The following is a 144,179-nucleotide window of genomic DNA, read 5'->3' as shown; positions in this document are numbered from 1 at the left end:
CTCATAATTAAGAGAGAAATTTTAGATTTTTGTGTCACATTGCCATAAAATTGTGCTCTCGCTCTCTCGGGAAATGGGCAAGCGTACCTGATAATGGCAACGTGAGAGATTGAAACACTTGCCTAAGAAATGGTCTGCAAAAGCGGTATTCGACTCATACACAATTAACGTCACGCAGAGATCTGCCATACTATTCAGCTCCGTTTCTTAATGTTTCATCTAGGTGGCCCTTGTAGTTGTACTAGAGCTTCGTGTTAAATTTCGAGCCACTTAATCTTACACCGCTAGGAGCACATGAATGCGTATTTTTCTGAGCAGGCCGTAATTATTGAAGCCCTTCAGATTTACACATCGAATAACCCAAGACGTTTCTCCTACTTTGGCGAAATGTCTCCTTTGTGGAACACACGGTTCTTTCTGGGCTCTAAGGAACATCGCGGAAAATGTTAGTAGAACAATTTCAAGCACGAGTTAAACAAGTATTTTTTCCAGCAGCTCTAGGTATTCCACAAGCATTTACTTAAAAAAAAAGTTTTCCATAGCGTTCTCTGCAATTTTGGTAAATTTTATTTTCCTGACTTTTGTGGCTGTGCCAAGACAGTGGGCAGAATTTTGCTCCGCTCTTAAAACGTTAATATGATGGCCGAGAGAATTTCCATGCGCAATTCATTGCAGATGCCGACATTAACCTGCAATATTGATAGTTTTCTTCAAATTACTATAACGCACCCCATATTAATTACTTATTTCTAATAATAATAGCGTGCCTTGTTAAGTTCACAGTTCACCGAGGAAACCGGAGGTACTAAGTAGGAACCAATTATGACGCATGAAATAAAGGAAGAAACAAGGCTTAAGTAATTATTTGCAACGCTTGTATTTCAGCCAGGTGTGTGAAAGGTTCGCCACACAATAGACGTCACAGTTGCCTTATTTCCACCATGTGCAAAGCTGGTTACTCTTCTATTTGCTGTAGGGCTCCTGGATCCGTTGCTCCTAATGGCTGCATGACGCTCTGGAACGCTTGATTAAGTCTGCAAAGGCTATTTTTGAGTTACAAACACTAAACTTTATCACCCATGACTCAATTTCTTTCTCCTTTAATGAAATATAGACGCTGTATCGTGTATATATTTCACAGAGGAAACAGGAAGAAAGCAACTGCATTGCTCCTATAAAATATAAAAATTCCTAGAGGGTGAGCATTATGTAAACACATTCTAAACACCTAATTGATCCCACACTTCACTCGTTAGATTGACGCCACGCATAAGATGCTCCCCCTTGCTCAAAATGTGAAACGTCTGGCATTTATTGCCTTCCCAGGGAAGCGGATAACCTTTTGAAGCATTTCATGAAACGGCGCTAGGGGGGCTGAAAACAAGGGCTTAAATATGTTTATTTCACCCACAATTGACACACACAGTTAAAATATTCCCCGCATATGTCTCTTATTATCCTTCACATTTGCTAAATATATAAGCTTCGTAAGTAATACTGTTTTTCCAGAAATCTGTAAATTGGAGTATAATCGAGTTAGTCGCTACGATATAAAAGTATTTCATATTCAATCGAATCATACTGGGAAAGCGCATGATTCTTTCACTGATGCAGAATGCCTCAAAATGCTCCCTTCGTTTTTGTAACTTTCGAATTTACCACAAATATTCAATCGACATATGCCACTAAATAAATAAATATGCGTATTTCACAATTTCGTTGGACTACAATCAGATGAAAAGCGGCTGCAGGTTGGTTCAAGGTATCTGGAAACACGTAAATAGATTAGCAAACAAATTGTTGTTTTGAATCAGATGGTTCTGTAGGCAACCAACAAGTACATTTTGCCAAACTACCTCGCTCATGACCCTTTCGTTTCATAGCACAGCAAGAGATTCAACGCCATCACACATTTTTCGAGCGAGCCTTACGCTGCCAGCGTGAGCTGTAGTGTACTGTTCTTGCAACAAAAAAATGTTTTGTTCATCATATGGCATCTTCAGATCATGGCATGTGCACATCATATAAGTGTAAATGCGGCCATGAGCCACTGCAAATCAGGTCGCTAGCCGCGCCTTGTGCAGTCCTGTTTAAGTGGTTTAGAGTGTTGCAGATGGCAAGCTATCATCTTCAAAGCAAAAGTAATCCCCGAGGAGGTGTTATGCGTCTTCGCCGAACCATAAACATTGAAATAAGCGATATTTGCGAGCGTGTATTGTGTTAGCGTCGGTGAAGACGCATAGTGGTTTGGACAAGCATGGTATTCAAATGGTTAAATCAACACACTGCTTTCAAAAGCGAATGCGCCTACAATAATGTGCCTGGATAGACCATAGTATAATTGCATTTAAAAGTGCTAAGTTTCAAAGTGAAGCTTTCTTTGCCTCGTCGTTCGACTTTCCCACTGCTGCTGCTGCAGTGGGCCGCTGTCGCTCACACCGCGTCGGCGATTGGTTCAGAGCGTGTATATAGACGGCAGCCCGAGTCCGAGAGAAAAGGCGACGGGAGAAACTCGTTTTCACCCCACCGAGTCCAATGTGCACAATGCCCTTTGGTGCTGCCTGGCCATCGCCACAATAGCCGCTTGACACCTGTAATTATCCGTGACTCCCCTCAGAAGCATTGTAGAATCTGCAGCGCTTCCATTTCTGCGTGCGTGCCATCCTAATCTGCTTTGCTCTACCCTACATTCCTTTATTTGTGTGTATATAGGAGTGGTAGTTGACGTGCGCAGCATCAATTGAACATGTTGGCCGATCATGCTGGCGTTCTGTGCAGCCTACGCTTGCACGAACATTAGCGGCCGCGACGATGTTCCGATGTTCTGTTAGTTCCTGCAAGACAAGAAGCTTTCAGCTAAGTGGGAGGCTACTGTGAAGCGAAACAACTTCAAGCGCTCAAGAACAACAGTGTTGCGCTCTAACCACTTCCGTGACGATTACTACCGGAGTTTATCAATAATGCGTGCTTTGAGTTCTCCTAGAAAAATAATTAGCACGCTGAACGGAAGGTGCATGTTTATTTCCCACCCTTGACGCAGGTTTCATCGCCAAGCGCCGCGAATTTTCTATTCGCACGTGTGTTGTGAAACAGCCTGCATGCAGCTACCATAACGCAGTGCAAGCGTAAAGTTTGCATGTGTTGGAAAGCCTGCTCACGCCAAGACACTGCGCTCCCCCTTCTCTCGCACACATAAGAAACCGACCATCTCACGTAGCCGACGGAATTCGCCGGTTACGAGTAGCCTGCGTATGGCGCGCTGATGAATGTTCTATACTACACGTGCTACAACAGCCGGTAAACTTTTCCCGCGTTTAAACCGTCTGTGTATATTGCCGACAGCTTTGAGGCAGCGCACATATGCTGAAGATCGCATCACCGCTTACATTCTACGAGGAGGCATGCAGGAACATAACACTACAGTTGTTTGCCCGGAAACGTACTCACTGGAACGCTGAATGCAGCTTAGCAACAAACATACTCGCCAAAGAACATTTCCAACACAAGGAAATGCTAAAACTTCGCCTTCGTTCGCGCGTAAAGCCGTGCTTGCACCAGCATTTTTTGCTTCTTGGAGAGGCCGGCTCTTCGCAATCGGCTCGTCCATGTTATATGTACAAGTACGTGTAGTATGTACAAGTATAAACCCCTTACAAGTGATTTTGCACGCGACAGCGACAGCGCTACAAGCAAGGCGATGGCTGTCGCGTTCACTCGTCGTCTGCAAGCCGAACTCCACGCGAGCGGCGACTTCCCGGTATGAGGGCAGCAATATACGCGCCGAAATTAGCGTGACGCATGCTTTGTCAATTTAAGTTGATGTATTTTACTGAAGAAGGAGCATAAAATATTTCTGAAGGTCTTGCACTAGGTTCTTATTCTTGCACGTGTAAAATTCAATAGTTTGCTCGTTCCGTGCGACAAACAGTAGTATTTGAGTTATGTGCATCCAGTTTCGGCTTCGCACAATTGGCTAGTCGCTCATAGCATTTCCGGGTGACGAGCGACGAGTTCCAGATTTCTAGAAACGAGCGATCGAGCGACAACACCGAGCCATTTGTTCAAGCGACGGCGCGTTTTGTCGCTCGACGCCGTCGCTCGTCACCGTCGCGCACAAAATCGCTCTCGTAGAGTTTGGACTTAACGCCGAACTCCTCAGAGAAACGCAAGCTCTCGAAAATTTCCATGACCGTCTCAGCAAAGCACCACCAAAATACTTTGCGCCATGCTTCGTGTGTAGCGGCAGCAGTCGGTCCGGACGAACACCATTGTTGACGTCACGAGGCGCCCGACCAATCACAAGCGGAAACGAGGCGCGCGAGCTGGGCGTGCCTGCTGCTCAACTTTTCGTGGTAATAAAATATGTTTGCGCTTTCTTTCGCTTGATTTCGATGCGATATTCGAATTCAGAGGGTTGAAAACCACGGCGTACTGCTCTTCACTCATTTTTCTGGATAAGCTTTCAGCTTCCCTTTAAGCTTTAGCCACCAGCATCTCCGCTAATTGTGGTCAATGAAAGCATCCAGCGCGGAAAGCTTCGCATGCATCGATTCCCGCAGTGAGTGGTATCTGCATAATTTTTCTTTTCTTCTTTCTGTACCTTTCTCTCTTTTCTTTCTTTTGACGTTTGGCGAGACCAACGACTCAAGACCACTCATACATTGTCTGTGGCCTGCTGATGCCGTTAATAACGTTGGTGAATCATCGCTCGTACCACTGTTGAAGGGCGAAAAGGGGTAAAAAGAAATAGCGCAAAAGAAGACATCGCTGGAGTATCGCCATCAGGACTCACTGCAGTATCGCGACATTGGAGAATAACAGCCCAATTTTTAGCGAGGCTGCTTCTTTTGAGCAGTTGCACTGGAAAATTCAGGTGGCTGTGATAAAACGAGAGAATGCGCAAACATGTCCCGCATAATTCTCGCCAGTTCGAAACGTTAATTGTTTGCTTTGTCAGAATTTCCAGCACGACTTGAAGTCCGCGATTTTTAACGTATCATTTAGAAAAAAATTCGACAGTCAATCCGGCATACGCTTAAGGGGATGAAGCAAACGCCGGCGCACTCATGAGACATTAATTAAATTACTTGACATGCTCCTTCGAGTGCGTTGTTACTTCGTATCACTTGATTTCTCCCACCAAAGGTCGTTGGTTTCAATGCCTCAATTAGCTCTATTTCAATAACTGTGCCTTACTTCACTTCGCCCTAATAAGCACCGAGGGCCGTGGGTTCGACTCAAACCAAAGGTCGTGGGTTCGAGTGCCTTATTTACCTCTTTCTTAATTAACTGTGCCTTAAAACCCGACATGTCACGTGTTTAAAAAATATGGGGTTTTACGTGCCAAAACCAATTTACGATCAGCTGGGGCTCTTTAACGTGCACCTAAATCTAACTACCCGGGTGTTTTCGCCTTTCGGCCCCATCGAAATGGGGCCGCCGTAGCCGGGATTCGATCCCGCGACCTCGTGCTCAGCAGCCTAACACCATAGCCACTGAGGGACCACGGCGGCTATTTCACGGGTTCGACTCCCACCAAAGGCCGTGTGGTAAAGTGGCTTAAAAACAGCTATGAAAATTAAGTTTGCCTAATTTGAGTGGCTTAATTACATATATCTTAATATTGACTAATTAACCCAGAAGGTGGTGGGCTGGACTCCAAATAGACCGCGTGTTAGGCTGCCTGATTTACATGTAATCTAACTAAATATGTCTAATGAACTCCAAATATCGGGGGTACGACTCCCACCAAAGGCTGTATGTTCGAGTGTCTTAATTACGTCTATCAAAATTAGGTTTGCGTAATTGACACCAAATGCCGCGAGTTCGACTCCCACCAATGTACGCATGTTCAAGTGTCTTAACTACATCTATCTTAATTAGCTGTGCCTAATTAACAGTGGTGGCTTAGAGGGCGTGTGTTATAGTGCCTTAATTGCAGCTATCTAAGCTAACTTAGCCTGATTTACACCCAATGTCGCGGGTTAGACTTCCACAACAGTCCGTGGGTACGAGTGCTTTAATTACATCTATCGTAATTAACCGTGACAAATAACCCAGAAGGTGGTAGGCTCAACTCCCACCATAGGCCGTATTTGCGTGCCTGAACTAGATCTATCTTAATTAATTGGGGCTAATTGACACCAAAGATTGCGTGTTTGACTCCCACCGAAGGCTGCATGTCCGCGTGCCTTAATTACTTCTATCATAATTAGTTGTGCATAATTAACAGCAACAGTACTGGCTTTGAGTGTCTTAGTTAACTATACTCTATTTCATTTTGTCGTAATGAGCATCGCTCTAATTAACACCTAAAGGTCACGGGTTTGCGTGCGTTATTACACCAGTCTTTTATTGGGAAAGCAATACTGCTCGCACTTTCGGCCCATCGGTGGTCGTGGCGCCTCCTTACACAGCTGCGCGTCACGTGACCGTGTGACGTCACGCCAGACCGAGAGACGGGCCCCAGCTCGAGGCATCGATGGTGGAGGTGAAGCGTTGCGCGCCGCTGCTGCGGCGCTACTGAGAGAGGGCGCTCGCTGGTGTGACGTCACGCTAGGAGGATAAATGGGGGCTACAGCTCGGCTCCTCGCAGTGGTCGGCGCACCGCCTTGCGCTTTGTCGGATGATGCTTAGAACGACAGAAAGCTGAGCTAGTTGGTAACGATTCATTATGCAAAATAGAAGTGAGGCGGGCAGACAGGACACAAGAGTAGAGAAGTAGACAACACGAACGCCATCCACTTCTCTACTCTTGTGTCCTTTCTGCACTCCTCGCTTCTATTTTGCATAATGAATGCCGTCTATCATCTGAAGGGAGCACTGAGGCGAAAAAAGAAGATACGAAACTCATCTGCGCATGCGCATGCCTTCTCGCCTCAGTGCTCCCTTCAGTTGATAGTCGGCGTTCGTGTTGTCCACTTCTCTACTCTTGCGTCCTGTCTGCACGCTTCACTTCTATTTTGCATAATGTCGCATGATGTATAGCCATAAGTTTAACAAAGGGCAACCATGTCCACACCATCAGCCGAACCAAGGCGCAACCAAGGGTATTGATTTCGCAATCTTGTAGGCTTAACCTACTAAGCCTTCAGCCAATTTTTTAACCTGTGTCCTAATTTACGTTCCCTTATTTACCACCACAGCAAGTGAGTGTGGCAGCCGCCAAAGGTCGTGGGTTCAGATGCCATCGAATGTTCCTCAGATACTGCCGGGTGGGCAGTATTTCGACCTGTGAGCCTGTCAAGGCTTTCGCCTTAATAATATATCTTGAGATTTTCTGGTCAAAACTGCTATCTGATTATGAAGTTGCGCCGTAGTGGGGAAACTCCGGGATAACTTCAAACGACTGGGGCACTTAAACCGGAGGCGCGGCATACGAGGGATTCCGGCGCTCCGCCCCCAAAGAAATGTTTCCGCCGCTGCTAGGATCGAACTCACGACATCGTGTTCAGCGGCACAACGCAACCTCCACAGAGCAATTACTTCAATGTATGACGAGGACGAATCAGAGGTCCATGCTTCTATTTTTTTAAACAGATTACGGCTACAAATGCGAAGTCAACATATACATTCCCAGCGGTCGACCGTTCAAGGACCGGCTCTGCCTTATGTGCAGGTAGCGGAGTTACCTGCCGATAAGTCCGATCATATTCATAATGAACATAAGGAATTTATATTGGTGGAGGAAATTTGTAAGAATAAAGATGACACCGGGCTGCTTCGAGACGAGCAAGTGGCAGAATGCATAGGCGTACTTAGCTCACTCCAGTGGAGTTCTGGCTAAAACGGGTTGGCGGGCTAGTTGGTTAGCATCCATTATAGAGTGTATAGGCACGACTGAAGGAAGACGTAGAAAGAAACCGGTACACTGAGGCAGCACTGAGGGTGTATCTCTTCCTTTCTACGTCCTCGTTCAGTGGCGCTTACTCACTCTATCACGGAGTATCGGTATCACAGATTTCTGAAGTGTAGGTGGCAGTGCACGTAGGGTAAACTTATTCAACAGCGTGAAAGACCACATTGTGGCTTATTAGTCGGCTACATGTCCCCCGCCAGGTTACGGCTAACAAAGTGCAGAACACTTATACCACATGGCATGACAAACCAACGAAATGTCCACACGAGTGTTACAATACATTTGCTCTTGAGGCTGCAGACAGTAGACCAAAAAAGAAGTACCACGAACTTATTAAGCTTTAAACGCTATCTCTTGCGATATTACGCGGTCAACATGTGGTAATAAAGTTCGCATGGTACTTTCTTGTTGACAGCTTGGTTATTCCTTCCAAGTAGCTGGCTTTAGAGTTGTGCTTAGCAACTTGCGATTCGCTGATGATATTGCCTTGCTTAGTAACTCAGGAGACCAACTGCAATGCATGCTCACTGACATGGAGAGGCAAACCAGAAGGGAGGGTCTGAAAATTAATCTGCAGAAAACTAAAGTATTGTTTAACAGTCTCGGAAGAGAACAGCAGTTTACGACAGGTAGCGAAGCACTGGAAGTGGTAAGGGAATACATCTACTTAGGGCACGTAGTGACCACGGATCCGGATCATGAGACTGAAATAATTAGAAGAATAAGAATGGGCTGGGATGCGTTTGGCAAGCATTCTCAAATCATGAACAGCAGGTTGCCACTATCCCTCAAGAGAAAAGTGCATAATAGCTGTGTCTTACCAGTACTCACCTACAGGGCAGAAACATGGAGGCTTACGAAAAGGGTTCTGCTGAAATTGAGGACGACGCAACGAGCTACGGAAAGAAGAATGATAGCCATAACGTTAAGGGATAAGAAAAGAGCAGATTGGGTGAGGGAACAAACGCGGGTAAACGACATCTTAGTTGAAATCAAGAAAAAGAAATGGGCATGGGCCAGACATGTAATGAGGAGGGAAGATAACCGATGGTCACTAAGGGTTACGGACTGGATTCCAAGGGAAGGGAAGCGTAGCAGGGGGCGGCAGAAGGTTAGGTGGGCGGATGACATTAAGACGTTTGCAGGGACATCATCATCATCATCATCATCATCAGCCTGGTTGCGCCCACTGCAGGGCAAAGGCCTCTCCCATGCTTCTCCAACAACCCCGGTCATGTACTAATTGTGGCCATGCCGTGCCTGCAAACTTCTTAATCTCATCCGCCCACCTAACTTTCTGCCGCCCCCTGCTACGCTTCCCTTCCCTTGGGATCCAATCCGTAACCCTTAATGACCATCGGTTATCTTCCCTCCTCATTACATGTCCTGCCCATGCCCATTTCTTTTTCTTGATTTCAACTAAGATGTCATTAGCTCGCGTTTGTTCCCTCACCCAATCTGCTCTTTTCTTATCCCTTAACGTTACACCTATCATTCTTCTTTCCATAGCTCGTTCTGTCGTCCTCAATTTGAGTAGAACCCTTTTCGTAAGCCTCCAGGTTTCTGCCCCGTAGGTGAGTACTGGTAAGACACAGCTATTATATACTTTTCTCTTGAGGGATAATGGCAACCTGCTGTTCATGATTTGGGAATGCCTGCCAAACGCACCCCAGCCCATTCTTATTCTTCTGATTATTTCCGTCTCATGATCCGGATCCGCCGTCACTACCTGCCCTAAGTAGATGTATTCCCTTACGACTTCCAGTGCCTCGCTGCCTATTGTAAATTGCTGTTCTTTCCCGAGACTGTTAAGCATTACTTTAGTTTTCTGCAGATTAATTTTTAGACCCACTCTTCTGCTTTGCCTTTCCAGGTCAGTGAGCATGCATTGCAATTGGTCCCCTGAGTTACTAAGCAAGACAATATCATCAGCGAATGGCAAGTTACTAAGGTATTCTCCATTAACTTTTATCCCCAATTCTTCCCAATCCAGGTCTCTGAATACCTCCTGTAAACACGCTGTGAATAGCATTGGAGATATCGTATCTCCCTGCCTGACGCCTTTCTTTATTGGGATTTTGTTGCTTGCTTTATGGAGGACTACGGTGGCTGTGGAGCCGCTATAGATATCTTCCAGTATTTTTACATATGGCTCATCTACACCCTGATTCCGTAATGCCTCCATGACTGCTGAGGTTTCGACTGAATCAAACGCTTTCTCGTAATCAATGAAAGCTATATATAAGGGTTGGTTATATTCTGCACATTTCTCTATCACTTGATTGATAGTGTGAATATGGTCTATTGTTGAGTAGCCTTTACGGAATCCTGCCTGGTCCTTTGGTTGACAGAAGTCTAAGGTGTTCCTGGTTCTATTTGCAATTACCTTAGTAAATACTTTGTAGGCAACGGACAGTAAGCTGATCGGTCTATAATTTTTCAAGTCTTTGGCGTCTCCTTTCTTATGGATTAGGATTATGTTAGCGTTCTTCCAAGATTCCGGTACGCTCGAGGTCATGAGGCATTGCGTATACAGGGTGGCCAGTTTCTCTAGAACAATCTGCCCACCATCCTTCAACAAATCTGCTGTTACCTGATCCTCCCCAGCTGCCTTCCCCCTTTGCATATCTCCTAAGGCTTTCTTTACTTCTTCCGGCGTTACCTTCGGGATTTCGGATTACTCTAGACTATTTTTTCTTCCATTATTGTCGTGGGTGCCACTGGTACTGTATAAATCTCTATAGAACTCCTCAGCCACTTGAACTATCTCATCCATATTAGTAATGAGAAGGGACAACATGGGACAACAGTGTTGCAGGGACAACATGGCCACAATTAGTACTTGACCGGGTTAGTTGGAGAAGTATGGGAGAGGCCTTTGCCCTGCAGTGGGCGTAACTAGGCTGCTGCTGATGATGATGATTTTTCCGGATATAATTTTATTCAGTCCCTCTAATCTCTTTCCTTTGCTACTCCACCTCATGCTATCGCGTATATTGCTGTATACGCAGAGTATGCTGCTAATGGCGGGCCACAACAAAGAGGACAGGACAATCATGAGCCAGTGTTCGGTGTGAGTTCTGTTACGTATGAACGTGTAAATTATGGGCAGCAGGTAGTATCGTGTTTTACAGCGTAACCTGTTATGGGCTCCATTGAATAGGCGTTTTGGTTGAGGATGGTAAAGTAGCAGCTATCACTAGGAATGAGAAAAAATATATTCCCGCCGCGATCGACCCCGTGCCCCTTCCGCGGTAGTCAGCTTCTCTGTCATTCAGACACAAAGGAAATTGCTACCATATAGCAGAAAAATGCCTTGTAGGTTCTGTTCAATTGTTGCCATAGACGGCAAAGTAGAAACCTAAGCGCACAGCACCCATCTTAAGTCTCGTTCAAATTCTCACAAACCGGTCAAAGCAGACTGCCTCGCGAAGTCAGCATCGAAGTCAAAAAGGACACAGGCTACTTCCCTGTACAAACAAGATGGCGACTATGCAGGCCGCTTTAGCAGCCGTAAGGAAGGTTTTCTGCGCCTAACAAAACGTAGACACGCTATCCTACGCCCTTAATGAAGGTTACATCGCATTTTGCATAAGTTCGCAGGTGCAAATACTTGAAATACTGAAATAATGTGTGCTTTTCTCAACTTTTCGAATGTGTGTGGTTTAGTGGCGCAAGGGCCAGATATGGCCAAAGAGCGCCAAGTTTCTCAACTTTTTGTTGTCGCCGCGAGATGGCCTCACATCGCAGAAGCGTCTTCTGTACGTCTTCTGGACGGCTAGAAACGAGTTGCATTACATTAGCGCGAAGCGATCGTGGCTGTCTGCGATATGACTACGTAGACTGTCTACGTTGCTGACCACAACTGGAATAGACGCACAAACGCGTTCTAGCGCGCAAGGAGACAAGCAATGTGGCATGCGCGCCGCGTAGCGTGGATGTGTTCACATTTTTGCATTGCAGTGGCATATTATTACACCAGGAAGCGCGCCGTCAAGCAAATGCACAAGGAGCCATGCAGTGCAGTGAAGTAACGTTTGAGAAGCAAAAAGGAGTTTAAGGTGATGTGTAGAACAATGCTACAAAAATATATATTAAGGCAAAAGGCTTTCTAGGCTCATGGTGAAGTTTGTGTCAGCACACCTGACCGTGGAAGTGTCCGCCGAAGTGTCACCACGCCATATGAAGACAGATGAAAGATTGGAAAACGATTGATAGTAACAGTTAGTTATTGTTAGATCTTAATACTGACTAGTAATGACTAATAATGACTAGTAATAATTTTAATGTCTATTTATGACTCCGAAATTATCAATGTTTCTAGCGATGGCATATAGCGACCACTATTGATTACCAATGTCCGAAAATGCTTACTAGTGAGCAGTAATGACAAATAATTACTGAAATAGCTTTCGCCGTGCCCCTCTTAAGAGATATCGTAAGAGACCCTGTAATTTGTTGTACCTGAATAAATTAAGCTGGCTAGGCGACTGCGTAACTGCGGAGTTTAAAAAGAGGTACCAATGGATCGTCACCATACTTACCACTGATTTGTGTAACTTGTCAAAACTTGTCAAGGGCTTTGGTGAAGTTTTTAAGGACATGTGAATTGTGCGACCGCCTTTGTATGTTGTAGCCCGTAGTTTCACGTTACTGTTTGAATTTTCTTGTTTCCATTTATTCCTCTTCTTCTTCTTTCCCCTTTTATTCTCTTGACCCCTTTCCCCAGCACAGCGTAGCCATCCGGTACTTACACTGGCAAACCTCCCTGTCTTTCCTCTCCTTTGTCTCCTCCTCCTCCACCTGTCAAATCAAGCTGTCTAGGTGACGATATCACTGCCGCGTTTCAAAGCGCATGCCAACCAACAGTCATCATCATCTTACCGTTCCACTTGCCTTCCGATGTGAGACGCGCATCACGTAGTGTCTATGAGTGCACCCGTGGACCGCAATTGCATATTATTACACCAGGTGGTACGCCATGTAGCAGTTGCATACGTAGCGGTACAGGAAAGCTTGACGGAGAAAAAAAAGATTATGGAGATGTATAAATATTGACTAAATGTAAAACATGTGTGGTAAGTGATAAAAAGCAGACACGGTGTTCAGCCCTCCCGGAACGAATGGAATGCCATTATTCATGATTCGCATTAGCATCGTGTCCTGCCATACGTACAAACTTTGCCTTGCAGTTAGGTCAAATTCAATTAGGTGTCCGGACAGGTAGCAGCCCATATAGCTGTTGCAGGCTAAATCACTGTTACCACCCGGCTCCGACGTGGCTGCTCAAAACCAACATTATCGGCGTCGTCGTCATCAGCAGCAGCAGCGGCAGCAACGTGCCGTGACACGTGTCAAGGTGACATGTGCGCCGCGTATTCTGGATACCGGTGTTTACTCTTCGGTACGCATGGTGGCGCCTCCTCGCAAAGTAAAGCTAGGGAAACGACGGAGCATATTTTATTGGAATGTGAAGACGTCTCCCCAGCGGTCGATTGGGGCACCACTGGCCTCCTCGAAGTCCTTGGGTTCAGCGGGAGCAGTGGTGAATCAAACAGGTCCGCAATAGACATTAGTAAGAGGCGATTGCAGGATTGGTGGAAGAAAAGTAGGGAAACGACAGAAGACGGAGACATACAAAAACACAGTGCGCAATAGGGGATCAGAAAATTTGGACGTTGTAGTTCAGTGTTTTTTTTTCTTTTTTCATTGGAACACGTAGGATATTAGGAAGCATAGTAGCAAGAGCTTGGTGGCGCAACCCACCTCCCCGTTCCATAGTGGACGCTCATAACATCCATCCATCGACGGAATCGCAGCTGTCACTGCCACAGTTGTCAACAGAAGACCAGGCGCGATAGGTACACGCGGCCGACAACCAGCGCTTCGTTGGTTTCGTTATCCGTGCCGAAGTAACTGCCATGCCTTTGCCCCCTGATCGGCTAACGTGAACCAAGAAACAACACTAAAAGTTGGACTGCTCCGTGAAGTTTCGGTTTTGCAATTTTATTGTTTCTTTTAAGTTTATTATTTAGTTGGTGGAGCATTTCTGTTATCTCTCATGTGCCGTCTGCTGGAGCCTTTGTCGTCTGCGGCTTCAATTGCTGCAATTTCAATCACTAGATAACGCTCTCAGTCCGTACCGTAACCTTTCTAAGCAATCGTTCGAAATTTGGGATTGGAGGCAAGGGATGTGTTCGCAAGAAGCTCGTTTGTTCACCCGTCCGGCTAACGGGTTTAGGCACTTTTAAGCCTGCGCTTAAAGAAAGTTCGGCACCATGTTACACCTCTGTCAGACGTGAAAGCGAGCGTGTACACTAATGCAAGGTACCAATACGAATGCTGTGATACGAGTAATTTCACGTATTTACCATTTCGTAACTTAACCTTTCTGAATGATGCATGCGCGCCCCTGATAACGCTTTTATTTGCTTCTCTAGACTACTAGACTAACTAGACTCAGGTATTTTCGCATATACGCCATAACTGTCAAGCGCACAACGCATTTTGTTCCTTCCGAAAACATTTTTGAAATATAAATGGGAAATTGGTCGTTTCCTTCTCTATCATCTCAGTCGCCGATTATTAGCATGTCATTCGTAGTGCTTCGTTTCAGTAAAGCACATGGTGGACTATTCTGCTAAATAGCAGCGCCAAAAGCCTCGTCTACGGCAGTGTACTGCACTTCGTGACAGAGACTAGATGTATAAAAAACCAGCACGTAAAAATAAATATACCTTTATTTACAATATTTACAGCATTCTACATTGCGAATAGGCAACTGGTCAGTGATATACATGCAATTATATACATATATGGATATACAGCTATACTACTATACATGACTGATGAGCACATCAGCGTAAGCTGTATGCACAAGAATGAAGTCTATATACATGGGGCGAGCTGTACACGTGAGTCAAGAGGAGGAACTCCGGGCCCGCTGCACTCTAGAGCACGTGGACATGCGATTCACCGAGCCGGGCCAGGTACTTGGGATCCATCCGGCAAGTTGAATAGCGGGACCGACAGGAACGCCCGCTGCGACCCACACGCGACGCTTCCTTGTAGGGCGCCACTGGGGAGAACGCCGAGGGCTTGACGTCATCGAAGAAGTCGGCGACCTTGCGACCATAGACGCCGAAGTGTTGGGGGTGCGCGGCCATGGAGCAAACCATCAGCGCCACGCAGCGCCCTTCGTCGTTGGCTTGAATAAACCTAAAGTAACGGCCCATCACGCCGGCGTCGACGGAACGGACAGGACGGCTGTGGTTGACGGGCGCCGACACGAGGGTCACGTCCTGCTCGAGCTGAGGGTTGTCTTTCACAACGGTCAACTGTCGTGGCTTGACGGGGGAGACTGGAGTCGGCTCGGGATTGGAATGCAAGTGGACGTCAGCGACGGGAGCAGTTCCATGACCAACGCGGAAGCCGCCCTGAACGTATCCGCTTACGTACTTCGGACCGCCAAGAATCGCGGCGGACTTGCTGCCCAGCTTGTTGATCTTGTTGGTCAGCAGGTCAACCTTAGACTGCACGACGTCAGGAACAGCAACCTCCGACATGACGATCTTGGGGACCATCAGCTTGGGCACCACAATCCTTGGAAGCTGGGGAACCACTACCTTAGGGACCACAATATTGGGCATCGGCGGCAGCGTAGGAAGGCGTATCGCGGGCTTCGGCACGCTGGGCAGCCACTCAACTTTGACCTGAAATACAAATTACGAAACGCATGTTGTATGAACAACTGCAGGAACAACCGAGAAAAGCGACAGATACAATGAGGAGAACCATGCTAGTAATGCTGAGTTTATCATCCTATTCAAAAACTTTGCAACCAAGAGCAGCCTCGGATGTGACGGAAAACAAATTATTCGTGTAAGCATTGGAACATGTAGTAAATTTTAAATTAACAACTGCTTTAAACGTCTCAACACGCATCCAATAATATACTAACGAGTATGTAAAAGAACTAGCACAAACTTTAGCATTGTAAGAAGCACTAACCTCGTTTTCTACATGATCTGGATTCGGAGCAGCCGTAATAGACGCGACGCTCCTAAGAGCACCCCGGACCAGGTCGTCTTCAACGGCCGCTGCAGGAGCATCTCCGTAGCGCTCAAGGTGAGAGTCGTAGGAGATGGTGGCCCTGAAGGAACGGTTACCGGTGATCATGGCGAGCGCCTTCGTAGCCAGAGACAGCTTGTAGGCGATCAGCGTGTGCGCCGCATCCTTGGCCAGGTTACTAGCCCACACGTACGGCACCAAGGCGAGGCCCAGCTTGGCTTCGCAGACTGGGCAGAGGACGAGGCCGAAGACCAAGCAGAAGACTCTGGAGATCTTCATGGCTGTATCTGCAGAGAGGATTGAAGCTTTGCTGGCTCCGTCCCCACTTTTTAAACAGTCTGCTACGAGCTCATTGGTTCACGGGTCTGCATGACGTCACGGCAAACTGAGGCTTCTGATTCGCTGCTTCGATAACCTCCTCGTTACCTACCATTCTCACACTTTTGCTCTTCTCTCGCCTTTGCTCTTTTAACATCCCTTTCCCAGACCGTTTAACACGCCTACCTTCTGTTCTGCTTCTGGCTTTCTTCTTCTCATGTGGCCAGGTGAGAAGAAGGAAGCCCTTGGCGGGGTGGCAGTGGTGTTTTACGAAAAGGCATTTCTTGTAAGAAAGAAAAGAAAGTCAGGGGAAATGTCGTTCTCCTCCTTACCTCCCTTTTCTCTCGTGTTCTTCCATGCTGAGCCATGCTCCCTTACGGGCAGCAGAAATATCCAGAAAAAATTATATACAAAGACAGAAGATGAAGTAAAAAGCGTGTATAATAGTATCCTGCGTGATATATTTTTTGCTTGAACACTATATCATTATTTTAATTTTTATCCCAGCCTTTATATTAAGATCCCAATGTTTTTTTCCGTGTGGAATAACACAAATGACTAATGTTCTCACTGCTAATTCATGTGCCCCAATTATCCCGCCTCTTCGTTTGATTGTCAATATATAGTGACCTAAAATATATTATAAGTGGGCTCCAGTGTATTCAAGGTGAGCGCTGTTAACATCGCCATCCAGAGTCTGCTGTGTAGGGTAGTTCAGCCATGTCCCAGTACCCTAGTCAAAGAGCCTATGTCATGGAAGGCAGCGATGTCACAGGTTTTTTTATTTTTTCGTCAACGCACTGAAGCGCTTGTGTTTGCTCTCAAAGTTTACCACGTGTTGATCGTATGTTGAGATCGGACATGACAAAATGTATGACAGGTATCATGAGGTGCAATGCGTGCATTTCACCCCGATTTTATTCTGTCTAGTTCAGCCGGCGTAGAATCCACGATGCATGAGTTGAGCAGCGCTACGCCATAAGCCAACAGACCCTTCAGAAACGTGGCTCAAATCAGGCATATCTTATTTTCGATGTAGTGAAGCGGCATGTTCTGAATTAAAAAATGATATTGTACTGTAATCGCGGCCAATTTAAACAACTATGTAAATAAAATTGTCAATACAGCAAACATGCTTCGATATCAGGAAGCTAGCAAGCGCTGTCATTTATTTTCACTAAATACTTAAATCGCAAATCAACAAATAAGATTGGCACTCAGTTCCGACGTAAAGCGCCTTGATGATCGTCCATTGAGGGATGAAAAATTTCTTAAAAGATGGAATAATGCGTCTTGACCACACTTTGTTCTAAATACCTGAAAAATTAGTTACCTAAAGAGAGATTCTATCATTATTTGCAAATATCCGAGTATGTGAGTTTGTTTTATTATTTATATTGCATTATTCGATAAATCGATTTCTCTCGACTGAAAATCCACCCAACGTGCAATTTTTTCTTTTTCTTTATTGACTGTTAGGTATGTTTACGAAAGTAGCTTTATTAAGGAAAAAAAAACTTTTTTAACACCTCATGCTATCCTCTCTAAATCACCGAACAAGCTTTTTTGTTTCTAGAGAGGCAGTAAACGCGGTATTTGTGGAAATACAATAACTGCAAACATAAATAATTTCATTGTGGCTAAATCACAGCATCTAAAAATTGTGCTTTAGCTTGTATATACTCCGAAGCACTTATAACATATATTTCATTATTTCAGTGTTGTGTTCTCGATATAGGCATGCTTGTTGCGGCACTTCCAAAGCGTGAAGTATATAAGAAAAGTAATGGAGTGCAGATAGTGTAGAACAAGTAATAGAAGACTGGGTAACTTGCGAAACTTTGAAACTTTGGATATCGCCATAAGGTTGTAAAACATGTTCTTAACAGGAAGTTTACAAGCCATTTTCGCCCTCAAGCTGCACGATTGCGCCCTTGGGTTTCCAGAAACGAAGCTCTCCCTTGAGAACTTGGTTGAAGCCTAGTTATCTCCGTTCCTTGAGTAGCGCCCCCCCCCCCCCCCCCACCACCTTGACACACATTCCAGCAGTACGAGATTGGCAGGATAATTGCTGACACATCTCTGTCTGCTGGGAGCGCAGCTATGGCTGTTTGCGCATTCCGGGAAGCTGCCTTCGGATACTGTGAAAATAGGCATTCCTATCGTGGGGCAAGGGAGGCTGAAATGAGAGGGGTAGTGCTAAAAGGTGAAAAGCATGGAGGAAGCTGCGGCCCTTTCTGCAAACTCGTGGTCACAATAGAGACTTGGTTGGTAGCTTCATGTTCAAGACTAGCCTCGAGCTAAGGGAAGCTGAAATTCCAGGACCCTTGAAATGTACATCTCCATGCCTTGCCCCTCAGGGGACACAAAGGCTTTTGTGAAGGGCAGCTTCCGCTTCACACCCCATTAAGAAGCAAACCTGTGTAAAGGCTTTGTCAAGGCACGCCAAGTCTCCGTGTCGTTAACCATGTGTGCTGTTTAGAAGGAGTCATTTTCTAACCACGTGGTGAAGCCGGATGTCGCAGATTGTCGTGCGAAATGTCGTAAATAATCTATTCGCGAAAAAGCCAGCAGCCCGTACACATGCACGAGGGAAGGAAAAAAATGGACAGGCACCCGGAAACACTCCAGCGCAAATGCTATTGTAAAAACCTGTCACAACAGATAACCTGTATAACATATTCAAACAAGACACTCAAAATATTATTTATAAGGCAAAACATGCACCTGAAATAAAAATGTGGAAGCTTATAGCAAATTGTTCGATGCGCAGTACTTCAAAAAGATTAGCCGATGAAACGCATCGTCAAATAACATAACCTAATGTAACGTTTGTAATATTACCCAGTACTTCGAAATTAAATTCTGGGATTGTGTATGTCCAAAGCACATCCTGAACCGAGCAAGAACTCGGGTTAATTGTGACCCCCTGTGGTTGTTAGTCTTCCGCCTAATACTCGTTGCATGCGCGAATTTTGGATCTCGCCCCCGCCCCCTCCCCCACCGTCAAAGTGGCGCGGCCGGTATTTCATCACGAGACATCGTACATAGTAGCCATGCACGGTGCCACAACCGTGCGCGAAGTCTACTGTACGAAAGTTTCTTCTGAGCTGATGTCATCAGGGATATTTGTAGCTAACTATTCTCACTGGAAAAATTGTCGGGTGTAATTATCGACCGGATGCATTTAAATTTGCACTTATCATGCTTATCTAATACAGGGCTCAGTCTTGTGCAATAATTCTTGTTCTAGATTAAAACCAGTTTTGGTTGTTTACTGTAAAATGTGTGCTCGTAAAAGACGCCTAGGTGGACAAAATTAATCACTATTCGTTTACTACAGTTTCTTGAACTTAAAATGCAGTTTCGGAACGTTAAAGCTGGCAGTTTATTGTAGCTTTCGAGCTGATTGTGTTGAATAAGTCATAAACCAGCTGCGAATAAAGTAATACACGTATAGACAGAAAATATACACGGGGTATATGTAAATGCAACGTAGCTGGACAGAACCAAAATGGTGTTGTTTGCTGTCGCTTCTAGATATTCAGATTTTTTTTTTCAATACTACCTAAATAAATCATTTGTCTTAAACAAATAATTAATTTTTAGATATTATAATAAGATAACAAATTTTGAATGAGAAAATCGCGGAGAAACGTGAAAAACTCCAGATACAGCTTTATGTTCCCTAATAATGGCTAGATAAAAGTGTTTTTGCGAGCGTGAAATAAGCCCGCGAATACATACAACATGCCTCGAGCGGCCAGTACCACTGAAATTTTGCATGTATTCACTCACTACTTTTACGGTCAGAAAAACACTTTTAAGTAGGACATATTGACCAAAACAAATCAATGCCTGACTTGTATTATTATGTAAAGCAAGTAAACTCGACATTTGGGATATGGATGTGGGCCACGTGCAACCGTTGCTCGCTGTGCCTCTTGTAATCTACGGAAACAATAAAAGGCTAACCATAGATCTGGAAAGTAAAAGCAGCCACGGCCAAATGATCGAACCATTAATAATGTAAAGCCATTCATTCCCATCACTGCTAAGGACATCGGCTTGAAAATTAATAGACAAAATTTATTTTCTAATGCATGACAAGCGTATTACTCTGCATATACCTTACAAGTACCTTATGCGCATATGGTACGAATTCACCACTGTAATGTTCAGGGTTCACAGCTATCACTCCAACCAGCTCTGTATTGCACAACTCAAGCACCTTGTTTCAGAAACCACAGTTTGAGGAACCACAGATTTTTCGCAATGACCATGGTTCCTTGCGCGTTTCTTGCTATATGTCCCACACAAACATGCAAAAGCCATCGTGTTGTGGTATGTGTGGCCGGCTAAAGGCCCTAGTTACTGCGGTGGAACTTTTTCCAATATGTCGGTTAGTCACTGGGATGCAAATATCTTCTGCGCGATGAATCTTGAAATGGGCACGTATGGTCTTCACGTGCAACACGCGCTCGTTCAATTGATCTGTTCGGGGAACTATTGCCACCGATAGAAAAAAGAATGCAACTGTAGAATAGCCATTTTAGTATAGCATCAGTCGGATGCGTACTTTCATTTCCTGCGAATTTCCTTCGTTCCGGCCGTTTCGCAATCGCTGTACTTTCCCAAAATTGAAAAATGGTTGCGTACAGCGCAATTACCTTGCGCTGTACTCACAGGCACTACGAAATTAAATACGAAAAGGACGTGTACAAGCGTTGCCTCTTTTGCACTGTCATCACGTTGGAGTATCTCTTGTACTGGAACCTGCTTGACTCTCATAAAAATTACGAGCGACATAGTGTGATTACGCAAATGTGCTTCGTAACGCGTTCTTTTCCTCTTCGTTACAGGATTATTTGCGCTGGCTCTATTTTTTCAATGCTTTTGTACGAATCTTCTATATTGAAGAAGATATCTATGATATAAAAAATTTAGGATTAACAAATTTTCTCTCACGAAGAGTTTTGCAAGAGCAAGAAACTAGACATTCAGCGTGCGCTTGGCTTTTCTGCACCACTCATTATTGTCTGTTTTTAGAATGAAATTTCTAATTCGCATTCCAAACTTATTTTTCAAGCACTGTACGTGTCCAAACACATTTGAATGTTTTGTGGCAATCTGTTGCAGCCATGCACATTCTGATAACATGCTGAAAACGTCCAGCCAGCATGATCGATGCTGTCGGAAAATGCGCGTTCGCACAATAGCGCAGATATAAAAAATAGGTGCTTCCGATTCTTTCCAAAATCACAATCAGAATAGGAGGTACGCCGTAGTGCTAACTCAGAGATAATTCGACGATCGGGCGTTATTTATCGTGCATATAAATTTAGCATTCCCACATTTAGGCTTTTTCGAAACGGAGATACCTCGGCTAGCATAGAATCCATAGTGTCGAATTCAGCATTTCGACACTATGAATTTATATATATATATATATATATATATATATATATATATATATATATATATATATATATATATATATATATATATATATATATATATATATATATATACACACTAAACTATTTACTGATTCAAAGCTCACAACCTGAGCTGGTACATAGAGATATGTAAAAATGCTTCCCTTAAAAACCAGAATTTTCGTTTACTTGTTGATATCTACTGTGAACCCATACAAACCGCATTTCCAGAGAACTAAGGGCTCCACCCTGTGAGGAAGTCGCCCAATCTCATGACAAATAAATGTTTTCTCTCTCTCTCTCTCCAGAGTGATAACATAGGTGATAAACACTATTAATTATTTCACGGCTTAGCTCCGAAAAAAACGCAGCGACATAGCTACACGTCCTGCAGTTTCAATAATAAAGAAAAATGACCAATCACATGAACTCAATATTACAAAACAAACATAAAAGGCAATTTTGGTAGACCGAAGTTTTTTTTAATATAAAGAAACCGTAGCAGTTTTCTGATAGCCAATTTGAAGGGCTTTTAAAGCGAAGCACTGATAGTACGCATGAAAAATAGTCCAGAAAAACTTTGTTCTCGAAATGGACGATCGTCAGAACAGTTCAGTTCAGACCTGAGCGCACATGTCTGCTGTTCGTGTGTCAATCAAATTGGTTTCATAAAAAAAAAAAAACTTTTTGTGTTGCAGTGGTATTATTGCGACAGGCTGCATTATTTGCATCAGTGGAGCTTCTAAATATATAATTGGTTAATTAGTGCTCAACGATGATAAAGCATCTCTCTTAACTACACGGATGTTAAGCATTAGTTTAGTGGCTATGACGTTGCGCTGCCGAGCTCGACATTGTGGATTCTATTCTGGCCGAAGTCGATCTGTTTCAATAAAGACAAAAGTCGAGGATGCTAAACTTAGATGTACGTTAGAGAACCCCAGTTGGTCGAAGTATCTCGGAGTTCCAACTAAAGCGTACCTTTAATCTCATTGTTAATCTTATTGTTGTTAGAGCCCGGAAACACGCTTTTTTTTATCTGCGCTCTTCTGCACACCAGCGTTTTCCAACAGCGTCGATCATAATGGATGGATGTTTTCACCATGTTATCAAAATACGCATGGCTTCACCAGATGGGCACAAAACTTTCAGTTGCGGCTGGACAGTGCGGCGCTTGAAAAAATCTTTAGGAATGCGATTTAGAAATTTCATCTAAGATAAAGAGAATAAATAGTGGTGCAGGCAGGTGATACACACGCTTAATGTGGACTTAGTTGCTCTTGCGAAAATCTTCGTGAACGAAAATTTTACATTTGTAAATTTTTCATGTCATATATATTTGATTCAATATATGTGATTTGTATGCAGGCGTTAGAGGACAAAAGCGAATGCAGGCAATTTCGTAACAAAGAAGAAAGCAATGCGTTACGAAGTGCAAATGCGTAATCTGCAGACCGTCTCTCGTTATTACGTTCAGGTACTCGAGGTACTGCTAGTTGCAGGTATTGCAAAAGAGGCAACGCTCGTACAGGCGTCGTTGCCGTATTTAGTTTTGTAGTGCCTGTAAGTAGAGCGCCTACTACGCCTACAATCACACCTCCTTAAAATTTTGAAAAAAAGTAATGCGAGAGTGAAACAACCCAAACGAGCGAATGCGCAACCAAACAAATTCGCAGCAAATGAAAAGACGCATGCAATGGGTGCTATATTAAAGTGGTTGTCCTTGATTGGAACTCTTTCTTTATCGGGTGGAATCATTCTTGATACAGATCAATTATTCGACGAGCACGTACTGTACGCGAGGGCCATACGTGCCTGTTTCAAAATTCATCGTGCAGAAGATATTTGCATCCCAGCGCCACAGCGACATATGCGAAAAAGTTCCACCGCTGAAATGACTGCCTTTAACGGGCCACAGAGACCACACCACCATAAGCAAGCAAGTACCGTAATAGTTTATCATACCATACCATGAAAACAAGGCATGATGGCTTTTCCACGTTTTTGTGCGGCGTACAACAATAACTGCGTAAGGAACGTTCACAACGCGAAATACCTGTGGTCTCTGAAATCTGTGGCACCTCAAACAAGGCGTTTGGATTCAACGACACAGCCATAGTCCGAGTGATAGCCGAGCGCTCTAAACAATACAGTGATGCAATCGTGCGTTATGCGCATAATGTGCTTGTAAGGTACATACAACTTATTACGCATGTCATCCGCTACAAAATGCATACCGTATTTCGGTTTTCACGCCGATCTGTTTAGCAGTAATAGGAGTGAATCGTTTTGTATTAGTAATGGTTCGATCACCTGGCCGTGTCTTCAGTTACCTTCCAGCTCTAAGGTCAACCTTTTATTGTTTCCGTAGACTAGAATACCAACTACGAGCAATCTTTACACGTGGGCCTCGTAACTATCCCAGCTTTCGAGTTTATTGGATTACACAATATTTAGGTCAGACAATGATTTCTTTAGCTCAATATGTCCTGCTTAAAAGTTATTTGCGACCATTAAAGTAGCCAGCGATTTCCATGCGACTGGCCACTCGATGCATTTTGCATGTTCTCGCGGGCTTCTTTCACGCTCGCTAAAACAATTTCGTAGCATGTATGGAACAACAGAAAGTTGTAGCGGGAGTTTCTGATGTTGCTCTGCGATTTTCTCATTCACACGGCTCATCTAACTGTAATATTTGAGAAGTGGATTATTTATTTAGGACCAAATATGTAATTAGGAGGACAGAAAAACAATTATTTCAGTTTAGAAGCGACAGCAGACAACACCATTTTTGTTCTGTCCACCTACGTTGCATTTAAATATACGCCATGTATCTTTTCTTTCTCTGCGCGTTTTACTTTATTGGCAGCAATCATCGTTAAATCTGCAATAAAGTGCCGGCTTTAATGTCCCGGAAGTGCATTATATGTTATAAAGGCGCTGTAGCAAAGGAATGGTGATTAATTTTTTTCCGCCTAAGCATCTTTTACCGGCACACATTGCAGAGTAGGCAGCCAAAATTTGTTGTATTCTAGAACAAGAATTATTGCGCGAGACTGAGCCCCTGTGTTAGATAGGGATTAAAGGTGTAAATTGAAATACATCCTCTCCATAATCACCCAAAGAAATTTGCAATCATGTTGCTTAGCTGCAAATGCGCCTGATAAAATCACCTCGGAAAAAAATGTCGTACAGTAAAGGTCGTCAAACCGTGATGGCTCGTGCATAGCTACTATGCACGTTGTCGCGTTTCGAAATTCCGGCCGCAGCAATTTCACAGGGGGGGGGGGGGGGGGGACGGTTGAGAGGCAAAATCGTACATGCACCTTGCATTGGGCGAAAGTGTAGGTACCATAGGGGCTCAGAATTAAGCCGTGGGCCCCACTGCTGCGTGCCTCAAATTCTGATTCTGCTTTGGGCACATACAGCCGCAGCATTTAATTTTGAAGTACTGGACAATAATATAACGAATGCTGCATTAGGCTATGGTATTTGCTAATGGGTTTCATTGCCTAATCTATTTGAAGTAATGTGCAGCGAAGAATTTGCTATAAGCTTCCACATCTATCTTTCACGTGCATGGTTTGCCTTATCTATGATATTTCGTGTGTCTCGTTTGAATTTGTTATACAGGCTATCTAGCGCTTACAGGTTCTTGCGACAACATTAGCGCATGAGTGTTTTCGGACGCCTGTTTTTTTTTCTTTTCCTTTTCTCGTGTGTGTGTACAGGCTATTGTCATTTTAGCGAATAGGCCATATACAACATTTTCAGCAACCTTACGCGCCACAATCTGGGACATCGGGCTTCGCCACGTGGTTAGAAAATGACTCCTAAACAGCACACGTGGTTAGTGATGCAGAGATGCGGGTGCGTTGACCCCATCTTTACCCAAGTTCGTTTCCTGTCCAGTCTTCAAAGCCGTGTAAACATGAAGCTGTACCTGTAGGGGCAAGGCATGGAGAAATACATATCAAGGTTCCTGGCATTTCTGCCTTAACAGCTTCGCTTTGCTCGATGACAGTCTTGACATGAAGCTACCGGCCTGGTGTGTATTGTGACCTCGTGTTTGAACAAAGAGCAGCAGTTTTCTCCATGCTTACCTTCTCGCACTACCCCTCTCATTTCAGCCTCCCTTGCACCAGATTAGGCATGCCTAGTTTCACGGTATCCAAAGTCTGCTTCTAGGAATGCGCACACCAAGAGCCATGGCTTCAACTAAGCTCTCCAGAGAAAGCATGGTTTCTGGAAACTCATGTGCAGAAATCTTGCAGCTTGGGCGCGAAAATAGCTTGTAAGCTTCCTGTTTATAACATTAATTTTACCACCGTATAGCAGTAGCCGAATTTGCAAAGTTTCGCAAATTACCCAGTATTCAATTGCTTGTTCTACACTAGTACGAACTGCTCTTCATTACTTTTCTTATTTACTTCACGCTTTGTAAACCTCGCAAAAGATATGTTTGCAGTTCTTGACATATATATAGGATATATAAAACATATATATGAAATAAGATATGTTTGCAGTTCTTGTGTATGCATATATAGCGCCTTTACTACCTCTCTAGAAACAAAAAAAAAAAGCTTGTTCGGTGCGATTTGGAGACGATAACATGAGGTGTTAAAAGTATCATTACTAATACGAATGAGCTAGTCCAAGTGGCTGAGGAGTTCTACAGAGATTTATACAGTACCAGTAGCACCCAAGACGATAATGGAAGATAGAATAGTCTAGAGGTACTTCAACTCCCTCAAGTAACGCCGCAAGAAGCAAAGAAAGACTTGGGAGCTATGCAAAGGGGGAAGGCAGCTGGGGAAGATCAGGTAAGAGCAGATTTGTTGAAGGATGGTGGGCGGCCTGTTTTAGAAAAACTGGCCACCCTATATACGCTATGCCCCATGACCTCGAGCGATCGGAATCTTGGAAGAGCGCTAACATACTCCTAATCCATAACAAAGGAGACGCCAAAGACTTGAAAATTTATAGACCGATCAGCGTACTGTGCGTTGCCCAGAAAGTATTTGCTAAGGTAATCGCAAATAGAATCAGGAACACCTTAGACTTCTGTCAACCAAAACCAAGCTGGATTCCATAAAGGCTACTCAACAATAGACCATATTAATTATTTGCAACAATATTAAGTAAGACTGAGAAGTGTAAACAACGTGACACTTTGCACTTAGCATGCGGCCTGTTCCATCAAAGTATAATATATCGGAAACTCAGAGTTCTGACGGGACATCAGGAAACCTAGGCAATTGTAGCAGCGTGATAGTTTCGAACAGTTGCTTACAATTTTTTAACGATCTATCTCATCAACATGCATTTACCATGGCACGTCATCTTGGCGCATTTTTCTCCTTATGTTCTCAAAATTTGACGTGAGTTGTAGTTGTAATTGTGCCGGCGTAACGGTCTAATTTTTACACCGCTCTTGAAGGAGACTAATAACGCTATGGTCCACTTGCATACGCATCGTATCGAAAAGTGCGCATTTAACACTGCCATTCGCAAGCTTGCCAACACATTGGCCTCCCATTCACCTTATTTTCCCTAGATGCAGATAAGATGCCTTATTTAGCTGCCGGAGAAAACAGAAGAAAAACAACGAATCTCTTACGATGCAGAAGAATGCATAAAAAAACGGGCGCTTAGTAATTATCTGCAACACTTGCATTCAAAGCACGAAAGTGAAAGTTTCACAATGCATTGCACTTGAAATGCTCGTTATTTTTCACGAAATTCCAACCGTTTCATGCGTTGTTGTCTGCGGAGTTTGGGAAACATTTAGATTAGCGGCTCTAAGAAACCTTGGAATGCTTCAATGAGAAATTTTCCACAAAGGCTGTAATGAACCTACACAGAACAGACATACGTCACTCGTCACTCAGAACACTGCCTCGTACTTCGAATAAATAAAAACACTGCGCTCAGGATATGTCACCGAGGATGCCGGGAGAAAAGGACTAAATGACACGTATAATGCATTAAAATTGCGAAAAAGCGACTATTCAGCAGCTGTTTTCAGCGCTCATATGCCATCCACAGAATGCAAATTCTTATAATACGTCCCTGTAATGTGGTCCACACAAATCTCATATATCTGGTGCTTTTACTACTGCCGCGAAACAAGTAATAGTATAGTTTTTTATTTAGAAAGGGCCTGAAAATTACATAGTCAAAGTTAAAGGAGATGTTTATCTTTGAAAAAAAAAATTAAGACTGCGTTATATTTGCATTTGAAAGGTTCTGCTAGTTCGATCAAGGTTGTTTTCACGACCATATCTACGATACTTCCCATTTCACCTCGATGCTCCTTCCATTACATCACATCGGTTGCATAATCACTTAAGTTTCACCCGATTATATGGGTGAATTCACGCCTTCGACTCATCTGCTCTTCCTCGCGCCATACGTTTGTGGAATGGTCTTCCAGACAACATGGCATCCAAACCAGACCACGATAGTTTCCGTCAACTTCTACATTCTTTCTTTTCCCAATAAAAACTTCCCACTAGTTTTTCGTGTTTTGTTTTACTTCTTCTGCATGTCCTGTATCCCACCCATGTATTTAGTTAATTTTGTTATTTTTACCCCTTGAAGACCAAACACATCAGTCATCTTTTTGTACCACAGCACGTGTGTTTTTTTTCAATGGCCACTTTGTGTCCGGCTGCATTTTTTTTTTGCATTTAGAAAAGTTTTTACTGTGCACTCGATTAGTGCCTGTGTTTTTTATCATGTTCTACGGTTGTGCGTTTTTGAAACACTGCCAACAGTTTCTGCGCGTAGAATCCGCGTGTTTGGCTGTTTATCTTTGGTTGTAGTTTCTTTTCCTTTTACTGTCGTCATTGTAAATAGTATACTTTATAGTTCTTGCGTGCAGTTTTGCCATTAGTATAATGCCAGCCAACATTGTTTTTCATGTTATCCTTTTTCCTGCCCAACCTTATATTGTCGTCATACCACTTTATCACCAATTCCTCCATTTCTTTGTGTTCAATTTCAAATTTGACGGTATGTTTGTACTCTGTCGAGATATATTACACTTTTATTACCCCCTTACTCAATTCCCTGTCAACGGGCCTGTAAAAAATTTTTAGTGAATAAAGAATAAGTGTGACTACACAGTCAAATTAGATAGGTTACCTGTAAGAGATTTGAATAGGTTTCGATAGTGATAAAATACTGAGGCTGCAACGCTATGTAAGCTATATCTGAACAGACCATAAATGGTTGTATCATTTGGTAATCCGACGATTCCATGCAGTAATGCCGTAATGCAGCTGAGTATAATACTTTACCCAGGCCTCGCCCACAGATTAAGTGCAGAACGCTTATTCTGTTTTCGAAAACGTATATAGCGGTCCCAGAAAGTGGCCATGGTGCAAGTTGCGCAAACTGACATTTCCAACGGCGGGAACTGCCCAGCGCCAGGCGATCTCCGCAACGCTGGCGTGTACGGCGAATACCGCGCATCGTCCGGTACTGGGCGCCCCGAGATGGCACAGAACACTATCCTCATGGTCCAAGCAGGGGGTCCGTGGTAAAAAAAAGCATTACTTATGTGGCCACTCTAATAAAAAAGAAAATCGCGCGTGAGCTGAAATTTTTCGCTGGAATTTCCAGTGTGCACCCCAAAGTGCCAGCTTTGAAATGTGGCGGGGAGGGGGGGGGAATGACATACATTGCCCCCCCCCCTCCCGACTTCTGAGATTGGCCAGACAAATGGCCGGTTTCCGGGCAGATAACCCTATGCACGCGCACCACCAGACCTGTACACGACAAAAAGAGAACGCGGAGTTTCATTGAGAAGGCAACGATTATGTTCGATAACGCCAGCCCTCCTTTCCATAGCGAGGGGCAACGCGAAGAACTCGGTGAATTCACAAGACAATTTCATGATTTCATAATTCGCCCGCTTCTGACAACCGGACAGGAATATATTTTGTCCATTCGACACCCCTAATGAAATAGCAAACTCGGCAGATAAGACATTCTTGTAAGGAAGCTGTTGAATGGGAACAATGCTTCATTCTAACATTCTCTGTATTAGAGTAACTTGTTGAGAATTTACCTTTCTGATGCATGACACTGCCATATCCACAAATAATAAAATGATGCAGATCCCGTGCACTGTGGGAATCGATTTAAGCGAAAGCTTCCTGTGCCGATTGCTGTGATTGATGATAATTAGCGGTGACTTTGACTGCGGAAGATTATTTTCTTCTACTTTCACTCTAACACGAGAGTGGCAAGTTGATGGTAAACGTTACCTTGCACGCACCACCGCTGTTTCTTTCTGTTGTATGCGAAACTCACAGCGCAACGTTTCGTAACCATCGAGAGCGCTGCATACTGTCATTGCCTCACGTGGCAGATCGCATTGTGGCAGAAGTATGAAATTAGAACTGGATTATAAGGCTGAAAGGCCTAAGTTTCAATCGGACAATGAGGCACGCCGTGGTGGCAGACTCCGGATTTATTTTAACATGGTCGTTTGCTTTAACTTGTCGCAATATCTAATTGCATGTCGTTTTCTATTTCGCCCCTGTTAAAATGCGGCTGCCACGGTCGGAATCAAACCACCGACATGGAACAAACCCATAGCCGCAAAGCTTATGCAACAGGCGCGAAAGTGTTGATTTGATGTGCAATCACTTCCGTAGTGTCGCCTGCACCCTGCGTAGCGCTTTAATTACTGGAGCTCCGGTTCAACGCGTCTTGCGTACGGTGACCGATTGATATATTTGCATGATGTTTGTTTTTCAGATATGGCAGAAAGGTGCGATATTTTCAATTTAAGTTTATCCAGTTTCCCCACAACCGTTGCCGTACATGTAGTAGTAGAGTTTCCTTGCCTGTTGACGTCACCTACCCCCACTCCCCCGACCTGGCCCCCGGTATGGGAACTGCCACTCCTCTCGCCTCCTCTCTATAGTTCTCTGTACGTCCCCGCTGGATACACCATTTAGTAGAAAGCTGCGTGCTGCAGTTTCTGCAATGGTTTTGACGGCTGTCACGGATAATTACAGCTCTCAAAAGGCAATTCTAGGGATGCCCAGGGAGATCAGGAAGAATTCTGCACAAAAGACTTCCACGAATTTCTCACGTCGCCTTTTTTTTCTGCTTCGAACTTGTCATGTGGGCACAAGTTCGGAATCACCCATCGACGCGTTGTGCCAGATAGGAGTAGAATGAGGTGCAGTGGGAAAGTCGAACCATGAAGGGAAAGGAAGCTCGGCTATAAAAGACTCCGCTGTGTCCATGAGAAGGTAGTAGTCTTGAAGCTACGATTCTCCTTGCAACTGCGCGTTTGCGATCTAGTGGCTCACGTTTGCGCTGTCATGGACACAGACATGGATGTCCATACATTGTGTCAAGCAGTCGATAAGGCCATGGCGGATATTAAGAAGAGCAGGCAAGATTTGGCAGTATACAGGCACCTCCTACTGAAGAATTTTTTGCCAGGATTTCCGTGTGTGGAAGAAAAGCCGAGGCAGCCACAACGGGACAGCTCCAACAAACGGCTTCCGCGAATTGAGGGGTCTTCTGGAGATCGCCAACTGCAAAAGCGAGGTGCAGCACGATCGGAAGGTAGGCTGATTTCTGAATACTTTATTATTAGGCTAGCAACTGTATGGAAACTACAGGCGCATTTCTGCTATTGGCGTGGTGTTTGTCGCCGCGGTCCCTAGGTGTGAGCGAATGCGTGCGGTGATAAGCCGATGATTACGGCTGAATATCGCGAGCGCAAGGAAGGAAAGCGCAGAGGAAGCGAGCCGTCTTCCGTCGAGGGAGGGGCGTCCTGCTCCTGCAGCAGCGGTACACAGCGAGGCCGTGCAGTACATATCTTAAAGGAGCCCTTAACTACCGCTCAAGATCGGCGAAAACAACATAGTCCACGAATGGTATACGCCGATGCTATATAAAATAATTATTTGCTAAAGTTATTTTCTTTCTAGATGGCATCAGTCTACGTAGCATAAATTGTGTAGTTATAGTCTGCTTCTTTTGCGCTGTTCGTGCTATTAGTTTTTTCTACTCTTTTTCCGGCTGAATTCGGAGCCTTTCGAGTGCTTGTGCTCTGTTGCGAATGCCATGGCGGAAAAGCTTCGCAAGAAAAAAATAGCGGAAATCTCTGCTCTATCGGCTGCCATGCACCGCAAAAATGTCTGCAGCAATTTTCGAGGGCACGTATGACTACTCGAAAAAATTGGGCAATGTGGGTGTTCCAGCATTATGCGAGTGCGATGATTACACGGGTAAATACGAGATATCTTCGTACACGAGAAGGTCATTTACTGGTAATCACCTGTTTCAACATTTGGCTTGGAGTCGGAACACTTGGCATTCGGTTTGCTGCGTGCGGCGTGGCACTCTACATGTTACGCAGACATCCGCACTTTTCGCTCCCGTTCCGTAATTAAAGACTCGCTCGTTGTCTTACTGCTAACCCTATCGTTGAACCGGCATCCCGTAGATTAGGGCGAATATAGCACTCTGCAAGAACATCGCACCTCTCCCCGTGGGGAAAGAAAGCTTACAGATATCGTCGCACGAATCTGAGAACTAGGAGGAGGCAAGGGCGAGTTCCGTGTGCACTTCAAGAATCCTTCCGCAATCACCTGTGAACAAAAGTGAGCATACAGGTAATTTCTGAAATCTTACTTTATCTGCGATTCCCCTGGGCAAAATGCAACAATAGCCTAACCTGCTGTCCACCTGGCATGCATTCGTGATTGACCGTACATGGCGCTTTCTTTTTTTTTCTCCCCGCTGCCACAAAAAAGTGAACTGCGTTGGGGCCACGTTTAAGACCACGCATGCTTGAAGGAATGTCGGGGCAGGCGCAGCGGCTAGACTGAATCAAACACACAGATGTTGAGAAAGAGTTTTTCCGAGGTTTGCCTGGTTTGTAATATTTAGTGGCGTCGCATTTGAGAAATGCTGGAACTGGCCTGAAACAGATAGATATTTTTTGCACCGATGGCGCCAATGGCAATATAACTCTTATGAGATATATTACTCGTGGGAAATCTTTTGGTTCGAGCACTGCGTAGTAAAACTCGCAGGTGATAGTAATCAGAAAAGACTGTGTGACTCTTCTAAGCTGCAACACCTGTTGTGAATTAGCCTATACATGAACAGTATTGTCAGTTTCCACGGACCCAGCCAGCAGAAAAATTTGCTATGTTCAAGGCTCATTAAAAACTCCTTAATCAATATAGCACAGTCTTCTCTTCATAGAATCGCAAGAAAAAGCTTGCTCCATGCTTATTGAAAACTTCAGTGCTTCAGCTTGACTTGTGTGTCACTCATTCTTCTTTGGTAATACGTGACCAAGTATAAGCAGAAAGATCAAATAATAATTAACAGTAACTAATTTATAAACTGTACATCGGAACATAAACAGTCACGCATAGATGATACGTGCTCTGTAGCCTAGAAAAGTCCCAAATCATTGTTCTGCGATGAAGAGCTAGAAAGATATCCACGCATAAGTTTTTATGATTCTGCCCACTTTTATTACAACATATGTAAACTTACAATTCCTTTGCATGCAACATCTCTTTATAGAAACCTTGCATCACATTTCATTTGAAGGCACAGCAAACTTCGTTTTATATGGTGTAGTTTTCGCGGAAACGCACTGCACCGAACTCTAGTGCGGCGAAAAGGCTGCTTTTCTTGCTCTCACTGTTTTGAATACCGTCAGGTAATGCTTCAGACAAGGCATTAATAGTAGGTGTATTTGGAAAGCACAGAAAGTGAGCATTTTATTGCATTATGATTCACATCCTACCGGTGAGCCCACACAGCAGAGTGTGGCCTCAAACAATGACTAAGACGCGGCATCCCTGCTACAGGAGTGCGGTCGCAGCCTTAAAATTGAAAAATACACTACCAAAACAAAATTAGAACCCCGCGCCACGAGGAAATCTAGAAGGCGGAGTTCAAGCGGAGCGTGTAGTGACCCTTCTCTGAAACGCTTTCATTTCGCCCCAAGCCTGCTCGCGCTGCTCTAGACGCTTTATTTCGTAATAAGAGTGATTATCGTATACCCGGCTGCTATTCGCCAAAAGCTCACGTCAATCAATAAGCTTGTATGACTAAGGGCGCTTTTTCTTTTACTGCCTATTTTTATCGACAAAGTTCAATTAAACAGGCTGAAGTAAGCTTGCATGTGCTTTGCAGTTTCTATAATTACATACTACCGGAAGAAGCCGACTATCGTCAAATCGCGCTGTAACGCGGCAGCGTTCGTAGTAAATAAACTATGGCCATCCTGCTTATCGGTGTCATAACCGTCGGGCCTTGCCCATAACCACCAGTTTTGAACGTTCAACTGGTCTGAATCCACGCGCAACGTAAGGTCTGATAAAGGTCTGACCAATCTCACGCTTGCCACCGCGCGATCATTGGTAGACGCTCCAGCTAGACGCCTTGGTAGACTGATAGCGCTCGAAAAATGCGCAAGTCGGATGTGGCGATTGTCTTTAGGGCAAGCTGGTGAAGGAACAAGCCGGCACGCACCAAGTAACATGGTCAGAATGCTGCATATGACACTAGGCATGCACTCAAGTCTTGTCAGGGACAAAGCCAAGGCTGCCCACGCGGGTCATGGTTGCATTTAGCTGTGGTTCTGTCGTAGTTTTGATACCATGGCCGCCGCGGGAGTCCCGCGACGGGTCCACTAGTTAAGCGGAACTGCATCGCTGAGGAAATCGAATTTGGTGCGTAGCGTGCGCCGAACATTGGAAATGGCTTCGTTGTTAACATCCAGCACTGGATTACCAAATAGAAATTAGCACTGCGCGCCACGCCTTTTTGATGGCTGAGTGTTGTGGATACGCCCCACTCTATCGTAGCCTTCGCTGTGCAAGGTATTGAACAACAAGTGGACGCACCGCGGAGGCCGGTTCTTAATGCCACTTACACCGCTTCTGCTAAGCACGTTAAAGTACCTTTTGCTTCAGAGTACTTCTGAAACTGCGTATGTTCACTTGAGATCTCTTTCTCCACTGCGATTAAGAGCGCTTCAGGGCGCCGTTCAAGCGATCTGTGAGGGGGGCAGTGTCTAGGTGCACTTACGCGTTGTAGCTTTAGAAGTGCTGTGTCTCGCCGCTCAGCCTGTGTTGGAGCAATGAACAGAACGAGGGTTACTTCACTCGCTGCAGCTTCCATGCACACTTCCTCATCTAACAGTTTTTACAGTCGGTGGCCGTTGTCATCCAGTGTGAAGTGTTTGTCTTTGTTTGTGCGTGCTTGCACCATGCCTGCCAATTCTATTAGTAATCTAATCTATTAGTTTATATCACCGATAAATCTACTATCCTTATTGGCATAGCTGTCTACTAAATTTCTATCGCAATCATGTCTTCGCCTTTCTGGTGAAAGCGCGACTTTTTTCCGTTGCAGCAATAGCTCAATCGTTAACAAAATTGCTGACTAAGAGTACATGAAGAAGACCAACAATGTTGTCATTGTCTGCGTTTCCATAGTTTTCCAGCTCATAATTTCATCAAGGATTATTCAAGGAAGCCCATCACATATGTTTACGAACAGTAACATGAACGCATTTCTGAACCACACAATTTTATTTCTGAACATGGTTTAATAGTAATGAAACGTTGGGTGTCGCATACAGCTGCGGCAGTAAAGTTAGCGAACGACTAGTGTCCGAATAGTTCGCGGTCTAAAGTTACCCATGAAGTCCACGGCCCGCGACATGCTACGTTTAATCTTCCCTTGAAGCCAGACGAGCTCTGATAGCTGCCTACAGGAGTTCGCGAAAGTTTTTTTGTTTCTAAGTTCTTTCTTGTTCTTTTCTTTCCAGGTGAATCCTTGAGGCCGAAACGGAGAAGGAGCAGCACGCATGATGGCCACCAAACGGAAACCAAGCCTAGTTATTCTTCTAAACAACAAGGCGATCCAGCATCCAAGAATGTGTGTCCTTCCTCGCCGATGAGACCTGAGGACTTTGAGTGGTATGGACCCGTTCCATGTAAAACGAGCGAGTGGGACTGGCTCCTCGAGGACTGCAGTGAAATCCATCCCGACACCCCTGTGCCTGACCCTGACTTGTCCTTTCTGGAAGTAGCAAAACCTGTATGAATATCCGCCCCAATTTAGAAGTTCTAGTCTTTTTGTAACTACGGAAAATTTCACACTTTGAAACACATAAATCTAAAGGTAACATCAGGGGCTTTGGTGTTAACGAAGAAGTAATTATTTACATTTATTAAATACTCTCGTTTGCAATGCCAATTGCAAATGCGGTGCAGTAGAATAAGAAACTGCGTTTTTGCATTCACTCATCTGGTGCTCCGTGTTAGTGACTATAGAAGGAAACAAGGGACAGCGTGTCACCACATTAGATTAGAAGGAGACAATCAGTGTAGTCATCATCATCAGCCTGGTTACGCCCACTGCAGGGCAAAGGCCTCTCCCATACTTCTCCATATGCCACGGTGATGTACTAATTCTGGCCATGTTGTCCCTGCGCACTTCTTAATCTCATCCGCCCACCTAACCTTCTGCCGCCCTCTGCTACGTTTTCCTTCCCTTGGAATCCAGCCCGTAACCATTAATGACCATCGGTTAGCTTCCCTCATTACATGTCCTGCCCATTTCGTTTTCTTGATTTCAACTAAGGTGTCATTAACTCGCATTTGCTCCCTCACCCAATCTGCTCTTTTCTTTTCCCTTAACGTTACTCCCATCATTCTTCTTTCCATAGCTCGTTGCGTCGTCCTCAATTTATACATAACCCATTTCGTAAGTCTCGTAGTTTCCGCCCCATACGTGAGTAGTACACGTATAGGGCAGTACACTATCAAAGATTGCTTTCATTGTCATGCAGACCTAGTGAGACTCGTAAAATAGCAAATTCATTTGCTAATTGTACCAACGCCCTTGCACAACACACAGGATGGTGACGGTTACCAAGGTACTGCGTACGACTTTTGAGATTAGGGGGCACCTACAGTGTATTAAAACTGTTCGGTGTGCAAGAATATCTTCCAAGCTTTGTAACCGCCAGAACATGGATCGGCTGTTTATGTACTTGAAATTTAAAAGGTATTCTTAGGAAACTATACAATAACTAGCCCTGACGATTGATTCAGTAGTTTGTACTCTCTTAGCTAACTTCACGAAAGTGAAATTTTGTTGCAGTTGCCTTTTTTTATTGTGAACTGTGCATTCATAAACATGACCGTTAAACGACAATATATATTCCATAATTTGGAAAGGAACAAGTGTATAGATAACATTAGGTTGTGCACCATTTAATTCAAAACATCTCTAAAGCTTCTATTCATATAGATTCCAACATGTGAATGGGTCATACATAGTGTTTTGAACATTGTCGTGAACATCGAAATCCTTGATATTGGAAGGTTTGGTCATCGATGTGGGCAAGATGATGTATCGATACTTGATGTCCACCCAGTCTTGTCCAAAATGTGCAGTGACATGTCCTCTGCAGCAGTATCATCTTTTCTATTTTACAAAACTGCAACAAATGGCCCCCGAGTACTCTTGGAGGTTACTGTCCAAACCATTCAACATTTCACAAAAGATTTGTTTTTCTCGTGCGCGGTGCATTTTGTCGTAGTTCTAAATATGATTGTTGCCGCGACAATGTGCTAACTTAGACCAGCCGGTACATATTTTAGCGAAGAAGCACCGATATTGATTGGGACAAAGGCAGAGAGGGCATACACAGCACTGCTTTTATGGATTGCATTTTTATTAACTGTGGCCTGTAAGCAGCTGTCGCATTACACTGTTCAATGAATCTAGGTAGTTCATAAAAGCTTGTAGGGAGGATTTTGCCTGCTCATAAAAACGTCCTACACTGTAACCATTTAGGAGCATTGTTGTTCTCTGAATGCTAATAAAACATCCCAAGTCTTTTGGACATCGGGCGTTTCTGGATTTTATTTTCTGAATTTTACATTGAGGCGATTTTCCATTATTTCTTTGATCTCACCTAACACAGATAAACCGCCGTGGTTGCTCAGTGGCAGTAGTGTTGGGCTGCTTATCACGAGGTCGCGGGATCAAATCCCGGCCATGGCAGCCGCATTCCGATGGGGGCGAAATGCGAAAACACCCGTGTACTTAGATTTAGGTGCACGGTAAAAAACCCCAGGTGGTCCAAATTTCCGGAGTCTCCCACTACGGCGTGCCTCATAATGAGAAAGTGGTTTTGGCACGTAACACCCCATAATGTTTTTAGCACAGGTAGCATGTTTATCCTTGCAGCGGCAACACGGCAACACAAGTGAACGTTACTTTATTGAGTACGCTACAAAAAACTGCTGCTGCACTATTACCTCAAAATGAAGTGTTATGACACATTTATAAATTGCATTTTTGAGGTGTGGCTGCAGTAAACTGAAATTTTGTGAAATAAAAAGAAAATACAGAGTCATCAATATTCTGATATACTTGCTTTCTGTGAGACTATCATTTCTTTCCCACAAATCATGACTGCTGTTGAGGTTCTGCAATCTGTGTGGGCTGCATTGAAGCACCGATGTAACAAATATGTTCCCAGGGGATCTAACTACCACACTGAACATGTGGTGCAGCACTTCCTTATGCCATCATTTGTTGCAGCTAGGATACAAAGACTTAAAGCCATTATTTTGACGAGCATACGATAAGTGCAAACTTAGTTTGCACTTGTGAAACTTTTCGAGTATGTTCTAAATGCCATGAGTTATCTTTGTAACGCCATCTCATTTAAAAAAGCTACTGTGTACGTTTGTGTACGCCAAGTACAGAATGTTACTTGACGTGAATATAATCGAAGCAATTCACTCTTCCGTTTTCTTGAATACTAAATGTAAATTGCTGGCGCCTAATGAAAGCTACTGAAGATATAGAGATGCGCTTTGCACATTTTTGCATTATAAACTTGTTCACAGCAGTAGTTGGAAAGCTGGGACACTGTTCTGTGCCAGCTTTTTAGGCCTTATGATGTATGGCATTTTACCCGTACTAATAGTGTTGCCTGGAATTTGAAGTGACTTAACCGTATGTAACTAAATACCCCAACCGAATAGGGAGTTTTAGGCTTTGCGCACCCCATGTTAGGCGACACAAGCCACCGGGCATACGAAAGAAAGCAAAAAGGTATACAAAATAGCACAAGTACTGTGTACGTTCTTCATATGCAAAGGCGGTTTGGTTTGCAATTCCTATATCTCACCAATGCGGCATGTCTGATACTGCATCTAATACTGCTTTGTGCTTCTATTGCGGGTGGTCAGTTACGGAGTCGCCAAGAAGTTACTTTTCTTTAACGGTTACTGCCGCTGCAAACAGGCGCGACACGCGGTCCAATCTGCTTGCGCCGCCGGTTGTCCCTCGTTACTAGACCGCCATGTGCGACGACGACGGTGAGGCATTTGCGAGCTCGCGTCAAAGATTCCAGGGTATCTCGAAATGCAAATTTTATTTCTGCTATTGCTCGACAATGTACACTGCTTGTCTTCTGCCAATAAAGCCGCACGTTCTGTTCACTCACTTGTGGGTTGTTTTATGGGCGTCAGTAGAGGCTCTTTGGTCTCCTGGCAATTATAACGCACCAGCTACGCGGCAGCCAAGGCATTAAGGCACGCTGCATAGCCGGCAGGGCAAGCATGGCGCGTACCAGCGTACGCTACCGGCCAAAAGCGGCCATATTGAATTTGGTTCTGAAATAAAATGGACTTCTGCTTCCGGGTTAAGCGGCGCCATCTGGCGTCCCGCTTTGGATTAGTGGTTCCGCACATTCCATCCAAATTACAACTATGGGAAAACCACGAGTAGTGCGTACTCCTGAGGCACATAAATCGCGCCGCGCGGCGCGGCCGCCAATCAGAGTTCAGGTAAGTCACGTAGCATTTGGAAACGCGGCTTTTTTTTCCTTTGCCACCAGATGGCGCTGCTCTCTGCGCATCTCGACGGAATTTCTTTGGCGCAATTTCTTTTTCTCGGCACAAGTGGCGCGTGCGTCAAAGAAAACACGTGCTATCATGATTTCGTTCGCGCATCGTGTTCACGCAGAATGCACAAAGCAACCTTCAACGAGGCCCTAATAAGGGAAGGGGAGAAGCGTCGCGCCCTGTAAAGCTGCAAACAAGCAGTGGCCTCTCAGCATGCGGAAGGTACAAAGTCGCAGTTTCGCACACCATCTTGCTGCCTGAAATGAAGCTTGATAAATACAATTCGGAAAAATATGTCGCTGTCTAATTACACTAAGATTATTTTTATTGTAGATTTCTGTAAGTGTAAGGGGATATTATATGTGCGGTAGCAGAGACAATTCATGTCGTTCGGAGTTATGTTGCCTGGCAACCCGAAAAACACGACGCGATAGCGCCGCTTCCTTTTTTTCGTTCGGGTGCTGCGCGTCGGCGGGAACGCCGGCGTTCGCCGCGCGTGACGTTTTTCGCTCGCGGAAAACGCGCCATGCGGTTCCAGCTTGACAGTATACAAGCAAACATAGTTGCGTGGACGATATCAGAGCTGTTTAAAAATAATTTTGTGATGTGCCGTCGCGATAACTCAATCTTTTTCTCTTTTCTTCTAAATTCTTATATGTTATAGTATCATTATTTGTCATGTTGCTCCGCACTCTATGTTTATCGGTCTTCTCAGCGTGCGATTCTTTTATGCGAAGCATATTACGAGAGCTCAACCCAGCTCCTCAGGCGCGGCGGTGTCGCCATGAAACCACGTGACACCGTGACGTCACGACAGAGGAGAAGTGGCTTTGGCTCAACTCTTGCAAGACGGGCTGGGTGGGAATCAAACCAGGGTCTCCGGAGTGTGGGACGGAGACGCTACCACTGAGCCACGAGTACGATGCTTCAAAGCGGTACAAAAGCGCCTCTAGTGAATGCGGTGGTGCCTTAGAAACGAGCTGTTTCTAAGGCGTGCGTCTCTTGCTCAGGCGCACATTTCGTTGCCGCGCCGAACGCTGCTTTGCTCGACGCTCACCGCGTCCAATGCGGGGTGCGTAGTCGCTGCCCTGTAGCCCATTGTCTTACACCCCTTGGCGGGTCGACGGGAACGCTGTCGCGTTCCACTCTTGAAGGCGAAGCAGTAATGCATGAGTTGTTTCTTGGTCTAGCCGAACCAAATATAGCCAAGCAACAGCAGTTCAACAGGCTAAACAGTGGTTCAACAACTAAAATAAAGGCTAGTATACTTCGCATCCTGGGCTTAACCTTACCTAAGCCACAGCCATTTTTTCTTAATCCAGTATATTAATTCCTAACGCAAACATGACCATGCGCCATGCCTTATTTTTAAATATGCTTCTTACCACTCCTCTTCAATGCTGGTGAACATGCCAGTGTCTAGCATCAACAAGTTCATAGACCACATAAAGCGTCATGTCACTAGCAGTGCAGTGTGCGCAGGCGAGCGTCTCAGTGGGCGTTTTCTGCTACTCACCGAACATAGCAGTCCCGACGCCGTATCAGGAATCTTCCTCGCGTCTGTGCTTGCTGCATACGCGAGTTGTAGCCGATGGCTGTTTACCGGCTCTAAGTTTTGCGAGTCAAGCTTCAAGCAACTTCTTGTCCTGCGGCTGTTTGAATAAAGCAGACAACAGGCTCCGTTGCCTAGGTCGAGCACTGCGGCACTGCTGCCCGCCTCCAAAAGCAGCCACTACCTATTATAGTACATTCATATACTGTCAAGCAGATACCCAAGGCGGGAAAACCTCGCCACCTAATCATAACCGCAGCGCAGGTGAGACTTAAAACTTTCGTTTTCAGTTCGCTTCGGTGCTTCGGAAGCAGCCGACGCGGACCCTGCGTCTACGTCATCCCCCGTGCCATGTCACGCCAATGGTGGCACGAGCTTTTCCACTGGTAGAGCTCGCCCGCAATAGCAAATGCTGCCTCCGTGATCCTCATAGACCACAGCTTCTAAAAATCTGCAAGCTATGTTTACTTCTCAGAGCTTGTTTTAACTCAGCACAAAAACGAGTTCTAGTAACATTGTACTTGACAATGTAGCTATACAGGCAATGCAAACTGCAAAGCAGATTACTGGTTCCCTGTTAGGGCAAGAGCATGGGCACCGAAAGAAGGAGATACAGTGGCGCACGTGAGAGAATTAGGTGGTGTGATGAAGTCACCTGATTCATGCCAGGAATAATTTGAGATTACTGCGCGATGTCTCTAACCTGAAGTGGATGTAAATGAGTTACATGATGATGACGAAACAAGCCTGCCTTTTTGTGGGCCGCCTAGCCTATGCAGAATGACCATATTCAAATAGATCCTCTAAAAGAATAAATATTGTTCCTCCGACCTTGCCTCACCCGAATTGTTGTAGAGTTTGACATATTTGTGTCCACACACGTGAATAAACTTCTTTTCGGTCATAACTACTACTCTCTCTGGCTGGGCTTGCGCTGTGTTTGTTGGACACAATGAGAGAGGTGCGATGTTGCTACCTATGCAATATGACTATAACTCTATGCCTTTCCACGTGATAAAGGACTCATGACATTTTACATCAGGAATTTTGTGCTTTGATTTTCGTTTGCGTTTCTGCTCAATGTGAATAAAACTCGTTATTTCTGCTGAGGCAGGTGGCCTGTCGAGCCTCCTAGTACAACTTATGTGGATGCTTCTTAATTAAGTAGGCTATAAAGCTTCTACCTGATTGTTGTATTCATATAGGGGGTTGTGGCCAAGTACTGCACCGGGATGGCTAGTCCTGCTTTGGTGAGGGAGTGCGCGTTACTGGTTCTGGTTACCGGGATCAGGCCGCACTCCTGACCTACTATCTAATTTTATCAACACACGGATTTTTTCTTAATCCAGGGAAAAATTGCGCGGCACCGGGATTCGAACCACGGTCCTATTGCACGCGAGGCGGATGCTCTACCTCTACGCCACCACTGTGGTCACCGCAGCTTGCACCACAAAGCTGCACGCCACCACAGCTTCACTGCAAGAATAGTGTAAAATTACTCGCCGGACAAGCTTCTGTCGCACAAATGGGCAAACTCAGACAAAGAAGGAATGAGCAAAAGACAGGAAAAAAACCACCAATAGATTGGGGAGTGTGCTTTCTGGCAGAGTCGTAATTTCTTTCCTGCAACAGACCGTTCTCTAACACACGAGCGCAGCCAATAGTAACACAAGTGTTTGTGAGAAATGCGTGTAGGGAACAGATGTGAGCTTGTCACTTTAGCTTTACTTTGCGCCATTCAAGTACCTTTGAACACCCTTGTATTCAATCCACACAACCTTAGACACTGAATAATCCTGTGTTGTGCGTTACATCGCAGAAACATACGAAATATGATTTGACAATGTGCAGATTTAGTACTGAACCCGGCGCGTACTCCACAGCTGCACAGACAACCATCAGGTGGATCCAGTAAAGGTCAGCCTTGTTTAATGCCGCATTTTTTCAACTAAACATTGTCACCTTTCAAAAAAAAATGTGGAGGGACATTGTTAGTTTCAGTCTCGTGATTAACATTTTCAAAGCTGAATGAGAAAAGTTTATTTTGATCTGTGCTTCTGCGGTAAAGCAACGCACCGCATTCCATAATGAGGTTTAGTGCCATGTCTGAGTGTGAAAGTGTTAATGCTTTCAATGTGTTCTGCGCAGTTGCGCAACTTCTGTGGCAAAGTATGTTGCTTAGATTCGATCAGCGGTTTAATGTCTCAAACGGCTGCATATAGCACGTGCCGAAAGATGTAAAAACTATGTTTTCATGTAGCGTAGGTGATCAAAATTGCCTTCAAAAATTTTTTCTGCAATGCAGCAGCCTAATTTACTTGTGACCAATACATACGAATTAAGCCGTTACCATGAGCTACTTCAATAACCTCAACGTGTGACGCAAAGCTAAAAGAACCAAGACCATAAACGCAATCATAGTACAATGTTTGCTCATGAAATGGAGTGTAACGTGATATTTTTTTACCTGGACATAGGAGTACATATAGAGCCCAAACTGCGAGAAACTGACCAGGAAGAACGAAGTAGCCCATGGTCAAAAACACCACACCTCATATGCGCTTCATTTATGATATCTTTACGGCAGCAGAAGACATACAATAACGAAGGTCGCGTAATCGAATCCCGACCATGGCGGCCGCATTTTGATAGGGGCGAAATGCGAAAACACCCGTGTACTTAGATTTAGGTGCACGTTAAAGAACCCCAGGTGGTCGAAATTTCCGGAGCCCTCCACACGACGTGCCTCATAATCAGGAAGTGGTTTTGGCACGTAAAAACCCATAAATTATTTAAATACCATCCAATAACGCGGCATTCTGTATGCTTATTTCCCAACGACGAAGGCGACATGGTTTCCGTCAGATTAAGATCTCTGCGAAAGCGCAGCTGATAGGTAATGTATGCACTGACTGTGTTATTTCTTTCGCTTTTGTTTTATGGAGATATAACGGTAGATAATTGCGGTCAAGTGTACTTATGTTGCGAGGTGCGGCATAAAGAAGCAGTGTCTTGTGGAATTCATTTCATACAGCGCCAGTGCTCAGAAGGGCCGGCGAGCGCCCGGACAACTTAATCCTGCTCGCTCGACGTAACCTCTTTAACCGTAGTGAACAGCATGCCCGCGGGGCACTGTGAGAGTGCGTAAGACAAGTTTATTCATGCTCTTCTGTAGGTTGTGCCATCTACGGGGGGTCGAGCAAAACGCTGATGTTGCATGCATGTTAGAATTCGTAAAACAGAGTTGTAGCTAGTGTACAACCGATGTTGTACGTTGCTATGGCAACACATGCTGCCATTGGCTTACAAAGGGTTGAACTTGTTTGAAATCAGCTAATGATACAAGAGGCTCCCGTGATCACCAGAAAAGATGAGCTGCGATGCCACATTTACACAACATGCTGAATGTCGGAGCACCCTCTTCCATACCATGCAATTTGTCTAAGTTTCTGAACATTAGTAATTCATGTGCTCATGATAGCCAGAACTGCTTGTTTTGCACAATGCATAACAGCTGCTGCCTATGACATTCTTCTTTCGTGTGGCAAACTAATGCAGAGGGACTTCGAGCACTGACAAAATAACAGTCGGGGAGTATTACAAATATGTGAAAAGCGGATGTTTAGGTTAAATGAATCTGCACTGTGACGTATGTTTCTGGCATGCCTTGTTGTGTCCTGGTGCAAATACTACACGGATGGTCATTGCGGCGCAAAGAAACAACAAGCATGCGTCCACATTATGCATGAAAGTATGCCACCTGTATAAGAAAATTGGTTATCATTCATCTAGCCAAGCTTGCACATTGCATCTTTGGATTGAGCAATATCGTTTGCTGTTCATGCAGGGTACCACATTTACAAGAAACTATTTTTGGAAGTTATCACCTGTGTCTTGTCAGCCCTGTACATTTTTGTGGTTTTGAAGGAGTAAGCCTTTAATGGCTCATGAATCGATTACCGGAAGAAACTTCTCACAGCTCTATCTCCTAGCTTGTCGTCGCGTGCGCTTTCCCTGCGGTGTACACTGCTTGAATTTACCAATGTTTTCTGCAGTTGGCTATCGGCGCAGAATGTGCCATGCTTTGTTTTGCTTTTGTAGCGATAGCTACATTACGCCAGGTTTTCTCCCCTTCGCCGTCGCCGCACTTTGAGGCGTGGCCGCACTGTGACGTCACACCACGGCCCTCGATTCTCCAGCAACTCGGCTCGTCGCAGTCGCTACGCGGCCACCACTTCATCCGTTGGTCGTGCTCCAGCAAGGAGCAGAGTTACGCATAGGTCCGGATTATGATCCAGCTCTGCAGTGGAGCCACTCCTCGCGTGCGCAGGATGCAAATGCCACGCGATGTTGCATTTGCTTTTTTGTCTGCTGGCCGCGAGCTACATGCGGCAATTTCACGCAAGCGCTGAGCAAGATCACACGTTTTAATACAGGCCAAGCTTGCACGATTGGCGTAGCCGGAGAGGTGCCAACCCCCCGAACTTTTCAGTTTGTGTGTACATATATACACGCTCATATACAAACGCACGCGCGAGCGTACATATTATGAACAGGACCCCCTTGGAACACTCTAAAAAAAATCCTGATACGCGCGTGGCTCGAACTGCTCAAAAGTTCGCGTGCAAACGCGTATTTCCTTGCAACAAAAATCGGCGCAATGTTTTTCCGCATGCATATGAAGTTTTCTCGCCGAGGCGGAAGGCAAGAATTATTTTGAAGGGTGCTCAAAGAAAACTTCACAAACGTGTGGTAGACAATTATGTGAGCACATCTTGGCTGCGGAAACGAGACCAATAATGAATGTCGCCAACAGAACTATCGTGCCTACAATTATGTCAGTCACCGTTGACCATCATATCACTAAACGTCGTTCAAAGCAGCTGCACATTTTCGATACCTTCGGTGCAGACACGTAAATTTAAACGCATTTAGAGTGTTCACATGCGCACATCTTATGCAAAGCCTATTTTTGCGATTCATACCGCAAACTTAGTAGCTGCTTCATAGCAGCAAATCTGCAAGTGGAAAAAGGTTCAAAATACACGACCTTCTAGATCAAATTTATTTGGTAGAAGGCAATGGATGAGGAACGGCTACTGGCAGCAGGGGATGAGTGCTGGGCCGCCATCTTCTACATGTTCGAAAAGCCGACGTTTAATTTCCCCTCGCGCGATCGCACTAGATTGGCCTAGGCCGCGATATCGGTGCAGCCTGGACAATCGCGCGAGGCGAAATCGAACGTCGGCTTTTCGAACGTGTACAAGATAGCGGCCCTGGTTCTTGTAGATTTGGTGAGATGCTTATTTTTCGCATCCATCGTCATGACTCTAACGGAGAGTTGGCTGCATTTGGCCTCCACATTATCCATTCTTACTGTTAAATTGTTCACTTGCGCAGACATTTGGGAAACTTGGCTGGAGATTTGCGTAAGCATGCTCATGACCGACTCCATTGTCGGAGCAACGGCGGCCTCAGCCTTCTCTTCCTCCATGGCAACCACTGCCGTTTCTGTCTGTGGAGTTTGCGTCACTGACTGCGTCAACGCCGGTGATGTTATCTGCGCCGATGACGTGATCAGCTTCGTCACCGCTGGAGTAGCGCTGGTGGTGTCTCTCTTGGGTACTTTCCTTTTAACTGCAATGACGTCATTATCACTGTTCTTTGTTCTACTGAGCGTCTCGATACGCTCCATCATTGCTTTTATCTGATTGTTTTGGTCCTTGATTTGATTGTTCTGCCTCTCTATCATCTCCTTGAGTTCCAAACAGTGTCTACACTCGTTGTCTTTGGAAGGGCGGGAGGAGGGGAGAGGAGGGAAATTGCTATTGTCGAGAGCGACGGGAGACCCCGCTGCCCAGCCCACCTGTTTCTCGGCGCCGTTGCTCCGCCGGGTCTTCGACTTGGACCTCGAACGAGATTCTCGCCTGCGAGCCCCAGTTGCCAAGATGAAGTCACCACGGCTTAATCTACGGGTCAGGCCGCGAAAAGTTGGTTCCGTGCGCAAATCTACCGCTCAAAAAGTAGAAAATGACGAAGACTAAAGCAAAGCAGAAAGAGACTGCGGTGTTATTTCAATGGAACTGTAGGAGTATTAGAAACAAGATAGGGGAGTTACAACTATTCGTTGATAAATTGGACCAAAAACCGGATATCATAGCGTTACAAGAGACCAACGGCCGCGCCAAGCTCGCGGGATACATTACGTATACGGACCCTAGCGAAAAGGGTACTGCGATCTTGGTCCGCAGCAACGTGGCGGCCACACAACACGTGACCGCTCAGCGAGGCTGCGAACATACGCTCATCGAAATTCACAGCAGAAGAGTGGGGGGGGACAAGAACTTTTTCGTCCTGAATGCTTATTGCCGACCGTCCAGCAGGGTCATTGACTTTGAAGGCACCATATTGGACTGTATTAAAGAAGCAAAAACAAGACCGATTTTAGTGCTAGGAGATTTTAACGCCGCCCACACGATGTGGGGTTATAAATATTTGTCCAAAAGAGGAAACCAATTGGTTAAAGCTATAGAGGACCACGACATGGAGGTGGTTAACGAACCGGGCGTACCAACCAGGACAGGCACTAGCACGGTCAGAGACACAACACCTGATCTGACGCTAGTTCGGGGGAACCTCGACGTAACTTGGCGTAACACGGGGGAAAATCTTGGCTCGGATCACGATATAATTTGTGTAACCCTCGGGGGGACTGACATCAAGGCGAAACTGGGTCAAGCCAACATTACAGACTGGGACCGGTTACGTAGAAGCGCAGACAGTGAAGGCGAGGATGAAAACCAAGACACCAAGACGTATGAGGCATGGGCCAAAAAGCAACGCGAATTTGTAAAGAAATTTACGCAGAAGATTACTACTACCACGCAAATTCCCTTCGTAGACAGCAGGCTTAGTCACATGTGGGCGGCCAGGCACGGTCTTACTCGAAGGTGGAAGAGGCAAAGACATAACAAGAAGCTTCGCAGACGTATACACGCGCTCAACAAGCAAGTGACCGAGTATGCGGAACAACTATGCAGAGAAAACTGGATGAAGATGTGTGATGACCTGCAAGGCACACTGTCTACGAAGAAGACTTGGAAGCTGTTGCGACACCTCATAGATCCATTAAGAAGCAAGAGCGCATGCGTCCGAGACCTCACAAGAACGATCAACAGTTACGACGGTGACGGGGAGAAGCTCATTCGTGAACTCACAAGTAAATACCTCAAGACCGAGAAGAGCGGTAACCCGACTCACGAGTATGAAGGCGATAGCAACGTCGAGATGGACGAAGCCTTCACCGAACTGGAGCTGGTTGCGGCCATCGATGAAAGTAGTAGTAGTAGTATAAGACTTTTATTCAGCCAAAAATTACAGGCCGAGCATATCGACCGCCTGGGCGGCCAGTCGACGCTGTTCTTCTTCACCTTCAGCGCCAAGCCAGTCGAGCCAGGTGGTGATGGAAAGCGAAGGGGGAGGGTAGGAACTTGATTGCTGAGCAGTCGGACAGTAGAATAGGCAATGGGATAGGTCTGCATAAGTAGACGGGCAGTTGGGACAGGAGGGGTCGGAGCGATAGCGATAGAGAAAGAGGCGGGAAGGGGTGACCAGTGCATTCATTTGGATGTGCCGCAGAAGGCGAGCCTCCGGCACAGTGAGTGATGGATGAGGGGGAGGGTAGAGGCGCTTGTCGAGACGGAGCTGGAGGTAAACTTCCTTGATAGTGCGGCGCAGGGAGAGTCCCCCAGAATCCTGCGAGGGCCCCGACCAGGGGATCAACGGTGCCCGGTTAAAAACATCACGGGCGAGCTGATGGGCCAGCTCATTGCCGTCAATCCCCGAATGCCCAGGGACCCAGCGGAGGAAAACGGTGGAAGGTTGCAGTGCGGAGACCGCTCGTTCGACCTCTTGTTGGAGTGAATGGGGTAGGGTGCGGTTCTGTATGTGGCGAATGGCGGCTTGGGAGTCGGTGTATATCGTGTACTCTGGGAGCGAGGGCAGGGAGGGAAATGATTGTAGGGCATGTACAATGGCAAGGACCTCGAGAGAGAGTGCATCCGGAGGGTGTAGGTACGGCCCACTCGTGTGAGTTTCAGGTGCTGGGAGGTGGGGATGGTAGATAGCGTAGCCACAGGAACCTCGAGGGGCTATGAAAGAGGCATCCGTGTAGGCTACTCCCTGGGTAGTAAAGAGGGGGGAATGATGCTGCGCGGCCGCGTGACGACGGCCGGCATGCAGGACAGGGGACATATTAGACGGGAGGGGGAGAATGCGAAGATTGGGCGCCGGGGTGGATTTTGGAGAGGTAAAGGAGGAAACGGGAATGGGAGAGATACCCGCCTGGGCCAGTAACCACTGACCCTGACGGGTAAGAGAAAGCCGGGCAAGCTGGGAGTCACGGTGGAGAGAGAGAAGAGAACGAAGAGGATGGAAGAGGCCTGTGGCAAAGAGCTTACCAGTGGAGGTGGTGATAGGGAGGTTGAGAGCTGCCTTGTAGAGGCCAACAAGGGCGGTTTCGAGGGTGTTAAGCTGAGTGTGGGTGAAGGAAACGTAAGGCACAAAGTACAGGAACTTGTTGAGGGCGAGCGCATGGGCAACTCGGCACGCAGATGAAAGTAATCAAGGCAGCGCACCGGGAATTGACGGCGTTACATACAAGATGCTAAAAAATATGGGCGACAAAAGCCGAGCTGAACTGCTAAACCTCGTCAACGCGTCCTGGGAGAAGGGTTCGTTACCAAAAGAATGGAAAGAAGCGGAGGTGCATTTCATTCCCAAGCCGGGGAAACCACCCCACGTCGACAATCTACGCCCCATCTCCCTCACGTCATGTGTAGGGAAGGTGGTCGAGCGTATGGTGTTCAAGAGACTTCAGAGACATTTGGATGTCACTGATCAGATGCCACCGACCATGTACGGATTCCGGAGGCACCTGAGCACGCAAGACGTCTTGGTGCAAATACACGAGCTGGTTATCAAGCAAGCGAAGACCCCTACGCCAAGAGCTATCCTGGCGCTCGATCTAAAGGGGGCCTTCGATAACGTCACACACGAAAGTATTCTTCGTAACCTGCACCAAACGGGATGCGGAAAGCGGACATTCAAATATGTGCAGGATTTCTTAAGCAATAGAACGGCAACCATCAAAATTGGAGAGGAGAAATCGGAACCGATAGCCCTGGGAGACAGAGGCACTCCGCAAGGATCGGTTCTTTCGCCGCTTCTCTTCAACCTGGCACTCCTCCCTCTCCCGACTTTGCTTCACGACATAGAGGGCATAGATCACGCTCTCTATGCAGACGATATCACTGTGTGGACGTCGAGGGCAGGGTCGGAGAGTTGGATGGAGGAGACCCTTCAGAGAGTGGCAAAGACCGTGCACGAGTTCGCTAAATCGTGCGGCCTCAGTTGCTCGCCACAGAAGTCCGAGTTACTCGTCATCAAGCCAAGAAGAAAGAAAGCAGACCAAGAGAACGTACGCATCACCATCGACGGGACGACCATAACACCAACCACGCAAGCACGTATCCTGGGTGTCATCTTCCAGAACAATGGCAAGGCGGGAGCGTCGATCGACAAAATCAAAGTTTCAACGGAACAAATTTCGAACATGATCAGAAGAGTCACAAACAGACAAAGGGGATTGAAGGAGGACGATGTACTGACGCTCGTCCAGGCCTTCTTGACGTCGCGCATCGTTTACGCGGCGCCATACCTCAAGTTACTGAAAAAAGACAGGGACCAGTTGAACGTCATTATACGAAAGGCAACCAAGATGGCGCTGGGCATTCCGAAGCATTCTTCGACCGACAAGCTTCTCGGCATGGCCAAGCACAACGTCGTCGAAGAGCTAATAGAAGCTCATCTATCTAATCAAAGAGTTCGGCTCAGTCAGACGTCGGCGGGACGTCGCGTTCTTGCCAAGTTGGGCTGGCAAGAGGCAGAGCGGAAGGAAACGGGGCCGTTACCCAGGTTGTGGGTGCATAAAATCCACAGTAAGCCACTGCCTAGAAACATGAGGTCGGGTCGTAACGACGGCCGCAGAGCAGCTCGTATAGCGGCCTTGACGGAGACTTTGGGTCAAATAGTAGAAGAGGAAGAGGGGGTCACTCTCTTCACAGACGCTTCGTTACCCAAGTTTTCATCGAAAGCAACGCTGGCAGTTACGACGCGGGATGTGCTCGTAACCTGCGCCTCCATCAAGACGTCTTTTCCAGAGGTGGCAGAAGAGGCTGCTATAGCGCTAGCACTCGCGCAGCCCAAGGTGGGAAGAATTGTCACCGACTCGCAAAAGGCGTATAACAACTACAGGAAGGGGTGGGTGTCTCTTGCGGCACTAGATATTCTCCAAAGTAAACGCGACGTACCTGAAAGGAAAGTTGAGTTAATATGGACACCGGCTCACTCTGGGCTGGAGGGCAACGAACTTGCCCACCAGTTCGCCCGAGAGATGGAACACCGGGTTGAGGAAGATGAGCCACAGTCCATATTTACTTACAGAGACATTACGAACCATTATAAGACGGAGAGGCGCCGTTACCCCGATCCTCACAAATCGCTTAGCAGAGAACAGCAAGCGATCTACAGGCAAATACAGGCAGGATCCTTCCCGCACCCTTACCTTCAAAACAAGATGTACCCGGAAAGGTACGAGAAGGATTGTACCTTCTGCAAAACTCATTTAGGCACGCTCCAACACGTCATTGGAGTATGCAATTTCATCAAGGCGATCCCGCCACCTCTTAACTGCCCCACTACCCTACCCCATGCCTCATCCACCCTTACCGAGCGATGGGAGACCTTGCTAACCAGCACCGCCCTGGAAGACCAGCTCGTCCTGATCTCCAGGGGCCAGGCGGCTAGGGAAGCATATGGGTCCCGTGAAGAGGGAACCACATCCATCGACGGCGTCTAAGAAGATGTCGAGCTCGGCTCAATAAAGTTGTTTCTCTCTCTCTCTCTCTCTTGTAGATTTGGGGGCAGAATTCAAAAGCCACTGGAAAGGCACCAAGCTACTAAGATTAACAACAGGTTATCTTTATTGGACTAATCACATAAGATGACAAATTGGCAAAATAATTATTCACTAATATCAGACTGTAATATGACAGCACATTTTTCTTTATCTCTTCATGCTACTCAGGTTAATTTACTATAACACAGCACATATTAAACGTACAAAAATAATTTCAGATTCCTCACGTCGACTAAGGCTGATCGAACAAGCAACATATTGCGGGCGATAAATGCTGAAGCTATCGCAACTGTCTCACAAGCGGGACCACACGGTGTTTTCGCTTACTACAAAACAATGAAAACCAGCACATCAATCGATTTTACATGAAAAATCAGAACGCCGACAAAAAAAAAAAAACGCCGGAGCAGAGAAAAGCCAGGGTGCAGCGGGGAAATTGTTCCTGCTAGTATTTACTCTGTTGTGAACACACTTTTCTGGAGTCGCATAGTCGGAACAATCGTACAACTAACGAAGCGAATTGAGCGAGTTGGCAAGTTTCTGGCGTATATGTGCAGCGCGACACAAACTTGTCGTCCTTTCTTTGTACCGCGTCTGTGTCGCGCTGCACATATACACCGAAAATTACAGAAGTGAACAATCTCTCATGCCAGGCGTACGCATTTCAGCGTGCACAGGAGTGTTACTCGAGATAAATGCCGCTTTAGTGTAAACAAGCTGAACTCACCTCTGTAACGGACCTCGCATATTTTGGTCCCTTTCGGAGCCGGCTGGTTTCGTTCGTCCGCACGGCACTGCGTAAAAAGCTTTATCACCTTCCATGCGATTTGTGCAGTTTGGTGCGCTGCAACCCGTCATATTGGAATAAAAGTGTCGAAATGATCTGCTTCGTAGCACTTCACCAAAGTCATTAACTTAAAGGAACCCTGAAACGATTTTGACGATTTTCTACAAACGTACTGAGTCGCTAAAGTAGGTCCCTTTGATCAATAATTGAAACATCTAAGTCCTCATCGTAAAGCGTGTAATTTATTTTAAGGTTTCAAAAATGCACATCGCTGCCGATCGCAGCACACTGCTCGGCTGAATTTTAAGCCGCCCCTACCCATATGACGTCAGTGGGGCGAGCTATCCGATTGGCCCCAATAACAATAGACAAACGTCGTTAATCTGGGCCCAACCCGTGTATGCTGTAACCAAGCGCAGGTACCGGAGGATAATACGTAGCTGCGTTTGATATAAGCCACTGAAGATATATACTGCTGAGATTGCTGTAGAGCCTATTTGTAGGCTTTATTATACACATAATGTATACCTCCGCATTTGTTGACCACATGATAGGATCTACGTAGTCGCTCTCGGCAATCCCAAGACAGTCTTCACAGTTGTCGCATCACTTTTGCGGCAATAGAATAAAGAAAGCAAAACGCCGATCCAATTGTTATAATAGATGTTATGAACGCCAGCTTCAGCTACAAGTGGATTCCAAACAGGCATCAAGCTAACAGCAAAGACACTCGTAATGTTTGTAGCTGACAACGGGGACTTTGTGAGTGTGCCATAAACCGATGTCGCGCATGTGGTGTTCGAGTTGTGTGTCGTCAGATTCTGTGATAGTTTTCACATTGTCTGCATCTCTCGACTGCGTCACTAACATCGGGCGGTTTTTTGGTGACTGATATCCTGCACTATAAACCCATCAAAGTTTCTCATTCACCTAAAATAGGTGCCAAATTCTCTGCGCCCACCCAGTATTTCGCCGGCGATATGCCTGCGCAGCCACGCATATGAGTAGCTCAATGCTGTACTGTTTGCTTTGACCTATCATCGGAACAGAAAATAAGCACTAACATATGTGCGGGCATCACATTTGGCGGTACGCTGGAAGATATGCTACAAATACGATGTATTACTCATCGACGCTGGCAATAATGCGTCTGAAACGTCTGAAGGGCCCGGTACTGGCTTTTACAAACAGCGCATTCATGTTAGCGTTCCAGTGTCATACGATAGCCCACAGTGTTTGTCATACAACCTGCCAGCGGATTTCCTTCGTCCATGAAAAAAAATCATCCGCCCACCTATAATTTTCTGCCGCCCCCTGCTACGCTTCCCTTGCCTTGGAATCCAGCCCGTAACCCCTTATGACCATCGGTTATCTTCCCTCCTGATTAAATGTCCTGTCCATGCCCATTTCTTTTTCTTGATTTCCACTAAGAAGTCATTAACTCGCGTTTGTTCCGTCACCCAATCTGCTCTTTTCTTATCCCTCCACGTTACACCTATAATTCTTCTTTCCATAGCTCGTTGCGTCGTCCTCAATTTATGTAGAACCCTTTTTGTAAACTTCCAGGTTTCTGCCACGTACGTGAGTACTGGTAAGACACAGCTGTTATACGCTTTTTTCTTGAGGGATAGTGGTAACCTGCTGTTCATGATCTGAGAATGCCGGCCAAACGCACCTCAGCCCATTCTTATTCTTCTGATTATTTCAGTCTCATAATCCGGATCCGCGGTCACTATCTTTCCTAAGTGGCTGTATTTCCTTACCACTTCCAGCGCCTCGCTACCTATCGTAAACTGCTGTTCTGTTCCGAGACTGTTAAACATTGCTTTAGTTTTCTGCAGATTAATTTTTAGACCCACCCTTCTGCTTTGCCTCTCCAGGTCAGTGAGCATGCATTGCATTTGGTGCCCTGTGTTACTAAGCAAGGCAATATCATCAGCGAATTGCAAGTTACTAAGGTATTCTCCATTTACTCTTATCCCCAATTCATCCCAATCCAGGCCTCTGAATACCTCCTGTAAACACACTGTGAATATCATTGGAGAGATCTGTCTCCCTGCCAGACGCCTTTTTTTATTGGGATTTTGTTGCTTTCTTTATGGAGGACAATGCTCCGAGTTTTAATTGTGCTCGTAGCAGAGAGCCCGCAAAACCCGCTTAAGTGCTGAATGCCACCTCTCTAGACTATTTCACTGATTGTTCGAGACGGAATTGTGTATCAACTTTACCCCGCAGTTCTGTAAGAATTTGGAAGTCAGTGCGCTGGTGAATCCCTTGATCCGCTTGAATTTCGGCTGGAAATCCAACTCATACGAATACTGACCTAAGCGGGTCTACATCGGTGGAGGTGAGCTCTTTCAGAAGTATTGATTCCCGTAACTTAGCGGGACACAGCATGGTAAACAAGTAAATCTAATCCGACTTTGCCTTAGGTAGAGGCCCTACCGTTTCTATCGCAATTCTTAAAGATTCTGAAATTAAGGGAAATTTAGTGGAGCTTTCCAGGTTTCCCGTGGTTTACGCAAGCGCTGGCAGGCATCGCATGATCTCACAAAGTTTTCTATATCTTTGAAACAGCCAGACCAGTAGTATTCCATAAACAGTCTTTCATTAGATGTGTTTATGCGTAGTGGCCACACCACCCTTTTCATGACAGATACTCAAAAGAGCCTCCCTGTACTTTGTATATACGACTAACTGATCTAGATTCCTGCCCTTTTGGTCTTTGTAGTGCTGATACAACAATCCTCCTCTCTCTTGTATCGTCACGTTGCGACTAGCAATGCCTTGTTTATCTGTGAGATGCAATTTAGCTAAGCTGTCATCATTCTTTTGCTAGAATGCCGGTGGCCCTCTGTCCACATGTAAGAGCCGATCAAAGTTCTTTGAGGCCGGTGATAGTAAGGACGCTGTCTCGCTGGCGAGTGCGTCAGCTGTGCCTGCAGGTGTGAACTTTGACAATCTAGTGATACGCTCTCATAGAGCTGGTCAGCTGGCAGGCTTTCCTCATCCGTTTTCTCGTCACTGGAGCCTAGTTCGGATTCGGTTGCTGAAACTACCTCTTTTGCTGCTTCCGCTGGAGCATCTTCTGCATTTTCAGCCGAAAGCGACGCAATTTTACGAGCTTGGCCTCGTGTCAACGCCTGTACTACGCCGTCTCTCAGCTTAAGCACCTTGTATTGCAGTAATTGATCCGACCGATTCGAATAAAATGTAAGGGTACTGCTGCGACAAGAATTTGGAAACTGCAGCCTCGGTCAAGAGCTCTCCGAACGGTCCACTGATCTGGACTTTCGCCTTGGGTAGACACACGCTGTGTTCTTCTGTTTACAACCTGTTTTATCCATGCGACTTCTCCCGCGAAGTCATCTACCGTGACGTAAGACGGATGGACAATGTCCATAGTGGCGGCACTGTCTCGCGGCACCCGGCATGCTTTGTGATTACCTTCCAAGTCGTGAAGATATGGGCTAAAAAGTTCGATATTCTCGTCTTTTATGCGAAGCATATCAACGTAGGTTTCGGGCTATCGCGCGACGCCCGGCGGTGGCCAACATTGACCTTCAAGTGACCTTCAAGTAGGTCACGTGACATGACGTCACGTGATGACGTCACTCCGGCTGCAGATGGGGCCTCATATCGCGCCGTCGGTCGCCTCCCGGTGGTGGCCACCACTGACCCTGAAGTGAGATCACATGATGTGACGTCATGTGATGACGTCACACCGGCTGCAGATGGGGCCTCATATCGCGCCGTCAGACGTCGCCCGGCGGAGGCCTCCACGCCTCGGTTCGCGCCGTCGCGCACGACGCGGTGGCGGCGCCACCATCGCTGCATCACGTGATATGTGACGTCACGCCAGGGATGAAGCGGTGCGCGCCCGCCGTCGCGTCAGTCTCTGTGCCCGCAACCACCCCAGCGTCTTTGCGCCGGGCATGTATGCGGTCAAGATGCCTCCAAATGCTAAGGATACGCTAAGGTTAAGCCCAGTGGATGCGAAGCATCCACTGGCTTAACCGTGATAAGCCTTCAATTTTTTTCATTAACGTAGGATAAAACCACGCTAGGCTTCCTGCAGTTAGTAGCGATATGTCAAAGTTTGTGGCACTTATCGCAACGGATCGGTTTAAAAGATAGGAATTTTCTTTTCTCCTCTTTTTGTACGGTTTAGCCGTTTGAGTTCTCTTCGTTCTTTTCTCAGGTCCTTTCCTCCACGTCTACAGGCTGTGGTCGTCTAGTCTGCGAACCCTTTTCGAAAGGAAATGGCTTCCGCGGTCCATTTCGACCATCCGAATTTCCGCCCTCGGCATTCAGCTTTCAACGCGTTGCGTGCTCTTTGGTTAATTCAGCCGCCCTTTCCACAGTGTTTGTATTCACTCTGTCTTGCACCCATAGCTTCACAGATTGGGGATGCTTTTGTAAAACTGCTCTATGCACACGTATTCAACAATCATGTCTCTGCATTCGTACGTTTCCGCGCTTTTCAGCCACTCGACCAGGTTTGCCTTTAAGACGTATGCAAACTCCGGGTACCCCTCGTTATCCCTCTTGACCGTGCTTCTACACCTTTGCCGAAAAGATTCGGCTGAAAGGCGGTACTTCATCAAAAGACTAGCCTTAACCTTCGCATAATCATATGCATATTGTGCACTGAGTCTGGCAATTACTTCCGCCGCCTCACACAGCAACATAGACAGCGACCGCTGTGGCCATGTACTCGGGCCGAAGTTCATCTTCTCGAAAGTCCTTTCAAAACTTCCTAGGCACAAGCCTATGTCGTTCCCGACCTCAAATGGCTTTAACACTTTAATGCCCATTGTTGACCTGTAGCAACAGCCCGAAAACAGGTTTTTTTTCTTGAATGTTGCCTCCTCTATGATACTGATGGCGCCATCTGTGGGAAGACACCAGGGATCTTGAAATTTAAAAAAAATATGTAGATATTGCAGCACCGGTTGTTTCTGTTCAAAACCAGCGCATTCTTGAATCTGCTGAGAACTGGCCACGTGCCTTCAGCATACGTGAGCAAATTTCTTGAACTGCAGCGGAGTAGGACACTACAACAACTGTTAGAGCTAAAACAGCCCAGAGGACGCTGTAGGACAGTTATGATGATGGTAACCAGTGTGGCTGTAATTTGCACAACAGAATTTTACCCGCCAAAAGCGGTGTTGCTCATGAGCAACAACGGGCATATGCGTAGGCGCCATGAGTTATGGTGAGGTACTGCTGGCACTATTTTCTCTCTGGACTGAAGGTAAACAAATGAATTACACAGTGTTAATTCTACGAAATAGAATAAACGTTAGTCATGGCGTAATATTCCTTGTATTTCATAAATAGATGGAGACGTCAGAAGAAATAAAATGGCTGACTGACGAAGAAATTCGAGAGCTCATCTTCCTTCCGAATGGGGAATTGTCCGATGTTTACTTCGACAGTGGCCCGGATGTCTGTATGATCCTAGAGGTAATGGAAGATTGATCGATTCCTGTCCACTTGAACTTGCGCGCAACCTCCGCGATGAAAAGTCATCATGAGAGGAAAACACAAAAATGCCAGGCGATGCTTTCACTGATTTCCCGGGAACTTGTCGTCGACACGCGGGCACGTGGCGTAGAAAGAACGGAGAAAATGTTTTCAGGACATGGCTTGTTTCCAAGTCATAATTGCTTCAAGGCCTTCCATGCAAAGTAGTACCACAGGTGCCTTATGTTGCTCTGGAGCAAAAACTCATTGTTCAGCAATGGATATTTTTTTCTGACAGCATATTTGGGATATTTTGCCAATCCTGTATGCATGTCAAACTTTCCGTGATGCTGCATATTGAAATAAAGTTTTGGGCATCAAAGTTTTAACAGCGTTTCCATACGGTACGATTCTGCCTCAGGTGATAATTCCACAGCACCTTCACTTCCTTGACGCTACTCTAAGCGTTTGCTTTCAATCTCAAGTTGCATTTTTCTTAGCTCGCGTTCCTCTCTGTCCCTTTCTTCTCTACCTCTGTCCCGTTTATCTATTTTCCTAAGATCTAACCCCATTTCAATGTCCTCCTCACTGGCCTGTTCGGAAATCAGCTGCAATATTTCCGACTTTAGCATTTCTTTGCGTACATCTAGGCCCAGTTCTTCACCAACAATCAACGATTCCTCTCTCAGCAGTGTCATTAACTCCATGGTTGCAGCATTACAGCCTTGCTCGCTAAACATACCTAGGTAAACACAACATAGCTAACAGTCAACAATGCAGCCTCCCTACACTTCTAAACTGAACAAACACAAAATGAAGCCTAGAGTGTAAAAGGAAGAACTAAGCGCACTCACCGCAGACACAGCACCACGTCGCAAAGTCCGTCTCGCCGCTGCCAGCCAGTTGTGAGGGTTGCGGTCGGGCATGAATCAAATGGTAGCTGGCCCATGCCGTCGCGCGACTCATCCACACTGATGACGTTGTTGAAGGGAGTGACTTGTTCTCATCGAGAACAAGTATTATGGGATTTATTTACAATATCTACTTGAAGGGGGAGAAAGTTACATTTCATCAGTCTAGCATGACTGAGAGAGAATGCACATCACGCAGCCGTAAACGTCTGCTTGATGTGCATTCACCTAGATCCCTAGGTTAGGGAAAACTGCCGTTGAAATTTCGACCAATGGCAGCGTCCTAATTCATCGTTGTCGACCCGCCTTTGAGGGGAAGGGTTCATACATTTACTTCCGCGCTTTGGTTTCACTGGACACACCGAGGTGAGTCGGTTCTCGTAGACAGGGGTCTTCACCCAATCAAGCGCCTCTTGATCCCAGAGTGCGTAACCGCCGCGTCTGTCCAGTGAGAGGAGCGATCTGACGTAGTTGCAAAATCTCTCACCCACACTAAGAAGATATATTGAGGCTACATCTTGAAGGGGGAGCGCAAGATGAAGAATAAAGGCAGGAACAGACAGGACAGCGCTGGACTCACAAATAAATTTATTCGAAGGCATACACAAACTTATGTACTACAACCCATAACCACATTCTCTCCCATCGATGGCGTCATTATCAGCGCGCAGGCAAAAACGGAAAATCCTGTAAAATACAATATGAGAGGGCTTAAAAATTCAAGTTCACGGTAAGACAAATTTAACGTTGGCATGCTTAAACAACGCGACGCTTTTTTCCTGATATTGTAGGCCTCAATCATCTCCCTCGTTGTCTGAATTCCGAGTGCATGCACCCCTCCCCCCTTACTGCATGGCGACCGAGCAAAACCTCGTCATCGAGATGCCAGGCAAGAAGGTTTCCTGTAATAAGATAACCTGGGGCTTCTTTTCACAACTGCGTAAGTATCCCTGTAGGAGAGCCTTGTTCCTAGAGAAGCCCCTACAGTTCCATTGCCCTACTTGGAATGTCTCATGGGGCGTCACCGTCTCTTACAAGCGGGACACCGATCCTAGGTGGGCTAGTATCGCAACTACATGGCTAACTGCTGAGTCAGAAAGACGTATCATCTGGCTTTGCATATCAATCACTCTATCACCTAACTGTTTCATGCTTTCGCTCAAAGCGGTTAATATCTCGCGCACCTCAGATTTAGCTTTACATGGCACGTTCTCCTGATCACAAGCTATTGTCCTCTTCTTCGGGGGTCACGACCCATCGGTGCCCTCGGCCATCGGGACTTCCAGAATTGGCGCATTGACGGTAGAGGTGGGCTCCATATTCCTAGCGCCATTATTCTCCGCTATCTCACCTATTAGCCCAATAATGTTCTCTGTCATAGCCGCGTTCTCGCGCTCAATCTTGATTTTGTTCTAAAATATCATCACCCTAAGGCAGCGACCTCGACATCACCTCCGATGGTTCTCCATGGGCCAGATCTACACAAATGGGGTGGCACTCCATGTGCATGACCTGCTGCTGCAGGTGCCCCCTGGCTCTAGATCCCGACCTGCATCGGCTTCGCGGGTCGAAGCGAACCATGAACGCAGATCGGCTCCAGGAGCGATCATGGGAATGGCGCCGGGATAAACCCTTCGAACAGGGGCGACCTCTAGGCCGCGATCTGGAGCGGCGGCGACCTCCCTCGGGGGCTGGTTGCTGGGGACGATGCTGTTCCAGCTCGGGGAACCGGAATTCGGCACCGCGGTAATTCAGGGTGCGGCTTCTTCTCCGGCTCCTTTCATCTCTTGCTCGTTCTCTTCGACAATTTCGAAGGACGTACGGGATTACAAAGCATCTCCTGCATTCTTTCCCAGCCGTGAGATGGCTCTCACCGCACAACTTTCGTTTAGGCATGCACTGATACTGTTCGTCTGGGTTCGCGGCTCCACATCCTCTGCATATGGCTTCGTTGGGCGTCGGACAAAAGTCGGCAGGATGGCCGAGCCTTGCACAACCGTACCAGATGTCGATCTTCCTACGATATAAAGTACATCTGACCAATGCATTCTTATACCGGACGTAGTTGCGTACGTGGTAACCGTCAGAGGCAATTATGAGCGTGCCGGTGTCCTTGATCCTCATAACTCCCAGCGCCAGGGGGCTTCTTGCATTAACAATTTTGTGCTGCAACACATAAGGCCCATCACAACGGGAACGTCTCGTATTACGCCTTTGAACGTAGCATATGGGGCCGTGCGGTATGCCGCTTGCTCGAGCAGGCGACCCACCACCAAAATATTCTTGATCCTGATATCCTCACATGGTCGCATGCTCCTCCTCGGGGGTGCTGATCAAGACGATATACTTTTGATAGTTAGGCCAGATCATGTCTGCTTCATGCTCCGAATTCTCGATGCAAGCAGCGGTGTTAATTGCATCAGCCACCACAGTCGGGTCTAACCTTGATATATTGAGGCTACTCTTAAATCAAATCACAATTTTGACGTCGTCACTCGGAAGAGCCGGCATTTTTCCACAAAGAATAATGCCGCGCTTGACACCAGCTCCGGTCCTGCTACAATCGTTCTGCCCGGACACCACGCATATATTTGGCCGGCTAATTGCCAGCCAAAATCCTCTAGAAAATCGTCGGGGGCAAGTTCCTCCCCTTGCACAATGTATTCCATGGGAAGGAGTGTACTACTCATTCATTATTGAAATGCTCGACACAGTGATATGTGACTCATGCAACTGTGAACCAAAAATCGAGGGAGTGTTGTGCTTTTGTAATCTGTATATGACATCGAACGCGACGCTCTTAGAAGCGTGTTAAATCGATTAAACAGATGGCCATTTTCAGAGACGAAGATTTTCCCAACATGGCCCCACGCATTGCGCGCTTGCAAAGTGACGAGGACGCTTCTACAATTCATGAAATCTTCAGGCTTCAGTGACCGGTTGTAGGCGTGACGTGATCGACAGCCGCTCTCGTTCATAATAAGAGAACATTTTTCCCTCCTTCTCCTTCATTTCAAACTGTTAAGCCCCTTCCCCCATGTAGGCTAGCAAACCAAATGTGCGCCTGGTCGGCCTCATTATCTTTCCTTCCTGTTTTTCCTCCTCCGCTTACAGTGGTATCGAACCCTCAGAAATGTTTGCTTACTCTAGCCACGATGGTTCGGTTCCATCACTTGTGCTCAAACAGGCGGCTTCTTTTAGCAGAACAAAAGTGCACTCGCGCTTTGTGCATGCGCTAACTTATGAATGTTTAATATTATCGCCGGACATCGGCATGTAACTGCCTCTTAAAGGTCAAAAACAGCACGATCATCAGTAGTACGTTCATTCACACAAAGCACTGTCCCCAGCTGCACCGTGAGCGTAAAGTGAAAAGCAGTATATTTCGACGGCTAGCCGGGTGTTGTCTGCAGTGGTTTTTACTGATATTAGAGCTGATATCGCAGCCCAATTCCGTCAGCACCTTTCTAGCTAAACATAACTACCCTGCATGCATTTAGGCTGAAGCCAAAATTTGGTTGCGCAAAACTGCTAGAGAAAAAAAAAACTTGAATGCGAACCTAGATAACATCACGCTGAAATAGACATTATTAGGCAAAGCCTCCACCGCTGCCATGGCGTATTTGGTAGGACGTCCGTCACGGCTCCGGTAGGTGGTTGGTTCGAAACCCACCGACGGACACTCGCCAGAAAAGGGTACAGACGTCCCCCGTACCAGGCGTCTGGTTGTGTACGGGGTTTGTGAACGCCTGGTGGAGGTGACGAGGGTCAACCCGGAAGGGCGGTATTGCTCTAGACACAAGTGCACGTGTGCCTTAGCTCTCCTCGAATGTGTCTTTGTTGCACGCGTACATTTGCTCCCGAATTGGTCCCATATGACCATTCGATATCCGGTAAGAATGCATTCCGATGACTGCTTCTCAATCAAAGAAAAAAAAGTGTGATCCGAGGTACCTCCTTTTTTTCGTTCCTCTTAACGGATATTTTTGTCGGCTGCTTTTGAGCCATGGGGTCGAAAACAAATACAGGTAGTCTGCAATTGAATACCATAAAAAACGAGTAAGACGTCTATGACAAGGTAGATTTATAATTATTGCCGTGTTACTTATACACAAAGAGCATTCATGTTGTACTTCAGCCTTCAATTAGTGCAGTTTATCTTATCCCGTTTTTTCCTTGCGCTGTCCTTAAGTTTACCAATCGCACACCTGTTTATACAACGCGGTTACATACAAGTTCATCAGAGTTTCGAAAAGAACTTCTGCTTTGTTTTGTGCATGAAAATGTACGGGCTTATCGTTTAGATTTGAAGCCAGAAATGACAATTTTCACCGTTCGAAGCTTTTTCAATCTGTAGTTCTCAGTTCAGAAGCATATGCATGAACATTTCGGAAAACATATGCACGAACGAAACCTTACAACTTTTTTTACAACGCTTGGCCAAGATTCATGTAACCATGTTTCATTAATGGACGTGATATCGGGAAATTTTGACCACCTGTATTTCTTTACAGCGTGCGCGCTCGATGGCGTACGAGCATTGCTGGATTTAGGGACTACCTCAATGCCGCCGCGGTGTTCGACATGAAATCTGGCGACATCGTGTTTAGTAGCGTAATGGCTTCTGCGACGCCATGGAGGCTGCCTGAGACCCCGCAGAGTACAAATGTGTGAAGGCATTCTAGCCTCTTGTTGGCGTCATACAAAGACTCCGCGTTCTTGAGATAGTTAGGCAGAGCTTTTAGGGCGGAGTTACTGCGCACGACACCGCAATGCATAACTCTTCTCGATAGGACAGTCGCAGCAGTGCAAGACTGCCCAAGACTGCCCAACACTAGCCCAAGACAGCGAAGCTGTCTTGGGCTGGTTTCCAGCGTTTGATGTGTGCGTGTGCAAAAACCGTCATTGAAGGCACATTCACACCGAATGCAGAGTGTCTAAGTGGACAAGCGGATTTTCGAAGCGGCGAGGCGGCGAGCGCCCTCGCCTGTTCAGACCAGCCGGGTTGTCCAGCTGCCCGCGCCGCTGGGAAGGCGGGGCATCTCGCTATTTCTTTAACCATTTCAGGAACATGCCGCCATCTCGTGGCACTTTGGGTTTGTACGCTTACTTTCGATATCTTTTTCGTCGTGGGTTGGCGAGCTCCCGTGCGCTTTCTACTTCTGCAAAATGATGAGCTCAGGCGAAGAAGACGAGATCGTTGGCACTTTACTCGCCACTTGTCTGGTCGCTTTTCAAGATTTGTTACAGCGCAACACAAGACAATGACAAATGAAGGTATAAAGCGAAGACACGGCGCCGTGTCGTCGTTTTATACCTTATTTTGTGCTTGTCTTGTGTTGCGCCGTAACAAACCTTACTATGAATCCCAAACAAGTGGCCCAACTTGCCGTTTTGCCGCTTTTCAAGAACAGAAGCGTAAAGCCCAGAGAAAGACTTTAATTTACATTTGTTCACCAGCGTTTCCGCATGGTCGGGTTCTGATTGGCTGCGGCCAAAGCGGCCAACTTGTCAACGCGGAAAAAGTCGGTCCAGGCGGGATCCGGCAAAGCGGCCGCGTATTTTCCGCAAAGCGGAAAATCTGCGGCCGCTTGGCCGGATCCGCTTGTCCACTCCGCCTTCGGTGTGAACGTGCTTTAAGTGCACCGCGTTTACGGGGGTATGAGCAAGTAGGGGGCATGACTAGGCCGAGCGACGTAGTTTATCTCAGTTTCATTTCCCCCCTATAAAGTACACGCCACGTTTCATCCGAATTGTGCAAGAAAAGCACGCGTACGAAGAGCAACGATGAGAACAGAACCGCAATTGTGCTCGGCGACGGCGAGCGGCACAGAGTGCCGACGAAGCTCGTGCAGCAAAGCACCAAGCGTATGCGGGTCGCAAGAAAAATCGACGCATTTCGCGAGGCGTAGACTGCCAGCCAGTTACTTCAGCGCAATTGTGCCAACGTCGATCGGTCCAAATGTGCGACCGCAAGCTTCCAACGAGAGCTGCTGTACTGCAACTTCGGCGTCAATTGCAACGCGTGTGATAGACTGCGATTTGACAACTGTCATACTACGATCGCGGGCGTGAGGGACGACGAGAAGGGCTACCGTGCGTTGAATCTGTTAACGCGCTGTTCCCACGACCAGTGCGTGTCCGACTATCGCCTGTGTGGTACGTGTCGAGATGAGCTTTTGAAGGGCGCCGTTACGCGTTTCGCCACGACGAAGGGTTACGTGTACAAGCCCGTGCAGGCGCATCTTCTGAAGTTCAACATTCCTGAGGAACGGCTAGTCACGCGCCGCCTTCCCTTCGTGGGCATCGAACATTTGACGCACGCAGGCAAGCAGTTGGGAATGAAGGGTCAGGTCCTCGACATGCTCATTGACGTGCGGGAAACAGTTTAGAGTCTTTCACGTGACATCGACAACCACATTGCTGACGAAGCACACATCAAGCGCCGTTTTGTACAGACTGGGGATGTCATCGTTGTCACCACCCACCGTATACGTTCTCACCGGAACATCAAAGAAGACCTCCAAGCTTTCATGACCGTTGCATTTGGGGGGATGCTCCCAGTGGACCCTAATCCCATCGTCATTGTGGGTGACTTTATCGTCCCTGTGTTTCCTCCCGATGGAAAGTGGTTCTTGGCCAAAATTTCCCTTAGAAAGGTTGGGCCTTCAATATTACACGAAGGCCAACGTCTCTGCGACGCGCCATCGGTCATGTATTGGACTAACGTTCGCTAAGCACATCACCAGTGTCGTCGCAGTGCCCATGGCCGTCCTATCGCAGCAAACATAAACCAATATAATTACTGTGGTCCCGAGATAAACGCAGATAAAAATAAATATAATGAAGTGCATACTTGTCCCTTGTGGCACTTTGTTTTATTGTTTTATTTTTTTTGTATTTAAGCGCGCCTACATTGGACATGGACCGTCATAGAGTGAAATGGCTCTGAATTTTTTACTCAAGTATCCTCTCGATAGGCCCGAATGCTTAATGTCCACTATCCAAGGAGACTGGCCACATTTTTAGGCGGCGCTTTTTGCATTGGCGTACATTTTGCCTTGATATACCCAAGGGAATGGCTTTTGATTGAACTCATATGTGATACCAAGAACTGGGGGTTTTTCGCAAAACAGATATTACGGCAGAATTGGTCTGAAGATTAGTATAGACGGTGACGCGAGTAGCACTTGAACTTTGTAGGTACATATCATATTTACGAAATCATGTTTACTTAAGTATATACCAGTGGCCATCTTTAGGGATATGTGACACACCGCTATTGCCCCGCTTTTCCCAACGCACTTACTTCACATTGTGGCCCATAAGCATAGCGGGAACACGACCAGGATGGTATCGCGAGAACAGAAGAGCTTCAATAGAACTTCCAAGCCCGTATATGGCAACGACAACCACATGCCGACATTGAGATTACAACTCCCAAATGATGAAATCGATATCACGACGGCAATATGATAACGATCTCATGAGGGCAAAGCGATGATGACGAATGCGTGATGACGATCTGCTAAGAGCAACGATAAGACGACGGACGGATGATAAATGTTAAATGACGACGATGTCATGGCCGCCAAAGCTTGAAGACAGGGATATGACAAACCTAATGTGATAGGTACGGTCTGACTATGAAGGCAGTGGCGATGATATGACATTGGCGCCATAATGATGGTTGTTTCACGCCATGGTGATTACGATATATTGAGAAAAAAATAATAAGTTTCCGTACCGACGAAGGCGGGATGTCGTAGCCGCATGCTGAAAATAGGATGACGTTACTCAACTGATGACGATAGTACAACGAATAGGTGACGCCTACTGCTTGACTGCAATTGTATCACGACCACCTTATGAGGGCAAGGACTTGGCGGTGACGACATCATAAGCGCGGGATGTCGAAGTTACATTGGCAGCTTTAGAGCGACTGCGATGGCATCCCGACGACGATGTAACAACGGATGCATGATGAATGTATGACGACAATGGCCTTATCGCGACTGAATGTCGACACTTTGATTAGCATAGAATAACGAGATAGGATTAACGCCGATGGAACTGCAAAAGCGGTATGACCATGACGGCACCTCAACAATATTGCAAGGAGATTGGCGCGAACACAAGCCTTTAATTTTTACAGTTGCGCTTTAAACTACAACCAAAGACAGCGATAGGAAACGCGCGAGGCCTGTGTTGGGCATCAGAGTGATGAGTGCACCGGAAATTGCCAGGCGACATACGCGTATCCGACGGGTCAATGCATGCTATGGTGCCGGAACCGCGTTGTTGGAGTTCTGCCAGCATCGCGCGCGCATCCATTCGAATATTCATACGGCAGCCGCAGTGCCGCCAAAGAGCTTGGAAGGCTATATCCTGTGACCTTTTGAATAAAGCACCAGAAATTCGCCATTCCCTTACAAAAGTGACATTGGACTGTCTATAGAAAGTCTACAGACTTTTTTAGACGACCTTGGCTTTCTATAAATTTGGACTTTTGTTGATACAAAGTCTATAGACTGTCTATAGACAAAAGTCGATCAAGTTTTTATTTCTTTTTGTCTATTCGCAGTCTATAGACACTCTACAGAAAAAAATCGATATGGTGTTTGTTTCGTTGTTGTCTACTTTCCCACAACAGACACCTACAGATAAAAGTCGATACTGCCTCAATTTAGTTTTCTCTGTTATTTTTCTATAGACTTTCTATAGACGAAAGTCGATCAGAATTCTATTTTTTTTCTCTGTACGCACTCTATATACAGTCTATAGAAAAAAGTCGATAAGGTGTTTTTTTTGTCTACTTTCCCACAACAGACACCTATAGACAAAACTCGATACAGGCTCTATTTATTTTTCACTGTTATTTAGCTATAGACTTTCTATAGACGAAAGTCGATAAGATTTCTATTTCTTTTTGTCTAGTCGCAGTCTATAGACGGTCTATAGAAAAAAGTCGATAGAGTCTCTCTTTATTTCTTTATTGTTGTTCATTCTTCGTTTTTAGTTTAGACTGTCTATAGATGAGAGTCGATAAGGTGTATATTGCTTTTTGTCTATTCCCACTCTACGTAGTTCTTCAAACACACACACACACACACACACACACACACACACATATATATATATATATATATATTGCTGCGCGACAGGCCGCTCGAGTCACATTTCTTTAATCGCGGGCTTCTTCGCGCTCGGAAAAACACTGCTACGGAGCATGCGTTGAACAGAAAACTGTATCGGGAGTTTCTAATGTTGCTTTACAGTTTTTCCATTGAGCATTTTCATTTTATTAATATAATTGAGAAATTAATTAGCAGTAATTACCTAATCAGGGGAATGCAAAAAATAATCTGAGTGTCTCCAAGCAATGGTAATCAACATTACCTTGGTTCTCTCCAGCTACATAGCATTTGCATATCTTAAGACCTGGCTCAAATTAAGTGAAACACCCCGTATACTTCTTTGCAATACGAATTAGTTTCCACGGTTTCCTATATCATCGCCGGTGATGGCCATAGGGTGGGACGTCATCAATGGTTATGTTAACTTGCGCGAACAGCCCGTATACCGACTGTGGTAAGGCGTAAGATGAAGCATAAAACAGCCGATACTGTAAAATTCGTATTGCTTCAGGTTTACAAGGCTTCTATAGACTGACAATAGAGAAACACCGTTAATCTGAGCCCAACCCGGGTATGCTGTAACCAAGCGCCTGCAGGTACCGGTGGATAATACGGAGCTGCGTTTGATATAAGCCACTGAAGTTGTGTACAACTGAGATTGCTGTAATGCCTATTTGTAGACATTAGCATACACATAGTGTACTACCGCATTTGTTGACCACATGATATGATCTGCGTAGTCGCTCTCGCCAACTCCAAGACAGTCTTCACAGTTGTCATAGCATCGCTTTTGCGGCAGTATAATAAAGAAAACAAAATGCCAATCCAGTTATGATAATAGATGTTATGAACGCCAACTTCAGCTACGAGTGGATTCCAAACAGGCATCAAGCTAAAATCGCAGAGACTCGTAATGTTTGTAACCGACAACGCGGACTTCATGAGTGTGCGATGAACCGATTTCGCGCATGTGGTGTGCGCGTTGTATGTAGTCGGATTCTGGGATACTTTCCGCATTGTCTTCATATCTCGGCTGCATCACTAACATCCGGCGGATTTTTGTTGACTGATATCCTGCACTATAATCTAATCAAAGTTTCTCATTCACTTAAAAGATATGCCAAATTCTCTGAGCCCGCCCAGTATTTCGCCGGCGGTATTCCTGCGCAGCCACGCATATGAGTACCTCAATGCTATACTGTTTGCTTTAACCTATCATCGGAACGGAAAATTAGCACTAACATACTGCGGGCATCAAATTTGACGGTACGCTGGAAGATATGCTACAAATGCGCTGTATAACTCATCGTCGCTGGCGATAACGCGTCTGAAGGGTCTGAAGGGCCCTGTAACGGTTTTTACAAACAGCGCATTCATCCATCCACACGATAGCCCACAGCGTTTGTAATACAACCTGTCTGCGCATTTACTTCGTCCATGAAAAAAGATGAATGATAGAAAGCAACCCGTCCGGCGCGCATGGCCCGCAGAGAGAGAAACAGACAAAAAAAAGGAAGAAAAAGGAGAAGGCGCTCACACTCCTCGAGCGCGCGCGCCCCGCACGCGGTGCTCCTGCGCATGCGCGAAGCGCTTGCGCATGCGCTGGGGTGCGCCGTCTGGCCGCGTCAATTTGAAATCTCAATGAGTCCGCCAGGCGCGTGAACGGTTGTACCGGTGTGCGGTGTCTGCCTGAGCGTTGGTGTCTGTGTATACGTGTCTTCTTTGTGGCATCACACGTCAACTACAGTGAACGGTAAGCTTTAGCAAAGATGTTTTGGGTCAATAGCTCATGAATATGTGAGCGCATTTCGTAGCGCGAAGTGGCTGCATGTAGCGCAGGCCACTCGGGTATACTGTCGGTTTTATGCTGACATGGTTTGATAACGCTCTCTTGTTCTCGCTTCTACTATACGGAATGTTTTACGGTGAGCGATCGCTCGGGCTTGTTTATTTTAGCATTATAGCTTAGGTGCGTAAAGAAGGAAGTACACTATGTTTTAACTTGATACTGAGCTACCACTTAGCGGATTGTGTGCGTTTTTTGGGCAGCCAGTGTGGTAGATCTCATTTCGTGGCGCTTGATCCGGCCGCGATGAATGCTGCGCCACATGTGTAGTGAAATTCTCGTGACACGCTTTACGTATAATATATCTCGAAATTGTGTTAGCATCAAGAATGTTCAGACCGACACGTATTGTTGAATAACTGCTAGCGTACTCGGATGAAAGGCTGTGTTTGCAGGGCATGCATCAGCAGTGTGTGCGCTGCCGTTTTCGCATTATGTAAATGTAGCAGTATTTTAATGGTTCCTGGCAACCACTCTAAATAATTTTGGGAAGTTACCGAAAGCAAAACACGAGACTTGAAGAAATATCTAGCAGAAATCTCTATATTCACCAAATCTATTTATGTGCAACCACAAACGCTTTTGGAGCATGAAACCTGCGATAAGCTCAGTCAATCGCAGCTTCGCAAAATTGGAGAACAATAAATTAGTCGCTCCGGGAAGCACCTTTACACGTTTCAAACAGAAGGCATTGCGTTTGGCGGTAGTTGGAAGATTTGTTTTTGTCACCTTTTTAAACAGTTTAGCAGCAGAAGTTATCTTTCGAGCTATATGAAAAGCGTTAAGCGCCTCTCGATGCTTCGGCGTTATGCAGTTTACGTGCTCTTAATCACTAGGCAGCTGCTGGCGCAGATTCGCATTGTGCCAGTCGCGCATGGTATGAAGCCCTTGTCGTGCGTAATAAGTGTTCCGGTTTTCATTACTGTTGCATGTAGTGCCGTCGTCTTGGACAGACTGCACACTACATGCGCTGTACAAAAGAAAAAAGAGCCAGATTATCAATTTGATGGTCTTTTCATAGTAGATAACGCACAGATTATTCAAATAATTTAGTGGAGATTGCATTTGTTCTGCCCTTATCAACACACCTAAGAGATCCTAACATGTTTTAGTTGTTAAGTAACCTGATCAGTACGCCCCCATTCTTGTGCATCCTACTGAAAGTGTGGCAAATGTATTTATATCGAAGTATGAGAAAAGAGATATTGGAGACTGTTCTAAGCGGAAATAAATTGCAAATGTTAACGTGATTGTTCAAAGCTGCAGTCAGTATGCTGAGCATGTTCGTTGGGCACGGGCATATTGCATTAACACTTGAAAAATGCGCACAGGCCAGCCGGGTATCTTTGTTTCAACAATTATTATTATTGGAACTGTTTGGGATTCTCGCATTTGTTTTATTTTTGTAAGTACACTGTGTGTCACATGAACCCGTCTTGAAAAGAAACGTACCGTTGCTGGCACCGGCGACCATTACGGTTGTCTAACTGCTTATCATACTGTAATATACCAAAACATCATAATGGTACTGATTAATATTGCCATGTAGTCTTTAGTCAGAGGTAAACAAAGTTAACTAGAGGCATAAGTGATGAGAGCAAATTATATAGAAAACTACTATTGAACCGTAAAAGTAACTCATCGTATAGTTTTCCCTCACATTGTTGCATTTGTTTTAGGTGTGTCTATGTGTCTTCCGTGCTGGACTCGTGTGGCCATTAATTACGAACATGCCGAAGCCCTTGCCAGCTTTATTAAACATGGGATTCAAGTCAGTTCAAGTCAGACCGAAGAACATCTTCACCACTTGCGGTTGTTGTTTTCACGCCTTGCCAGTAAAGGAATTGTCATCAACGCCGCCAAGAGTGAATTCGGTCAAACCGAACTCGAGTTCCTCGGTCATATCGTCGACGCTAACGGCATTCGACCTCTGCCGTCCAAGATTCACGTCATCGAAAACTTTCCCCGACCGACCACACTCACCAAGCTTCGCCAATTTCTCGGATTCGTCAATTTCTACCGCCGATTCATTCCCGAGTGCGCACGACTTATGGCTCCGCTAGACGCTCTCCTGGTAAACAAGCGCAAACAAGTGCTTCAGTGGACTGAAGAGGCCGCAGACGCTTTCGCAAAAGTCAAGTCTGCCCTCGCCGACGCCACGCTGCTTAGACACCCAAAACCAGACGCACCCACTGCCATCATGACCGACGCTTCAAATACCGCCGTTGGTGCCGTTCTGCAGCAATTCATCGACAATGAGTGGCATCCACTCGCTTTTTTCTCCAAGAAACTGAAGCCTGCGCAGTCCCGCTACAGCGTTTTCGGCCGTGAATTACTCGCTGTTTACCTGGCTATCAAGCATTTTCGCCATTTCCTCGAAGGCCGTGCATTCACTGTCTTGACTGACCACAAGCCCCTTGTGCACGCAACGAATCGTTCGGCGTCCTGTTACTCGCCCCGCGAGATTCGACAGCTTTCCTACATCTCCGAGTTTACAACAACGTTCCGCCACATCAAGGGCACCGACAACATTCCAGCTGACGTTCTGAGTCGTGTCAATGTCGTTTCCACGTTGACATCGGAACCTTTCATCATCGAGGCCGACTTACTCGCCAGTCAACAGCGTGACGACACTGAACTTCGCACACTCCGGAATTCGTCAACGTCCCTGAAATTGGAAGACGTCGTTGTGACCCCAGATGGTACGTCCATCGTCTGCGACACTTCTAACGACACACCTAGACCATACATTCCGGCATCCCTTCGCAGACGCCTATTCGAAACCGTGCACAACCTGTCGCACCCTGGCATACGCACGACACAGAAGCTTCTTTCCAGTCGTTTCGTTTGGCCTCGGCTAAACGCGCAAGTTCGCGATTGGGTTCGCTGCTGTTTGTCATGTCAACGTTCGAAGATCCAGCGTCACCCCATTCCGCCTGCCAAGTCTTTTCTTCCACCGGATGCTCGTTTTGACACCGTACACCTGGACCTCGTCGGCCCTCTTCCACCTTCGAAAGGATACTGCTACATACTGACATGCATCGACCGTTACACACGGTGGCCAGAAGCTACACCTATATCTGATATCTCAGCGCCCACTGTTGCAGCAGCGTTCGTGTCTACGTGGATAGCAAGGTTCGGCTGCCCATCGACAATAATCACAGATCGCGGTCGACAGTTTGACTCAGCGCTCTTCAACGAGCTACTCAAACTACTCGGAACGACACGTTTTCGCACAACTGCTTACCACCCGCAGTCCAACGGACTAGTTGAACGTTTTCACCGGCATCTCAAGGCCTCCCTTATGGCACATGAATCGCCGCAGAAGTGGGTCCTGCATTTGCCTCTCGTCTTACTTGGCATCAGAGCCGCACTCAAGAGCGACCTAGGTTGCTCCTGTGCTGAGCTAGTCTACGGCACCCACCTACGCCTTCCGTGCGATTTCTTTGTCGCCACCCCCCAAACGCCTATGCCATCCCCTGCCGACTACGTAGCCGAACTGCAAGCTTTCTTCAGCCAGATGCGCCCCGTGCCTACACGTTCACAAGAAGCAAGGTCCCCGTACGTTTCTCCGGCACTCAGCTCTGCTACCCACGTTTTCGTGCGTAACTGTGCCATGCGGAAGCCTCTACAACCACACTACTCCGGGCCATATTGTGTTCTAGAGCGTCGTCCGACAACGTTTGTTGTCAATGTCAACGGCCGATCAGACACAATTGCCCTGGAACGTCTCAAACCCGCCTACATCGAAGCACCCGCGCCATCAGCTCCACCTGTATGCGACGCGACCCTGCTGCATCCTTCGTCGCCGCCTGCGCACGTGACACCCACGACCAACGCGAAGACACGCCGCGTCACGTGGACTTTCCATCGTTCGTCGAACTTTCCTCCTCTCTAGGGGGGGAGCCCTCTGTAGCGGCAGCAGCATCGGCGTCGCACGAGAGTTGACGCGGACGCTCGCGTCTACACGAGGCTCGAGCGGCTGGCGCGTTCCGGCGCGGGCTAGCGTTCCGAAGATCATTAAAAAGAATGCTACGCTAAGCGACGGAGTGTTGGTTTTTCCTCTCCTGCGAGAGCCCGATACTTTGACGGTCTACGTGGTCGCTCGTCGCCACACATCTAATACTGCATGTCAAGTGACTGACGCGTTATTCGTTTAATCCAAATATTATGGACAGGCAGTACTTGGCAAGCATTAAACCATATCATTTTTTTATTGCACTTAAGCTGCTGGCGTCATAGATTGCCAGAAAAGTTTCATGAAAACAGCCAGGGAAGGCTTGGAAAAAGATCTGGAAATTTTAAAATGGCCACATAGGCATGCTGTCTTGTTATATGTCATACAAAGTTTCCAATGACTCTCTGTGTTAAATGTATTTTTAAAACGTTTCACTTCATAAAAATTGAGGGAAATTGGTTCCATTTATTGAAAAAAAAGAAAGTCAAGCATACTGACATGGCATTTCTTACTCAATATGTTTTTTTGCGTTAAGTACACGTCCTGAACCTCGATAGCCTAGAAAAAATTTTCATCTTTCAAAGCACCTTAAATAATTTACGGTGATAGAATTAATTAGAACTATACTAACTGTTCTGCTCCCCAGGAGGTGCATATCTGTCGTGCCATGACACAAAGTCCTCGTGTGGTATTTCGGTGTGGCCTCATTACCTGTAAGAAATTAAGTGGCCATATCAATACAATCAACCCATCTGCCTTCTGTTGAAGTTATGGCCAATGACCGATTCATATAAAAGTATGAGAAAGACATTTAAATGTGTATCAAGCAAAATAAATTACAATCTTAGGCATGATACTGTGAATGTTCCAGTATCGTCTTCTGAAAATATCCCTCTGCACGGGCATACTTAACTACCAGACAAAAAAATGTACAGACAGCCCAACTGGGTAACGTTTCAGCAATAAATATAGAGACCATTGGGGATAAGTACATTAATGCATCATATATGAACTTGTCATAAAAGGGAACATGCTGTTGCTGGAACGAGCAGCAGTTGTGACTGTTTAATTGTTCACGATACCATGCAATAAAAGATTGTAAAAAGGTACTGATTTGTATTCACAAGCAGTCACTAGTCATAGTTAATGTATTGACTTAGATGGTTTGAGCAAATATATTAAGCGGCTTAATGAATATACAAAGAATACACACTTGTTATTTTTGCCTCATATTGCTGCATCTACTTATTTGCAGCATACACCTGCAGCACTTTGGGACTAATGACACAAAGGTCAAAGCCAGCCTGGCGATCATGCTTGCCAAGGAGTAGTGTAAATACTTAATCTGTTTCTATAATAGCATAAGACATGAATTTAAGGAATTCATCCATTATATCGAGCAATAAAAGCGGTTAACGCATTGCCGGTGCACTTGTTTTATTTTTTGCACTCCATGGTTCAGCACTATATAATTTTTTTCTGTTTATGCAACATATATGAAAGTACAGCTGGTTCAGGAGCATTATTAGTCTACTAACGGTAATGCGTAAGTGCAGATGAAAAGGAACAGGTGCACATGCATAAATACATTCAAAACTTTTTGCTACCGCATGTAAAGAAAAATGTGAACTAACTTGTAGATAGCCGCTATGGAGTTATGGCCTTATACACTCTTTGTAGACTTGTCTATAAAATGTCTGTGTCTATAGAGTGTCTATATATTAGTGAAAATTCATGTTTGTTGTCAAATGTCTGCAGAATGTCATAGAAAAATGTGTATCGGGTTATAAAGTTCTGTTTTTGTAGACTGAAGTCTATAGAATGTCTACAGACTATCTATATACATTTGTCTATAGATATTCCATAGACTTCAGTCTACAAAAGTAGAACTGTATATATAGCTCTACTTTTGTAGATTGAAGCGTATAAAATGTCCTCAGGCAAATATCATCTATAGACATTCTATAGACTTCAGTCTAAGAAAGTAGAACTGTAAGCATATACACTTGTCCATAGACATTCTGCAGACAACTGTCTACAAACGTGAATTTTAATTATTTCAAAGACACTCTATAGACTCAGACTATTTATAGACAAGTCCATAAAATGTGTATGGCCATAAGTTTATAGACAGTCTATAGACTCAGACTTCTTCTAGACTTGTCTATAAAAAGTGTATGGCCATAAGTCTATAGACAGTCTATGGACTCAGTCTTCTTATAGACTAGTCTATAAAACGTGTATGACCATAACTCTATAGACAGTTTATAGACAATCTATAGACTTAGACGTTCTATAGACTAGTCTATAAAAATATGGCCGTAAGTCTATAGACTGTCTAAAGACAGTGTATAGACAGTCTATGGACTCAGACTTTTACAGACTAGTCTATAAAAAGTGTATGGCCATACGTCTATAGACTGTCTATAGACTAGTTCAAAGAAATGTCTATAGACTTCATAGACAAATATCTATAGACTGTCTATGGACTCTCTATAAAAAGTTTTGTAAGGGCAGTCACTGACATAATTGTAGGCAGGATAGTTCTGTTGGCGACATTCATTATTCGTCTCGTTTCGGCAGCGAAAATGTGCTCACATAATTGTCTACCACACGCGTGTGGTTTTTTTTAACACGCATTAAAACATGTCTTTCTTTCCGCCTCCGCGAGAAAACATTATATGCATGCAGAAAAATTTTGCACCGCTTTTTGTAGCAAGGTAATGCGTGTCGCGAACGTTTGAGCTGTTCGAGCCACGGGTGTAGTCAAGACTATTTCGAGGGACCGAGGGGTGTCCTATCCTTTAAATGTACATTCGTGCGTGTGCATTATGTGTGCGTGTATATTTGGACACACAAAACTAAAAGTTTCGGGGAGTTGGCACCTCTCTGGCAACGCCAATCGTTCAAACTTGGCCTGCATTAAAAAATGTCATCTTGCTCAGCGCTTGCGTACAATGCTGCATGTAGCTCGCGACCAGCAGACAAAAAAGCTAATGCAACACCGCGCGGCATTAGCCTCCTAGCTAGAACTCGGCATTAGCTAGAACTCTGCGCAACTATGCGAACCTATGCGCAACTCTGCTCCCCGCGGGAACACGACCAACGGCTGGAGCAGTGGCCGCGCGGCGACCGCGACGAGCCGAGTTGTTGGAGAATCATGGTACCTTGGTGGTGAAGCAGCGCACAGACACGGACACAGTGAAGAGAAAACAGGAAAAGACGACACTCGCTGCACTCGCAACTATTTTATTTCGGAACACATACTTCATGTTTATATACCCGCGCACCCTCGGGCGTCAAAGCAAATCAAAGCAAGATTAAAGGTTTTTTTTTTTTTTGAAATCATTTGCCCGCGCACACTCGGGCGTCAAAGACATGGCACTTATCTATGCTGATGTGCAATCTTATCGTAGTTTGTTGCAACCCGAACAACCGTTTTTATTACACGTTTTCTCTCCTCTTCTTTTTAGTGTACTTCCAAAAAGGCAACCTCACCGTGGCTTAGATGAACAGATGGCTGACTAATGCAACCCTCTCCCCTCTTGTGAATATGAAAGGCTTCGATTATTTCCCTGGTTAGCTGATCCTTATGGTGTGTTAAAACTGTCGTATCATTGTAAAGTGGCCAGCACCCATGTTGTGAGCAGTGCCCCTTGATATGGGAATGAATGTTTCCCCCCAGTGACCTTTTGTGCTCCAAAAGTCTCGTGTTTACACACCGACCCGTTTGGCCGATGTATACCTTCCCACACGATATGGGCAAACAGTAGACTACAGATGACCTGCACTCGACAAGTTTTTCTTTATGCTTGACTGTGCACTTACGACCATTTACTTTTACTTTTGTTGAAACTTTACGATCCAGTCCGGCACATATTTTTCCGAGTTTGTTAGGCGCTGAGAAAACTACTCGTAGACCATATCTGCCACCGACGTTTTTTAAGTTATGCGCAATTTTGTGTGCATATGGTAGTGACACAATTTTTTTGCTGTCAGTCTCTTGTCTGTTGCGCTCTCTCTGATAGCCATTGCGCACATAACGAATCAACTTATACGCTGATGTACAGAGTACATGCGCATAACTTAAAAAACGTCGGTGGCAGATATGGTCTACGAGTAGTTTTCTCAGCGCCTAACAAACTCGGAAAAATATGTGCCGGACTGGATCGTAAAGTTTCAACAAAAGTAAAAGTAAATGGTCGTAAGTGCACAGTCAAGCATAAAGAAAAACTTGTCGAGTGCAGGTCATCTGTAGTCTACTGTTTGCCCATATCGTGTGGGAAGGTATACATCGGCCAAACGGGTCGGTGTGTAAACACGAGACTTTTGGAGCACAAAAGGTCACTGGGGGGAAACATTCATTCCCATATCAAGGGGCACTGCTCACAACATGGGTGCTGGCCACTTTACAATGATACGACAGTTTTAACACACCATAAGGATCAGCTAACCAGGGAAATAATCGAAGCCTTTCATATTCACAAGAGGGGAGAGGGTTGCATTAGTCAGCCATCTGTTCATCTAAGCCACGGTGAGGTTGCCTTTTTGGAAGTACACTAAAAAGAAGAGGAGAGAAAACGTGTAATAAAAACGGTTGTTCGGGTTGCAACAAACTACGATAAGATTGCACATCAGCATAGATAAGTGCCATGTCTTTGACGCCCGAGTGTGCGCGGGCAAATGATTTCAAAAAAAAAAAAAACCTTTAATCTTGCTTTGATTTGCTTTGACGCCCGAGGGTGCGCGGGTATATAAACATGAAGTATGTGTTCCGAAATAAAATAGTTGCGAGTGCAGCGAGTGTCGTCTTTTCCTGTTTTCTCTTCACTGTGTCCGTGTCTGTGCGCTGCTTCACCACCAAGGTACCATGATCACACACCAACTAGCCCAACTTTCCACGTTACTGTTGGAGAATCGACGGCCGTGGTGTGGCGTCACAGTGCGGCCACGGTTTAAAGTGTGGTGACGGCGAAATTGAGGAAACCTGGCGTAATGTAGCTATTGCTACAAAAGCAAAACAAAGCGTGGCACATTCTTCGCCGATAGCGAACTGCAGAAAACCTTGTTAAATTCAAGCAGTCTAAATCGCAGGGAAAGCGCACGCGACGACAGGCTATGAGAGAAAGCTTTGAGAAGTTTCTTCCGGTAACCGATTCATGAGCCATTAAAGGCTTACGCCTTAAAAACCACAAAGATGTACAGGGCTGACAAGACACAGGTGATAACATCCAAAAATAGTTTCTTGTAAATGTGGTACCCTACATGAACAGCAAATGACGTTGCTCAATCTAAAGATCCAATGTGCAAGCTTGACTAGATGAATAACCAATTTTCTTGCGCAGGCGGTACACTTTCTTGCATAATGTGGACGCATGCTTGTTTCTTTGCGCCGCAGTGACCATCCGTGTAGTATTTGTGGCAGGACACAACAAGACATGCCAGAAACGTACGTCACAGTGCATATTCATTCAACCTAGACATCCGCTTTTCACATATTTGTAATACTCCCCGACTATTAGTTTGACAGTACCCAAAGTCCCTCTGTACAAGTTTGCCACATGAAAAAAAAATTTCACACGCAGCAGCTGTTCTGCATTGTGCAAAACAAGTAGGCCTGGCTATCATGAGCAAATGAATTACTAATGTTCAGAAACTTAGAAAAATTCCATGTTATGGAAGAGGGTGCTCCGACATTCAGCATGTTGTGTAAGTGTGGCATCAAAGCTAATCTTTTCTGGTGATCACGGGAGCCTCTTGTATTATTAGATGCTTTCAAACAAGTTCAACCCTTTGTAACCCAATGGCAGCATGTGTTGCCATAGCAATGTACCACGATTCTTGTACACTAGCTACAACTCTGTTTTACAAATGGTAACATGCATGCCACATCATCGTTTTAGAGCGCAGCTCTTTGGCGTCCGTTCCTGGGTTTCGCGTCGTCGTCGGCGTTGTCGTCGGCCTCGTAACCAGCTCCGCCCCCCTTTCATCCCCCCAGCGCTAGCAGCGACCGACTGATACCGCTGGATGCCGCTGACGCCGCTAGAGAGTCAAGATAACGTGACTGCACAGAACACCGTCGCCGCCATGCAGAAAGAGGAGGAAAGGGTCCCCCCCCTGTTCTTGTGTGGCGGATAGGGTGCTCTTCAGTTGCCGACGCGCCGGTTATTTCACGTAGGCCCCGGCACGTCGACGAATACGTGACCACCTTCCCACGGCTAGACCTGGTTCTTAGCGCTGCGGAAGCGAGGGTATCATATTGTTTGTGTCGGCATCGGCGGCGTTGTCCCTGAAACCAACTCCGCAGCTGGGGTTGACTCACTATCGGCGTCAGCGGCATCAGTCAGTCGCTGCTATCTCTTCCCTCCTCCCTTTATCGTGTTGTCCGCTTGCTGCGCGCGCTTCTGCCCCCATCGTTTGCCGCTGGGTGTACACGCCGCCCCCCTCCCCCCTCTTCCTGCGAGTCTCCGGTTGTCAAAGCGCCGGCTCGAACTTAATTCCTTTCTTCGCTCCTCCTCCAATGCAACCCCTGTGGGGTGGCAATCAGAGAGCCAGATCGGTGGCGGCGGATCTGTATATGTGCACCGCCCGAGCCGAAATTGCCGTTGCCGTTCGCCACTGCGAAATTATCTGCGAGTTCTTTCTGAGCCATGAGCGAGACGACCGATGGAAGTCCTCCGTCTGCTGCTGCTGCTGCTGCTCCCCCACTACTAACACCGACGTTAGTAGTGGGGGACTTTAATGTTGACATAAAGAGAAACAGCAATTTCCTAACACTTATGCGGGAGAACATCCCGTTCCTCTCGCTCGTAACGCGTCCCACGGCTGTGACAACCTCGCGAGGCACTTGTATAGATCTCGTCTTTGAGAATCAAGCATTGGTGTACCAAGTCGAACATATATCAGTCTATTTCTCTGACCACAACGCTTCCTTCATGACTGTCAAGAACTGTTAGTGGAGTCTTTGTTAAAGGAATACGTGTGAAAAATAAAAAAAAATTCTGTGATAGCGCATACATGTGTTGCTCGATTTCTTTGCCTCAATCTATCGAAAAGGTGAAACAGCTTATTTGCTGCGCTCAAATTTCGCATTAGGAAGTAACGTAATCGTCGGTAATTTTTTCTCGGCTCCCCGTAGATGGCACAACCTACAGAAGGACATGAACAGACTTGTCTTACGCACTCTCACAGTGCCCCGGGGGCATGCTGTTCACTACGGTTAAAGAGGCTACGTCGAGCAAGCAGGATAAGTTGCCCGGGCGCTCGCCGGCCCTTTTGAGCACTGGCGCTGTAGGAAATGAATGCCACAAGGCACTGCTTCTTTATGAGGCACCTCACAATGTAAGTATACTTGACCACAACAATCTACAGTTCTATCTCAATAAAACAACAGCGAAAGAAATAACACAGTCAGTGCAGACATCACCTATCAGCTGCGCTTTCGCAGAGATCTTAATCTGACGGAAAGCATGTCGCCTTCGCCGTTGCGAACTTAGCTTACAGAATGCAGCGTTATTGGACGGTGCCTAAACAGCCAGCGAGACCGTAGCTTATAAAAAATGTTTTATCGCCCTTCTGCTGTCGTAACGATATAATAAATGAAGCGCATATGAGGTGTTCTGTTTTTGACAATGGGCTACTTCGTTCTTCCGAGTCAGTTACTCGCGGTTCGGGCTCTATGTTTACTCCCATGTCCTTGTAAAACAAGCCCTTGTTACTCTCCATTTCATGAGCAAACATTGTACTAGAATTGCGTTTATGGTCTTGGTTCCTTTAGCTATGCGTCACACGTTGAGGTAATTGAACTAGCTCATGGTAACGGCTTATTTTGTGTGTATTGCTCACAAGAAAATTAGGCTGCTGCATTGCAGAAAAATATTTTTGAAATCAATTTTGATCACCTACGCTACGTCAAAACATAGTTTTTACATCTTTTGGCACGTGCTATATGCAGCAGGTTGAATAAACCACTGATCGATTCTAAGCAACATACTTTGCCAGAGAAGTTGCGCAACTTCGCCGAACATATTGAAAGCATTCACACTTTCACCCTCACATATGGCACTAAACCTCATTATGGAATGCAGTGCGTTGCATTACCGCAGAAGCACAGATCAAAATAAAGTTTTCTTATTGAGCTTTCAAAATGTTACTCACGAGACTGAAGCTAACTAATGTCCCTCCACATTTTTTTGAAAAGTGAGAATGTTGAAAAAATGCGGCAATAAACAAGGCTTACCAATAACTGGATCCACCTGGTGGTTGTCTGTGCAGCTGTAGAGTACGTGCGGGGTTCAGCACTAAATCTGCACATCGTCAAATCATATTTCGTGTGTTTCTGCGATGTAGCGCACCACACAGGATTCGTCAGTGTCTGAGGTTGCGTGGATTGAATACAAGGGCATTCAAAGGTACTTGAATGGCACAGAGTAAAGCTAAAGTGACAAGCTCATCTCTGTCCCATACACGCGTTTCTCACAAACACTTGTATTACTATTATGGTGTTGGGCTGCTGAGCACGATGTCGCGGGATCGAATCCCGGCCACGGCGGCCGCATTTCGATGGGGGCGAAATGCGAAAACACCCATGTGCTTAGATTTAGGTGCACGTTAAAGAACCCCAGGTGGTCAAAATTTCCGGAGTCCTCCACTACGGCGTGCCTCATAATCAGAAAGTGGTTTTGGCACGTAAAACCCCAAGTATTATTATTATTATTGTATTGCTATTGGTTGCACTCGTGTGTTAGAGAACGCTCTGTTGCAGGAAAGAAATTACGGCTTCTGCCAAAAAGCACACTCCCCAATCTATTGGTGGTTGTTCCTGTCTTTTTCTCATTCCTTCTACGTCTGAGTTTACTCTGCCCATTTGTGCGACAAAACTTGTCCGGAGAGCGATTTTACACTATTCTTGCAGTGAAGCTGTGGTGGCCTGCAGCTTGGTGGTGCAAGCTGGGGTGACCGCAGGGGTGGCCTAGAGGTAGAGCATCTGCCTCGCATGCAATAGGACCGTGGCTCTAACCCCGGTGCCGCGCAATTTTCCCCGCGATTAAGATAAAAATCTGTGTGGTGATAAAATTAGATAAACAGGCCTGGAGTGCAGCCTGATCCCGGTAACCAGAACCAGCAACGCGCACTCCGTCACCAGAGCAGGATTTGCCATCCTGGTGCAGTACTTGGCCACAACCCCCTATATGAATACAACAATCAGGTAGAAGCTTTATAGCCTACTGAATAAAGAAGCATCCACATAAGTTGTACTAAGAGGCTCGACAGGCCACCTGCCTCAGCAGAAATAAGTTTTATTCACACTGAGCAGAAACGCAAACGAAAATAAAAGCACAAAATTCCTAGTGTAAAATGTCATGAGTCCTTTATCACGGGGAAAGGCATAGAGTTGTAGTCGTATTGCAGCGGTACTGAAATCAAACCACTCTCATTGTGTGCAAAAAGCACAGCGAAAACCCAGCCAGAGAGATTGGTTTTATCACCGAAAAAAAGTTTATTCATGTGTGTGGACACACATTTGTTAAAGTGTACAACAATTCGGGTGAGGCAAGGTCGGAGGACCAATACTTATCCTGTTAGAGGATCTATTTGAAGATGGTCCTTCTGCATACGCTAGAAGGCCCACAAAAAGCCAGGGTTCTTTGGCAACCATCATATAACTAATTTACATACACTTGAGGTTAGAGACATCTCGCAGTAACCTGAAATTATTCCTGGCATGAATCAGGTGACTTCATCACACCACCTAATTCTCTCACGTGCGCCACTGCATCTCCTTTCGGCGCCCATTCTTTTGCTCTAGCGGGCAACCAGTAATCTGTTTTGCGGTTTGCATTGCCTGTATAGCTACATTGTCAACTACGATTTTACTAGAACTCGTTTTTTGTATTGAGGTAATATAGGCTCTGAGAAGCAAACACAGCTTGCATATTTTTAGAAGCAGTGGTCTATGAAGATCACGGAGGCAGCGTTCGCTATTGCGGGCGAGCTCTACCACTGGAAATGCTGGCGCCACCATCTGCGTGACATGGCATGAGGGATGACGCAGCGTCCGCGTCGGCTGCATCCGAAGCACCGAAGCGAACTGAAAACGAAAGTTTTTAAGTCTCACCTGCGCTGTGGTTATGATTAGGTGGCGAGGCTTTCCCGCCTTGGGTATCTGCTTGACAGCTTTTGAATGCACTATAATAGGTAGTGGCTGCTTTTGGAGGCGGGCAGCAGTGCCGCAGTGCTGGACCTATGTAACGGAGCCTCTTGTCCGCCTTATTCATACAGCCGCAAGACAAGAAGCTGCTTGAAGCTTGACTCGCGAAACTTAGAACCGGTAAACAGCCATCGGCTACAACTCGCGTATGCAGCAAGCACAGACGCGAGGAGTGTTCCTGATACGGCGTGGGGACTGCAATGTTCGGTGAGTAGCAGAAAGCACTCAACCAGACGTGCGCGTTCCAATGCGTCCGCACAGGCCGCGCTGACTCGACGTCGCGCACGACGGAGGAAGAGGACGCGCACCCAAACGATGCACGAGTTGCCGCGCGCAATGAGTTTCCTACAAAATTACTAGAGGGAACTCTGGCGCTGCAGTCGTTGTCCTACCATGGAAATGATGGGAAGTACATGGATTTGTCTGATCTTCGTGCTCATGGATTCAGACGTTTTTGTGGCTTTGTATATTACGCTATATAAATCTTATTGTCGTATATTTCAGCGCAATCTATATTCTTCGAAGTGCAGAAGACGCCGGGAACACGTACAATTGCTAATAATTGCAACGATCGAGCTTGTCTATGTGCCCAAATCGAAACGCGCCAAGCGTCTCTAGCGTCTCAAAGCACTGGCATGCCCGCGATAAGTTCATAAGTGCGTTTCATTCGCTTGTCGATACATGCATCCGTGGCTTAATGGTTTCAATATCAGGCTTCTGTACTAGAGTCCCTGTGTTCGAATCCTGCCGTCGGGCAGTTTTAATGATGTTTATTTAATTATTCATTACGCAATAAACTGTTGAAAATGACGAGTTTACAAAGTCACAAAGCTGTTTGAAGCCAAAAGGACGAAGTTTAGGCAAATCCATGTACTTCCCATAATTCCCATGCTGGGACAACCGCTCCCATTGTAGCTCACGTAGACACTAGCGCCAGAGTTCCCTCTAGTAATTTTGTAGGAAACTCTATGGCTGCGCGTAGCCGCGCGTCTCGTCGCGGCGGCGCAGTGTTGCTAGCTTTGCCATGTTCAAGGCAGTCTAGCCTTCACTTAACGGCCATGTTAAGCAATGTGTTACATATTGCAAGAAAACACAATAATTTCAGCTTAAAATTTGTTTTTATATTTCGGAAACATATTTTACGACTCCTTGTGGGTCATTCAGCTCAACTGCGACCTAATATGAGTATTGTGGGCCTGGCGAAACCTGCAGCACCATCGGCATAACATCACCAGGTACTGGAGGAGCTTGCCCGGGCTAAGCCACTCTACCCAGGCTTGCCTGAGCGTCGCGCGAAGAGTCCTTCCGGAAGTGACGTCGGCTTGCCGTGGTCATGTGAGGTGCGTCATGCTACTGACGCGAGTGGCAGCTTCCCTAGAACTCCTCACCGACCCTTTATATCCGACCAGGGAAGGCAACAGTGTCACCCGTGACTCCTGCCCCGGCCTCACCCTAACGAAGAATGTCGCCGACGCCACGTGGACGAACCTAGGCGAAACGCTGGGCAGCGACCACTACATACTCAGCACGTCCATATCATCATCCAAAATTAGAAGGGGTCTGGGCACCGCCCATATCACAGACTGGCCCAAATTCCGCAATGCACCCTTCCCGTCAGGTCCCATTCAGTCTATTCACGCCTGGAGCGAAGGCATCAGGCAAGCATACAGAACAGCAGCAGAAACAATACACCGCACACCGGAAGTCCCAGAAGTAGACCGCCACCTACTCAAGCTATGGCAGAAGCGCGGCCGGCTCGTGGGAAGATGGAAAAGGCAACGCCTAAACAGACCCCTCCGCCTGCGGATTGTACAGCTCACGGAGGAAGCTCAAACATACGCCACCAATCTAGCACGGCAAAATTGGCAACAGTTCTGCGAGTCACTGCGGGGAACGCTGGGAACTTCCCGTACCTGGGCAATTCTGCGGAACCTCATCGACCCCTCTAAATCAAAATCACAATCTACACGCACCCTGAAGCGCATTGCTCACCTCTTCCCGGGAGACGACGCAGCACTGCTTCAGGCTCTAAGGGACAAATACATCGGCACTAGTACCGCCCCACCGTGCTCGGCGACCTACCAGGGCAAGGAAAATCCTGCACTCGACGCTCCCATCTCTGCGGCCGAGGTGTATGCCGCCGTCCGACCGTGCACCCGAAACACGGCGACGGGAGTAGACAGAATTACCAACGCCGTGATCCGCAACCTGAGCAAGGCACAGATCAGGGACCTCACCAAGTACCTCAATGACTCTCTCTGGGAGAAGAATGAAATTCCCTCCGAGTGGAAACACTCGGAGATCATAGTAATTCCGAAACCAGGCAAGAAGCCGGTGATCGAAGCACTACGACCTATATCACATCGTGCCTGGGCAAGCTCTACGATCGAGTCATCCAGACGCGCCTCCAACACTACATGGAAGACAACAATCTTTTCCATCCCTCCATGATTGGCTTCCGGTCGGGCTTGTCGACGCAAGACGCCTTCCTTCTCCTGAAGGAAGAGGTTCTCTCCAACATCCCGAGGGGTGGCGAACACATCATTATGGCGCTGGATCTCAAAAGTGCGTTTGATAACGTGTCTCACAAGGCCATTCTCTCGGAGCTCAGCAACCTCAACTGCGGCAAGCACACCTTCCAATATATCAAGAACTTTCTATCCAGCCGAACGGCAACAATAGGAATGGGTGACACGAGATCGGACCCTCAAGACATGCCCAACAAGGGCACGCCACAAGGATCGATCATTTCCCCGCTCCTATTTAACATCGCCATGATCGGAGTCGCAAGGGCTCTGCAACAGGTTCCGAACATTGGATACACCCTGTATGCGGACGACATTACGATCTGGACAAACACCGGCTCCCTAGCTGAGAAGGAAGACACGCTCCAAGCGGCAGCAAACTGCGTCGAAACCGAGGCCATTCGATGCGGGCTCTGCTGCTCGCCCGACAAATCCAAAGTTATCCGCGTACAGGGACACAACTACAAATCACCAGGCAACCTGAGCATCCTCCTACACGGGGCTCCCATCCGGGAAGTGCCAGTCATCCGGATCCTGGGTCTCTGGTTGCAGAGCGACGGAAAGGCCAACCACACAATCCAACTGCTCAAAACGACAACACAGCAGATCTCTAAGATGATCCGCCGGGTGGCCAGAAACAGAAAAGGCATGCGGGAGGAGGACACGATCCGCCTGGTGCAGGCGCTGGTCATCAGCCGCCTCTCCTACGGGCTCCCATACCTCACCCTGCTCCGAGCAGACCTAAACAAAGTCAATGCGATGATACGTGTAGCCTACAAGAATGCCCTTGGTCTCCCACCGCATACATCCAATGTTAGCTTGGAAGCTCTGGGACTACACAACACGTTCGAGGAAATTCAAGATAATAATAATAATAATATTTGGGGTTTTACGTGCCAAAACCACTTTCTGATTATGAGGCACGCCGTAGTGGAGGACTCCGGAAATTTTGATCCCCTGGGGTTCTTTAACGTGCACCTAAATCTAAGCACACGGGTGTTTTCGCATTTCGCCCCCATCGAAATGCGGCCGCCGTGGCCGGGATTCGATCCCGCGACCTCGTGCTCAGCAGCCCAACACCATAGCCACTGAGCAACCACGGCGGGTGAAATTCAAGAGGCGGTCCTCCTGTCCCAGAGAGAACGCCTGCTCTCCACAGCGACAGGCCGACACATCCTCAAGCGCATCGGCTACCCGGCGGACATTGACACCATCCAGTCGACCACGAACATTCCTCCACGGTACCGGGCCACAGTACACGTGGACCCGCTCCCAAAAAACATGTCTCAAACTCACAATGAAGGCAGAAGAAACGCCCGAGTAGACTACCTCAAACGCACAGCGGGAGGAAGCCCGAAGACGGTCTACGTTGACGCTTCCCTCTATCAGGGTGCATCGAACGCAGCAGCAGCCGTGGTGGTGGACTCTACTTACACAGAAGTCTCCAGTATCTCCATTCCGCACTGTACGGTTACGGAAGCGGAAGCGGCGGCGATCGTGCTGGCTGTTCAATACGGGGACGCGACCAACCGAGAACAACAAGTAGTAACCGACTCCCAAGCGGCATGTCGGCTCCTTCTAGCAGGCAGAATACCTCAAAAATTAGCTTGATTCACGACTAATCCATTGGCTACAAATTCATCACTCAAACAACAGATTACGTGGGCCCCGGGGCACTCGGGGCTGGAGGGTAATGAGGTCGCGGACAGGCTAGCTCGAGGTCACACAAACCGAGCGGCCACAATCCTCGATTCCACAACCACCCTCCCCGTCCCCGCGGCTTACGGCGCGAGACTTCAATATCTGCGTAAACAACGACAGCTTTACCCCCCACCACACAAGGGGCTAAACGCACAGGAAGCGCGGGACTGGAGACAGCCCCAGACCAAGACTTTCACCAACTTACACAAATACAGCTTCTTCTCAGAACACTACAAAGACGCATGCCCCTCGTGTAACGAACAGCCCACTGCCTACCACGTCACGTGGGGGTGTACGGGCCCCAAACCGCCAGACATACAAACACAACAACCGGAGGAGCAGTGGGAGGCCACTCTGTCCAGCTCAGACCTAGAGACCCAGCGCGGACTGGTAATCCAGGCGAGAGCAGCAGCCAAGGCCACTGGAGTTTTGAAATGAAGACTCCACTCACTGTACATTTCTTTTTTTCTCCGTAGTTCTTTCCTCTTTTGTGAATAAATGTTTTCTACTACTACCGGCGCGGGCGCAAAAATCCTAGCGGTTGTAGGTCTCCACGCCGCCGCGCGCCGACACGCGAAACAGCCTCCACCCCTGACGCCGTACGCGCCCAGGCGTGGTGCGGAGCGTGCGGGCGCATTGGAACGCGTACGCTCGCCTGCGCCCGCTGCACGCCTAGTGACATGACGCTTCATGTGGTCTATGAACTTGTTGATGCTAGACACTGGTATGTTCACCGGTATTGAAGCGGAGTGGTAAGAAGCATATTTTGAAAAAAAGGCATGACACATGGTCATGTTTGCATTAGGGATTAATATACTGGATTATGAAAAAGAATCGCATGATGAGAAGACCGATAAACATACAGTGCGGTGCAACTTGAGAAATAATGATACTGAAACATAAGAATTTAGAAGAAGAGAAAAAAAACTGGCTGTGGCTTAGCTAAGGTTAAGCCCAGGATGCGAAGCATACTAGCCTTTATTTTAACGCGACAGCGTTAAGGAGCTCGTGTCGCCGAAAAGCCGGTGTCGTCGGCGTCAGCTCAGGTGTGCGGCGCTTGCTCAGGCCAATGCCTCCTTTACTAGATGCCAGCCGCGTTGCTCGCTTTCCCATTGCAGCGGCGGTTCCCTTAGTTGAAGTTAGTTCAGCATAAATTCCGTGAGGCGGCGCTCGTTGCCTTTTCAACTTCCGGCGGATGTGGGCGGGGCGGCTGAATGCTCCGCTGGCGCTTTATATGTGCGGGCGTCTGTTAGCGAGCGTTATCGCGGGCCTCGGAGATGGCAACAGACACTCTGATAATTTCAGATGCCGCAGCACGTGATATAGGTTGCAGACGTCCGCCACAAGCAGCGCTCGTTGCCTTTTCGCGGAGGAGAGAAAAGGGATAGGGCCAGGAACCGAGTTTACGGACAACGCGGCTGGCATCTAGTAAAGGAGGCATTGCTCCATAGAGTTTCGTACAAAATTACTAGAGGGAACTCTGGCGCTGCAGTCGTCCTACCATGGGAATGATGGGAAGTACATGGATTTGTCTGATCTTCGTGCTTGTGGATTCAGACGTTCTTGTGGCTTTGTATATTACGCTGTATAAATCTTATTGTCGTATATTTCAGCGCAATCTATATTCTTCGAAGTGCAGAAGACGCCAGGAACGCGTACAATTGCTATTAATTGCAACGATTGAGCTTGTCTATGTACCCAAATCGAAACGCGCCAAGCGTCTCTAGCGTCTCAAAGCACTGGCATGCCCGCGATAAGTTCATAAGTGCGTTTCATTCGCTTGTCGATACATGCATCCGTGGCTTAATGGTTTCAATATCAGGCTTCTGTACTAGAATCCCTGTGTTCGAATCCTGCCATCGGGCAATTTTAATGATGTTTATTTAATTGTTTATTACGCAATAAACTGTTGAAAATGACGAGTTTACAAAGTCACAAAGCTGTTTGAAGCCAAAAGGACGAAGTTTAGGCAAATCCATGTACTTCCCATAATTCCCATGCTGGGACAACCACTCCCACTGTAGCTCACGTTGACACTAGCGCCAGAGATCCCTCTAGTAATTTTGTAGGAAACTCTATGCATTGCTCAGGCGCACATTCCCTTGTCGCGCCGAACGCTGCGTTGTTCGACGCTCACCGCGTCCGATGCGGGGCGCGTAGTCGCTGCGCCGTAGCTAAGCCACCTAGAAACAGCCGCTGTAGCACGCCGCAACCTTCGCTTCTCATTCCAACGAGCAGCTCTGTCTCCAGGAGGCATCTCACCTCGTGAGTGTCTAGCAGAGGCAAGCGCAGCTGCTTATATACCGCCGCAACGCCGCGAGCAACGGCGCGAGTTGGAGCCCCGTTTCTCCTCTGTCGTGAGGTCACGGTGTCACGTGGTATTGAAGGCGACACCGCCGCGCCTGTGGAGCTGGTTTGAGCTCTAGTAATATGCTTCGCATAAAAGATGGAATCGTCGTGACGGCACATCACGAAATTATTTTTGAACAGCTCTGATATCTTCCACGCAACAATGGTTGCCTGTATAGTGTCAAGCTGGAACCGCATGGCGCGTTCTCCGCGAGCGAAAAACGTCTCGCGCGGCGAACGGCGGCGTTCCCGCCGACGCGGGAGCACCCGCACGAAAAAAAGGAAGCGGCGATTTCGCGTGGCGTTTTTCGTGTTGCCAGGCAACATAACTCCCAATGACATGAATGGTCACTGCTACCGCATATATAATATCCCCTTAAACTTACAGAAAACTGCAATAGAAATAATCTTAGTGTAATTAGAGAGCGATATATTTTTCCGAAGTGTGTATTTATCAAGCTTCCTTTCAGGCAGCAAGATTGTGTGCGAAACTGCGACTATGTACCTTCCGCATGCTGAGAGGCCACTGCTTGTTTACAACTTTACAGGGCGCGACGCTTCTCCCCTTCCCTTATTAGGGCCTCGTTGAAGGTTGCTTTGTCCATTTTGCGTGAACCCGATGCTCGAACTAAATCATGGTAGCGCATGTTTTCTTTGACGCACGCGCCAGTTGTGCCGAGAAAAAGAAATTGCGCCAACGAGGTTCCGTCGAGATGCGCAGAGAGCAGGGCCATCTGGTGGGAAAACCAAAAAACAACGAAATGCGACGTGACCAAATGCAATGTGACTTACCTGAACTCTGATTGGTGGACGCGCCGCGCGGCGCGATTTATTTTTTTCTACTCCGAGCACCAGCACGCGGCGGCGCGAGGACGCTTCTTGCTGGGCACGCGTTACAATGACGCGCGTCAATCGCGCCGACGCTCGCTGTATAGGCTGCTTCTGCCTAAGGAGTACGCACTACTCGTGGTCTTCCCATAGTTGTAATTTAAATGGAATGTGCGGAACCACTAAACCAAAGCTCTGTAAATTAGGCGCAATGCCCACCACTGGAAATGCAGGCAATGGAATCGTTTTGACAATTGACGTGGCTGCAAGCATTTAGCTGGAACCGCATGGCGCGCTTTCCGCGAATGAAAAACGTGACGCGCGGCAAACGCCCACGTTGCTGCCGGCGCGCGAGCACGCGTACCATGGAATAAAGAACCAACTTTAGACAACGGAAAAGTACCTTCCGCAGTGGTGCGAAAATAAGCACCGGCAGCGCATGAAACTTACCTAGGGGGACGCCAGATGGCGCTGCTTAACCCGGAAGCGGAAGTCCGTTTTATTTTAGATCAAAATTCAATATGGCCGCCTTTTGCCGGTAGCGTACGCTGGTACGCGCCATCCTTGCCCTGCCGGCTATGCGGCATGCCTTCATGCCTTGGCTGCCGCGTAGCTGGTGCGTTATAATTGCCAGGAGACCAAAAAGCCTCTACCGACGCCCATAAAACAAGCCACAATTAAGTGAACAGAACGTGCGACTTTATTGGCAGAAGACAAGCAGTGCACATTATCGTGCAATAGCAGAAATAAAATTTGCATGTCTAGATACGCTGGAATCTTTGACGCGAGCTCGCAAACGGCTTACCGTCGTCGTCGCACATGGCGGTCTAGTAACGAGGGACAACCGGCGGCGCAAGCAGATTGGACAGAGTGTCGCGCCTGCTTGCAGCGGCAGCAGCCGTTAAAGAAGAGTAACTTCTTGGCGACTCCGTAACTCACCACCCCCAATAGAAGCGCAAAGCAGTATTAGATGCAGTATCAGCCATGCCACATCGGACAGATTTAGGAATTGCAAACCCAACCGCCTTTGCATATGAAGAACCTACACATTCCTTGTGCTATTTTGTATGCCTTTTTGCTTTCTTTCGTATGCCCGGTGGCTTGTGTCTTCTAACATGGGGTGCGCAAAGCATAAAGTTCCCTATTCGGTTGGGGTATTTAGTTACATACGAATAAGTCACTTGAAATTCCAGGCAACACTATTAGTACTGGTAAAATACCATACATCATAAGGCCTAAAAAACTGGCACAGAACAGTGTCCCAACTTTCCATCTGCTGCTGTCAACAAGTTTCAAATGCAAAATGTGTCAAGCGCATCTCCTATATCTTCAGTAGTTTTCGATAGGCGCCTGCCATTTATTTTTAGTATTCAAGAAAATGGAAGAGTGAATTGCTTCGATTACATTCACGTCATGTAACATGCTGTACTTGAAGTACACAAATGTGCACAGTATTTATTTAAAAATAAGATGGCGTTACAAAGTTAACTCATGGCATTTAGAACATACTTGAAAAGTTTCGCAAGTGCAAACAATGGCTCAAAACAATGGCTTTAGTCTTTGTATCCTAGCTGCAACATATGATGCCATAAGGAAATGCTGCACCACATGTTCCGTGTGGTAGTTAGATCCCCTGGGAACATATTTGCTACATCGGTGCTTCGATGCAGCCCACACACATTGCAGAACCCGAACAGCGGTCATGACTTTTGGGAAATAAATTAAAGTGTCTGACAGAAAGGAAGTATATCAGAATATTGATGAGTCTGTAGTTTCTTTTTATTTCACAAAATTTCAGTTTACTGCAGCCACACCTGAAGAAAGCAATTTATAAATGTGTCATAACACTTCATTTTGATGTAATAGTGCAGCAGCAGTTTTTTGTAGCGTACTGAATAAAGTAACGTTCACTTGTGTTGCCGCTGCAAGGATAAGCATGCTTTCTGTGCTAAAAACATTATGCGGTGTTACGTGCCAAAACCACTTTCTCATTATGATGCACGCCGTAGTGGGGGACTCCGGAAATTCGGACCACCTGGGGTTCTTTAACGAGCACCTAAATCTAAGTACACGGGGGTTCCCGCATTTCGCCCCCATCGAAATGCGGCCGCCAAGGCCGGGATTCGATCCCGCGACCTCGTGATAGGCAGACCAACACCATTGTCACTGAGCAACCACGGCGGCTTATCTGTGTTAGGTGAGATTAAAGAAATAATGGAAAATCTCCTGCAATGTAAAATTCAGAAAATAAAATCCAGAAACGCCCGATGTCCAAAAGACTTGGGATGTTTTATTAGCATTCAGAGAACAACAGAGCTCCTAAATGGTTACAGTGTAGGATGTTCTTATGTGCTGGCAAAATCCTCCCTAAAAGCTTTTATGAACTATCTAGATTCATTGAATAGTGTAATGCGACAGCTGCTTGCAGGCCACAGTTAGTAAAAATGCAATGCACAACAGCAGTGATGTGTATGACCTCTCTGCCTTTGTCCCAATCAATATCGGTGCTTCTTCGCTAAAATATGTACCGCCTGGTCTAAGTTAGGACATTGTCGCGGCAACACTCATATTTAGAACTACGACAAAATGCACCGTGCAAGAGAAAAACAAGTCTTTTGTGAAATGTTGAATGGTTTGGACAGTAACCTCCAGAGTAGTAGGGGGCCATTTGTTGCAGTTTTGTAAAATAAAAATGATGCCACTGCTGCAGAGAACATATCACGGTACATTTTGGACCAGACTGGGTGAACATCAAGTATCCTTACAACAGCTTGTCCACATCAATGACCCAAACTTCCGATATCAAGGATTTCGATGTTCAGGGCAATGCTCAAAACACTATGTACGACCCATTCACATGTTCGATTCTATACGAAGGGAAGCTTTAGAGATGTTTTGAATCAAATGGTGTACCACGTAATGTTATCTATACAGTTGTTTCTTTTTAAATTATGGAATGTATATTGTTTTTTAACGCTCATGTTTATGAATTCACAGTTCACAATAATGAAAGGCAACTGCAACAAAATCTCACATTCGTGAAGTTAGCTAAGAGAGTACAAACTACTGAATCAATGGTCAGGGCTAGTTATTGTCTAGTTTCCTAAGAATACATTTCAACCTAAAGTACATAAGCAGCAGATCCATGCTCCTGGTGGTTACGAAGCTTGGATGATATTCTTGCACACCCAACAGTTTTAATACGCTGTAGGTGCCCCCTAATCTCAAAAGTCATGCGCAGTACCATCGTAGCTGTCATCATCCTGTGTGTTCAAGTACGTTGTGACAATTAGCAAATGAATGCTTGAATGAATGAATGAATGAATGAATGAATGAATGAATGAATGAATGAATGAATGAATGAATGAATGAATGAATGAAAGGGTTATGCTTAAATTGAAGACGACGCAACGAGCGATGGAAAGAATGATGGGTGTAACGTTAAGGGATAAGAAAAGAGCAGATTGGGTGAGGGAACAAACGCGAGGTAATGACACCTTAGTTGATACCAAGAAAAAGAAATGGGCATGGGCAGGACATGTAATGAGGGGAAGATAAGCGATGGTCATTAAGGGTTACGGACTGGATTCCAAGGGAAGGAAAGCGTAGCAGAGGGCGGCAGAATGTTAGTGGGCGGATGAGATTAAGAAGTTTGCAGGGACAGCACCTCCACAATTAGTACATGACCGGGGTATATGGAGAATTATGCGAGAGGCCTTTGCCCTGCAGTGGGCGTAACCTGGCTGATGATGATGACTACAATGATTGTCTACTTCTAATTTAATGTGGTGAAGCCCTGTCTGTTGTTTCCTTCTATTGTCACTAACACGGACCACCAGATGAGTGAATGCAAAAACGCAGTTTCTTATTCAACAGCACCGCATTTGCATTTGGCATTGCAAACGCGAGGATTTATTAAATGTAAATAATTACTGCTTTGTTAACACCAAAGCCCCTGATTTTACCTTTAGATTTAAGTGTTTCAAAGTGAAAATTTTCCGTATTCGTAATAGCTGAATTAAGAAACTGCGTTACATAAAGAATAGGACTTCTCAATTGGAGCGGATATTCATACAGGTTTTGCTACTTCCAGAAAGGACAAGTCAGGGTCAGGCACAGGGGCATCGGGATGGATTTCAATGAAGTCCACGAGGAGCCAGTCCCGCTCGCTCGTTTTACATGGAATGGGTTCATACCACTCAAAGTCCTCTGATCTCATCGGCGAGGAAGGACACACTTTTTTGGATGCTGGATCGCCTTGCTGTTTAGAAGAATAACTAGGCTTGGTTTCCGTTTGGTGGCCATCATGCGTGCTGCTCCTTCTCCGTTTCGGCCTGAAGGATTCACCTGGAAAGAAAAGAACAAGACGAAAGAACTTAGAAACAAAAAAAAAGCTTTCGCTAACTCCTGTAGGCAGCTATCAGAGCTCGTTTGGCTTCAAGGGAAGATTAAACGTAGCATGTCGCGGGCCATGGACTTCATGGGTAAATTTAGAGCGCGAACTATTAGGACACTAGTCATTCGCTAACGTCACTGCCGACGCCGTATGCGACACGCGACGTTTCATTACTGTTAAACCCTGTTCACAAATAAAATTGTGTGGTTCAAAAAGGCGTTCATGTTACTGTTCGTAAATATATGTGATGGGCTTCCTTGAATAATCCTTGAAGCAATCATGAGCTGGAAACCTATGGAAACGGAGACAATAACAACATTGTTGGTATTTTACATGTACTCCTAGTCAGCAATTTTGTTAACGATTGAGCTATTGATACAAGGGAAAAGAAGTCGCGGTTTCACCAGAAAGGCGAAAACATGATTGCGATAGAAAGTTTGTAGACAGCTATGCGAATAAGGATAGTAGATTTATCGGCGATATAAACTAATAGATTTGATTACTATTAAAAATGTCAGGCATGGTGCAAGCACGCACAAACAAAAACAAACACATCACACTGGATGACACCGGCCACCTGCTGTCAAATCTGTGAGATGAGGAAGCGTGGAAGCCGCAGCGAGAGAAGTAACCCTCGTTCTGTACATCGCTTCAACGCATTCTGAGCGGCGGGAACACAGCACGTGTAAAGCTACAACGCGTAGGCGCACCTAGACTCTGCCCCCCTCACAGATCGCTTGAAAGGTGCCCTGAAGCGCTCCTAATCGCAGTGGAGAAAGAGTTTTCAAGAGAACATACGCTGTTTCAGAACCACTTTGACGCAAAAGGTACTTTGGCGTGTTTAGCAGAAGCGGAGTTAGCGGCATTAAGACACGGCCTCCGCGTTGCGTCCACTTGTTGTTCAATACCTTGCACAGCGAAGACTACGATAGAGCGGGGCGTATCCACAACACTCAGCCGTCAAAATGGCGTGGCGCGCAGTGCTAATTTCTATTTGGTAATCTAGTGCTGGATGTTAACGACGAAGCCATTCCCAATGTTCGGCGCACGGTACGCACCAAATTCGATTTCCTCAGCGATTCAGTTCCGCTTAACTAGTGGACACGTCGCGGGACTCCCGCGGCGGCCATGGTATCAAAACTACGACAGAACCGCAGCTAAATGCAACCATGACGCGCGTGGGCAGCCTTGGCTTTGTCCCTGACAAGACTTGAGTGCATGCCTAGTGTCATATGCAGCATTCTGACAATGTTACTTGGTGCGTGCCGGCTTGTTGCTTCACCAGCTGGCCCTATAGACAATCGCCACATCCGACTTGCGCATTTTTCGAGCGCTATCAGTTAGTGTACGAAGGCGTCTAGCTGGAGCGTCTACCAATGATCGTGCGATGGCAAGCGTGAGATTGGTCAGACCTTTATCAGACCTTACGTTGCGCGTGGATTCAGACCAGTTGAACGTTCAAAACTGGTGGTTATGGGCAACACCCGACGGTTATGACACCGATAAGCAGGATGGCCATAGTTTATTTGCTACGAACGCTGCCGTGGTAGAGCGCGATTAGACGATAGTCGGCTTCTTCCGGTAGTATGTAATTATAAAAATTGCAAAGCCTATGCAAGCTTACTTCAGCCTGTTTAACTGAACTTTGTCGATAAAAATAGGCAGTAAAAGAAAAAGCGTCCTTAGTCATACAAGTTTATTCATTGACGTGAGCTTTTGGCGAATAGCAGCCGGGTATACGATAATGACTCTTTTTACGAAATAAAGCGTCTAGAGCAGCGTGAGCAGGCTTGGGTTGAAATGAAAGCGTTTCAGAGAAGGGTCACTGCGGCTCCGCTTGAACTCCGCCTTCTAGATTTCCTCGTGGCGCGGGGTTCTAATTTTGTTTTGGTAGTGCATTTTTCGATTTTAAGGCTGTGGCCGCACTCCTGTAGCAGGGACGCCGCGTTTTAGCCATTGTTTGAGGCCACACTCTGCTGTGTGTGCTCACGGGAAGGATGTGAATCATAATGCAATAAAATGCTCACTTTCTGTGCTTTCCAATTACACCTACTATTAATGCCTTGTCTGAAGCGTTACCTGACGGTATTCAAAACAGTGAGAGCAAGAAAAGCGGCCTTTTCGCCGCAGTAGACTTCGGTGCACTGCGTTTCCGTTAAAGCTACTCAACATATCAAATGAAGTTTGCTGTGCCTTCAAATGAAATGTGATGCAAGGCTTCTATAAAGAGATGTTGCATGCAAAGGAATTATAAGTTTACATATGTTGTAATAAAAGTGGGCAGAATCATAAAAACTTATGCATGGATATCTTTCGGGCTCTTCATCGCAGAACAATAATTTAGGACTTTTCTGGGCTACAGATCACGTATCATCTATGCGTGACTGTTTATGTTCCGATGTACAGTTTATAAATTAGCTACTGTTAATTATTATTTGATCTTTCTTCTCATACTTGGTCACGTAATACCAAAGAAGAATGAGTGACACACAAGTCAGGCTAAAGCACTGAAGTTTTCAATAAGCATGGAGCAAGCTTTTTCTTGCGGTTCTATGAAGAGAAGACTGTGGTATATTGATTAAGGAGTTTTTAATGAGCCTTGAACATAGCAAATTTTTCTGCTGGCTGGGTCCGTGGAAACGGACATTACTGTTCATGTATAGGCTAATTCACAACGGGTGTGGCAGGTTAGAAGTGTCACACAGTGTTTTCTGATTACTATCACCTGCGAGTTTTACTACGCAGTGCTCGAACCAAAAGATTTCCCACGAGTAATAAATCTCATAAGAGTTATATTGCCATTGGCGCCATCGGTGCAAAAAATATCTATCTGTTTCAGGCCAGTTCCAGCATTTCTCAAATGTGACGCCACTAAATATTACAATGCAGGCAAACCTCGGAAAAACTCTTTCTCAACATCTGTGTATTTGATTCAGTCTAGTCGCTGCGCCTACCATACATTCCTTCAAGTATGCGTGGTCTTAAACGTGGCCCCAACGCATTTCACTTTTTTGTGGCAGCTGGGAGAAAAAAAAAAAGCGCCGTGTACGGTCAATCACGAATGCCTGCCAGGTGGACAGCAGGTTAGGCTATTGTTGCATTTTGCCCAGGGGAATCGCAGATAAAGTAAGATTTCAGAAATTTCCTGGATGCTCACTTTTGTTCACAGGTGATTGCGGAAGCATTTTTGAAGTGCATACGGAGCTCGCCCTCGCCTCCTCCTAGTTCTCAGACTCGTGCGACGATATCTGGAAGCTTTCTTTCCCCACGGGGTGAGGTGCGATGTTCTTGCAGAGTGCTATGTTCGCCCTAATCTACGGGATGCCGGTTCAACGATAGGGTTAGCAGTAAGACAACGAGCGAGTCTTTAATTACTGAACGGGAGCGAAAAGTGCGGATGCCTGCGTAAAATGTAGAGTGCCACGCCGCACGCAGCAAACCGAATGTCAAGTGTTCCGACTCCCAGTCAAATGTTGAAACAGGTGATTACCAGTAAATGACCTTCTCGTGTACGAAGATATCTCGTATTTACCCGTGTAATCATCGCACTCGCATAATGCTGGAACACCCACATTACCCAATTTTTTCGAGTAACCATTGTGCCCTCGAAAATTGCTGCAGACATTTTTGCGGTGCAGGGCAGCCGATAGAGCAGAGATTTCCGCTATTTTTTTCTTACGAAGCTTTTCCGCCATAGCATTAGCAACAGAGCACAAGCACTCGAAAGACTCCGAATTCAGCCGGAAAAAAGAGTAGAAAAAACTAATAGCATGGACAGCGCAAAAGAGGCAGACAATAACTACACAACTTATGCTACGTAGGCTGATGCCATCTAGAAAGAAAATAATTTTAGCAAATAATTATTTTGTATAGTTCCTGAGTATGCCATTCGTGGACTATGTTGTTTTCGCCGATTTTGAGTGGTAGTTAAGGGCTCCTTTAAGATATGGTCTGCACGGCCTCTCTGGATACCGCTGCTGCAGGAGCAGGACGCCCCTCCCTCGACGGAAGACGGCTTGCTTCCTCTACGCTTTCCTTCCTTGCGCTCGCGATATTCAGCCTTAATCATCGGCTTATCACCGCACGCATTCGCTGACACCTAGGGACCGTGGCGACAAACACCACGCCAATAGCGGAAATGCGCCTGTAGTTTCCATACAGTTGCTAGCCTAATAATAATGTATTCAGAAATCAGCCTACCTTCCGATCGTGCTGCACCTCGCTTTTGCAGTTGGCGATCTCCAGAACACCCCTTAATTTGCGGAAGCGGTTTGTTGGGGCTGTCCCGTTGTGGCTGCCTCGGCTTTTCTTCCACACGCGGAAATCCTGGCAAAAAAGTCTTCAGCAGGAGGTGCCTATATATTGCCAAATCTTGCCTGCTCTTTTTAATATCCGCCATGGCCTTATCGACTGCTTCATACAATGTATTGACATCCATGTCAGTGTCCATGATAGCGCAACCATACGCCTCTAGATCGCAAACGTGCAGTTGCAAACACAATCATAGCTTCAAGACTACTACCTTCTCTGTGAACCAAAGGAGTCTTTTATAGCCGAGCTTTCTTTTCCTTCTTTCTTCCACTTTCCCACTGCACCTCATTCTACTGCTATCTGGCACAACGCGTCGAAGGGTGGTTCTGAGCTTGTGCGCACATGACAGGTGCGAAGCATAAAAAAAGGAGGCGACACGGGAAATTCGTGGGAGCCTTTTGTGTAGAATTCTTCCTGCAGCTCCCTGGGTATCGACAGGATAGCCTGTTCACAGCTGTAATTATCTGTGACTCCCTTCAAAGCCATTGGAGAGACTGCAGCGCGCAGCTTTCTACTAATGGGCGTATCTAGCGGGGACGTAACGAGAACTATAGAGAGGAGGCGAGAGGAGAGGCATTTCCCATACAGGGGGCCAGGGCGGGGGAGTGGGGTTAGTTACGTCAACAGGATAGGAAATGCTACTACTACATACACGACCACTGTTGTGGGGAAACTGGATAAACTTAAATTGAAAATATCGTACCTTTCTGCTATTTCTGCAAAGCGAATATCATGCAAATATATCAATCGGCGACCGTACGCAAGACGCGTGAAACTGGAGCTCCAGTAATTAAAGCACCACGTAGGGTCCAGGCGACACTACGGAAGTGGTTGCGCATCAATCAATACTTCCGCGCCTGCTGCATAGGCTTTCCGGCTATGGGTTGGTTCCATGTCATGGCTTTCATCCCGACCGTCGCAGCCGCATTTTAACAGGGGCGAAATGTAAAACGCACATGCAATTAGATATTGGTACAAGATAATGCAAACCACGTTGTCAAAATTAATCCGGAGTCCGCCACCGCGGCGTGCATCATTATCCGATTGGGACTTTGGCCTTACAGCCCCATAATTCAATTCTAATTTCATACTTCTGCCACAATGCGATGTGCCACGTGAGGGAATGACAATATTCAACGCTCTCAATGGGTACGAAACATAACGCGCAATAACGCCTCAAGCAAACATCTCTCCCTGTGAGTTTCGCGTACAGCAGAGACAAACAGCGGTGGTGCGTGCAAGGTTACGTTTAACATCAAATTGCCGCTCTCGTGTTAGAGTCAACGTAGAAGAAAATAATCTTCCGCCATCACAGTCGGCTCTAAATATCATCAACTGCAGCAACCGGCACAGAATGTTTTCGCTTAAATCGATTCCCACAGTGCACGGGATCTGCATCATTTTATTATTTGTAGAAATGGCAGTGTCATGCATCAGAAAGGTGCCTTCTCAGCAAATTACTCTAATCCGGAGAATGTTAGAATGAAGTATTGTTGCCATCCAACAGCTTCCTTGCAAGAATGTCTTATCTGACGAGTTTGCGATTTAAGACAAAATAGGCTCCTGTCCGGTTGTCAAAAGAGGGCGAACTATGAAGTCATGAGATTGTCTGGTGAATTTACCGAATCCTTCACGCTATGGAAAGGAGGGCTGGCGTTGTAGAACATAATCGTTGCCTTAAAGCTACTGCCTTCACCATGAAACTCCGCGTTCTCTTTTTGTCGCGTACAGGTCTGGTGGTGCGCGCGCATAGGATGATCTACCGGATGATCGCCATTCTCAGAAATCGGGGTCGGGGCAAAGTATGTCATTTGCCTCCCCCCCCCCCTCGCCACCACTTTTCAAAGCGGAAACTTTGGGGTGCACACTGGAAATTCCAACGAAAATTTCAGCTCACGCGCGATTTTCACACTTATTAGAGTGGCCACATAAGTAATGGTTTTCTTTACCACGCATCCCTTGCTTGGGCTATGAGTATAGTCTTCTGTGCCATCTCGGGGCGCCCAGTACCGGATGATGCGCGGTATTCGCCGTACACGCTAGCGTTGCGGAGATCGCCTGGCGCTGGGCAGTTCCCGCCGTTGGAAATGTCAGTTTGCGCAACTTGCACCATGGCCACTTTCTGGGACCGCTATATACGTTTTCGAAAACAGAATAAGCGTGCTACACTTAATCTGCGGGCGAGGCCTGGGTAAAGTATTATACTCAGCCGCGCGAAAAGTTTGGTGGGCATTACGGCATGGTATCGTTGGATTATCAGATGATAAAACCTTTTATTGTCTGTCCAAATAGAGCTTACATAGCGTTGCAGCCTCAGTATCTTATCACCATCGAAACCTATTCAAATCTCTTACTGTATAACTATCTAATTTCACTGTGTAATCATACTTATATATTTATTTATTCAAAATACAATACAGGCCCCTTGGCAGGGAATTGAGTAAGGGCGTAATAAAAGTGCAAAGTAACTTGACAGAGTACAAACATACCGCTTAAATTTGCAATATGGCACAAAGATATATAGCGATCGGCGACAAAGTGGTATGACGGCAATATAAGGTTGGGCGGGAAAGAGGATAACGCGAAAAAAAATATTGGCTGGCATTATACTTATGGCAAAACTGCACACAAGAACTATAATGTATACTAATCCCAATGACGACAGTAAAAAGAAAACAAACTACAACCGAAGATAAACAGCCAAATATGCGGATTCTAGGCGCACAACCAGTTGGCAGTGTTTCAAAAACGCAGAACGGTAGGGCATGATAAAAACGCAGGGACTAATTGCCTGCACAGAAAAAACATTTTTCAGTGCAAAAAAAATGCAGTCGGAGACAAAGTGGGTACTCGTAAAAAAACAAAAAAAACACGTGCAGTGGTACAAAAAATGACTGATGTGTTTGGTCTTTAAGCGGTAAAAATAAGAAAAATAACGAACTATATGGCTGGGATACAGGACATGGCACAAGAAGTAAAACAAAACTCGAAAAACTTGTGGTGAGTTTTTTATTGTGAATAGAAAGAGTGTAGAAGTTGACGGGAACTATCGTGGTCTGGTTTGGATGCGGTGTTGTCTGGAAGACCATTCCACAAACGTATGCGCTCGACGAAGAGCCGATGAGTTGAAGGCGTGAATTGACGCATATAATCGCGTGAAACTTTAGTGATTATGCAACCGACGTGATGTAATGGCATGAGCACCAAGGTGAAGTGGGAAGTATCGTAGATATGCTCATGAAAACAACTTTGATTGAACTAGCAGAGCCTTTCAAATACAAATAGAACGCAGTCTTAATTTTTTTTTTCAAGAACAAGCATCTCTTTTAAGTTCGACTATTTCATTTTCGGGCTCTTTCTAAATCAAAACTACACTATCACTTGTTTCGTGGCAGTAGTAAAAGCACCAGATATATCAAATTTGTGCGGACCACATTAACGGAACGTGTACCAAAATTTGCATTCAGTGGATGCCATATGAGCACTGAAAACAGCTTCTGAATATTCGCTTTTTCCCAATTTTTATGCGGTATACATGCCATTTAGTCCTTTTCTCCCGGCCTCCTCGGTGACATATCCTGAGTGCGGTGTTTTATTTGCGGTGTTTTAAGTCTTTGGCGTCTCCTTTGTTATGGATTAGGATTACGTTAGCGTTCTTCCAAGATTCCGATCGCTCGAGGTCATGGGGCATAGCGTATGTAGGGTGGCCAGTTTTATAGAACAAGCTGCTCACCATCCTTCAACAAATCTGCTGTTACCTGATCCTGCCCAGCTGCCTTTCCCCATATGCTTCGGCTTATCCTCAGGGTCTCGAACCGCAGAGGGGGTTTAAGCGAGAGCAATCTACTCAAATTCTACCACGCGTTTCTGATGAGCCACGTTAACTATGTAGCCTCCGCGTTGCGCTGGTCTGAAGGGGATGAGGCCAAAATCGACGCCCTCATGCGCAAAAGCATCAAGCGCGTGCTGGGTTTACCACTCACTACCAGCACCGCGCGTCTCATGCAACTAGGCATGCACAACACCCTATCAGAGGTGATCGAGGCCCAACGAGTGGCTCAAATAATTTCACTATCATCATCGCGAGCGGGGAGACGCATCCTGGAATCCGTTGGATGCGGTCACCAGGAAATCACGGAGTGCAACATGACCCTATCACCCATGGTCCGAGATACGTTCAAGGTAGATCCCATGCCACGTAATGTCCACCCACAATACAATGTAGGACGCCGGGTAGCCAGGGCTCGTTCCCTGTTAAAAGCGGCTGCTGCCACTCCGAATCTGGCCTGTTTCGTTGATGCCACCCAGTACGAGTGCTCTGATCACTATGCCGTAGTTTCGGTTGACTCTCATGGCACTCTCATTAATTCAGCATCCGTGCGGAAGGTTTCATCAACAGTAGCCGAGCAGGTTGCTATAGCTATAGCACTGAAGGACCGTCTACGTTTCAGTATCTTTACAGACTCCAGATCGGCAGCCCGAGCTTTCGCCTCCGGCTCGATCTCAACAGAGGCGGCGGCCATCCTCGGCAGCGAGGGGGCTGCTGGTTTTCATAGCATCAAATGGTTCCCGGCCCATATGGGAATCATTATACACTCTGAGCTTGTTAACGCCAATGAGTTGGCCCATGACTGTGCGCGAGGTCTTACACACCGCGGCGGTTCAGGTGGACTCATGGGTGGCGACTTAGAGCTGTACAGGGATTCGCTTCTCACCATCCATGAACTCTTGACACATTATGAACTTGCTCGGCGAGCCTTTCTGCTACCACACCGTAAACTTAATAGACCACAATCGTCGGCGTTTCGCATGCTTCAAACGGGGTCATTTCCCTCCAGGGGCAGATTCAGTCACTTCGCGCCTAATGTAGAACCCCACTGTCCAGACTGTGGGGAGGCGTACTGCTCCTTGTCCCATATGCTCTGGCAATGCCCTGCGTTACACAGCTCATCGCTAACCACTCTAACCGACTGGGAGGCAGCCCTTAAGAGCGGCGACCTCTCAGAGCAACTACGGGCTGTCCAGAGGGCCTGCGACAGGGCGGAGGACTACGATCTTCCGACCCCGACGCGGGTGCGGCCCGCGACGGCTACGGGGACTCCCTGAAAAGGGAGGTACCCTAACGCCGGTTCCTCAGGACCATTAATAAAGTTCTTTGTCTGTCTGTCTGTCTGCCTTTCCCCTTTGCATAGCTTCCAAGTCTTTCTTTACTTCTTCCGGCGTTACTTGAGGGATTTGATTTACCTCTAGACTATTCTCTCTTCCTTTATCGTAGTGGGTGCCACTGGTACTGTATAAATCTCTATAGATCTCCTCAGCCACTTGGACTATCTCATCTATATTAGCAATGATATATTTAACACCTCATGTTATCGTCTCTCAATCACCGAACAAGCTTTTTTTGTTTCTAGAGAGGTAGTAAAGGCGCTATATATGCATACACAAGAACTGCAAACATATCTTATTTCATATATATGTTTTATATATCATATCTATCTATCTATCTATCTATCTATCTATCTATCTATCTATCTATCTATCTATCTATCTATCTATCTATCTATCTATCTATCTATCTATCTATCTATCTATCTATCTATCTATCTATCTATCTATATATATATATATATATATATTTTTATATATATATATATATATATATATATATATATATATATATATATATATATATATATATATAAACGAGAAGAAAGGGGGTTAACCGAGGGACCCGATATTTATTAGTCATACAATGAGAAGCCAACAAACACTGACACCAAGTACAACATAGGGGAAATTGCATGAGCTTAATAAATGAAATAAAGTAATGATAAATTAATGGAAATTAATTAGAAATTGGAAATGAAGAAAGTGGATGGGGAAACGCCGCCGCGGTAGCTCAATTGGTAGAGCATCGCACGCGACATGCGAAGGTTGTGGGTTCGGTTCCCACCTGCGGCAAGTTGTTTTTTCATCCATTTTAATTTCCATTAATTTATCATTACTTTATTTCATTTATTAAGCTCATGCAATTTCCCCTATGTTGTACTTGGTGTCAGTGTTTGTTGGCTTCTCATTGTATGACTAATAAATATCGGGTCCCTCGGTTAACCCCCTTTCTTCTCGTTTATTACATACGAGGGTCTCGAATCCGGCTACATTGATGCCTTCAGGTAACATATGTGGGTTTATTGACCAGTTGCCTTCACCCGAAAAAGATCACGTTCTCGTGACGCCTGCGGCAAAAAAGACGTTCCACGTCCGCCGCCTAGGTCTGTGAGTGGGGGCGCTGGCTAACACTCCCAGGGTTCTACTAGTACACATAAATACCAAAGAAAGTGGATGGGGAAACGCCGCCGCGGTAGCTCAATTGGTAGAGCATCGCACGCGACATGCGAAGGTTGTGGGTTCGGTTCCCACCTGCGGCAAGTTGTTTTTTCATCCACTTTAATTTCCATTAATTTATCATTACTTTATTTCATTTATTAAGCTCATGCAATTTCCCCTATGTTGTACTTGGTGTCAGTGTTTGTTGGCTTCTCATTGTATGACTATATATATGTATATATATATATTTATATATATATAGGTTCGCAAAGCGTGAAGTAAATAAGAAAATTAATGAAGAGCAGTTCGTACTAGTGTAGAACAAGTGATTGAAAACTGGGTCATTTGCGAAACTTTGCAACTTCGGCTATTGCTATAAGGTGGTAAAATTAATGTTCTAAACAGGAAGCTTACAAGCTATTTTCGCGCCCAAGCTGAATGATTTCTGCACATGAGTTTCCAGAAACAGAGCTTTCTCTGGAGAGCTTAATTGAAGCCATGGCTTTTGGTGTGCGCATTCCTGGAAGCAGTCTTTGGATACCGTGAAACTAGGCATGCCTAATTTGGTGCAAGGGAGGCTGAAATGAGAGGGGAAGTGCGAGAAGGTAAGCATGGTGAAAACTGCTGCTCCTTGTTCAAACACGTGGTCACAATAAAGACCAGGTCGGTAGCTTCATGTCAAGAATGTCATCCAGCAAAGCGAAGCTGTGACGACAGAAATTCGAGGAACCTTGAAATGTATTTCTTCATGCCTTGCCCCTCCAGGCACAGCTTCATGTTCACACTGCTTTGAAGACTTGACAGGAAACGAACTTGGGTAAAGATGGGGTCAACGCACCCGCATCTCTGCATCGCTAACCACGTGTGCTGTTTAGGAGTCATTTTCTAACCACGTGGCGAAGCCCGATGTCCCAGATTGTGGCGCGTAAAGTTGCTGAAAATGTTGTAAATGGCCTATTCGCTAAAATGGCAATAGCCTGTACATCTACGCAAGAAAAAGAAAAGAAAAAAAAAACAGGCGCCCGAAAACACTCATGCGCTAACGTTGTCGCAAGAACCTGTAAGCGCTAGATAGCCTGTATTACAAATTCAAACCAGACACGTGAAATATCATAGATAAGGCAAGGCATGCACGTGAAAGAAAGATGTGGAAGCTTAGAGCAAATTCTTCGCTGCACATTACTTCAAATAGATTAGGCAATGAAACCCATCAGCAAATACCATAGCCTAATGCAGCATTCGTTGTATTATTTTCCAGTACTTCAAAATTAAATGCTGCGGCTGTATGTGCCCAAAGCAGAATCAGAATTTTAGGCACGCCGCAGCGGGGGCCTCGGCTTAATTTTGAGCTCCTATGGTACCTACACTTGCACCCAATGCAAGGTACATGTCCGATTTCGCCTATTAAACCCCCCCCCCCCCCCCTCCCCTGTCATAGTAATGCGCCAACGTGCATAGTAGCTATGCACGAGCCATTACGGTTTGATGACCTTTACTGTGCGACATTTTTTTCCGGGGTGATTTTATCAGGCGCATTTGCAGCTAAGCAACATGACTGCAAATTTCTTTGGGTGATAATAGAGTGGATGTCTTTCAATTTGCACCTATTATGCCTATCTTACACAGGGGCTCAGTCTCGCACAATAATTCTAGTTCTAGGATAAAACAAATTTTGGCTGCCTACTCTGCAATGTGCGCCGGTAAAATATGCCTAGGTGGAAAAAAAATTAATCACCATTCCTTTCCTACAGCGCCTTTATAACATACAATGCACTTCCGGGAATTAAAGCCGGCACTTTATTGCAGATTTAGAGCTGATTGCTGCCAATAAAGTAACTCGCGCAGAGAAAGAAAATATACGTGGTGTATATGTAAATGCCACGTAGGTGGATAGAACCAAGATGGTGTTGTCTGCTGTCACTTCTAAACTGAAATAATTGTTTTCCTGTCCTCCTAATTAAATATTTAGTGCTAAATAACTAATCCACTTCTCAAATGTTGCAGTTATATGAGCAGTGTGAATGATAAAATCACAGAGCAACATCAGAAACTCCCGCTACAGCTTTCTGTTGCTGCATACATGCTACAAAATTGTTTTAGCGAGCGTGAAAGAAGTCCGCGAGAACATTCAAAATGCATCGAGCGGCCCGTCGCATGGAAATCGCTGGCTACTTTAATGGTCGCAAATAAGTTTCAAGCAGGACGTATTGAGCTAAACAACTCAATGTCTGACCTAAATATTGTGTAATACAATAAACTCGAAAGCTGCGATAGTTACGAGGCCCACGTGTAAAGATTGCTTGTAGTTGGTATTGTAGTCTACGGAAACAATAAAAGGTTGGCCTTAGAGCTAGAAGGTAACTGCAGACACGCCCAGGTCATCGATACCTTACTAATACAAAACGATTCACTCCTATTAGTATGCATTATGTATACATGTATGCAGTATTTATTAAATACAGTATGCATTTTCTAGCGGATGACATGCGTAATAAGTTGTATGTACCTTACAAGCACATTATGCGCATAACGCACGATTGCATCACTGTATTGTTTAGAGCGCTCGGCTATCACTCGGTCCATGGCTTTGTCGTTGAATCCAAACGCCTTGTTTGAGGTGCCACAGATTTCAGAAACCACAGATATTTCGCATGGTGAAGTTTCCTTATGCGGTTATTGTTGTACGCCGCACAAAAATGTGGAAAAGCCACCTTGTCTTGTTTTCATGGTATGGTATGATAAACTATTGCGGTACTTGACCGCTTATGGTGGTGTGGTCTCTGTGGCCCGGGAAAGGCAGTAATTTCAGCGGTGGAACATTTTCGCATATGTCGCTGTGGCGCTGGGATGCAAATATCTTCTGCACAATTAATTTTGAAACAGCCACGTATGGCCCTCACCTACAGTACGTGCTCGTCGAATAATTGATCTGTTCCGGGAATGATTCCACCCAATAAAGAAAGAGTTCCAATCTAAGACAACCACTTTAATATAGCATCCATTGCATGCGTCTTTTCATTTGCTGCGAATTTAATTGGCTGCGCATTCGCCCGTTCGGGTTGTTTCACTCTCGCATTACTTTTTTCCAAAATTTTAAAGAGGTGTGATTTTAGGCGTAGTAGGCGCTTTACTTATAGGCACTGCAAAACTAAATGCGGCAACGATGCGTGTACGAGCGTTGCCTCTTTTGCAATGTCTGCAACTAGCAGTAGCTCCAGTACCTGAACGTAATAACGAGAGACGGTCTGCAGATTACGCATTTGCACTTCGTAACGCGTTGCTTTCCTCTGTGTTATGAAATTGCCTGCATTCGCTTTTGTCCTTCAATGCCTTCATACAAATCTCCTACATTGAATAACATATCTATGATGTGAAAAATTTGCAATTGCAAAATTTTCATTCACGAAGATTTTTGCAAGAGCAAGAAAGTCCACATTGAGCGTGTGTATCACCTGCCTGCACCACTATTTATTGTCTTTTTCTTCGATGAAATTTCTAAATCGCATTCCTAAAGACATTTTCAAGCACCGCACTGTCCACACGCAACTGAAAGTTCTGTGCCCATCTGGTGAAGCCATGCGTATTTTGATAACATGGTGAAAACATCCATCCATTATGATCGACGCTGTTGGAAAAAGCTGGTGTGCAGAAGAGCACAGATGAAAAAAAAAAGCGTGTTTCCGGACTCTAACAACAATCAGATTAACAATCAGATTAAAGGTACGCTTTAGTTGGAACTCCGAGATACTTCGACCAACTTGGGTTCTCTAACGTGTATCTAAATTTAGCATCCTCGACTTTTGCCTTTATTGAAACAGATCGACCTCGGCCAGGATAGAATCAACAATGTCGAGCTCGGCAGCGCAACCTCATAGCCACTAAACTAATGCTTAACATCCGTGTAGTTAAGAGAGATGCTTTATCATCGTTGAGCACTAATTAACCAATTATATATTTAGAAGCTCCACTGATGCAAATAATGCAGCCTGTCGCAATAATACCACTGCAACACAAAAAGGTTTTTTTTTATGAAACCAATTTGATTAACACATGAACAGCAGACATGTGCGCTCAGGTCTGAAGTGAACTATTTTGATGATCGTCCGTTTCGAGAACAAAGATTTTCTGGACTATTTTTAATGCGTAATATCAGTGCTCCGCTCTAAAAGCCCTTCGAATTGGCTATCAGAAAACTGCTATGGTATCTTTATATTTGAAAAAACTTCGGTCTACCAAAATTGCCTTTTTATATATTTTTTTTTCTAATATTGAGTTCATGTGATTGATAATTTTTCTTTATTATTGAAACTGCAGAACGTGTAGCTATGTCGCTGCGTTTTTTTCCGGAGCTAAAGCGTGAAATAATTAATGGTTGTTATTACCTATGTTATCACTCTGGAGAGAGAGAGAGAAAACATTTATTTGTTATGAGATTGGGCGACTTCCTCGCAGGGTGGAGCCCTTAGTTCTCTGGAAATGCGGTTTGTATGGGCTTACAACACATATCAACAAGGAAAGGAAAAATTCAGGTTTTTTAAGGCAAGCGTTTTTTACATTTCTCTATTGACTAGTTGAGGTTATCAGCTTTGACTCAGTAAATAGTTTACTGTATATATATATATATATATATATATATATATATATATATCATTTTTTTTAGTGCCTGTCGCACTACAATGCTGAATTCGACACTATGGATTCTATGCTAGCGGACGTATCTTCGTTTGGATAAGAGCTAAATTCGAGAATGCCAAATTTGCATGCACGGTAAATAACCCCAGATGGTCGAATTATCTCTGAGTTAGCACTACGGCGTAGCTCCTATTCTGATTTTGATTTTTGGAAAGAATCGGGAACACCAATTTTTTTTATATCTGCGCTATTCTGCAAACGTGCATTTTTCCGACAGCGTCGATCATGTTGGGTGGACGTTTTTCAGCATGTTATCAAAATGCGCATGGCTCCAACAGACTGACACAAATCATTCATTTGCGTCTGGACACGTACAGTGCTTGAAAAATCATTTTTGAAATGTGAATTAGAGATTTCATTTTAAATACAGACAATAATGAGTGGTGCAGAAAAACCAAGCGCACGCTCAAAGCCTAGTTTGTTGATCTTGCGAAACTCTTCGTGAGAGAAAATTTTTCAAGCCTAAATTTTTTATATCATAGACATCTTCTTCAATATAGGATATTCGTACAAAAGCATTGAAGAACTAGAGCCAGTGCATGCAATTTTATAACGAAGAGGAAAAGAACACGTTACGAAGCACATTTGCGAAATCACACTCTGTCGCTCGTCCTTTTTATGAGAGTCAAGCAGGTTCCAGTATAACGAGATACTGCAACGTGGTGACAGTGCAAAAGAGGCAACGCTTGTACACGTCCTTTCCGTATTTAGTTTCGTAGTGCCTGTTAGTACAGCGCCAAATACGCAAGGTATTACAACCATTTTTCAATTTTGGAAAACTACAGCGATTGCGAAACGGCCGGAACGAAGGCAATTGGCAGGAAATGAAAATACGCATCCGACTGATGCTATACTAAAATGGCTATCCTACAGTTGGATTCTTTTTTCTATCGGTGGCACTAGTTCCCCGAGCAGATCAATTGAACGAGCGCGTACTGTACGTGAAGACCATACGTGCCCATTTCAAAATTCATCGCACAGAAGATATTTGCATCCCAGTGACTTATCAACGTATTCGAAAAAGTCCCACCGCAGTAATTAAGGCCTTTAGGCGGCCACACATACCACAACACCATGGCTTTTGCATGTTTGTGTGGGATGTATAGCAAGAAACGCGCAAGTAACCTTGGCCATTGCGAAAAATCTGTGCTTCCTCAAACTGTGGTTTCTGAAACAAGGTATTTGGATTGTGCGATACAGAGGTGGTTGGAGTGATAGCTGTGAACCCTGAACATTACACTGGTAAATTCGTACCATATGCGCATAAGGTACTTGCAAGGTATATGCAAAGTATTACGCTTGTCACGCATTAGAAAATGAATTTTGTCTATTGGTCTTCAAGCCGGTATCCTTAGCAGTGATGGGAGTGAATCGCTTTACATTATTACTGTTTCGATCATTTGGCTGTGGCTGCTTATACTTTCCAGCTCCAAGGTTAGCCTTTTATTCTTTCCGTAGTGTATAACAAGCGCCGCAAGCAACGGTTGCACGTGGCCCACATCCATATCCCAAATGTCCAGTTTACTTGTTTTATATAATAATTCAAGTCAGGCATTGATTTGTTTTGCTCAATATGTCCTACTTAAAAGTGTTTTTCTCACCGTAAAAGTAGTGAGCGAATACATGCAAAAATCACTGGCACTGCCTGCTCGAGGCAGGTTGTATGTATTCGCGGGCTTATTTCACGCTCGCAAAAACACTTTAATGTAGCATGTATTGGGGAACATAAAACTGTATCTGGAGTTTTTCACGTTTCTCCACAATTTTCTCCTTCACACTTTGTTATCTTATTATAATATCTAAGAAATTAATAATTTGTTGAAGAGAAATTATTAATTTGTCACAACAAACAACACCATCTTGGTTCTGTCCAGCTACATATACCCCGTGTATATTTTCTGCCTATACGTGTATTACTTTATTCGCAGCTGGTTTATGGCTTATTCAACACAATCAGCTCGAAAGCTACAGAAAACTGCCAGCTTTAACGTTCCGAAACTGCATTGTGGGTTTAAATAAACTGTAGGAACGGAATAGTGATTAATTTTGTCCATCTAGGCATCTTTTACGCGCACACATTGCACAGTAGACAACGAAAATCGGTTTTATTCTAGAACAAGAATTATTACGCAAGACTGAGATCTGTGTTAGATAAGCATGGTAGGTGCAAATTTAAATGCATCTGGTCGATAATTACAGCCGACAATTTTTCCAGTGAGAATAGTTAGCTAAAAATATCACTGATGACATGAGCTCAGAATAAACGTTCGTAGAATAGACGTCGCCAAACGGTCGTGGCACCGTGCATGGCTACTATGTGCGATGTCGCGTGATGAAATCCCGGCCGCGACAATTTGACGGGGGGGGGGGGGGGGGGTAGGGCGAGATGCAATATCGCGCATGCAACGTGTATTAGGCGGAAGACTAAGAACCGCAGGGGGTGACAATTAACCCGAGTTCCTCGCTCGGTTCAGCCTTTGCTTTGGACATGTACAATCCCAGAATTTAATTTCGAAGTACTGAATAATATAACGAACGTTACATTAGGTTATGCTATTTGACGATACGTTTCATTGGCTAATCTTGTTCAAGTACTGCATATAGAAGAATTGACGGTTTGCAAAATAGTGAGCGCCACCTGGCGCACAACAGGCAAAGCTGCAGTGCTCTGCGTGCGAGAGTATATGGTTAGAGAGCGAGTTTCGTTTCTCGGCTGCTGCCTGGCCTCTGCCGCGGCAACCGCGTGTGTTCATGACGTCAAAAATAATTGAAGACGCCGTCACTCCGTTCCAGTTTTCGCGCATGTCATAGACCTCCGACTTCTCGAAGCGTACCACACAAACTGATCGCGTGTGGAAACATCTGCTTTGTATAACTGCCACTATTCTCCAGGCTCATCGAGGCTCGGCACTGAATGACAATTACGTTAAAGATATCGTATATTTGGGGCTGCTGATACCAGCACGGGACTGACGCGTGCGAAATACACTCCCTCAACAAAGAGCAGAGTGCGCGTCGTCGAAACGCGCTGCCGATGTGTCGCCGAGTGTCCACACTTGGTAACGCAGACTGGCCGCGCGCAGCGACCACCGTGCAAGGCGGCTAGCCTTATTTGCCCTTTGCTGCCGACAGAGTATAGACAACCAACTCTGCGTTCATTTAACCGCGACATAATTGTCCAGACGCTAAAATACTCATGAAAATAAACACTTTATGGCCAGCTCCGTGTTCATTACAAGCGCCGTCGGCTGCTGCTTCGACAACCGGGAGCTAGGCCTGCCGGCTCGAGCGTTCGGCGGCTGCCGACAAAGTGAGCGCGCCGAGTGGGATGTTCCGCTTAGGAGAGTTTATCCTACTAATATGGCCCATCTGGAACAAAGCAAAGCTTCACGGAGCTGTTTGACTTGTTACGACGGTCCTTTTTTCGCGCACGGCAAATACGGGAATGTCTCAAACGACGCGCCGTTTTCTCGACGCACTAATTGCCATCGATGAAGACGGTAGGCCTCGCTCGCTGGCCGTGGGTGTCGCCGGTTACGAAGAAGCTTCTGCTAGGAAGTGAACGCATAGTTTTTTGCTAGCTCTTTACCTCATGCATCAGTATTAAAAGGCTAAATAGGAAATACATTTGCCTATCTGTACACCGTCGGCAGAAAAGAGCAAACCAGCCGAACTCCGTCGCGGTGGTCGCTCCGCGCTGCCCGTCGGTCACACCAACTGCCCTCGAATGGTGTGTTTCGATCACTTCAGTGGCGTAGTACTAGGCGCTGATTGTCATATGAGACGCACTTTCGACGTCGCTTTATAATATTTAGTATAATAACGTGTCAACGACAACTGCGTGACACCACGGCGCGTTCGCAAGCGCTGTCCGTCCCCGTCCATCTTGAACTTTCCCTATTACGGCAAAATGCGGCTGCGTTTAAGGGTGTCTCGAAGCTTGCAGGCCGAAATAACTTCGCAGCTCTGGCATATGACAATTCAGTAGCAGATGATAGCGCGATGAGAACCGGCTCTGCGAGGAGCGAGCAAGTTGTGTGCTGTGATGGCATCTCCGGCCGTCGATTATCCATGCTGCTTTCCTCGCCGGATAGCTCTTCTCGGACGGAAACCGAAATAAACTCGTGCTCCGTTTGCTAGTGAAACACTTTGTGCACAATACGCATCACAACGAGCCGTCCTTTTCACGAGAATACCGCGATCAAAACCACCACAAACCGTCGTCTCAAGGCGCGCTATAGCTGCGTTGGTTGTTCGTCTGCTTCTCGTACCTAACCATGTAGAGGGCGCTCGTGACAGCCGTGTTCGCGCATGCGCAACAGTATTTTTGCAAACCGTCAATTTGGTATATGCTTCCACATTGTAATATTAGGTGCATGTCTTGCCTGATAAATAATTTTTTTGTGTGTCTCGTTTGAATATGTTATACACGTTACCTTTTGTGACAGGTTTTTACGATAGCATTTGCACTTGAGTGTTTCCGGGTGCCTGTCAATTTTTTTTCCTTCCCTCGTGCATGTGTACGGGCTGCTGCCATTTTCGCGAAAGATCATTTACAACATTTCGCACGACAATCTGCGACATCCGGCTTCGCCACGTGGTTAGAAAATGACTCCTTCTAAACAGCACACACGGTTAACGACACGGAGACTTGGGGTGCGTTGACAAAGCCTTTACACAGGTTTGCTTCTTAATGGGGTCTGAAGCTGAAGCTGCCCTTCACGAAAGCCTTTGTGTCCCCTGAAGGGGCAAGGCATGGAGAAGTACATTTCAAGCGTCCTGGAATTTTAGTGTTAACAGCTTCCCTTAGCTTGAGGCTAGCCTTGAACATGAAGCTATCAACCAAGCCTCTATTGTGACCACGCGTTAGCACAAAGGGCCGCAGCTTCCCCCATGCCTTTCACCTTTTGGCACTACCCCTCTCATTTCAACCTCCCTTGCCCTACGATAGGAATGCCTATTTTCACGGTATCCAAAGCCAGTTTCTCGAAATGCGCACTCAAACAGCCATAGCTCCGTTCCGAGCAATTATCCTACCACTCCACAACTGATGGAATGTGTGTGGGGGGGGGGGGGGAGCGCTACTCAAGGAAGAGAGATAACTAGGCTTCAACCATGTTCTCAAGGGAAAGCATGGTTTCTGGAAACCCAAGGGCGAAATCTTACTGCTCGGGGGCGAAAATAGCTTGTAAACTTCCTGCTAAGAACATATTTTAACACCTTATGGCGATACCTGAAGTTTCAAAGTTTCGCAAGTTACCCAGTCTTCCATGACTTGTTCTACACTAGTACGAACTGCACTTCATTACTTCTCTTATTTACTTCACGCTTTGGAAGCACCGCAAAAAGCATGCCTTTATCGACAACGCAACACTAAAGTAATAAAATATATGTTATCAGTGCTTCGGAGTATTACAAGCTAAAGCACAATTTTTAGATGCTGTGATTTATCCATAATAAAATTATTTATGTTTGCAGTTATAGTGTTTTCATATATAGCGCATTTACTGCCTCTCTAGAAACAAAAACCCTTGTTCGGTGATTTAGAGAGGATAGCATGAGGTGTTAAAAATGTTTTTTTTTTTCGTAATAAAGCTATTTTTGTAAACGTACCTAACAGTCAATAAAAAAAAGAAGAATTGCACGTTGGGTGGATTTTCAGACAAGAGAAATCCATTAATCGAATAGTGCAATATAAATAAATAAAACAAACTCACATACACGGATATTTGCAAATAATGATAGAATCTCTCTAGGTAACTATTTTTTAGGTATTTAGAACAAAGTGTGGTCAAGACGCATTATTCCCTCTTTTAAGAAATTTTTCATCCGTGAATGGACGATCATCAAGGCGCTTTACGTCGGAACTGAGTGCAAATCTTATTTGCTGATTTGCGATTTCAGTATTTACTGAAAATAAATGACAGCGCTTGCTAGCTCCCTAATATCGAAGCATGTTTGCTGTATTGACAATTTTATTTACATAGTTGTTTAAATCGGGCGCGATTACAATACAATATCATTTTTTAATTCAGGACATGTCGCTTCACTACACCGAAATTAAGTTATGCCTGATTTGAGCCATGTTTCTGCAGGCTCTGTTTGCTCATGGCGTAGCGCTGCTCAACTCATGCATCGTGGATTCTACGCCGGCTGAACTAGACAGAACAAAATCGGGGTGAAATGCACGCATCGCACCTGATGATACCTGCCATACATTTTGCCGTGTCCGATCTGACCATGCGATGAACACGTGGCAAACTTTAGACCGAACACAGGCGCTTCAATGTGTAGATGAAAAAATAAAGAAAAAGCTATGACATCACTTGCTTCCATAATACAGGGTCTTTGACTAGGGTACTGGGACACGGCTAACTACCGTTGTTAACAGCGCTCACATTGAATACAACTGGGTCCACTTATCACATGTTTTAGATCGCTACATATGAGCAATCAAAGGAAGTCGCGGGATAATTGGGGCGCATGAATTAGCAGTGATTACGTTAGTCATTTTTGTTATTTCACATGGAGAAAAAACATTGGGATCTTAATATGTAGGCTGGGATAAAAATGCATAAAAACACAGTCAGGCGGCCCTTCTTTGTTCCTATTACAGTGTGCCATCAAAAAAACATATCACCCAGGCTACTATTATACACATTTTTTACTTAGTCTCCTGTCTTCATGCATAATTTTTTTAAAATATTTCTGCTGCCCGTAAGGGAGCATGGCTCAGCATGGAAGCGAACGGCAGAAAAGTGAGGTAAGGAGGAGAACGAAATTTTTCTTGACTTTTCGTAAACTGCCTTTTCGTAAAGTACTACTGCCACCACGCCAAGGGCTTCCTTCTTTTCACCTGGCCACATGAGAAGAAGAAAGCCGCGGAAAACAGGCGCATTCGCAAAAAAGAAGGTAGGCGTGTTAATCGGTCTGGGAAAGGGATTTTAAAAGTTCAAAGGTGAGAGTAGAGCATTAGTTGGAGGATGGCAGGTAACGAGGGGGTAATCGAAGCGGCGAATCAGAAGCCTCAGTGTGCAGCGACGTCATGCAGACACTTGAACCAATGAGCTCGTAGCACACTGTTTAAAAAGTAGGGACGGAGCCAGCAAATCTTCAATCCTCTCTGCAGTTACAGCCATGAAGATATCCAGAGTCTTCTGCCTGGTCTTCGGCCTCTTCCTCTGCCCAGTCTGCGAAGCCAAGCTGGGCCTCGCCTTGGCGCCGTACGTGTGGGCTAGTAACCTGGCCAAGGATGCAGCGCAGACGCTGGTCGCCTACAAGCTGTCTCTGGCTACGAAGGCGCTCGCCATGATCACCGGTAATCGTTCCTTCAGGGCCACCATCTCCTACGACTCTCAGCTGGAGCGCTACGAAGACGCTCCCGCAGCAGCCGTTGAAGACGACTTGGTCCGGGGTGCTCTTAGGAGAGTCGCGTCCATTACGGCTGCTCCGAATCCAGTCCATGTAGAAAACGAGGTGAGCGATTCTTTCAATGCTAGAATTTGCGTTAGTTGTAAATACTCGTTCGTATTTTACTGGATGCGTGTTTAGATGTTTAAAGCATTTTTTAATTTAAAATTTACTACATGTTGCAATGCTCACGCGAATAATTTGTTTTCCGTCACATCCAAGGCTGCTCTCGGTTGCAAAGTTGACGAAGCGATTTTGAATAGGATGATAAACTCAGCATTACTAGCACGGTTCTCTTCATTGTATCTGTCGTTTTTCTCGGTTGTTCCTGCAGTTGTTCATACAACATGCGTTTCTTAATTTGTTGTACTTCAGGTCAAAGTTGTGTGGCTGCCCAGCATGACGAAGCCCGCGATACGCCTTCCTACGCTGCCGCCGATGCCCAAAGTTATCGTGTCCAAGATTGTGGTCCCTAAGGTAGTGGTTCCCCTGCTTCCAAGGATTGTGGTGCCCAAGCTGATGATCCCCAAGATCGTCATGTCGGAGGTTGCTGTTCCCGACGTCGTGCAGTCCAAGGTTGACCTGCTGACCAGCAAGTTCAACAACCTTGGCAGTAAGTCCGCCGCGATTCTTGGCGGTCCCAAGTACGCAAGCGGATATGTTCAGGGCGGCTTCCGCGTTGGTCATGGCGCTGGTCCCGTCGCTGACGTCCACTTGCATTCCAATCCCGAGCCGACTCCAGTTTCCCCCGTCAAGCCACGACAGTTGACCGTTGCGCAAGACAACCCTCAGCTCGAGCAGAACGTGACCACCATGTCGGCGGCCGTCAACCACAGCCGTCCAGTCCGTTCCGTCGACGCCGGCGTGATGGGCCGTTATTTTAGGTTTATCCAAGCCAACGACGAAGGGCGCTGCGTGGCGCTGATGGTTTGCTCCATGGCCGCGCACCCCCAACACTTCGGCGTCTATGGTCGCAAGGTCGCCGACTTCTTCGATGACGTCAAGCCCTCGGTGTTCTCCCCTGTGGCGCCCTACAAGGAAGCGTCGCGTGTGGGCCGCAGCGGGCGTTCGTGTCGGTCCCGCTATTCGACTTGCCGGGTGGATCCCAAGTACCTGGCCCAGCTCGGTGAATCGCATGTCCACGTGCTCTAGAGTGGAGCGGGCCCGGAGTTGCTCCTCTTCACTCACGTGTATAGCTTGCCCCATGTATATGGACTTCATTCTTGTGCATACAGCTCACGCTGATGTGCTCATCAGTCATGTATAGTTATAGCTGTATATCCATATATGTATATAATTGCATGTATATCGCTGACCGGTTGCCTATTCGCAATGTAGAATGCTGTAAATATTGTAAATAAAGGTATATTTATTTTTACGTGCTGGTTTTTTATACATCTAGTCTCTGTCACCAAGTGCAGTACACTGCCGTAGACGAGGCTTTTGGCGCTGCTTTTAGCAGAATATTCCACCATGTGCTTTACTGAAGCGAAGCACTACGAATGATATGCTAATAATAACATCGGCGACTGACATGAAAGAGAAGGAAACGACGTATTTCCCATTTATATTTCAAAAATGTTTTCGGAAGGAACGAAATGCGTGGTGCGCTTGTCGGTTATGGCGTATATGCGAAAATACGTGAGTCTAGTTCAAGAGAAGCAAAGAAAAGCGTTATCAGGGGCGCGCATGTGTCATTCAGAAAGGTTAAGTTACTAAAGGTTAAATACGTGAAATTACTCGTATCACAGCATTCGTTTTAGTACCTTGCATTAGTGTACGTGTGCAGCAGGCGTTCGCTTTCACATCTGGCAGAGGTGTAACATGGTGCCGAACTTTCTTTAAACGCAGGCTTGACAGTGCCTAAACCCGTTAGCCGGACGAGTGAACAAACGAACGTCTTGCGAACACATTCCTTGCCTCCGATCCCAAATTAGAAACGATTGCTTACCTTTGATAGCTTAGAAAGGTTAAATCACAATAGAAATATTGAATATATTGAACAACGGACACGGCTCTCAGTCGGTACGGAATGAGAACGTCATCAAATGATTGAAGTTGCAGCAATTGAAGCCACAGACGACAAAGGCTTGAGCAGACGGCACACGAGGGATAACAGAAATGCTCCACCAACTAAATAATAAACTTGAAGAAACAATAAAATTGCAAAACTGACACTTGACGGAGCAGTCCAACTTTTTGTGTTGTTTCTTGGTTCACGTCAGCCGATCAGGGGGCAAAGGCATGGCAGTTACTTCTGCACGGAGAACGACACCAACGAAGCGCTGGTTGTCGGCGGCGTGGACCTCTCGTGCCTCGTGTTCTGTTGACAACTGTGGCAGTGACAGCTGCGATGCCGTCGTACTTTGCGAGGAGGCGCCACCGCGCATACCGAAGAGTAAACACCGGTATCCAGAATACGCGGCGCACATGTCACCTTGACCCGTGTCACGGCACGTTGCTGCCGCTGCTGCCGATGATGACGCCGACGCCGATAGTGTTGGTTTTGGGCACCTTGTCGGACCCACGTCGGAGCCGGGTGGTAACAGGGACCTAGCCTGCAACAGCTATGTGGGCTGCTACTTGTCAGGACACCTAATTGAATTTGACCTAATTGCAATGCAAAGTACGTATAGCAGGACACGATGCTAATGAGAATCATGAATAATGGCATTCCATTCGTTCCGGAAGGGCGGAAAACGGTCACCTAGTCTGCTTTTTATCACTTACCATACATGTTTTTCATTTAGTCAATATTTATACATCTCCATAATCTTTTTTTTCCTCCGTCAAGCTTTCCTGTACCGCTACGTATGCAACTGCTACATGGCGTACCACCTGATGTAATAATATGCAATTGCGGTTCACGGGCGCACTCATAGACACTACGTGATGCGCATCTCACATCGGAAGGCAAGTGGAACGGTACCATGATGATGACTGTTTGTTGGCATGCGCTTTGAAACGCGGCAGTGATATCGTCACCTAGACAGCTTGATTTGACGGGAGGAGGAGGAGGAGACAAAGGAGAGGAAAGACGGAGGTTTGCCAGTGTAAGTACCGGCTGGCTACGCTGTGCTGCGGAAGGGGGTCAAGGGAATAAAAGGAGAAAGAAGAAGAAGAGGAAAAAATGGAAACAAGAAAATTCAAACAGTAACGCGAAACTACGCGCTACAACATACAAAGGTGGTCGCACAATTCACATGTCCTTAAAAACTTCAGCAAAGCCCTTGACAAGTTCTGACAAGTTAGACAAATCAGTGGTAAGTATGGTGACGATCCATTGGCACCTCTTTTTAAACTCCGCAGTTACGCAGTCGCGTAGCCAGCTTAATTTATTCAGGTACAACAAATTACAGGGTCTCTTACGATATCTCTTAAGAGGGGCAAGGCGAAAGCTATTTCAGTCATTATTTGTCATTACTGCTCACTAGTAAGCATTTTCGGACATTGGTAATCAATTGTGGTCGCTACACGCCATCGCTAGAAACATTGATAATTTCGGAGTCATAAATCGACATTAAAATTATTACTAGTAATTTTACTCATTACTAGTCAGTATTAACATCTAACAATAACTAACTGTTACTATCAATGGCTTTCCATTCTTTCATCCGTCTTCATATGGCGTGGTGACACTTCGGCGGACACTTCCACGGTCAGGTGTGCTGACACAAACTTCACAATGAGCCTAGAAAGCCTTTTGCCTTAAGATATATTTTTGTAGCATTGTTCTACACATCACCTTAAACTCCTTTTTGCTTCTCAAACCTTACTTCACTGCACTGCATGGCTCCTTGTGCATTTGCTTGACGGCGCGCTTCCTGGTGTAATAAGATGCAACTGCAATGCAAAAATGTGAACACATCCACGCTACGCGGCGCGCATGCCACATTGCTTGTCTCCTTGCGCACTAGAAAGCGTTTGTGCGTCTATTCTAGTTGTGGTCAGCAACGTAGACAGTCTACGTAGTCATATCGCAGACAGCCGAGATCGCTTCGCGGTAGTGTAATGCAACTCGTTTCTAGCCGTCCAGAAGACGTACAGAAGACGCTTCTGCGATGTGAGGCCATCTCGCGGCGACAACAAAAAGCTGACAAAAAGTTGAGAAACTTGGCGCTCTTTGGCCATATCTGGCCCTTGCGCCACTAAACCACACACATTCGAAAAGTTGAGAAAAGCACACATTATTTCACTATTTTAAGTATTTGCACTGCGAACTTATGCAAAATGCAATGTAACCTTCATTAAGGGCGTAGGATAGCGTTCTACGTTTTGTTACGCGCAGAAAACCTTCCTTACGGCTGCTAAAGCGGCCTGCATAGTCGCCATATTGTTTGTACAGGGAAGTAGCCTGTGTCCTTTTTGACTTCGATGCTGACTTCGCGAGGCAGCCTACTTTGACCTGTTTTTGAGAATTTGAACGAGACTTAAGATGGGTGCTGTTCGCTTAGGTTTCTACTTTGCCGTCTATGGCAACAATTGAACACAACCTACAAGGCATTTTTCCGCTATATGGTAGCAATTTCCTGTGTGTCTGAGTGACAGAGAAGCTGACTACCGCGCAAGGGGCACGGGGTCGATCGCGGCGGGAATATATTTTTTCTCATTCCTAGCGATAGCTGCTACTTTACCATCCTCAACCAAAACGCCTATTCAATGGAGCCCATAACAGGTTACGCTGTAAAACACGATACTACCTGCTGCCCATAATTTGCACGTTCATACGTAACAGAACTCACACCGAACACTGGCTCATGATTGTCCTGTCCTCTTTGTTGTGGCCCGCCATTAGCAGCATACTCAGCGTATACAGCAATATACGCGATAGCATGAGGTGGGGTAGCAAAGGAAAGAGATTAGAGGGACTGAATGAAATTATATCCGGAAAAATCATCATCATCATCATCAGCCTAGTTACGCCCACTGCAGGGCAAAGGCCTCTCCCATACTTCTCCTACTACCCCGGTCATGTACTAATTGTGGCCATGTTGTCCCTGCAAACGTCTTAATGTCATCCGCCCACGTAACCTTCTGCCGCCCCCTGCTACGCTTCCCTTCCCTTGGAATCCAGTCCGTAACCCTTAGTGACCATCGGTTATCTTCCCTCCTCATTACATGTCCGGCCCATGCCCATTTCTTTTTCTTGATTTCAACTAAGATGTCGTGTACCCGCGTTTGTTCCCTCACCCAATCTGCTCTTTTCTTATCCTTTAACGTTACGCCTATCATTCTTCTTTCCGTAGCTCGTTGCGTCGTCCTCAATTTCAGCAGAACCCCTTTCGTAAGCCTCCAGGTTTCTGCCGTGTAGGTGAGTACTGGTAAGACACAGTTATTATGCACTTTTCTCTTGAGGGATAGTGGCAACCTGCTGTTCGTGATTTGAGAATGCCTGCCAAACGCATCCCAGCCCATTCTTATTCTTCTAATTAATTCAGTCTCATGATCCGGATCCGTGGTCACTACCTGCCCTAAGTAGATGTATTCCCTTACCACTTCCAGTGCTTCGCTACCTATCGTAAACTGCTGTTCTCTTCCGAGACTGTTAAACAATACTTTAGTTTTCTGCAGATTAATTTTCAGACCCACCCTTCTGTTTGCGTCTCCAGGTCAGAGAGCATGCACTGCAGTTGGTCTCCTGCCCTTATGAAAATATGAGATGAGTTTCACAAGATAGTCTGACGAGTTTTGACATCAAAGCCATTAGACTTTCTGATGAGTTTCTTTGGAATTTTCTGATGTATTCCTAATGTCATTCTATAACATATTGGCCACCGTCTTTCTGTAGAATTCTTGACGAGTGTTTTTCTTGTGAGCATGAAATGTGTTCCTAATGTGCGCTCCAAAGCAGTTTTCTTGTGACTTTCTCACGTCTTCCTAATGAATCTCTAATGAGCTTATACATTAGACTGCTGGTGCTCATATTACTCCTATAAAAAAATTGGCCACCACGTGTGGTAACATTTTCTCATGTGTCCCAATGGCAGTCAGACCTTATTTAAATATGTTACCTGTGCGTGACTGTCTTTGGTGCTTGATATATGCAGCCTGTATGCATGTATGTATGTCCAGCGAAGATGCAGCACTTTTGTCAACATTTACATGGGCCCTACATATGCTGCATGTTAGACATTACTCAAAGAAAGATATTTAACAAAAACATTTATTGGGCATATCAATGCTTTCTTAAATGCAGAAGGAGGTTAAATGGAAGGAAAACACAGTATCAGTCTGGTTACGGATGTGATATTTTCCTTTCATTTAATCTCGCTACTTATCACTGAGGAGAGGCTGTTCTTGAGGTGGAGTGTCGTCATCTTGAAGTAAGTGCACGTGTACCCTGCATGGTAGAAAGCACAGAAAATTAACAAAACTTGGCAATCAACCACAGAAATACATGCTGTATCACTTGCTGCAGAACGATCTGGAGATGTTATAGATAGTTCTGCGAAAAATTTATGTGGGGTCGGTTCACACAAAGTTGTTGAGGAACCACTGTGTGGCCTTTGGGTGGAGCAGTAACTACAGTAAGCAGAAATTGCTCTTGGCTGTAAAAACGTGCAACGTGGATCAGCTGTGGCGTGTGTACATTTCGTGAACTACTTCAGCTATATCGGTTTCCACTTGACAAAGGACAGCAGTGTCTGTGGATTGCTAGCGTGAATGAGAAAATCTCACTAATTACTTGGCTTGGAAATGAGCGTAGGAGTGTTTGTGCACGGGCAACCCAATGCATCCCAGTGACATCCAAGTGCCAGTCGTTACAGAATATTTGCATCAGCTACGGGCACAGTTCTCATACATTCCAAGCCTACTATGTCATGCATGTGTTGGCCTGCTGAATGACGGCATACATCCAATTCAAGAAATACACCCCACCATGTCTGGTGTTTTTATCATTTAAACCCGAGCGCTGCTTTCAGAGGGAGGGCACAAGTTGAAAAACAAATGCGTAGAAGCATGATGAACAAGCTTGCATAAAAATAATTTAATAAATAAGCATGGTGGTTGCTATCCCACGCCATTATTGAGTATTCCTCTTTGTCATGCAATCATAATGAGCGTTGACTGACACATGTCCCATTTTTGGATGTGGTATTCCTCACTGATTTTGTTGTATCAATCGGTTGCCATAGGCGAACGAAACAGATAAACAATCTAAATCTAGTGCACAGCTTGTCGTGTCAATGCATGGTCAAATGGGACGAGCACACTGGTCCTTTGAGTGAATTATGGTGCTCTCCTAGGCACATGCTGAGGCACCGGCTAGTCAGCGTGCCCAATGTACATTGGACCAAATATGCACGTGATCAAAAGAATAGCCTACATTGCCCCTCAGAGATACAAAACAAATTTTGGGTATCTTTAACTAAGCAAGCCTCCAATGCCTGGGTGCCTTTGTCAATTCACTTGTGGATTGCAATGCACATATATTTCCAGCAAAAATAAATTAGGCAGCATATGCACAACAGTCATGTTTGACGTAGTAGTTCTGCGGAAACCCGCAAGGTGGAGAGAAGTAATGAATAAAGGGAAAATGAGACATCCACCTGTTCGTAGCAATTGCTACAAAGGAAACCCATACGGGTTCCTCGAAAGAAAAGCCTCATAGTTGAAGAAAAATTCGTCCTGGTCCGGGACCACCGCCTTTCCGGGGCAGCCGCTCTACCATCTGAGCTAACCAGGCGGCTAGCAGATGGCAGGGCGAAGTCGAATTTGTCGACAACACGAAGCAAAGGCAAGAGTTTGACGTAGTAGTTCTGCGGAAACCCGCAAGGTGGAGAGAAGTAATGAATAAAGGGAAAATGAGACATCCACCTGTTCGTAGCAATTGCTACAAAGGAAACCCATACGGGTTCCTCGAAAGAAAAGCCTCATAGTTGAAGAAAAATTCGTCCTGGTCCGGGACTCGAACCCGGGACCACCGCCTTTCCGGGGCAGCCGCTCTACCATCTGAGCTAACCAGGCGGCTAGCAGATGGCAGGGCGAAGTCGAATTTGTCGACAACACGAAGCAAAGGCAAGAGTTTGACGTAGTAGTTCTGCGGAAACCCGCAAGGTGGAGAGAAGTATGTGATATTTTCCTTTCATTTAATCTCGCTACTTATCACTGAGGAGAGGCTGTTCTTGAGGTGGAGTGTCGTCATCTTGAAGTAAGTGCACGTGTACCCTGCATGGTAGAAAGCACAGAAAATTAACAAAACTTGGCCACCACGTGGCCAAGTTTAGCATGTAGCAATTGCTACGAACAGGTGGATGTCTCATTTCCCCTTTATTCAACAGTCATGTTGTGTGGTCTCCCATCCCTCGCTGCGCAAATTTTGTCCTGAAAAGTTACATGAACTGATTGAATTGAAAATTGAATCGAGAAAGGCAAGGAGGCAAGCGAGGGTTGCTTGGTTAAAGGTGGCACCAAATTTGTCCAGTACGTGTCAGAGGCACTGTACTGTATTCCTTTCACATGTGGTCAAATGTACATAGTGCAGACTGGCTGGTGCCTAAATATGTACCTATGAGATCACCATATTTCACTCAAAAGACCAGTATGCTCGTCCGACTTGGCCACACATATTCGCAATGGGGCTTCAGGCCGGATTAGGATTGTTTATCTGTTTTCACCCATGGATGAAAATTGGCAAGAGAAATCAGTCAGGCACACCACAGAAGTAACAATAAGTGTCAGGCAGCCCCCATTATCAATGCATGAAGAAAGGCATCCTTTGTAGATTACAAGGGATAGAAACTAGTGTGTGCCGATTCACTTACTTCTTTTTATGCAAACACCATTTATCATGATTTTATGCCTTTGTATTACAACTTCTGCCATCCCTCAAATTAACTGGTGCACAACGAGTGCTATTTTTGTTAGTCCTTCCTACAACTTAAACAGTTGTTAGCCAAGGTGATGTTGCGTGGTCTCCCTTCCCTCGGTGCGTAAATGTTGTCCTGAAAAGTTACATGAACTGATTGGCAAATTCAAATAGACACTACAAGTTTTGCCGAGTGGACACAGCTGGTTCTCAGAAATGCACAAAAACAGTGATGGGTATCTGTTGGTATCCTGTAGTGTGTGCAACCTAGCTGTGACATTGCTGCACTAGACACACTCACAACTGCTACAATGCCTACCAGCATAAATAGGGGCAGCTTGCAAAGAAAAGAATACGAAGAAAGTGAGAGAAAAAATAGAAAGCTTACCAGAAAAGACCTCACTACTTAAGTAACTGCAGCACAATGAATACTGGCCTTCCTATTTCATTTCAAGAAATTCGAGTTCATCAAATGTGTATTTGCCAGTGACAGTTATTCTGAGAACAAAACAGACATAATTGTAAATATCAATGTTAAACAATGGTATGCACACTGCGTGCTTAGACCTGTGACATATATGGCACACTACACTTCGAATTCTTACATGGACAAAAACAGCACATGTGTGTATCATAAGCAGAAAGGAAAACAGGGAAATATATGCTACAGCATAAGAAACAGTTCCAAACAAATAAAACCAAAATAAGAATGAAACATACTGCGTAATAGGCAAAAATAAAATGGACTTGCAGCCAAGCAATTGATGCGAGAAAACTACTAAACGTCAGGACATGCGAGGTGTAGTTTTAACAGAACAAGATTACGTGTGCATAATGTCTACAAACACAAATAAGCAGCAAGTGGAATAAAGTTGCATAAATATTTAGCCTATTTAGCAAGATTCATTAAGTAATATGTCGATACACTTATCCACTAATGATACCGAAGCCCACTTTTGTGAACACGTACACTTCAAGCATACCTGATATGTCCATCCAGATTACATGCCGTGCTGCTGCAGCCATGGCCACGGGTTATGTGGACACTGTTGTGGGTCACGGCTTCACCACTACAAAGAGAATTCTGTGTTAACTTATAGCTGTGGCAGAATAAGACCATCACATCGTGAACACATGCAAGGAGCATGTAAAAACAGTCACGAAAACAATGCCTGCACTGGTGCAGGGTGGCAACAGAGCACAAAGTCGAAGTCACTGATGAATGTCACGATAACGGGGACCCCTTCAACAAGGCAAAATTTTACACGCAGCAGCAGCGCATTACATGAATGTTTGTTTACATAACGATTCTAGAGTTTCTTTAATGACTTTATGTGACTATCCCTTGTAATGTTTAGTTACGTCAAAGTTATGGCAACACCCCTTCAAAACAAACCTGTACCAGTAGCACGCTGTGATTGCTTACATTTCTTTTCTCCTAATACTACTCCTAAATCGAAAACTTTGTAAGCAGAGGTTATCTACAACGTCGAATCATTTATAAGCGAGGAAACGTCATTGCAGTGAGAATCGGTCAAGAGGTAGATGAGTCGTTATTATGCGACATCAGCAGAAATGCGGGAGCTCACGCACAAGCGCGCATGATGAACACGATTATTTCCGAACTTAATCTTTCTCATCAGAAGAAAACGCTTATCAAGATTTTCAATTCCGCATTATGGCAATAAATTCGCGCAACTAAACTCCGACACCCAGCAAGCATCGGCATAGGTTTCACTGTTGTCGTGGGAGTTCTCTTTCCTACGTTCGCAAGGCAACCTATGCCCACACCGAGAAGCACGCACAACACGTGTGTAGTTAGCAAGCACGGTTACTCACCTTTTGATTGGCACGACGCGGTCGAAAAGCGCCCTCCAAGTTGCCGATGCTTTGATGTTACTCCCAGCAGACATACCGGTGCATAGTGGAGGAGCAGTGGCACGCTAACAATACGCATTATTTCTTCGCGACGTCCACCCAACTTTCCACGACAACCAGAGACAAAGGGAACGCACTCCACGGCATGAACATCGTTGGTCCACATTTGGCTGGCGCGCCACGCACACGGCGAGTTTGCAGCGAGACACAAGTTGTCTGTGGCACTTATGCGCACGCGAACTAAGTCATATTTAGTTACAGCAAACACAAAAACACGATCAAACAAGCACATCGTTGCAGCTCGCACGCCCGACCGAGACCGACTCGTAAACAGAGCGACAGGCTTATTGGATTGGATTGGATAGGAAACGGGATGGTGGGTGGCGCCACCAACAGGTCCGCTGGGGCCGGCCAATGCCTCCGCTAGCGTCATCTGAGGATTTGTGCGGCTGCCTAATTGCGCATAGCTGTTGCAAGACAAGCAGAACCGCAGATAAGTCTATATTGTAAGCTATAGTTTGGCATAGAAAGAAATTCTATAACGCATTTTCAATTTGAATCGTTTCTGATATCTGCAGACAGCAAAAGCATGGCCTCCGAGATCTGAAAATGTTAGCCCTATAGAAAGCCGTTGCGGTGACGTTATTCGAACGATTTTCGCTTCGGGGACCTCTCATAAAACCCGTGAATTACGCATTTCGCTGCTCCCCGTGCTACCTGCGCCATCACTTCAATTTAAATAACCTCCTGCTGTCGTTAACATCAACTATATGGCCTCAGACATCGTTGACGTGATCTCCGAGGGACACATGTGTGCAGTGTGCGATGTTTTAGTGCCAGTTGCAACAGTGTCAGTCGGAAAGCGTCAAATCTGCTCGTGTGGCGCAGCTTACGCCCCTGTCTTCCGTATCTTGCTTTCGTGTTAGTGCGTTTAATCTGCGCGGGTTGCACTACTGTCGCTCGTGCCTTCTGTGTTGATCGTGCTATCCACGAAGATTCCTCGAAAAACCCACATGTCTCGGTAGCGTGCATTTGTCCTATGTGGTATATGCCAGAAATGTGCGCTGGCGTACGATGTGCTTTCAACCAAGTACTACAGTGCGTTCCAGCAAATAGACGCTTACGCGCAGTTTTTTTTTTCTTTTTACCCGTCGTGGTTGGTCAGTGGCTATGGTGTTTCGCTGCTGAGCACGAGGTCGCGGCATCGAATCCCGGCCTCGGCGGCCGCATTTCAATGGGGGCGACATGCGGAAACACCCGTGTACTTAGATTTAGGTGCACGTTAAAGAACCCCAGGTGGTCGAAATTTCCAGGGTCCTCCACTACGGCGTGCCTAGCTCATAATCAGAAAGTGGTTTTCGCACGTAAAACCCCATAATTTTTTACGCGCAGTTTTCCATGTCATGATCATGTCAATCTGCACAATTGTCGGTTTGCCACTTAAAGACTAGTAACACATCCGAGAAATCAAACTGCTCAGAACAAGGCATACGCTATAGAATTGCACTGTTTACCAAATGTGATAACGGGGTAACACCATCTTACAGTGCTCTTTAAAAAGGAAAGAAAATGACGTCGTTGTTTTGTGCCTAGCCCTGATATATCGGAAGCGTTTCCTGAGTACTCGGCGCTCACGCTGTGTTATATCGTTTTCATCATTTTTGTCTCTTAGACTGTCCCTAACGATGAATCGGAACCACTTCCACCAAAGGCCGAGGGTCCGAGTGACTTACTTAACTGTATCCTAATTAACGGTTCCTTACTTAACATCGTCATCATTAACACCAATGGTCACGGGTTGGACTCCCACCAATAGTCATGTGTCCGAGTGCTTTCATCAACTATATCTTAATTAACTGTACATTAATTAGCATCGCCTTCATTAACGACAAAATTCGTGGGCACAACTCCTACACAAGATCATGGGTTCGAGTGCTTTCAGTAACTATATATTAATCGAATATGCCTAATTAACATAACCTTTAACAACAAACGCCGTGGGATCCAGCGCCTTAACTGACTATATTAATTAACACTACCTTAATTAACATCGCCTTCATTAACAACAAAGGTCGTGGGTTGGATTCGCACCCAAGGTACTGGGTGCGAGTGACTTAATTGCTAGATCTTAATTAACTGTGCCTTAATTAGCACCATCATCATTAACAAAGGCTGTGGGTGCGAGTGCCTCAAATAACTGTATCATAACTGCGCCTTAATTAACACCACCTTCATTAACACATAAGATCGTGGGCTCGAGGGTGTTAATTGCCTATATCTTAATTAACGTTACCTCAATTAATATCGCAGTAAGAATTCGATGCCAAAACGATCGATCGGTTGGTTCGTAGAAATTCACCCCCACCGTCGGCGTCCGAGACGCACCGTCAGAGACGGTCTGCACAGGTGGCTCAATGGGTGACTTAGTTTCGAAAAGACAAAGCCGCTGCAGTAACAAACGAACAAAAACTTGTATTTACAGATAAAATTACAAAGTTCGGTTACAAGATTGCATAGTTTCAAACAGTACATCGGTTACAAATTGTTACACTGGTTTGGACCACATAGGGCGACCCTATTTCGGCAGAGCCGATGGTGCTTAGCACCGAAGCCAGGTCCAGAACTCCCCTTTGGAGCGCTGCGTCCGCATTTTGTAGACGTAACGCTCCGCCCACAATCATAGCTGGCGAATTGCCGCCGGGTTGCGTCTCAACTGGACAATCCATTCACCAATCACTGCGTTCAGCAGAACTTGCGTGCGGGATTGGCCAGTCGAACAACCAAAAGTCAAAGAACATCTTTTTTAGTACAGTTCACAGTGCAGAATCCTCACCCGAAATACACAATATACAACAACAAAGGGGTGAGGGTCATGCCAGCTGTACACATCGCAAGTTCCGAGCAACGGCTCTCGAGCACAGCCGGCGCAACAAGCACTGACTAACAAAATACATTCACAAATCCCTAAAGCCTGGGAACGTCGGGACCATGTTTTCCAGTGCTCGAACATGTGCGCGACGCGATCGGATTCCAAGAACCCGCAGGCCATGCGGCGCCCTAAACAAGCAATTGTTTGCAAGCCAAACTGTCACAGAGGAGCCCGGGATAATTGCCCACCCGCCGAGGTCGGCCTCGTGTCCGGGCCGTAAGCCGAAGAAGACGTTCCCACGGCGCCTCGGAACCGAGACAAAACCGCAGGGTCTTTTGCGGCTCAAAGAATCCCTACGCCGGTCAGCGCGCGGTGCAAAGCCGTCAAAGTCAATGAGGCTGGCGCGCCTGCTTGAGGCCGCGCTATCTCCGTTGCCCGCGGCTAGAACCGAACCAAGCACTCTTCAAGGGCGCCGATGAGAGCACCGCGGAAGTCAGACGGGCCCACCCGTTACGGCGTTTGACGCCCAGTCGGGGAGATCCCAGCTGGGAAGGAGTTTACCCCCGCCAGCCGGCCGCGCGCAAGGGAAACGCTTGTGGGGATCCCCAGGAAGCACAATGCGACGGGGGTCCGAAGCTCCCTTTTTTACTGTGAGGCGCGACCGCTAATGTGGCGCTGATGGCCTTCTGCGCTCCCCGAACTGTGCGGCAGCCCTGGGTGCCGACGGCGTGGCTACTCTGCTTGCTTGCAAGGCCCCGCTCTGGGTCAACCGTTAACAGCCATTACTCAAGTGTGGAAATAATCTCGTCGAGACGCATGTCCCCTGCCCAGATGGCCCGCGCCGTCCGTATGGGTTTGTTTTGCAGCCGCCCGTAGCGGGGCTTACACCCCCCACCCAAGACGAGACAACAACTCGCTTACAGTGTTGTCGAAGCAGAAACCAAAACAAACCAAAACAAAAGCATGCTGCGTGTAAACTTGTACATACGCCGCATCTGGACCTGACAATTAAAAGTTACCAACCAATCTTAGGCAGCGCGTTTTAACGATGGTCTGAGTTCGCACACATAGGAAATGCGTGAGCCGCGCCTTGCTCATGACAGTAAGCTGGCCCGCTGGTTCGCCCAAGTAAGGTGGCTCGCTTACTGAAACAACACAAATAAATGCCAGCGCCATATGATGAGCACTCTACGCGACACATTCCGTAGAAAGTGTGAACACATGAATAAGTTTCACCGTAAAATAGGTACAACCTAAAAACACACAAAGCAAATACACAAACGAAACAAATAGTAAGGCTTCCCTGATGCAACAGGGCTCGCGTCCTGAAACTATAATATGCAGTATCGTACAAATATGAGCCGGAAGGACACTGTCAGCCTCTATCTTGGGAGGAAAACATACAAACATACATCATTGAGCTTAGATGACGACACTCGCCAAAACAAAAAACACTAAAACAACAAGGTACACACAGAAATGCGGCAGCATGAGTTCATCGTCCAAGGTCGTCTGTGTGGTTACCGCAGTCATATCACATCACACCACACTTGTTCCCTTGTCTCCACTGTTCGTCACTGCGGGTTCCCTGTCTTCTACATACTTTTCCCAGCAATGGTTCGTCAGACGCGAAAGTGCGTCGGCGTTAGTATGTGCGATTCCCTTTCTGTGTCGCACCACTACATCATAGCGCTGTAGCGCTAAAGCCCAACGCGTAAGTTTTGCTCCCTGAGGCGTGGACTGAGTGAGGTACGCAAGAGGGTTATGGTCGGATACTACAAATATTTTCCTGCCAAACACCCACGTGTCAAACTTTTTGAGACCCCAAATGACGCCAAATGCCTCGCGTTCAATCGTAGACCACCGCATCTGAGTGGGCGTGAAGCGGTGACTGGCAAAAGCAATGGGGCACTCTGTGCCATTGTCGGTCATCTGAGCTAGGCATGCGCCCACGGCAATTGCAGAGGCATCGGTGAACAGCCAAAATGGCTTGCTTGAGTCTGGAGTCGCCAGCTCTACGGCACTACACAGAGCACCTTTGAGACCTTCGAAAGCCTCGTTGGCCTCAGGAGACCACGGAATGCAATTGGGAACGTGTTTAGCCGTCATCTGCGTGAGCGGCTTCGCTATGGCCGCGAAATTTGAAATGTATCCCCTGTAATACCCACAGAGGCCAAGGACGCTTCTCAATTCCTTTTTAGTACGCGGCACCTGCAGTCCCTTGATGGCTGCGAGATTAGTAGGGTCCGGGCCATGCTTGCCGGAGCCTACCACATGCCCAAGATAGCGGATAGATCCACGGGCCACCTGACATTTTTCGAGGTTCGCTACCAATCCCACTGATGTCAGAGCTGAGAAAACAGCGTGAAGGTGGCGGATATGTTCCTGTATCGACCTGCTGAAAACAGCGATGTCGTCCAAATATGCGCAGGCGTAGTCCTCGTGCTGTGCTAACAGCTGATTCATGCTTCTCTGAAAGCTAGCTGCAGCGTTCCTGAGACCGAATGGCATCACCCTCCAAGCGAATTGACCCAAGTGTGACACGAACGCCACAGCCCGCTGCGAGTCGTCCGCTAAGGGCACCTGCCAATAACCACGACGGAGATCAATAAGGGTAATATGACTAGCCTGTCCGACGTTCATTATTAAATCCTGTGGGAATCCCATAGGAAATGCGTCTGGCTCGGTCATCGCGTTTAAACTCCTATAATCAACACAAAGTCTCACTGTGCCGTCTTTCTTGGGGACGCACACCAACGGATGTGCAAAGGGGCTTTCACACCTATAGATCAACCCTAATTCTAGTAGTTCCGATATTTGTTTGGAGACTTCGCTTTTCAGGGCTACCGGAATGCGATAGGGGCGGCAACGCTTTGGCACGGCTCCTTCCATCAGTTTTATGCGGTGCTCGTTCACCCGCGCTATCCCAATTTCGGCCGTAAACAAGGCGGCATGTGTCTGAAACACCTCACTCACTAACGCTCGCTCCGGCTGTTCCAAATGTGATATACTGTCTGCGGGTAAGAGGGCCGTAGTGCCGAGAACCCTACCCGGACGCGGCGTGTACTCCACCTCTCCAAACTCGCGGTCGTCGTGGAATATTACGCCTATGCTAGCTACACGAGACGTGTACGGTCTCAAGTGGTTCGCGTGAACGAGCATGCGCCTTCCTTCCGGGGTTTCGATGTAATAAGAGTGCTGCCTGTACTTCTCCATGACCGTGCAAGGTCCCAGCCACTTTGGGTACATCTTACCAAGGCGGTTACTATCGAACGCAAGCACCTGGTCCCCTACCTGAAATGCCTTTTCTTTCGTGCGGAGATTGTACTGAGTGGCATATGCCCTCTGCTGGTTGGTCGTAGTCAAGTCGGCCGCCTCAGCTGCTATCTGCAGCTGCTTTTTCAATTTCTGCATGTACTGTGAGGGTCTATCTGCGACCAAAGCGGGCACCTCCTGCTCCCCTGACCACGTTCGTTTTAATATGGCGAGTGGGCCGACCGGTTCTCTCCCATACATCATACGGAATGGCGACACGCCCGTAGTATCGTGCGGGACTTCTCTGTAGGCCCACAACAGGAAAGGGACAAATTTATCCCACTCTCTCCCCTGTTTGCTGATCACGTGAAACAGCATGTTTTTGAACACTCGGTTCCACCGCTCCACCGCTCCGTTGCTTTCCGGGTGGTCGGGCGTGGAAAAGCGAGGTGAACAGCCGAGGCGCGAGAGAAACTCATTGGTGAGTGAGGCGGTAAAATTCGTTCCGCAATCGGAACAAACTACCTCTGGTATCCCGGTTCTGCTGAAAACTCCTAACATCGCGTCGCAGGTTGCCTTAGCTGTTAATGATGTGAGGCACACGACCTCAGGCCAGCGGGAGAAAAGATCTATAATGCACAAGGCGTAGCGATGGCCGCGACTGCTAGGGGGATCGATCGGCCCTATAATGTCTAGGTTTACCTTCTGAAAAGGGTACTGCGGCCTTACTAGAGGCGTGATGGGCACTCGATCTGATTGTCTTTTGTCTGCTCTGATTTGACACCCGTGGCAACTGTTGCAGAATGCCTGAACGTCTTTTTCGACGCCTGGCCAAAAGAAACTAAGCTTAATCCTCGCTCTCGTCTTGCGACAGCCAAGGTGGCCGCCCCAGCATGACTCGTGGGCGAGACTAAGTACCTCAGCGCGCCGCGTCGTAGGTAAAACTAGCTGTTTTACCGGCTGTCCCAACACGTGGTCGCGGTGGTAAAGCAGACCATCAATAACGATCATGCCACCCCTTCCTTCTTCCGCATTTTTCCAGGCCCTGCTGAGAGTGGCGTCACTCTTTTGTTCCTCACGTAACGTTCCGGCATCACCCTTCACTGTATCGGAGCTACAATTGGATTCTTCTGGTGCTCCTTCCTCGTTCGGATGCAGCGCATCGGCCTTGCTCACACCGGTAACCGGGTTTTCGGGATCAACCCGTCCCCCATCCAGTCCTACGGCGGTAACCAGCTCCTCGCTGCTGCTCGGCGGGAGTTTTTTGGTGGGCAGCTCGCAAGCCTCGTCCCGACCCTGCTGGAGCGCGCTCCAGTCCTCTGCTGAGAGCAGGCAATCCGCGCTCACGCTCAGCTTATCCGTGAGTGCGCACAATACTGGCGTCGCCTCCTCCACTTTGGAAAACACGGGTTGGCCCTGTTTTAGTGTCAGGGGTAGCGCCACGAGTTTCGCTTCAACTCGTTCGCCAAAAGCTGCGCGGAGATTTACACTGCCATGCGACTGTGCTAATTCCGGCGGCACGGCACTTTCGCGAACTACAGTTATCTCGGCACCCGTATCCACTATTGCCTTCATTGTTCGGCCTCTACAATTGAGAGCTACACACAACAAGCGGTCACCCACAGCTGGGTTCTCTAGCGCGACCCGCGCGGTGAGCCTCTCTGGTTGTTCCTGCTGGGCGGCCGTGTGCGCCAGCCTTTCGCGGATGCGGGGACAATTTGGCCTAATGTGCCCGGCTGACCCGCACTCAAAGCAAACTGTTGGCCTCTGCTGTCCCGCGGGTGGATACGGTGGTTTCGGTTTTGTCCTCTGCCCTTGGTGCGAAACCAAACCACTGCTGCTGCGGTTCCCAGTTGTAGTTTCCGGGCCCTTAGTGCTGGTGTCCCGAGGTTGCCCCTTAGGTACGTCTACACGGCCGTGAGCGTCCTCAAAAGTTTGCAAAAGTCTAGCAATTTCCGAGGCCTTGTACCACCCTGCACCCTCTCGTAGCCTGACGTACCTGAGCGCCTCTTCCGACAACACTGTTTTCAGCTGGTCAGCCACCAAGAGTTCTAGCAGCTCCGCAAAATTTGACACGTCTCTTGATGCCACATAAAAATTTAGGTAGCTGGCAAGACGAGTCGTGAAACTCTTCCACGTCTCGGTCTTCCGCTTCCGTACCCCAAAAAACCGTTTTTGATATTCAAGGGGAGGCAACTGCAGCTCATCAAGGACGACTTCCTTTAAAGCTTCATAATCACGGTGCTGTGCGGGAGTCAGACGTGTTGACAGGTACTCAATGCGCTCCGCTAGGAGCGGAAAAACTATCTGACCCCAACAGCTTCGCGGCACCTCGTAGGCCTCCAAGGTGTGCTCTACAGATTCGAACCAAATGGGGACCTCAGCGTCTGTGGGAAATTTGGGGAAAGCACCAACTAATAATTTTGAATATTTACGCCATTCCGTGTTCCTGTCATTCTCAAGCGCTCGGCCACTGCCGTCCCGACCACTCGACGGTGATGCTGTACGTGCCCTGGCGAGCTCCAGTTCAAGGGCAAGGCTCCGGCGACGTTCCTGAGCCATCTTTAGTCTAAACTCCATCTCCCGCTCAGACAGAAAGGGCTCGCTTTCACCATCGCTGCTACCCCTCTCCCTCTGACCATCCTCATCGTCCCTGTGATTCTGCATCATGGTTAGCTTCGAAGCCCCGCAGTGACTGAACAGTAAGAGGAAAGGAAACTCACGTTTCAGACGAGGATCACAGGTGGACGAAGGTCGAGGTTTTTCTGCGTGGCTCTCGCTCGGGCTGCTTCCCTGCTGGGGTTGAGTCGGCGCCTCGACGTCCTACTCGTTGAGGTACGTCGCCTAGCGATGACTTGCTGTTTAGCTTCCTCCTCCAAGGCTTGAGCCAATTGCAGACACCGGAGGTGCTGCTAGCTCTTAGGATGCCACTCTGGCAGATGTACCGCTGTCTTGATAGCGCTTAGCTGGTCTTCCGAACCTATCCTGTCGACTGCGCCAGTAAGAATTCGATGCCAAAACGATCGCTCGATTGGTTCGTAGAAATTCACCCCCACCGTCGGCGTCCGAGACGCACCGTCAGAGACGGTCTGCACAGGTGGCTCAATGGGTGACTTAGGTTCGAAAAGACAAAGCCGCTGCAGTAACAAACGAACAAAAACTTGTATTTACAGATAAAATTACAAAGTTCGGTTACAAGATTGCATAGTTTCAAACAGTACATCGGTTACAAATTGTTACACTGGTTTGGACCACATAGGGCGACCCTATTTCGGCAGAGCCGATGGTGCTTAGCACCGAAGCCAGGTCCAGAACTCCCCTTTGGAGCGCTGCGTCCGCATTTTGTAGACGTAACGCTCCGCCCACAATCATAGCTGGCGAATTGCCACCGGGTTGCGTCTCAACTGGACAATCCATTCACCAATCACTGCGTTCAGCAGAACTTGCGTGCGGGATTGGCCAGTCGAACAACCAAAAGTCAAAGAACATCTTTTTTAGTACAGTTCACAGTGCAGAATCCTCACCCGAAATACACAATATACAACAACAAAGGGGTGAGGGTCATGCCAGCTGTACACATCGCAAGTTCCGAGCAACGGCTCTCGAGCACAGCCGGCGCAACAAGCACTGACTAACAAAATACATTCACAAATCCCTAAAGCCTGGGAACGTCGGGACCATGTTTTCCAGTGCTCGAACATGTGCGCGACGCGATCGGATTCCAAGAACCCGCAGGCCATGCGGCGCCCTAAACAAGCAATTGTTTGCAAGCCAAACTGTCACAGAGGAGCCCGGGATAATTGCCCACCCGCCGAGGTCGGCCTCGTGTCCGGGCCGTAAGCCGAAGAAGACGTTCCCACGGCGCCTCGGAACCGAGACAAAACCGCAGGGTCTTTTGCGGCTCAAAGAATCCCTACGCCGGTCAGCGCGCGGTGCAAAGCCGTCAAAGTCAATGAGGCTGGCGCGCCTGCTTGAGGCCGCGCTATCTCCGTTGCCCGCGGCTAGACCCGAACCAAGCACTCTTCAAGGGCGCCGATGAGAGCACCGCGGAAGTCAGACGGGCCCACCCGTTACGGCGTTTGACGCCCAGTCGGGGAGATCCCAGCTGGGAAGGAGTTTACCCCCGCCAGCCGGCCGCGCGCAAGGGAAACGCCTGTGGGGATCCCCAGGAAGCACAATGCGACGGGGGTCCGAAGCTCCCTTTTTTACTGTGAGGCGCGACCGCTAATGTGGCGCTGATGGCCTTCTGCGCTCCCCGAACTGTGCGGCAGCCCTGGGTGCCGACGGCGTGGCTACTCTGCTTGCTTGGAAGGCCCCGCTCTGGGTCAACCGTTAACAGCCATTACTCAAGTGTGGAAATAATCTCGTCGAGACGCATGTCCCCTGCCCAGATGGCCCGCGCCGTCCGTATGGGTTTGTTTTGCAGCCGCCCGTAGCGGGGCTTACAATCGCCTTCATTAACAACAATGGTCGTGAGTGCGATTCCCACACAAGGTAATGTGTTCGAGTGACTTAATTCCTAGATCGTAATTAACTGTACCTTAATTAGCATCGTCATCATTAACAAAGGTCGTGGGTTCGAGTGCCTCAAATAACTGCATCTTAACTGCGCGTTAATTAACAGCGCCTTCATAAGCACCAAGGGTGGTGGATACGAGTGTCTTAATTAACAACATAATAATCAGCTGCGCCTTCATTAACATATTAATTAACAGGCTTCGACTTCCACTAAGAGTCGTACGTGCGTTCGAGTGCATTAATTAACCATATCTTCAATTACATTCTTAATTAACGGTGCCTTAATCAACACCAAAGGTCGTGGGTTCGTAGCCTTAATTGCCGCCAAAGGTAGGTTAGTTCGACTCCCATGAAAGGTTGAGAGTTTGTAACCTCTTTGTACATCGAGTGCTCACGCCGACAATGCCGGATTTTGCGGCTCATGAGCCATTTAATGCTATCGCATTACAAAGAATTTTTCGCGACTTGGCATCGTACACATTCATATATGATGTACTTTGACATTAGCAATAACACAAAAAAGCTGTACACTCCTCTCATCAGAAATCCTAAGGTGCATTGTCATTTGAGTCTCTGATGTACTTGTGGTGCCAAAAAACATTAGACGATGCATTCCTTATGAATGTCTGATGTCACCTTAGGAACACATCACATCCTCCACAGAAACTCATGGTTCATTTTCATAAGGGTGAGTTACTAAGCAAGGCAATATCATCAGCGAATCGCAAGTTGCTAAGCACAACTCTATAGCCAGCTGCTTGGAAGGAATAACGAAGCTGTCAACAAGAACGTACCATGCGAACTTTATTACCACATGTTGACCGCGTAATATCGCAAGAGATAGCGTTTAAAGTTAATAAGTTCGTGGTACTTCTTTTTGGGTCTACTGTCTGCAGCCTCAAGAGCAAATGTATTGTAACACTTGTATGGACATTTGGTTGGTTTGTCATGCCATGTGGTATAAGTGTTCTGCACTTTGTTAGCCGTAACCTGGCGGGGGACATGTAGCCGGCTAATAAGCCACAATGTGGTCTTTCACGCTATTGAATAGGTTTACCCTACGTGCATTGCCACCTACACTTCAGAAATCTGTGATACCGATACTCCGTGATAGAGTGAGTAAGCGCGACTGAACGAGGACGTAGAAAGGAAGAGATACACCTTCAGTGCTGCCTCAGTGTACCGGTTTCTTTCTACGTCATCTCTCAGACGTGCACTCTATAATGGATGCTAACCAACTAGCCCGCCAACCTGTTTTAGCCAAAACTCCACTGGAGTGAGCTAAGTACGCCTACGCATTCTGCCACTTGCTCGTCTCGAAGTAGCCCGGTGTCATCTTTATTCTTTCAAATTTCCTCCACGAATATAAATTCCTTATGGTCATTATCAATGTGATCGGACTTATCGGCAGGTAACTCGGCTACCTGCAGATAAGGCAGAGCCGGTCCTTGAACGGTCGACCGCTGGGAATGTATATGTTGACTTCGCATTGTAGCCGTAATCTGTTTAAAAAAAATGGAAGCATGGACCTCTGATTCGTCCTCGTCATACATTGAAGTAATTGCTCTGTGGAGGTTGCGTTGTGCCGCTGAACACGATGTCGTGAGTTCGATCCTAGCAGCGGCGGAAACATTTCTTTGGGGGCGGAACGCCGGAATCCCTCCTATGCCACGCCTCCGGTTTAAGTGCCCCAGTCGTTTGAAGTTATTCCGGAGTTTCCCCACTACGGCGCAACCTCATAATCAGATAGCAGTTTTGACCAGAAAATCTCAAGATATATTATTAAGGCGAAAGCCTTGAGAGGCTCACAGGTCGAAATACTGCCCACCCGGCAGTATCTGAGGAAAATTCGATGGCATCTGAACCCACGACCTTTGGCGGCCGCCACACTCACTTGCTGTGGTGGTAATTAAGAGAACGTAAATTAGGACACAGGTTAAAAAATTAGCTGAAGGCTTAGTAGGTTAAGCCTACAAGATTGCGAAATCAATACCCTTGGCTGCGCCTTGGTTCGGCTGATGGTGTGGACATGGTTGCCCTTTGTTAAACTTATGGCTATACATCATGCGACATTATGCAAAATAGAAGTGAAGCGTGCAGACAGGACGCAAGAGTAGAGAAGTGGACAACACGAACGCCGACTATCAACTGAAGGGAGCACTGAGGCGAGAAGGCATGCGCATGCGCAGATGAGTTTTGTATCTTCTTCTTTCGCCTCAGTGCTCCCTTCAGATGATAGACGGCATTCGTTATGCAAAATAGAAGTTAGGAGTGCAGACAGGACACAAGAGTAGAGAAGTGGATGGCGTTCGTGTTGTCTACTTCTCTACTCTTGTGTCCTGTCTGCCCACCTCACTTCTATTTTGCATAATGAATCCTTACCAACTAGCTCAGCTTTCTGTCGTTCTAAGCATCATACGACAAAGCGAAAGGCGGCGCGCCGACCACTGCGAGGAGCCGAGCTGTAGCGCCCGTTTATCCTCCTAGCGTGACGTCACACCAGCGAGCGCCCTCTCTCAGAAGCGCCGCAGCAGCGGCGCGCAAGGCTTCACCTCCACCATCGATGTCTCGTGCTGGGGCCCGTCTCTCGGTCTGGCGTGACGTCACACGGTCACGTGACGCGCAGCTGTGCAAGGAGGCGCCACGACCACCGATGGGCCGAAAGTGCGAGCAGTATTGCTTTCCCAATAAAAGAGTGGTGTAATAAGGCACTCAAACCCGTGACCTTTAGGTGTTAATTAGAGCGATGCTCATTACGACAAAGTTAAATAGAGTATAGTTAACTAAGACACTCAAAGCCACGACTGTTACTGTTAATTATGCACAACTAATTATGATAGAAATAATTAAGGCACGCGGACATGCAGCCTTCGGTGGGAGCCGAACACGCAATCTTTGGAGTCAATTAGCCCCAATTAATTAAGATAGATCTAGTTCAGGCACGCAAACACGGCCTATGGTGGGAGCTGAGCCCACCACCTTCTGGGTTATTTGTCACGGTTAATTACGATAGATGTAATTAAAGCACTCGTACCCACGGACTGTTGTGGAAGTCTAACGCGCGACATTGGGTGTAAATCAGGCTAAGTTAGCTTAGATAGCTGCAATTAAGGCACTATAACACACGCCCTCTAAGCCACCACTGTTAATTAGGCACAGCTAATTAAGATAGATGTAGTTAAGACACTTGAATATGCGTACATTGGTGTGAGTCGAACTCGCGACATTTGGTGTCAATTACGCAAACCTAATTTTGATAGACGTAATTAAGACACTCGAACATACAGCCTTTGGTGGGAGTCGTACCCCCGATATTTGGAGTTCATTAGACATAATTAGTTAGATTACATGTAAATCAGGCAGCCTAACACACGGTCTATTTGGAGTCCAGCCCACCACCTTCTGGGTTAATTAGTCAATATTAAGATATATGTAATTAAGCCACTCAAATTAGGCAAATTTAATTTTCATAGCTGTTTTTAAGCCACTTTACCACACGGCCTTGGGTAGGAGTCGAACCCGTGAAATAGCCGCCGTGGTCCCTCAGTGGCTATGGTGTTAGGCTGCTGAGCACGAGGTCGCGGGATCGAATCCCGGCTACGGCGGCCCCATTTCGATGGGGCCGAAAGGCGAAAACACCCGGGTAGTTAGATTTAGGTGCACGTTAAAGAGCCCCAGCTGATCGTAAATTGGTTTTGGCACGTAAAACCCCATATTTTTTTAACACGTGACATGTGGGGTTTTAAGGCACAATTAATTAAGAAAGAGGTATATAAAGCACTCGAACCCACGGCCCTCGGTGCTTATTAGGGCGAAGTGAAGTAAGGCACAGTT

At 46.3% G+C, this 144,179-nt stretch overlaps 2 protein-coding genes across 5 annotated transcripts; one reads left to right on the top strand and one right to left on the bottom strand.

Annotated features, from left to right (window-relative positions):
* Positions 1–14,654: 14,654 nt before the first annotated feature.
* On the bottom strand, positions 14,655–16,207 carry LOC135915230 (uncharacterized). Its single transcript, XM_065448252.2, has 2 exons — positions 15,869–16,207; positions 14,655–15,570 (listed from the first exon to the last, which is right to left on the bottom strand). Exons 1-2 carry the CDS (start codon positions 16,205–16,207, stop codon positions 14,809–14,811), a joined length of 1,101 nt encoding a protein of 366 aa, XP_065304324.2. The 3' UTR covers positions 14,655–14,808.
* A 53,909-nt stretch (positions 16,208–70,116) lies between these two features.
* LOC135915231 (uncharacterized) lies at positions 70,117–120,324 on the top strand. 4 transcript variants are annotated; one of them, XM_070523268.1, is made up of 3 exons: positions 70,117–70,216; positions 118,736–119,082; positions 119,392–120,324. In XM_070523268.1, the coding sequence occupies exons 2-3, from the start codon at positions 118,744–118,746 to the stop codon at positions 120,166–120,168; spliced, it is 1,116 nt and encodes a 371-aa protein (XP_070379369.1). In that variant the 5' UTR covers positions 70,117–70,216; positions 118,736–118,743; the 3' UTR covers positions 120,169–120,324. The 4 variants fall into 4 exon arrangements, 3 of the variants coding, with proteins under 3 accessions (XP_070379369.1, XP_070379370.1, XP_070379371.1); XM_070523269.1 differs by lacking the exon at positions 70,117–70,216 and adding an exon at positions 72,032–72,080; XM_070523270.1 differs by lacking the exon at positions 70,117–70,216 and adding an exon at positions 83,181–83,244.
* Positions 120,325–144,179: the final 23,855 nt, after the last annotated feature.

The sequence above is a fragment of the Dermacentor albipictus genome, chromosome 8, assembly GCF_038994185.2.
Source record: "Dermacentor albipictus isolate Rhodes 1998 colony chromosome 8, USDA_Dalb.pri_finalv2, whole genome shotgun sequence".
In the NCBI taxonomy this organism is placed as follows: Eukaryota; Metazoa; Arthropoda; class Arachnida; order Ixodida; family Ixodidae; genus Dermacentor; species Dermacentor albipictus.
This window is presented reverse-complemented; position numbering and strand designations above follow the sequence as displayed.

Excerpts from the sequence above, each read along its gene's own strand:
- LOC135915230 (XM_065448252.2), bottom strand. The coding sequence starts at position 16,207 with ATGAAGATCTCCAGAGTCTTCTGCTTGGTCTTCGGCCTCGTCCTCTGC. Across the intron at positions 15,571-15,868 it reads CAGATCATGTAGAAAACGAG|GTCAAAGTTGAGTGGCTGCC; the intron begins GTTAGTGCTTCT and ends TTTGTATTTCAG.
- LOC135915231 (XM_070523268.1), top strand. The coding sequence starts at position 118,744 with ATGAAGATATCCAGAGTCTTCTGCCTGGTCTTCGGCCTCTTCCTCTGC. Across the intron at positions 119,083-119,391 it reads CAGTCCATGTAGAAAACGAG|GTCAAAGTTGTGTGGCTGCC; the intron begins GTGAGCGATTCT and ends GTTGTACTTCAG.